A 118,019-nucleotide genomic window follows, 5' to 3' on the forward strand; every position below is an offset into this window, starting at 1 on the left:
CTCTAGGGATAGAGAATAGCTGCTATATAGCTAACTTGCATACAGTCTGTGTGGATGTAATTGAAAATTACACATCTTAAAGGGGATTTTCACATTTATAATTCATTTATAACCTACATCCTAAGTTAATGCCGAATGTGCATCTAATACTCACCACAGGATACTAGTAGGCTTGTGATACCCCTAACCCATCATAACAAAAGTCTTTAACAAGTTTTGTATAATGATGGACTTTGCACCAGTTTCCACTTATTGCCTCTTTAGGACTCCTGCACACAGCCCTAATGAGTCCAGATTTTCTGTAAATCCCATTCAGACTCTTGGGCCAAAGATATGCCAAAATACTCGGAGCAACCTCCCTGCCAAGTTCCTTCAAAAACTGTGTACAAGTGTATCTAGAAGACTTTGCTTTGAAGGCAAATGATGGTCACACCGAGTATTGAGATGATTTACACTAGGATCACATTAGTGTTTGGGTTTCCGTTTTTCAGGTCCGCTTGGGGACTTGAAAAACGGAGACCCTATTGTCTTTAAGAGTGGTTACCCACAGACCCCATAGATTATAATGGGGTCCATTGGGATTCTGCCCGTAATCGGGGGAGAGGGAAGTCCTACTTGCAACACAAGTGTGAACACAGCCTGAGATTTATCTTCTCTTCAATCCCTTTATATTGTTAATAGACAAAAATAAACTATTAACACTTCTATCTAGATAGCATTGTTATTTTGTCATTTTTCTACACCTGCCTAAAATTTTTGCTCAGTATTGTACATCCATGTACAATACGTATATCCGCTTTGATAAATTGTCTTGTTGGATAAATGAATTTTTTTGTAATATTGGCTTGTAGATTGCACTTTGCTCCCGGTGACAACAATGCCTATCTGGACATTTTAGCTGTCGTGTAAATAAATGCTCTTTCCCGGTCACATTTGCTGAATAGTGGAATATTTCCTACGTAGCAAGACCGGATTAAAATTTGGCAACAACCACAAACCAAAAATTGAGTTAGTTAAATGTACTCTGGATAATAAAACATGGCGTTTTGCATGTCAACTTAAGTAAATAACTGTCTGTGGGCAGGTGGAGGGAGACGCTGTAAATAGCATTGTGCTACTTTTAGAAATGGAGCAGCCTTGAATTCCTTTCCTCGTCTGATTTGTTGAGGGGACGATGGGACTTGAGAGATGTACACAAACAAACAGACAGAATAAATTAAAATGACTCCCATAAAAGCTTGAAGAATTACAATGGAAACCTTGACCATGATTTAAATGCATGTAGGAGTTTAACAAACAAATATTAACATTTATTATTTTAAATATTATTATTTAAAGTTTATAAAACCTAGACCTTTCAAATAAAATATATATATTTTTTTAAAATTTTAATAATGGATATAATTTGTTTGTTACTTGTGTGTTAGCTGCTTGGCTACTTTGCCCCATTGAGCCACAGATTTGATGATTGACTCCAGTTTAGCTGCATTGTCCGAGGTAGTCTGAAATTTTAATCCTTTCTCATTATTGGCCAATCACAAGTCAAGAGCAAGACTGTACATGTTATGATGATTTCAACAAAGATAGCAAAGTAACTAAAAATCCAGAAAAAAACCAAGTCATGCAAATGAACATATATATATATATATATATATATATATATATATATATATATATATATATATAGATGTAATTATGATATAATTATAGAGAATAGGGAATAGAATTTTATGTGGAGTGACTTACAAGCAGTTTATAGACCTTCATTTGCATGAAAAATATCTAAATCAAATAATTAAATAAAATCTTGCAATGAATTAATGCGTTAATGTTCAAAAATATATATTTATAATTGTTTTGTAAGAAATACTATATATAGAATCATAAAATACAGTGTATAGTAGAAAACATCATAACAATTTAGGATTCGTCTCGGACTGACTGAAATGGCTACCGCGACACTCGTATAATAAGTGGAGGCCCAGGGGAGAGGAAAAAAAAAATGTATACTCCACTTCCTCACCAATTTTGGCCTTCTTGTAGTGTCCGCTGCTCTAGTGGTGCCGTCATAAGGCCGCTACCCTGCCATTCTATATGTGTGGCTATTTTCTTTGTATATATGTATATAATGATGTTTTCACTGTGGAAAATTGTTGTATTGTTTTCTCACTTTATTATTTTCATTTTGTGTAGAGTCTGACGAAGGTCGGATGACCGAAAAACGTTTTATGTAATCTGCACTCTACTATTAAAACACTTGTGGTGATTTATCCCAACATCATTCCATGTGAAGCTCTTACTTTGATCTCGGATACGGGTTGGGACCCTTGCTTCACCAAGTACAACTGCATCCCTTGACGTATGTGTGCGTCATAAGGCCAGGGGCACCACTGAGGCTTGTGATTGGGCCATAGCTGTCATATAGGCATGCTGAACGTCATGACATTTGTGTTTCCATGTAACGGCTGAGGCTGAATCACAGATCTCTGCGGTGACCGTGGGTGCATGACTTCACTGAGGGGACCGAGATTGAGTGCCAGAGACCAGGAGAAGGCCCAAAAGAGGCAAGGGAGAGTGAGCATACATGTTTTTTTTCCTTCCCTGGGCTTCCACTTATTATACTCTGGGGTTTGAAGAGACCCCAGAGTATAATAATTTCCCCTCCGGTTCATATTGAACTTGTTCATATCAGAATAAATAAGGAACCGGAGCCACCCCAACCCAAAATTAAACTAATCTTGGGAGGATCGCTCCTCTCTAGATAGCAACATTAATTTTATATACAAAAAGTGTTTTCATACACAACTAGGGTTGAGTGATGGGGATCAGATCCCAATCAGCGATCGAGTAAATATCGCGATAGGGTTCCGATCCCGCCTAAAAAAGATCGGGAACGGAATTCCGATCCCGATCGCTCAACTTACCTGCACAGAAGTGCTGCCGCTGCTGCTCCCCGTTCTTCTCACTCCTCTTCTTTCTCCTTCACATGCCTTCAGAGCACCCTGTGTGCCCCCGCCTCCCTAGACTAGTGTTAGAAATGCTGGGAGAAGGCGGGGCTTGTGGCTTAGGAGAGTGTGGGCGGGTACTGGAAGGGGAGACGTGAGTGATGCACTTACATCTCCTCGCCCATACTCTCCTAAGCCACAACAAGCCCGCCTACTCCCATCATCTGTAACACTAGCCTAGGGAGGCAGGAGCTCACACGGCGCTCTGAAGGCATGTCAGTGAGAGAGGACCGGACCAAGAATAACGGGGAGCGGATCTGACCGAGAAGAACAGGGATCTGTGCAGGTAAATGGACACCAGGGGGGCTAAGTAGCCGGGGGATTTTTTTTTAATCACTACACAGCGTGGAGTCCAAAAATTGAAATAATTTTTGGACTCCATGCTGTGTAGTGAATAGGATCATTTTTAAAATCCGATCTTCGATAATTAAAAGAAATCCCATTGACTTGCATTGGGATCGGAATTGGGATCGGGTTTGAATGGAAAATGATCGGAAATCATATTTTAAAAACGATCCTGAAATTTCAAGATCGGCTCAACCCTATACACAACTCAAAATGCTACAAGTACAATCAACATGAGCTCATTTAGTGACGTCTAGTATAGAGGGACAGAGGAGCCTGACTGAAAGGGCTTACAATCTACAAGGTAAGGTGGATGACAGTAAGTGAGGGTAGAAATTGCTCATATGGTAGTTTATTGGCAGCGGGGTTATTGAAGTTGGTAGGTTTTCCGGAGGAGGCGGATTTTCTGGTTGCTCTTGAAGGTTGTGATCCTTTGTCAGGGCAGCCTCTAGAGACATAGGTCAATCTGTGCAGTGTATTTTAATCATTGACTAAATGTCACTAACCTATCATTGTAAGGCATTTGGGGGGCATCCAATTTACCAGAACGCTTTTTTTTATGTCCATAAGCCAGAAGTGTCATAACTGTGTAGACTTTGTCAAGCAGGTAGATTTATATCTGTGATTCAAAGGTAATAAGTAAAATCTCAAAGACTGTTTTATCATAATAATATATCTAATTATATATACACAGTATATAATAAATAAAAATATATAATAATAACATAAAAATATATAAAATATATAATATAATATAATAATAAAACATAATAATAAAATGTACCCATTTGCTCCAGTTTATTTGGTCTTTAAATGGTTATTAACTTTCGGGAATCTTTTCATAAATAAATATTAGAGGTGATCATAAGAAATATTGTAAAATATCTTAGCAGAGAAAAGAGTTTCTTTCTACTTCTATCTGGCTGTCTCCATGCTTCCTTCCCTCTAATAAACTGACTTCCACTCTGCATAAATTCCACTATATCCATCTTGAGATCGACTACAGGTCACATGACTCAGATGACATGTTTATAGAAGTCTGTTGAGAGAGGAGAGGGCAAGGAAGAGATGCTGGAGCTAAATAGGAGCTGCCTATCACAACCAAAATGCTTTGAACATATCAGTACAGGTCTGACTTCTGTATATATATATATATATATATATATATATATATATATATATATATATATATATATATATATATATATATATTGCATGGTGATGTTTCTGAGTGAAAGACAGTTGCGGATTAGGTTATCCTTTACTAACTGTGTGCAGTGTATTTACATCCACCAGGTCAGAGAAAAATGCAAAATACAGATGGAGCCCGCAGAGTGGAAAAGTGGTAAAAATTGTGGTACTTCTCGTGTACACACACTGCAAGGTTTGTTTAAAGATTAGGTAAAGCTTCCATTCATATTGGAGCAAAGTCAGTCAAGCTCCCCAATTTAGTGGGCTGCCCCTCTTTTTTATCTTTAGGGAGCCTCCTGACTAGAAAGAGGGATGGGCAATGCTGAATTTATACTGAGTTGTTCTTACACATTACATAAAAAGCAGATTACCCTTGGGTGGTCAGTTGTAAAAGGGTGACTATCCTTAAACTTTCTATCCTGCTGTAAATGAAAACGTATGTATGACCTAACAAACTTATTATATGAGCTTGACAGACCCTGCCATATACTTATGACTACAGATGATGGGCAGTAAGTCATAACCTCTACAGAAGAGTAGATATTTGGTGCATGAGAAGCACCAGAAGGGCTTATCCCACAAAACAAGAACGGGAGGACCTCTTTCCTACTGCACATGTAGCCTGACCGCAGCCAGGCTAAATGTGGGCATGACTGGTGGTGGGCGACGCTCCCATTCACTTCAATGGGATCACCGTTGACAGTAGTGAATGGCAGTGCTGTTCACCATCAGTCACACCCACGTTCAGCCTGGCAGCGGTCAGGCTGAATGTGCAGCATGGTTAAAGGTCCTCCCATTCTCACTTAATGGGATAACCCCTTTAAGCTGTACTATATCACTACTAGGAGCACGGGCAGTATGGTTGCATACATGACTTCCCCAGATGCATCACCGGCGCATGGCTTGGTGGCAGAACTATCACATTTATGGAGACAGTGCACCTTCTCATAAATGGAGTGGCTGTTCTACCAGGGCTGGGGTTAAAAAGAGTGGCATTAGAATGGCAAAAAGACAGTCTTCTAAAATATACCCCAATGGGAATGGACTCCGATAGAGCGAGGGTGCTTCATCTACAACTACTGCATTTATCCTATGAGATGAGAAAAATGGACATAACATTAGCCTAAATATCCTCTAAACTGAAGTAAATTCTAATCCTAATGAAAAAGATTTGTTAAAACAGTCTAAAAACAAAACTCACAGCGCAACTTTTATTTTGTATTCTGCTCCTGAAAAATGAAAGCTGCATTGTGATTGGCTGCTAAGGGCTTGTAGACAATTTTAATCACTCTGCCCCAATATATATTTAGCTCTTTTTAATGGAGTGGAGTAGCCATAGACTAGAGATACATTGTGACGGAGCTTTCATTTGCCCAACAATGATTTCTCCGAGCCTCCCATATACATGTACCACTTGGTTGAGTGTTCTAAATGGGAAGATAGGAATCAGAAACCTTGTGAAAATCTTCTATCGGGCTCCATTACTAGTTAAAGCGGTTTTTCAAGATTTTTTGTTATTTATGGCCTATCCTTAAGCTAAGCCATAAATATCTGATGAGTGATGACGTCCACGTGGATCAGCTGTTTGGGGTGACTCCATTGTGTTTACTACATAGTGCACTGTATAGGCTCCGGGTGCCTTTACTACAGCTTTGGCTTCAGTAACTTTAATAGGAACATAGCTGCAGTATTATTGCCGCCTGACCACTATATAGAATATATAGCACACAGACTGAACTCCCGAACAGCTGATCCATGTGAAGCCTGGCTGTCGTCCTCCTTCCACCACTGATCACATATTTATGGCCTATCCTAAAGATATCCATAATTTAAAAATCCTGAACAAGCCATTTGATATTTAACTTTTGGTATCAGAAGCTTCCAAGTCCTATAGTAAATACACTTGCTATGACATACAGCTGTAGACACTTCAAATGTACCGCACATGAAATCTAGTTTGTCAACCTTTGCTTGAGGTGACTGCACATGTTACACAACATTGAATGCCTGCCAAGTCACTCCGCATTCTTCCAATCTCTTATACACTGATATTGAGATGTGAGGGAGACAAAAATGATTGCTTGTGTACTCACACACCCCTCGCACACCCCTCACACACCTCCTTTACGCCTTTCGTCACAGGGCAGCCAGATGGGACTGGCATGTGTCATGAAAACTACCAGAGTGCCTTATATAGTACCTGCTGTCACACTGTTGTAAATACAAGGATGAAGTTATTTTAGCTGCACTGGATGTACCAAGTGAATAGCAACTATAAGAAAAGGATATCGGGGGAAATTGAATGAAAGGAGAGCACATGCTATGTCAAATGACAAAATGTGCAAGTGAAAGATTATTTACTTCATATGATGCTACGTAACTTTGATAAGTTGCTGCAGTCAGGGGATTCTGATGTGTGCTGCTTTTTGTTACTTTTATCATTGAAGCGACTCTTTAGATTGAAACTTTTTTTTCCACATGTTGTGGAAACACAGCTTTTTTTGTTGCAGATTTTGTTGCGGTTTTTGAGCCAAAGCCAGGCTAGATTAAGCAGGAGTTATAAGTATAAAGGCTAATTCACACAAGTTTTTTGCAGTCAGAATTTGAGGCAAAATCCGCCTTAAAATCCACCTGCAAAAAAGACTCCCATTGGCTTTTTTTTTCTCACTACCTAGCGTAAAAAAGAAGCGACATGTCCTATCTTGCCACGGATTTTGCAGCTGAGTCAGCCATGGCATCCACAGCTCGAGACTCACTCCCGATTAGGCCCATTCATTCAGGCCCATTCAGGAGCAGGATGCAACAAAAAAAAGCTGCGTTTCTGCAATTTGGGGCCTCAGAAATGCAGCTTTTTTTGTTGCAGATTTTGTTGCGTTTTTTTTTTGAGCCAAAGCCAGGAGTGGATTGAGCAGAAGCAAGTATAAGAGTTTCCTATATATTTCCTTTTCCATTTGTAGCCATTCTTGATTCTGGCTCAAAAAAACGGCAGCAAAATCTGCAACGAAAAAATCTGCGTTTCCAAAAGGAGTTTTTAATAGGGTATGCCATCAAATTAGGATTGGTGGGGGTCCAACCTTTGAGAACCCCACCAATCCAGAAAATAAAGGAGCCACAGTATTGATGTAGTACTGTGCTCCCTTCTAATATTTCCTTGCATAGACACACTCCTGGCCAATTACTATGGAAATGCTGGAGGGCCTGTGTGTTCAGAAAAACCATGACAGGGATGCAGTAGTACTCCAGCGCTCTTCCAATTCTCTGAGGGTTCTAAACATTAGATTATAAAGTGATGGTATATCTTAGATCCTCAAGCGCAGCTATAAATAGAGGATTTAACAAAGCCCTTAATAACTGAAGGTTCATAAGAGTGTTCGTTCGTGATCATAACCCAGCAGATGGGTGGCAACACATGGGGTACCAGTCGCAGCACCGCTGCAGTGAGGAAACCTGAGTGGAAACCACGTGCACCCCATTATAGTCTATGGGGTCCGCAGGTTTCCCAAGTAACCGCTTTTTAAGGCGTATAGGTTTCCATTTCGGGAGTCCCCAAGCGGAATCCCCGAACGGAAACCTGAACTCAGATGTGAACTGGGCCTAAGTAAGTGAAAGTACTAACTGATGAACTTTCCGTTATTACTGGAAGTTTGTAGATTTTGCGTTGCTGCATCCAGTATCCTGCAATTTTAGAAACCCCGGATCAGATGTGAACCCAGACTTACATTTAAACTTTTCAACAAACTTTGCACAAATCAATAAAACAGATCAGATAAATATTCTCTTAACCTGCTTTCCTCTCCAATTTAAAATGATATTCACTTTGAAATCTAGACTGAAGCTGACAGAGGTATCAGATATACATAGAAGTCTATCAGGGATGGAAGAGCAACCGAAAGGTAAATGAACGAGGAGAGGCACAAATAGAAATAGACTTATGCAGCAAAATAGACAGATTCTATTTTACCTCAAGTGCTTTAATCACATCAGTGCAGGTCAGTACTTCTGTATATACTTCCATAATGTCCTAAATAAATCCTGCTGATGTGAGAGACTTAGGAAGCACATTCTCCTCTAATTCCTGTGTGTAGTGTATGGGAAATATAGCAGCTAGTACAACAAACACTGACAAGCAATGCATGTTACTGTAGCTGCAATAAAATGCAAAACTGTGAACTCAAAAAATTGTAATAGTACTCTGATAACTCCAACAACATTACTGCAAATACCTACTCTGTATAAAAATACAGAGAGGTGAGTCATTTTAGTTTAGGGACCACCTAACAGAAGTCGCCTTTACATGACAGGTGGGCTTACAATTGTAAAAAGGGATCAAGAACCTCATTTGCATGTATTCTTATATATAGTAAGTATTTGCGGCAGTGCTGTGGGTGCTAGTATACTGTAGGGCTATTACAACTGTTTGTCAAACTAGTTTCTGCTAGAGATGAGCGAACACTAAAATGTTCGAGGTTCGAAATTCGATTCGAACAGCCGCTCACTGTTCGAGTGTTCGAACGGGTTTCGAACCCCATTATAGTCTATGGGGAACATATACTCGTTAAGGGGGAACCCAAATCCGTGTCTGAAGGGTCACCAAGTCCACTATGACACCCCAGGAAATTATACCAACACCCTGGAATGACACTGGAACAGCAGGGGAAGCATGTCTGGGGGCATAAAAGTCACTTTATTTCATGGAAATCCCTGTCAGCTTGCGATTTTCGCAAGCTAACTTTTCCCCATAGGAATGCATTGGCCAGCGCTGATTGGCCAGAGTACGGAATTCGACCAATCAGCGCTGGCTCTGCTGGAGGAGGCGGAGTCTAAGATCGCTCCACACCAGTCTCCATTCAGGTCCGACCTTAGACTCCGCCTCCACTGGCAGAGCCAGCGCTGATTGGCCGAAGGCTGGCCAAGGCAGAACCATCTGATGTAGCAGAGCCGTGTGTGCATAAGGGTTCTAGTGCACCCTCGGCTCTGCTACATCTGATGTAGCAGAGCCGAGTGTGCACACTCGGCTCTGCTATATCAGATGGGCTGACTGGCACATCAGATGTAGCAGAGCCGAGTGTGCATAAGGGTTCTAGTGCACACTCGGCTCTGCTATATCAGATGGGCTGACTGGCACATCAGATGTAGCAGAGCCGAGTGTACACACTCGGCTCTGCTACATCAGATGTGCACACTCGGCTCTGCTATATCAGATGGGCTGACCGGCACATCAGATGTAGCAGAGCCGAGTGTGCACACTCGGCTCTGCTACATCAGATGTGCACACTCGGCTCTGCTATATCAGATGGGCTGACCGGCACATCAGATGTAGCAGAGCTGAGAGTGCACACTCAGCTCTGCTACATCAGATGTAGCAGAGCCGAGTGTGGATATAGGAATCCATAGGAATGCATTGGCCAGTGCTGATTGGCCAGAGTACGGAATTCAACCAATCAGCGCTGGCTCTGCTGGAGGAGGCAGAGTTTAAGATCGCTCCACACCAGTCTCCATTCAGGTCCGACCTTAGACTCCGCCTCCACCGGCAGAGCCAGCGCTGATTGGCCGAAGGCTGGCCAAGGCAGAGCCATCTGATGTAGCAGAGCCGAGTGTGCATAAGGGTTCTAGTGCACCCTCGGCTCTGCTACATCTGATGTAGCAGAGCCGAGTGTGCACACTCGGCTCTGCTATATCAGATGGGCTGACCGGCACATCAGATGTAGCAGAGCCGAGTGTGCACACTCGGCTTTGCTACATCAGATGTGCACACTCGGCTCTGCTATATCAGATGGGCTGACTGGCACATCAGATGTAGCAGAGCCGAGTGTGCACACTTGGTTCTGCTACATCAGATGTAGCGGAGCCGAGCGTGCACACTCAGCTCTGCTACATCAGATGTAGCAGGGCCGAGTGTGGATATAGGAATCCATAGGAATGCATTGGCCAGCGCTGATTGGCCAGAGTACGGAATTCGACCAATCAGCGCTGGCTCTGCTGGAGGAGGCGGAGTCTAACATCGCTCCACACCAGTCTCCATTCAGGTCCGACCTTAGACTCCGCCTCCACCGGCAGAGCCAGCGCTGATTGGCCGAAGGCTGGCCAAGGCAGAGCCATCTGATGTAGCAGAGCTGAGTGTGCATAAGGGTTCTAGTGCACCCTCGGCTCTGCTACATCTGATGTAGCAGAGCTGAGTGTGCACACTCAGCTCTGCTATATCAGATGGGCTGACCGGCACATGGTGTAGTTGAGCAGAACTGGCTCAGCACTGCTAAGTCTCTGCATTCCCATAGGAATGCATTGGCCAGCCTTCGGCCAATCAGCACTGGCTCTGCCGGAGGAGGCGGAGTCTAAGGTCGGACCTGAATAGAGACTGGTGTGGAGCGATCTTAGACTCCGCCTCCTCCAGCAGAGCCAGCGCTGATTGGTCGAATTCCGTACTCTGGCCAATCAGCGCTGTCCAATGCATTCCTATGGGAAAAAGTTTATGTCACAAAAATCACAATTACACACCCGATAGAGCCCCAAAAAGTTATTTTTAATAACATTCCCCCCTAAATAAAGGTTATCCCTAGCTATCCCTGCCTGTACAGCTATCCCTGTCTCTTAGTCACAAAGTTCACATTCTCATATGACCCGGATTTGAAATCCACTATTCGTCTAAAATGGAGGTCACCTGATTTCGGCAGCCAATGACTTTTTCCGATTTTTTTCGATGCCTCTGGTGTCGTAGTTCCTGTCCCACCTCCCCTGCGCTGTTATTGGTGCAAAAAAAGCGCCAGGGAAGGTGGGAGGGGAATCAAATTTTTTTGGAGTTTGCCACGTGATGTTCAATTCGAATCGAATACATCGAACAGCCTGATATCCGATCAAACATGTGTTCGATAGAACACTGTTCGCTCATCTCTAGTTTCTGCCTACAAGTTCAGGTAGAGCTGAAAATCAGTGATGGAGTCTGCAGCGGGGAAACTACTACTCTCTATATACACACACTGTACTATTTACTTATACAAAGTTTCTTGAAAGGTTAGCTCCGCTTTAAATTAATGGGGGTTTCCATGATAATATTGATGATATTCTCAGGATCATTGATCAGTTGTTTGAAGAGGCGGTGTTCAGATGACTGCGGCCTCTTCACTGCTTACCAAGTATAATGTAATTATATTACATTACAGGACATTACATAGCGGCTGTGCTTGTTATTGCAGCTTATTGCTATGGACTTGAAAGCGACTGAGCCTCAAACTGGCCCTGCGATCCATAAACATGCCATAATAACTGACTAGTAAAATAGAAAAGGCATCCCGATCACTGCTGTCACTTTGAACAGCCTGACATATAAAACTAGCTGTAGAGAGCTCATACATGATATTTATGCCTATACATGAAGATATCTTCACATGATTAAATGAGTTTGCCCAGGATAAGCGTTTTGTTTTGTTTTTTTGCATGTAGGGAAGGTGAAAAAGAACAAAAAACAACAACCTATACCCAACTGTTCCCTGTGCTCTGGTGTCTCCCACCACAGTCCGATCCTGCTGGGGTCAACCACCCCTTTAAGCTGAAGGGACCGACAATATTCATAATTCAGATGCAAGCAGACATTTGGTGCAGGGGTGACTGTATGTGCACAGATTTTTACCATCATTTTTTGGCCGAAATAAAAAACATTGCTATGAGGAACCCCCCCCCCCCCGACAGTACTCATCCATAGCCCTGTACTGTCAGAGGTGTTGTTTCTTAGCTGAGCTGTGAGGAATGGCACCCCCCCAGTGCAAGTCTATGGATGAGTAGTGTCAGGGGGTGTTCCTCACAGACCTGCTAAGCTGAGATCAGACCTGCTAGGGCAGAGATCAGGGCTGAAATTAACAGCACCAATATCTCTAGCCCTGGGCACATAACGGGAAAGCCGACAGTGTGCTGAATTTAGAGCACTGTCGGCTTTCTATTTTTATATAAAACCACATGTGCCCGAGGACATGAAAGGTCCTCTTTAGCATACTGAGAGCAAGAGCACTGAAACTGTGATGGCTAGAAATAATATTATTATAAATGATCAAACATACAATATATTTTTGTAAAAATATCATTTTTGAAGATAAAACATTGAAGGATAAACATCAATGGGATAAAAACGAATAGGGTTTTACAGCCCCAAATAGAGGTTATCATACTGATGAGCAATCCACAGAATAGGTTACCGGTATGTGATTTTTGGGGATGGGGTGGGGGTGGAGACAAGTGTTACATACCTCTAAGTTAACTAGTTGCTCCTCTGCTGAATCCAACAATGTTTTTAGTTTTCCGGTAACTGCTCCCATTGTGGAGATATACACTCACCGGCCACTTTATTAGGTACACCTGTCCAACTGCTTGTTAACACTTAATTTCTAATCAGCCAATCACATGGCGGCAACTCAGTGCATTTAGGCATGTAGACATGGTCAAGACAATCTCCTGCAGTTCAAACCGAGCATCAGTATGGGGAAGAAAGGTGATTTGAGTGCCTTTGAACGTGGCATGGTTGTTGGTGCCAGAAGGGCTGGTCTGAGTATTTCAGAAACTGCTGATCTACTGGGATTTTCACGCACAACCCTCTCTAGGGTTTACAGAGAATGGTCCGAAAAAGAAAAAACATCCAGTGAGCGGCAGTTCTGTGGGAGGAAATGCGTTGTTGATGCCAGAGGTCAGAGGAGAATGGCCAGACTGGTTCGAGCTGATAGAAAGGCAACAGTGACTCAAATAGCCACCCGTTACAACCAAGGTAGCCAGAAAAGCATCTCTGAACGCACAGTACGTCGAACTTTGAGGCAGATGGGCTACAGCAGCAGAAGACCACACTGGGTGCCACTCCTTTCAGCTAAGAACAGGAAACTGAGGCTACAATTTGCACAAGCTCATCGAAATTGGACAATTGAAGATTGGAAAAACGTTGCCTGGTCTGATGAGTCTCGATTTCTGCTGCGACATTCGGATGGTAGGGTCAGAATTTGGCATCAACAACATGAAAGCATGGATCCATCCTGCCTCGTATCAACGGTTCAGGCTGGTGGTGGTGGTGTCATGGTGTGGGGAATATTTTCTTGGCACTCTTTGGGCCCCTTGGTACCAATTGAGCATCGTTGCAACGCCAAAGCCTACCTGAGTATTGTTGCTGACCATGTCCATCCCTTTATGACCACAATGTACCCAACATCTGATGGCTACTTTCAGCAGGATAATGCGCCATGTCATAAAGCTGGAATCATCTCAGACTGGTTTCTTGAACATGACAATGAGTTCACTGTACTCCAATGGCCTCCACAGTCACCAGATCTCAATCCAATAGAGCATCTTTGGTATGTGGTGGAACGGGAGATTTGCATCATGGATGTGCAGCCGACAAATCTGCGGCAACTGTGTGATGCCATGATGTCAATATGGACCAAAATCTCTGAGGAATGCTTCCAGTACCTTGTTGAATCTATGCCACGAAGAATTGAGGCAGTTCTGAAGGCAAAAGGGGGTCCAACCCGTTACTAGCATGGTGTACCTAATAAAGTGGCCGGTGAGTGTAGCTGCCATTAGTTCGGCAACTGATATCACTGTACTGTTAAATGGGTGGGTGTTTAAAGGTATGTAACACTTAAAGGGTTTGGGGACATGTGTAGCACTCTTTAAGGCGGGCATATACACTAGATAAATGTGGGTGTCTCGGTTTTCCCCCAGTGGCAGTTGGACATGCCTGCTACTTTTGTTTTTATGGAAAATAAGCCACCCCCACAGGTGTCTGACAACATCTTACTACTCTCTCTACACTCAGAACTAATGCACATGTGTGCATGCATTTGTGTTGGGTCAGGAGTGATAGCTGTCAGTCAAATTAGCATTCGGCTAACAGTTATATAAGGCTATGTTCACACTACTGTTATTAATGTCTGTTGCTGTCATCCTTCATAACTTGAAAGCAATGGACATTAACTGCAGCAGAGTAACAAACGCTTCAATCTACAGTATATCCGTTCCCAGTCCCCGTAATGAAATCAAAATGCACTGTGTCTTTCTTTTAATGTCCATTGCTGTCGTCCTGTGATGGATAACAGCAACAGACATTAAATAATGGTAGTGTGAACCTACACTAAACTGTGCGGGCTGTTTCTCTAAGCTTTTTATATAGATCATCTGCACAGGAATTCAGAAGCACTTGTTTGACTATTATAGTATGCAAATGGTTTGCATGCTGGTATCTGATCTATATACAAAAAAACTACATGTTTTTATATTTCTTTCACTTGGGTGTAACCAGTATTTTGAAGCCAAAACCAGAAGTGTGAGGAGTATTCACAGAGAACAAGTCTAACCTCTTCCCTGTTTTAGACCTACTCCTGGTTTTGTTCTACAAAGGTTAATCTAGAATATTACCAGTTTGAAAGGTATATACAAGGAGCATGGATGTCAGCCGGATTCACTATTTTTCTGCATTATGTAATGGTAGCAGGTCTGTATGGCATTGTATTCTCCTCTAGAGGCAACAGAACATGCTTAAGATCTTTTACGCTCAGATTTTGTACAAAAGATAGTATATAGTGGTAAACTCTGAGCTCATGGCAGTCTATGGATGAATACATAATCAATAAACATAAAAATAATATATTACAGACTTGTTCAAAGGGAGAAAGGTGCTATACTTATGTAAAGGTTATATTATGTATTATATGTGTTGTGCAGTTTGCTATTGTGTGTGCTATAACACTTTCTTTTGCAGGTACTGTGCCTCTTAAAGACTTTCACCACCTCCACCAATTCTAGTTCTTGGCATCTCTTAATAGTCGCTACTCCACTGATTCTGGCACAGTTGGAATTTTTTCTCTTACCCCACTATTCCAGAGTAACAACTGCAGTTAGTTTTGGTGCCTGATGTACTATTTTAAAGGGGTTGTCCTGTCCAGTCAAAACTTTTAAAGTTTAAATCTGCGAGGGCAGTGAAAAAAATAATACAAATGCTGCTCCTGTTGCTTCGGTGTTGTCCCAAGCCTCCTGGTTCGTCTGGTCACATGACCACTGTGGTCAATCAGCAGACTCAGCAGGCCTCAGGAAGTGGACCCGTGATGTCACAGGTAGTGACATTCAGGCCCTTCTCTGATTGGCCTCAGTTCTCACGTGACCGCTGAGGCCAATCAGCGGCTTCAGCACAACGATGGAAGATGCTACTGGAGCAGATGAACCAGGAGGCTCAGGAGGACACTAAAGCAATGGGGACAGGTGAGTTTGCATTTTGTTTCACTGTCCCAGCTTATTTAAACTTTAAAAGTGTTATCTATTTTTGCCTGGACAACCCCTTTAAGCTATGTAATGTCAGAAGGGCGGTGTCAGGCAGCGGGCGTGATTCAGAGCTCCAATCAGAGGCAGCCAGTGTCAGAGCTCAGAATCACACCCCTTGTCTGCTCCTGCCTGACACCGCTCTCCTGACACTACAGAGACTACATAGCATATCAGGGTCCAAAACTAACAGCATTCATTGCTTGATATGGTGGGGGCTAGGGAAAAATACCAACTGTGCTAGAATCAGTGGATAAGTGCCAATTTACAGATGCTAAGAGTTGGTGTTGGCGGAAGGGGTAAAAGGTCCTCTCTAATCAGTGTACTGCTACTATTGTAATCAGAGACTATATTGTAGAGTCAGAGACTATATGTGAAGCTGCTTTGTACACGTCTGGGAGTTGCGATGTAGTTGGAGTTCAGCAAGTGCCAGGTATGACTGTGAAAGACTGCACACGGCAGAATAGTGAGCTGCAGCAGTAACTGACCTGGTTACAGTGATCGGGAATAGACAAGCCTGAGAAATCATTTCCTACCCATCGGTGAAGTGGACATAAGCTGATGTGGTTGCAGTGATTGGAAACAGACAATCCTGAGAAGTCATTGCCTGCCAGTTTGCTGAATGTAATTACAGATCATTGGTACTGTGTGAGGATGAAGGAATCATTCATATAAATATAATCTGCATTTGTTGGCAGCACATTATCTTGTTTGCTTTGGGCAATGTACTGTCAATGATCTAACATTCCTCATGTTATATAAGGATTATTTGCCAATTCATTTATATGGGACAATTGGGCCATTCTTCAGAATAGGAATAGTTCTTGATAACTGACCTAATAATGTCTCCATCTAAAGTTAAGTGCTGATACTGATATCCAATAGGGATGTAATCCACCACCCCGATATCTTTATTTATACTCAGGCTTGGCTTTACATGGAACTGCCAGTCTGACGTGAACTCTTAAAGGGATCCTATCTTTCAGAAGTAATTTTTTTGTCCCTAACATGTCGGAATAGCCTTAAGAAAGGCTATTCGTCTCCTACCTTTTGTTGTCTTCTCCGCACCGCCGTTCGCCCAAAATCCCTGTTTTCGCCGGTATGCAAATGAGCTCTCTCGCAGCACTGGGGGCGGGACCCAGCACTCAAACAGCACTGGACGCGTCCCCAATACTGCCAGAGAATTCTCCAGCGCAGCCTCCATCTTCTTCAGGAACATCTTCTTCCTGTGTCTTTTTTTGGCGCAGGCTTTGAAACTTGTAGGCGCAGTCTTTGAAACTTGTGGCCTACTGCACATGCCCGCGGCCACAAGAAAAATGGCCACTTACACAGTAAGTAAGCGGCCATTTTCTTGTGGCATGCGCAGTAGGCTCTGCCCAAGGCCTACAAGTTTCAAAGCCTGCGCCGGAAGAAGACACAGGAAGAGGATGTTCCTGAAAAATATGGAGGCAGTGCTGAAGAGTTATCTTGCAGCATTGGGGATTCCCCCAGTGCTGTTTGAGTGCTTGGGCCCACCCCCAGTGCTGCAAGAGAACTCATTTGCATACCGGCGAAAATCAGGATTTCGGGCGAACGGCAGCACGGAGAAGACAACGAAAGGTAGAAGATGAATAGCCTTTCTTAAGGCTATTCCGACATGTTAGGGACAAAAAAATTACCTCTGAATGATAGGATCCCTTTAACTCCAGGTATCTCTTGGTCATTGAGGAGGTGATTATACAGTGGGCTCAGTAATCTCTTGATGATAAAGGATCAATGAAAACCTCACTGAGTGGAATAAAATGAAAAAACAAGTGATACTCATCTACCCATGGTCTTTGGATTGGTTAGAGCAGGGGTAGGGAACGTACGGCTCTCCAGCTGTTGCAAAACTACAACTCCCAGCATGCATACTGGCTCTGCTGTTCTGGGAACTCCCATGGAAGTGAATGGAGCATGCTGGGAGTTGTAGTTTCACAGCAGCTGGAGAGCCAAAGGTTCCCTACCCCTGGGTTAGAGGGTTCTCCATTCCCTGCCTTGTGCAGAGTGCTTGGGCCAGAAGTGAAGATACTGCAGCCAATCTCTGGCTTCAGACATCACCTGCTGGAGTCAATGAGTGGTTAACTGAGCCTCTGCACTCCCAGCCTGGCAACTCCATGCATGGCAGCAAATGGGGAATGTGCCATCCAAATCAAAAACCAAAACATAGGTGAAAATCTCGTTTTTTTGTTTTTGTTTTTGTTTTTTTTATTTGTGTTTAACCTGGACAACCCCTTTAATGCTGTTTGTGATCAGAAATTGTGTAATGTGACTTGCCACAGACTTACTTGAATTGTTGAGTTGTTGAAGGAGCCTGTGAGAGTTGTTGGACCTTACTGAAAGAGAATAACCATCAAACTTTGTTTGCTCTTATAGAGAGACTGTTAATTTGCCCACAGTAACTGCCAGGCTCTGTGCCTTTAACAGACTATAACTGCCAAGGCTTGCATCCAATGTGCCTGTAACGGCCAAGCTTTGTGCCTAATATTGTAACCACTAAGCTTTGCGCCTCCTCATGGAGTAAAGTGAGGTTCAAAGTTACATGTCTGTTTCTCTATGACACCATCCTTGAATTAGGCACTGTAAAGGGTCATGGGCCACAAACAGAACTGGTATTTTTTGTCAGTTTGCTTTAGAAGGTTGCAAAGGTGGGAGACAGTCTGAGATGGTGTGGTAGAAAATGTGGGTATGTTCTCACTGACCACCGCAAAAGCTTTCCAAGAACAGTCCCATGAAACTGAACCTCGGCTTTATTGGTGCTGGTTTGCACATGGGCTAATTCAGAGTGAGGCATTGTGCCACACTGACCCAACAGTGGAATCCATTGCAAGACTGAATAGGGTCCTTCTTTTATCAATGCACTGAAGAAATAATGGTCTGTCACTGCCTGCAATTGAAAAAGTGGGTTACAGATTTGCACAAAAGAAATCTTAATTGTGATTAAGATGATTATGTGATGAAAGGTAAGAGGGGAGCCAAGAAGAAGGTGTTGTGAGGGTCAAACATTATGTTTGAGAGGGTATTGTGAGAGTAGGTCTGAGGTGCACGGAGGGGACAGATTCTGGTTATGGATAGCCTTGTATGTCCTTGTTCATATTTTAAAGTGAATTTGTTGGCTAATGGCTAGCCAACGATGGGATTGGCTAAGGGACTAAACGAGAGGCAGGGGTAGAATGAGGGGAGACATAAATTTACTAGGTAGTTGAGTTGAAACTGGAATGAAAGGGTGCCCTATTGTGGAACCATAATATCACCATGTGCATGAGCCCTCAGGAAAAAAATGTAAGAAAAAAAAAAAAACACCAATAACCTGTAGTTATTTATTTCTGTAATTTTAAGAGAAAACAGGACATTACTATTCTAGCTTTATAAACTTACATGTGTTGTAATTGGAGCACAAGCCTTAAGGCTTTTACCGCGCCTTGGTAGGTTGACCCAAGCTGAACACAAGTAGTCACTTGTTTTCCTGAAAACATTGCTGCTGAATATGTGAATATGTCCACACGTCCAGGATTCCTGATGGCGTTGCAGTGTCCTGATGTACTAAACAACATAAAAACACAAATCTGAAAGGCTACATTGAGCTGTCCTTACGGAATTACATATGTTTTGCCAGCAGCAGGCAACAAGAATTTCATCTTTCACTGCCAAATGGATGAAAATCAGACTAGTCACTAACTAAATAAGGATTGTTGTATTTTGCCCCTAGCAACTAGATCAAGTACAAGAAAGGCTGAAATGTTAAAAAGTCTTCAGTTCACATATTTTAGGCTACAAACAGGATTACATAATTCAGCTGGATGTTGATATGTAATAAAGTGTGGTTACTTATACATAAGCTGGGACACTTTATCCACAGGACAAACAGAGCCTTTATACTGGGCCCCCCGGCAGCAGCACCACTCCATAAGATAGGTAAACAATTGAAGATTGACAGGGTTCCATGATAAGCTGTTTAAAGAGACTGTAACGTTTGTGCGAGCGCTGCAACCTCTCCACAGAAAACCAAGCAGAGTACCATACATCATATAGCAGATGTGCTTGGTACTGCATCTAAGTCCCATTGACTTGAATGGGACTGAGCTGTGAACAGGACATGTGACTATTGAACATGACCTCAATTGGCCTGTGAGTTGGAAGCGGCACTCAGAGAGCACAGCTACAGTTTTAAACAGCTGATCAGGGGGGTACCAGGTGTTGGACACCTTATGATCTTTATTTGATAACCTATACTTTAGAAATAAACCTGTCCTTCAGTCCCTTTTAATAGTTCACAGATGTCTGGGACAGAGGCAAGTTAAATGTTGGACTGGCCCATCGGAGACCTGGAGGCCCTACCCAAATAGACACCACTCTCTCTGCCTTAGGTCCCATGCACATGACCAAGTGTGCTTTCAATGTGGGGCTAAGTCTGCAGTCGAATGCAGTCGGAGTGACATTTACATCTATGGGGACTCCCATTCTGTTCCGTTGCAATGACGTCTATGATTATAAAGCAGATCCTATCTATATCATAGGACTGAATAAGAAGCCCCAATAGACGAATGCATAACAAAATACACTTTGATGTCACTCTGGGTGCATCTAATGTAAACTCGGCCCACATTGAATGCAGACTTGGTCATGTGCATGGGGATTTATCAGTGCAGAGCTGCAGTTGTAATGTGGAATGTGAACCCCCATAGCATTAGAGGGCGATAGTCTTAACACCACAGAGGGGAGAAGTCCAGCAGTTGGTGTGCTGTTCATTCTACAGAAGTTCCCACTAATAAGGGAAATTAGGGAGAGGCCAAGTACCAGGGCCCAGAGGAACTCAGGTGGCAGTGCCAGCCTGAAGACACACACAATGGCATCTTGGAGCCCAGTGATCAGACAGTGGAGTTGGTCATGTGAAGAGAATCTACACAAGAACACAACGTACTCCATGAAAAGGAGCAGCAGACTCCCCTTGCACTGGTCAGGTGGTTGTCTGTTGATCTCATGTTTTCAAATCAACCAAAAATTGTTCCATTTTTCCTAAATTGCATTAAAAAAAAAAATCTTGAAACTCAAGCCTGGTTGTCTCTTCTGTGTTCTTATTTCTGCATGTTCCATAGTAAAAATAGCAATATATTATCCATGTCTTCAGTGTCCTCTATTTGCTGCATTTCCCTCCCTGTCCTTCATTGCAATTAGTTGCGCTAGATACAGCCAGCAGACGTTTGGTCAGACAGGAGGAGGAGAGAGGCGATCGTAGAACTGAAGTAATAATACAGATCTCAGACCGATCTTGTACAATTCATCAAGTCTTTAAAGTTTATTCCCATCTCATCAATCATTACTGAGATAGGAATAACTGGCCACAAGACCCGACCATTGGGACAAGACATGAGACAACAGGTGAGTTGAGCCAGGAAAAAACCTTTAAGACAGAGGCCCAATGTTATGGAAAAGCAGCTTTAAGTGTTGTAGATTTTGCTGCAGTTTTTTGAGCCAAAGCCAGGAGTGGGTTGAGCAGAAGGTATAGCCCCCGATGTTCCCAAACTATCATTTCTGTTAATTATAGGACCCAATGTGCTAATTCGGCTCTCTACTGTGAAGTGTGTGGTCCCTGTCTGTCTGCTCCAGCGCAGGACCGCCCACGTGACAGCAGAGTCTCTAATTAGCATATTGGGTGCTAAAACTATCAATACCGATTGCTGATGAATGGTGTGACCTAGAGAGGAACACACTGGAATCAGTGGTGCTGCGCCTATGAAAGGATGCAAAGAGTTGAAGTTGGTGTAGATGGAGCCTTAACTCAACTTCTACATCTTCAAGCACATCCTAAAGACACATCTCTTCACACAGACCATAATCTAAATCCTTCTGCAGTTAGGCTTCCTAAAACTAACCCTCTTTTGTTCACGTTCCCCCATTACCCCACTTGACTTGATGGCTTTATTGGACTGTAACCCTGTATGCCTGGACACTTTGGATCTACACATATAAGGACACTGGCCAGTGATGGATCATACAGATCTATTTATTTGTATAATTATACTAACCTTTTTCACAAAAAATGAATGGCCCACTGTATAAGCAACACTACCTCTTATTTCGCTGCGGATACCTCTCATGCCACCCCCTCTACGTCACAGATTGTAAGCTCTTGTGAGCAGGACCCTCAATTCTATTGCGGGAATTTAATTATTACTCTGTAATGTCTCTGTAAGGGAATTCCCTAGTGCTGCTGTTGAAACCAGGAAGAAGTGAAGACAGAGACAGTGAGCCCTAAACTTGAACCAGCCCCTGTTCCTACCTGCTTGCCGCACTGTCCTAGTGACTGGAAGAAATGGGCGACCATCCCTTTTCTGAAATAAGTGTCACAAAGAACAGGGCAAGACAACACAGAAATGAAGTCAGCAAGCCAAGGGTCAAAATCAGAGACAAAGCAGTACAAAATTGTAATCCAAAGAGTAGTCACAAGGGAAATCAAAGGTCAGAGGTCATTAATACAATAGTAGCAGAAAGAGGAGCTTAGCAAGGACAAAATCTAAGGACAAAGTAACAATAGCCAGCAAACCTGTGTGGGCTGATGGCAATTACAGAGGATAGATAATAGAGCAGTGTTCACACAAAGTACCAAAAAACTGAAAGCGAAGAATCAAACTGAACACACCTCCTGTGCCGCAGCGTGTGAGCAGGGGGCGGTGCAGAGACCTGAACAGCCAGAGACATTACAGTCTCATTTTGTCTGAACTTGAACCTTACCATTTGTAAAGTGCTGTGGAATATGTTGGTGTTATATGAATAAAATGTGTCAATATTATTTGCAACATTTAGAAAAAAATCCCACTTGATAATTCTGGAGTACAAAAGACAGGCTAACCATGCCCACTTCTCCACCCACTTATGAATAGTGATGTGAGTGGTGCCCTTTTGGTGCTATTTTTGTTCAAGCAGCACACTACTGCCCCCCAACTACAACATGAAAACCCAACCTTTATTGAAAAATAGTATTGTGTTGTTTAAAGAAGAACTTTCATGTCCTCATCAATGTGCGTTATTATATACCGCTAGAACGCTAGAAGGCCAACAGTGCGCTGAATTCAGCATACTTTCTGCTTTCCCAGTAAGTGCCCTGATGCTGGAGATATTGGTGCTGTTAGCTTTGCCACCGATATCTCCCCACTGTCAGAAAGACAGGCTTACAGCCAGGGGCGTAACTACCATAGAGGCAGCGGAGGCGGCTGCCACAGGGCCCGGGCCATTAGGGGGCCCGGTGACAGCCGCTACCGCTGCATTTTTTTTTTTTTAATTGGCCGTTACGGGCCCTATTCCCTTGCCGATCCTGGCTGGGCCGGGATTGGTAAGTGACACTGTGGGCCCCACAAAGGCTATCATTATACTCGGGGGTCTTTGCAGACCCCCGAGTATAATGATCGTCGGACCGGGAGAGGTAAGGGAACATAACAAACAGTGTTACTTACCTCTCAACGATCCTGCCAGGCCTCCGTCTAGACGTCCTTTCTGACGTCTCTGACGTCACATGAACCCGGCCTGCGTCCCGGGTCATATGACGTCTGACGTCATTTCAGAAGACAGCGTAGGAGCCGGGGACAGGTAAGAAACAGTAATTTTTTATGTTTTTACCCCCCCGGTCTCCGATTATTATACTCTGGGGTCTGAAAAGACCCCAGAGTATAATAATTGTTTATGGGTGTCCACTATGGGCTATAATACTGTGTGCAGGGGCCAGTAAGGGACATAGTAGTGTGTGCAGGGGCCACTATGGGGGATAATACTGTGTGCAGGGGCTAGTAAGGGGCATAATACTGTGTGCAGGGGCCACTATGGGGGATAATACTGTGTGCAGGGGCCAGTAAGGGGCATAATACTTTGTGAAGGGGCCAGTAAGGGGCATAATACTGTGTGCAGGGGTCAGCAAGGGACATAATAGTGTGTGCAGGGGCCACTATGGGGGATAATACTGTGTGCAGGGGCCACTAAGGGACATAATACTGTGTGCAGGGGCCACTATGGGGCATAATAGGGTGCGGAGGAGGGGGCCGGTCAAGGTCTTCGACGTCGGTGTCGGTTGGGGGGGGGCATGTCAAAAGTTCGCCACGGGGCCCCGCCATTCCTAGTTACGCCACTGCTTACAGCCTAGTGAAATTGCTGGGTTGTGAGGAGCGCTCCCCATGACTATACTCTAACATAGCCTTGTACTGTGTTATCTATCTATTTATCAATCATAACTATATCTAATAAAAATCTTTTTCAAATAAATGTATTATCTATCTATTAAAAACCTACGTCAATTAAATATATTATCTATTTTTCTATCATAAATATATCTAATAAAAATAGTTTTAATTTTATTATCTTATTCAAATCTTATCTATTTAATTAATAAAAGCCTATGTAAATTAAATAAATTATCTAAATAAAAACATGGCTGGGATGGCTAGTGCCATCTCAGGACAAGTAAATCATGATCTGCTTGGTAAGGGGCATCTTAATATACACTCACCGGCCACTTTATTAGGTACACCTGTCCAACTGCTCGTTAACACTTAATTTCTAATCAGCCAATCACATGGCGGCAACTCAGTGCATTTAGGCATGTAGACATGGTCAAGACAATCTCCTGCAGTTCAAACCGAGCATCAGTATGGGGAAGAAAGGTGATTTGAGTGCCTTTGAACGTGGCATGGTTGTTGGTGCCAGAAGGGCTGGTCTGAGTATTTCAGAAACTGCTGATCTACTGGGATTTTCACGCACAACCATCTCTAGGGTTTACAGAGAATGGTCCGAGAAAGAAAAAACGTCCAGTGAGCGGCAGTTCTGTGGGCGGAAATGCGTTGTTGATGCCAGAGGTCAGAGGAGAATTGCCAGACTGGTTCAAGCTGATAGAAAGGCAACAGTGACTCAAATAGCCACCCATTACAACCAAGGTAGCCAGAAGAGCATCTCTAAACGCCGCACAGTACGTCGAACTTTGAGGCAGATGGGCTACAGCAGCAGAAGACCACACCGGGTGCCACTCCTTTCAGCTAAGAACAGGAAACTGAGGCTACAATTTGCACAAGCTCATCGAAATTGGACAACTGAAGATTGGAAAAATGTTGCCTGGTCTGATGAGTCTCGATTTCTGCTGCGACATTCGGATGGTAGGGTCAGAATTTGGCGTCAACAACATGAAAGCATGGATCCATCCTGCCTCGTATCAACGGTTCAGGCTGGTGGTGGTGGTGTCATGGTGTGGGGAATATTTTCTTGGCACTCTTTGGTCCCCTTGGTACCAATTGAGCATCGTTGCAACGCCAAAGCCTACCTGAGTATTGTTGCTGACCATGTCCATCCCTTTATGACCACAATGTACCCAACATCTGATGGCTACTTTCAGCAGGATAATGCGCCATGTCATAAAGCTGGAATCATCTTAGACTGGTTTCTTGAACATGACAATGAGTTCACTGTACTCCAATGGCCTCCACAGTCACCGATCTCAATCCAATAGAGCATCTTTGGGATGTGGTGGAACGGGAGATTCGCATCATGGATGTGCAGCCGACAAATCTGCGGCAACTGTGTGATGCCATCATGTCAATATGGACCAACATCTCTGAGGAATGCTTCCAGCACCTTGTTGAATCTATGCCATGAAGAATTGAGGCAGTTCTGAAGGCAAAAGGGGGTCCAACCCGTTACTAGCATGGTGTACCTAATAAAGTGGCCGGTGAGTATAGTCTTCCCACATTCTGGGCCATGAGGTAAGCCTCTGTGTGTATATTGCGAGACTGGTTATTTTATGACTATTGTACCTGATTATTGCTGGTCAGGGTGGGTTAACTATTAACATACTGAATTAATATTTATGTCCATTCTGGGTTTGGTGGTGCCAGGAACCATTGTGGTTTTTATGTGTTTAACGATATGTATTTATTGTATTTAATAAAGTTTGTTGATTTATATTTACATTTTTGGGATGAAATCCTTTTCTTTTGGAATTTTAAATAAAAATATGTAAAATAAATGTATTTACTAATAAATACATATGTCAAATAAATGTATGATCTATCTATCATAAATATATTGAAGAACTTTTTATGTAAAATAGATATATTATCTTTCATAACTATATCTAATAATTTATTGTATGTAAAATAAATGTATTACCTATCTATGTTTGTAATAAAACCTAATTAAAGTAAATGTATCTATTAAAAATCTATGAAAATTAAATGTATAATCTAACTATCTATCATAAAAATAACTATTACAAATACATCTCAGAAAAACCTAGGTGAAATAAATGTATTATGTATGTATTATATATCTGATATAAACCTAGGTCAAATCTATCTATCTATCTATCTATCTATCTATCTATCTATCTATCTATCTATCTATCTATCTATCTATCTATCTATCTAGTATTCAAATCTACTGACAGAGTTTTGTATTTATTTACTGACTTGTTTATTCATGTATTTGTAGCAGAAGTGAATACTTGAAATACTGTATATTGCTTGTTTAACCCTGTTTTTTTTATCTGAATTTTAGAAATTGCCTAGATATTATAGAGGAACAGTCATCTGTTTTAGTAAATACAGTATTTTGCTTGTATTCTCCATTAAAAAAAACTATTCTAGGTAATCTTAAATTCTGTGTTGCACTGTTACTCTGTTTTCCCACCTAGAAATGTATGACGATATTAACAACTGAGTATTACCTTTCCCCTGGTCAAAAGGGTAAGGCTCTGTTCCCACAGAGCAACGCGCCGCTCATTCTGACACGTAAACACGTGTCAGAGCGAGGCGCTTCAAAGCAGATCCCATTGACTTCAATGGGTGCCGGCTTACGCGTGTATAACATTGAAAGCAATAGGTAAAAAAACCTCCCATTCAGTTCAAAGAGTAAGTCGGCACCCATTGAAGTCAATGGGATCTGTTTTGAAGCGCCTCGCTCTGACACGTGTTTACGCACGTTACTCCGTGGGAACGGAGCCTAACCATGACCTCTGATTGGACAGTGTCAGACTGCATGAACTGGGGTACAAAGGGCCCACCAGTAAAATTCATTATGGGGGCCTTCTACATGCAGATATTATCACACTGTCATTTGTAAATGCCTAAAACTGTGCCACATATTTTTTGTCAGTAACTTGTTGACTAGACCTTGCTTATGACTGTTGATGTCCTGAAGTTCCTGTCAATAGTCTGCTGCCTGGCTCTTGCCTGGTAGGTGCAAAATGGGGCAAAATGGTTGGTGATTGGGGCCCCGCAGCAACATCAAGAAAATAGTTCCTGGGGTAGGAGGATAACGGCTGGCCTGTCTATATGCCTAAATATATCTATGTAATCATTAATTGGGTAGTGAAAATATTTATTCAGTTTATTTTATGGATGCTCAGACTGGATGAGATGTTGCTCACTATATGCTGTATGTAGTACAGTGAGCGTATTGTTTATGCAGGGTTTGGGGGTCAGGGGCCCATCATGGCCTAGGGGCCATTCGGAGAATTCGCCTGTACACCTGCGGGCCAGATCAAGCCTGCCTCAATCTGATAACACCTAGTTGTCAATTATTTGTACATTCTAACCAAAGATGCTTCAGATATGACTCACCTGCTCACTGGTCCTCTGTACTAGCCCTGTCCTCACCATGTGGATAGAAACATCCTCTTGGTAATTCATTGTGGAATAAAACATCTTGTTGCTGGTTATGTTATTCCTTGTGAGGTTAGTTTATGTCTTCACTGTTAGGACACCATGGAATTTATCAATTTATTGCATCTCACTTGCCACATTGTGCAAGTTAGGGCCAGCAGTAGTTTTCTGGCGTAGCATTCTGGAGCATGAGTGTGCAACCGATTTATGAAGAGACTGGAGCCTTACGCCTGTCGGGACCTTTATTAAAACTATTGTGTGAAATGCCAGGTTTATTAAACCTGCTACTATTTCTTATGTTCAGTTTATGGCACTGTCATGTAGACACGTGGCACAATATGGTATTGTATATGCCTTAAGCCTGGCAATGTAGCATAGTAATAACTGCTTTATAGCATTGATCTGATAAGGGTAGTATCATGAAAACATTTGTATCCATTTCTCTTTAAGATAAAGTAAAATTGTACCAGTGATGTTATAGCTATTGGACACTAAATGACCGGGAATCAAGAAAACTGCTGGCTGCCAAATTCACAAAAAGCATTCATGCTGAGCGCTGTATTTATTAGCTATCCGTATTTATTTATAGATCATAGAGCGGGATTAGAAATGGCATATTACGCTATCACACAAATACTCATAGTATTCCATGACAAATATGGGTTTGGGCAAATGTTTGCACTTTATAGTCTTGGGAGCATTTTACTGTGTCTCATTTTAGCCTCTTATAAGCACTAGATGAAAGGTCTAAAGAAACCAAAATATTTTATGCCAAATGGTAATCTCACAGGATATTGAAGAGGGTAGTACAGGCTGTAGCCATCCTATTAAAAGGGTTACCCAACTTTTAAAAATTGATGGTCTGTCCCTATATGTTAGATTGTGGATGTCTGACTGTTGGACACCCCCTGGAGCCTGAGCTTGTGGCATTGTTTATTCTGCACTGCTAAGTCTATGTCCACATCTGGGCTGGAGACTCAGTCGCAGTGTTCACCTGAAAACTTGAAAACTGGCAGAGGAAAAAGTCCTGCACGGAGAACATTTTCTTCCACCAATTTCAGTTTTAAAACAATTGACACCTGCCAGATCCCGATATGGTCAATGGAATCTATGTGTGTTACCACTATTTTTCTGGTCCACCATTCCATTGTTCTGGTCCTCAAACAGATGACAATGGTGACAATGTAGACATGTAGGGATACACTATAGATTTAGGGCAGGCTGTGGCTCACTGGTCAGCACTGTTGTTTTGCTTCCGGTTACTCTGGATTATTTCTGGTTACTCTGGATTATTTAGTTTTATTTCCCCCCCCCAAAAAAAATATATATATATATATATATATATATATATATATATATGTGTGTGTGTGTGTGTGTGTGTGTGTGTGTGTGTGTGTGTGTGTGTGTGTAAGAGGGTGAAACAGCCCCTGTGTAGTGAATGTGCAATGTGTAATTGAGTTGGTGTTTTCATAACCTGACATTTTGTTGTTTGACCACGAGAGGTCGCTGTTGCAAGATAACAAGTAAAAGGAAAAAGGCTGCATGCCCCTGGAAGATTGATGTGGAAACCCTGATCGTTGTAGGAAGGTTCTAGGAGCCATTTTGAGTCAGAGTGTGCTGGACTCTAGAGAAGAGAGAGCTGTGGAGACATCACTGTGCAGAGAGGGTCCTTGGAGGGAGAAGCCACAGCAAGAATAGCTGTGGATTTGAGACTTTCAGAGTCTGTCCAGACACCATCCTAAGGAGAAGATTACTGTCAGAGACTTCGCTGAGAAGTGAGACTGCCAGTGAGACCGCATGCTGTCCGAGGAGCTCCTCTTCACCCGGATGCTAACAGAGACTAAAAGGTACCCAACAGAAGTAAGCGTGCACGCACCACACTGCAAGTTTTGCACCATATAGCTGGGACTGAGTAAAAAGCCTGTAGTTAGTTAGTTAGGTATAATCATCACCCCAGGCTGCAATACTGGTGAACTATCTACCTGTCTGGTAAAAGGACTAAGTCACAGAGGATTTCTACAGAGTTATATCTCCCAGAGAGGGACTTGTAAGGAAGTCTGGGAGCAACATTTAGTTTAACTTTACACTGTTTGGCTTGCAAGCTAACCAACTATTATACTTGCTTAGTTGTACTTGGTTTGGGGGGAATTTAGTAGTATTGTGATAAGATTGTAAACCCTGGTGTTACACCGCCGGATGCCTGTGTCACACACACTGAATTGTTCCTGTGTAATAGGGTAATAACAGGTAACAGGCAGCTGCATAGGCGCAGCCTGCATGTAGGTAAAAGCTTGGAGTATATTGAAGGCCACACTAGTGGGCACCGTGCTGTATAACACCAGGGTCCCAGCCTCTAGGCTGTGTAAATGTAATACCTGGGAGTGTTCTTTTGGACAAAAGAGGTTATCTAAACTAAGTAAAGTCCTATCTTGGTTAAATTGAATTGGACTCACTTCCTTTGTTCGTGACTTCGCTGTATCCTGGGGAGCCCACCTCGGTACACGGCTTACAACTTGGCGTAGTCGGCAGGATACAGCGACCCTCATGGACGGGAATGTGGCGGGAGAGAATCCCCTGGCACCAGCTGTGGTGGTCCAGGGTGCCCCTGCACAGCAAGCCCCAGCGCTGGGGATGCCGGCCCAAGTGGGGTACTTATCGGCCGGGGCACTAATGCAGCATCTGCCAAAGTTTGACGGTAATAATATGACGTTGCAGGACTGGACTGAAAGGGTACGAAGTATAGTTAGACTGAGCAACCTGATACCGGAACTGCGTGCAGAGATAGCATTAGGGGCCCTAGAAGGTGACGCTAGACGGACAGTGATGGTACGGCCCGAATCGGAAAGAGACACTTTAGAAAAAATATTTTCTCTGCTAGAGGGAGCTCAGGGAGGGCGTGCCAAGGTAGCGCAGTTGCGGAGCAACTTCTTCAATCGGTCACAGAGGGAGGGTGAGACTTTAACGCAATACTCTAACGCCTTACAAGAGATGCTGAATGAAGTGCAGCGACGAGACTCAGAGGCTATGGGAGCCTTCAAAGAAGTGGACCGGCTGCTACGAGATCAATTCATCCTAGGGTTATCCAATAAGTTGTTACAGGATAAACTGCAAGAGATGATCCAGGCAGATGCCAACCTGACATTCTATAATGTTTACCTGGCTGCTGTAGAGAGGGAAGAAGCGCCCGTGGCTGTGAATGTGAAGGCTGTGAGTAGCACCCAAGTGACAGGGACCCGTGGAGGTCCTGAAGACCCAGGGTCCTTAAAGGATGTAGTCCAGGCTCTACGGGCAGAAATGAGAGAACTCCGACTGGAGGTGTCCCAGATGCGAGCAGGTCAATCCATGGTTCCAGAAATGACCGCATCGTCCTACTCTCCCCCGCTGAGAGTACACCGTGGCCGAGGACCCACCAACCGAGGCTCATCAGCTGGACAGGGATCAAGGGGACCCCTCTGCTGGAGTTGCAGACAGTATGGCCATATCGCCAGAGAGTGTAAGGGGGAGGTGGAACCCGAGCCGGCTTTAAACTCCCGACCGCCGCAGTAACGGGGCGTCCTGTGGCGGTTCACCAACAATCAAGCCCCGTATGTGATGAATGCGATCTATATGCTAGCAGCCCCGTTATGGAAGCTGAGCTGGAGGGCCAGAAGGTACGCTGCTTAGTTGATACTGGATCGGAGTGCACCCTGATGCCCCTGGAGTTCTTCGAGAGACACTTCGGACATATGATGGAGCCAGAGGATGGAAGTGTCATCCGGTTGATAGCTGCCAACAATGGTGCGATGGACGTACAAGGGATCGTCTGGATGCGGGTCCGGCTGTTTGGGCAAGACATTGGCAAAAAGGGGATCGTGCTGATAGACCATCCGTCCAGGAGAGGACTCGATGTGACGCTGGGCATGAACGTGCTGAGAGACCTAGATCATCACCTTTATGCAAAGGAAGGACCTAAATACTGGCAGCGGGCCACCACACACCGGCCGACTCAGAAGGTCCTACAGCAGATGGTGAGGAGCTGTAGTTTGCAGAAGAGCACCATGGCAGGGCGCTCCATTGGATACGTGAAGGTGCCGCTGAGTGCCCCAATGAAGATTCCACCGCGACAGGAAAATATTGTGATGCTTCCGGTGGGGGCTGGACGACCATTAAATGGACTAGAGGTCTTGATAGAGCCTGCCCTGCAGGGAGAAACGCAGACCCGCCCTCTGGTAGCCCGAGCACTTGCCACTGTGAAGGATGGGTGTGTGCCTATACGCTGTCTCAACGTTCTGGACAGTGAGTTGTTCGTGCCTGGGAATACCCTGCTGGCTGAAGTTCACGTGCCCGGGGGTGACATCCTTCGCCGGAAGAGCTTCACGTTGCAGCCTGATGGGAGGTCGTCTTGGACCTATGCTGTGAAGGTCCAGCAAAGGCAGGCTCCAACGGCAGAGTGGAATGGCCAAGTGATCATGTCTCTGATGGGAGTAGATCGCCGGTCTCTGACCCCGGGACAACAGAAGCTTCTGGAGGACACTCTGTGGGAATTCCAGGAGGCGTTTTCAAGACACGATGAAGACTTCGGGTGTGCTACCGCCATTGAACACGAAATCCCCACTGGCGACGCTGCGCCTATTCGGGAGCGGTATAGGCAGATTCCCCCCAAGATGTATCAGGAGGTGAAAGAAATGGTGGCTAGCATGCTGGAGAATCAAGTGATCCAGGAGAGTAAGAGCCCATGGGCTGCTCCGGTGGTCTTGGTGCGGAAGAAAGACGGAAGTCTCCGTTTCTGCATAGATTACCGGAAACTAAATGCTAAGACCGTCCGTGATGCATACCCCCTTCCACGGATTGAAGAGTCACTATCCTCCCTCGGTCATGCCAAGTATTTCTCAACGCTTGACTTGGCCAGTGGATATTGGCAAGTGCCAGTGGCCGAAAAGGACAAGGCCAAGACAGCGTTTATCTTACCCATGGGACTCTATGAGTTTAACAGAATGCCTTTCGGTCTGTCCAATGCCCCAGGGACATTTCAGCGGTTGATGGAACTCTGTTTGGGTGACCTAAACTTTGAGTCGGTATTGATATATTTGGATGACGTTGTAGTGTTTGGGTCCTCATTTGAAGATCATCTCGAAAAGCTGCGGCAGGTCCTAGGGCGAATGCGTGATCATGGGCTAAAAATCAAGCCCAAGAAGTGTCAACTATTCCAGCAGCGAATAGAGTACTTGGGACATGTAGTCACTCCGGAAGGGGTACAACCTGCGCCCAGCAAGGTGGAGGCTGTCCAGAAGTGGCCCCAACCAAGAACCCTGCGTGAAGTACAAGCCTTTCTAGGGTTGGCCGGTTATTACAGGAGATTCATACCCAAGTTCTCTCATCGGGCTGGCCCCCTAAATGAACTACTGAGAGGCACAGCTGGTGGACCCAAGAATCGCCCCATTGAGTGGGGGCCACGACAGCAAGAAGCCTTTGAGGGGTTAAAGAAAGCTCTGACCAGTACCCCGATCCTGGCCTATGCACAGTTTGATAAGCCATTCCTGTTGTACACCGATGGAAGTCTACATGGTTTGGGAGCTGTGCTATCTCAAGTTCAAGATGGACGTGAGAGGGTGATTGCCTATGGCAGCCGGTCCTTAAGGGAGTCAGAGCGTAACCCCGACAACTACAGCTCCTTTAAGTTGGAGCTTTTGGCACTTGTATGGGCCATGACTGAAAGATTCACAGAGTATCTGACGGGTGCAGAAGTGATTGTGATGACAGACAATAACCCTTTAGCACACTTAGAGAACGCTAAGTTAGGTGCCCTTGAGCAGAGGTGGATGTCCCGCCTTTCCAAGTATCAATACCGTATCCAGTTCCAATCAGGGAGAGAGAATGGCAACGCTGATGCCCTCTCCCGAGTCCCTGTGGGGTTGCCAACCAAGAGTGGAGAGGAAGGGCTAGAAGACAGTGAAATCCCACACCTCGGCAGAATACCGCCATTCCAGAACATAACCCATTCAAGTGGGGTGGCTTCAGGGATGCCGATGGTGCTGGGGAAGACATTGGAAGATTGGGAAAGGGTTCAAAATAGTTGTCCGGACCTATGTAAAGTGAAAGAGTGGATCCGGACTAAGATCTGGCCACGGCCGAATGAGCGGGCTAGCTTAACCCAAGAGGGTCAGAAGTTACTGAGACAGTGGGATAAGCTGGTTGTCATCCAAGGACTCCTATGTCGGACCATATACATACAGTCAGAGCTGCAACACCGGCAACAGATTGTCATCCCGATGTCATTGGGACCAGTAGCCGCTCAGGAAGCTCATGAGAGTGGGGCCCATTTTGGGAGTGCCAAAACGTACCAATGGCTCCAACGATTTGTGTATTGTCCAGATTTGGGAAAGATGGTGACCAAGGCATGTCTTCAATGTCGGTCCTGCGGGCTGAGTAAAAGTCCCGAACAACGTGCCCCTGTACAAACTATTCAAACATCTGCCCCCCTGCAAATTCTAATGATTGATTATGTACAGATTGGGTATTCTACCTCAGGACATTCTTACTGTTTGGTTATGACGGACCATTTTACAAAGTATGCAGTAGCTGTACCCACCAGAGATCAGACGGCTGAATCCGCTGCCGAAGCGGTCTGCAAACACTTTATACAAGTGTTTGGGTGTCCACAGAAAATCCATTCAGATCAGGGGGCGTGCTTTCAGGGGGCTTTGATGAGTGAATTGTATCAACTCTATGGGATCGAACGTTCTCGCACGACCCCATATCATCCACAGGGGAACGGGGCATGCGAGCGGTTCAACCGCACCTTGATACAGATGTTGCGGACGCTAGAGGATAGTCAAAAAGCTCGGTGGCCAGAGTATCTACCTGAACTGATGTGGGCCTATAACAATAGAGTACACAACACCACTGGTTACTCTCCACACATGTTGATGTTTGGGAGGGCAGGTCAAGAGATTGAGGATCTCCACATGCCAGATCCAATGCAGCCTCCTCCAAGGAGCACTACCGCATGGGCGCAAGAACACCGTCGCCGACTGAGAGCAGTACATAAGGTTGTGGGTGAACGCATGAGACAAATAGTACACCCCAACCCAGGGCCTGTGCAGAGGGATGAGTACGCCCCAGGTGATCGTGTGATTGTCAGGGCCAAGAGGCCAACGGGAAAATTGGATGGGCGGTGGGAGGCGGTACCATATGTTGTGAAGCGAAAGGTAGACCCTGATATTCCAGTGTATGAGGTACAGCCAGTAGGGACTGGAGGACCCTCAAGGAACCTTCACCGTAACATGTTAAGACGCTGCAATTTTGAACACTCGGTGGCCGACGAGGTGGTACAGGCTCCTAGCATTGTTACCAGGGAAACCCCCTTAGACGATGAGTGGTGGGTTGTCCCTGCCCCAGCCGATCCAGGGAACCAAGTCGAGTCTAGTTTGCCGCCCAGGGAGGGAGTTGTACAACCTGCAGAACAGCCATCATTGGGTGTGCCGGGTGCCCCTGATTCTGTGACTCTGCGTAGGACAGCCAGGTCCAATGCCGGGGTACCCCCACAGCGCTATGCGCAAGATGAGTTTATATGGGAAAGGTTGCCAGGGACGTCAACCTCTAGTGGGGTGGCATGTAAGAGGGTGAAACAGCCCCTGTGTAGTGAATGTGCAATGTGTAATTGAGTTGGTGTTTTCATAACCTGACATTTTGTTGTTTGACCACGAGAGGTCGCTGTTGCAAGATAACAAGTAAAAGGAAAAAGGCTGCATGCCCCTGGAAGATTGATGTGGAAACCCTGATCGTTGTAGGAAGGTTCTAGGAGCCATTTTGAGTCAGAGTGTGCTGGACTCTAGAGAAGAGAGAGCTGTGGAGACATCACTGTGCAGAGAGGGTCCTTGGAGGGAGAAGCCACAGCAAGAATAGCTGTGGATTTGAGACTTTCAGAGTCTGTCCAGACACCATCCTAAGGAGAAGATTACTGTCAGAGACTTGGCTGAGAAGTGAGACTGCCAGTGAGACCGCATGCTGTCCGAGGAGCTCCTCTTCACCCGGATGCTAACAGAGACTAAAAGGTACCCAACAGAAGTAAGCGTGCACGCACCACACTGCAAGTTTTGCACCATATAGCTGGGACTGAGTAAAAAGCCTGTAGTTAGTTAGTTAGGTATAATCATCACCCCAGGCTGCAATACTGGTGAACTATCTACCTGTCTGGTAAAAGGACTAAGTCACAGAGGATTTCTACAGAGTTATATCTCCCAGAGAGGGACTTGTAAGGAAGTCTGGGAGCAACATTTAGTTTAACTTTACACTGTTTGGCTTGCAAGCTAACCAACTATTATACTTGCTTAGTTGTACTTGGTTTGGGGGGAATTTAGTAGTATTGTGATAAGATTGTAAACCCTGGTGTTACACCGCCGGATGCCTGTGTCACACACACTGAATTGTTCCTGTGTAATAGGGTAATAACAGGTTACAGGGAGCTGCATAGGCGCAGCCTGCATGTAGGTAAAAGCTTGGAGTATATTGAAGGCCACACTAGTGGGCACCGTGCTGTATAACACCAGGGTCCCAGCCTCTAGGCTGTGTAAATGTAATACCTGGGAGTGTTCTTTTGGACAAAAGAGGTTATCTAAACTAAGTAAAGTCCTATCTTGGTTAAATTGAATTGGACTCACTTCCTTTGTTCGTGACTTCGCTGTATCCTGGGGAGCCCACCTCGGTACACGGCTTACATGTGCGCGCGCTAAGTGTTTTTCCTGTGTGTGTTTGACCCCACACTCACAAACAAAGGGGTCTGTAAGTACTAGCCAGTGCCCTGTGTCAATGTAGTGTTGGGGAGTGTGTGTGGACACTGCTTAATTCACTTCTGTGGGAATGCCAAAGCTAGCTGTTCTAGAAGTCTTGTAGAGGTGAATGGAGACATGGCTGTAGATACATACCACCTTTATTTATGCGTTACCCATCATGTTCCAGTCACTTGCTGCACCGCTGACCACTTCTCATTATTACAGCATCTTATGTGCGGACCAGAAGTCACTTTTTCTGTTCATCAATGGACCCTAAGTCCTTGTGAAAAAATGATTCTGATCTGTTGTCCCTGATCAGAAAAGGACATTCAATGTAAAGACCAAGATTTTCTCCAATTTCACACTTAAGCTTCTTGGCTATGAATCATTTTTTTTATCCTCCATGTTACCTGATGACATCATGGGTGGGTGGGGGAGGGGGGGTAACTGTCTAATTGGATTGCATTCTATGGCTTGAGAAAGCGCACATAGCTGCGCGAAACGGCTGTTGCCTTTTGCCTTTGCATGCTGTTCTTCCCTCCCTGCACTTATTGCTTTTAGATATGTATTGCCTCAAATAAAGAAGTTTTTTACAAAGACGAGCCTCGATGTGGGTGAGTGCCCTTCCAATTTTTCTACTATTTTGTTATTGCCACAGTGCTCTATTTCTGGTTGTTGAGCACCCCCACGGCTCTCAATACAAAAGGTTTTATTCCTCATATATACCTCCAGCTTACCAGGACTCACATCCGTATATTTAGCAGTGCCATCCTGTTTACTCTCCTTTTCCAGTGTAACTGTCTAATTGTGTTAATGTGACCCCCTATATATCTATTATACATGTAGTGTACCCAACTTACATATGATCAAAAAGCGCCTTCCGCTCAATGGCAGTATGGTAAACCAATGGTCATGAACCACATCTTAAGGGAAATCTTATTACATCTCCATTCACAGATTCTTAGGGTATAGACATATTAAACATTTCTAATCTCCGATATAAATCTACAATCTAGAGGTTCAAATGTAGTTACTAAAAGCTCACAAATCTTCTGAATTTCAGCTGTGTACAACCTCTATGTTATAATGTACCATAAAACACACAAATCTTTAGGGTAGATGTGGAATACTCCCAAGAAGAGTATACCTCAGCAATATATGGTCATACAAAACAAACATATAGCTCCACAGTATCCAGGGCTCTGCCTAATATTGACCACTTGGGTATAACCAAATGGGAACTCCAATGGATGGATGTCAGATTGTGGGGTATTCTCTACAAGAAGCATTGCTCTATGTAGAATATATCTACGTACTAGTATGTCATACTGAGGAACCATAAGGCTCCACTGTACTGAGGGCTCAGACTAATATAGGCTACTTAAGTATAACCAAATGGGAACCCCACTGGATGCCGGATTGTGGGGTAATGTCCCCAAGAAGCATTGCTCTATGTAGAATATATCTCTGTACTAGTTTGTTATACTGAGTATCCATACAGCTCCACTGTACTGAGGGCTCAGACTAATATAGGCTACTTAAGTATAACCAAATGGGAACCCCACTGGATGCCGGATTGCGGGGTAATGTCCCCAAGAAGCATTGCTCTATGTAGAATATATCTCTGTACTAGTTTGTTATACTGAGTAACCATACGGCTCCACAGTACTGCGGGCTCTGACTAATATCAGCCACTTGAGTACAACCAAATGGGAACATCTAAGATATTTACGCCCAGTAAGACGTAGTTTGTAGCTCTATAGGAATAAAGCTTTTCTTGTCCTTTTCTATAGGTAGCCTTTAATAACATAAGGCAAGAGTGTTCAGTACATGGCGGCTTGTGCAGTGTAATTGCAGGGCATGTATGTCTTCCCTTCCTCCCTATAGGAATGCAGTGTTCTTCAGCCATGCTATTGTATGTGTATGTGAGAACTGTTTGCTTCTAGATCTAACTTTAAGTCCACTGAAATTCACATCTGTCAAGAGCCAAACACACACAAGGCGGATCCCTGAGCAGCTCCTTGCCATTGGTGTGAGTGTGCTCAGTGAGTGTGTGCACCTCCCTCTCCCCCACCTCCAGATTTCCACGCTGCCTGTCAGACACCCGACACCCCTGTATATTCTGTGTGCAGCCCCTGTGTAACGTGGTGCCTGGCTCCTGCCAGATCAAGCTGGTCAGGACTGTCCCTGCAAGAATCCCATACTTCATACACAGACAGAAGACAAGAATTTAGTAAAAGGAGAAGACCCTCTAAACTGTAAGTTCTGTTCTATATTTCCCCAATATGACAGTCTAAAGGCTCTGGCATTGAAAGGGTGAAGGTCTTTTGGGAGGTGTGTCTGTGGTGAAGGAGTTCCCTTACATATTTGGGATGAGCCCATGGCTGCACACACATGCACTATATACAGATTCTGCTCCTTCCATGTGAGATCTGCAGTTTGCAAGTAAACTTATTATATTATATGTACAAATAATGTAGCTAGAAAGAGATACATGACAAATCCAGCTCTGCTACATGTGTCGTATGGACAATTGTGATTGTCTAGAAGTAGCAGAACTGTTGGGTCGTAAAGTGACCTATAAGACTTCTTCACACCTAGCAAGTTTTGTTTCTTTCAATTTAGAAACAAGATTGTATTTGGGATTGGATTAAAGTTTGTCCACAAAAGCAATAGATCCATTCATTTCTATGGGACTGCTGGAGATAGACAAGGGAGGTGTTTTAGTAAAGTTATAAATGTATAAAGTAAAGGTATAGTTTAGTAAATATATGTAGTAAAGATATATTATTGTATCCACTCATTAATGATGTATTATTCCATAAAATAAGAAGTATTAGATACTAAGGATTGCAAGGATTGAGTTGAGTTCTTGTGAGGAAGTGTAATGTATTATTAGGGATAATTTACTAAGGTAAACGCACCAGAATTCTAGATTAATTTGCACCAATAATTGACCTACATGCCAATTGCTATCCTGGAATGTTGGCCATACCGTTCCCAAATCTTAGCACAAAATGTGGCTTATGGTGGTCATGTGCCAAATTTATTACAAGGCGCTGATAAATTTACTACATCTAGTTTAGATTCTATTGACCAGAATACATATATGTCTTGCTCCAAATTTATGGGTTTTAGACCCTTTTGCACCTCTAGACAATGTCTAGAATGGGGGTGGACATTATATATGCAATCTCTGCAGCTGCACAGAGGCCCATTACGTAAGGGGGCCACTGCCATCTTAAAAGCAACTTCCTACTGTCTATTAGGTTACATGTCAGGGATTGAGCTCATGAATTTCTTAGGTTACAATTATGCCTGTGGATGAGCTCTACAGGACAGCAAGGGGCCCGTGTACTCTTATATTGTGTACAGGGGCCTCTGCTGTCTATGTCTGCCCCCGTCTAGAACAGTCTGTATGGCTTAGAGAATAAAGGCATGGCTTAACAAGTGCAGTTTGTCAAAATTGTGACAACCTTTTGGCACACAATACTGACATAAAGTAAGCCAACCAAGGAGTGGCAAAAAGAAAAGAAAAGTGCTTAGCAAGATAAACCAAATGTATTATATAACCTGAACCATTGTGATAAAGTCTGTGCAATTTCTGACTGTCTACCTAATAGACAGTGCTATTAAACCTACCCCAGGATTACTTAATTTCTCTATAGACTTATGGGGCTTGTAAAAACACACCATGACATATAAAAGTCTGAAAAAACACCTGTTTAATGGGGCTCTATCATCAGATTTTAGCAATATGTGCCACACATATCCCTGAATAACCTTTAAAAAGGTTATTCAGGCCCCGCTAATCGTTAAATAAAAGACCCCCCCGTTGTAAACTAAGACCCTAAAAACGAATATGCAAATCATACTTACCACGGTGTGTGCCCTGCTCGACGTCATCCTTCGCTCAAGCCCTCCTCTCATGTCTTCTCTCTAAGACGTCCTACTGGCCTGTCGATTCCCCGCCTCCATCTTTCTTTCTTCCGGCGAGTTTCTTTGAAATCTTGCGTGTGCGTAGTAGCGCTCCCTCCGGAGCGCATGCACATTCACAGTACGGTCGCGCACTTCAATTCACAAAAATGCGCGTGGGATTTCGATGAAACCCCCCCGGAAGAAAGATGGGGGCATCGACAGGCCAGGAGGACGTCTTAGAGAGAAGACACGAGAGGAGGGCATGAGCGAAGGATGACGTCGATCAGTGCACAAACCGCCCACCGTGCACAGTAAGTATGATTTGCATATTCGTTGTTAGGGTCTTAGTTTACAACGGGGGGGTCTTTTATTTAATGATTAGCAGAGCCTAAATAGCCTTTTTAAAGGCTATTCAGGGATATCTGTGGCTCATATTGCTAAAATCTGATGATAGAGCTTGGCTAAGGACCCATGTAGCAAGCTGCAGCCAAAAAATGCTGCTGGAAAGACAGCAGCAGAAACGGCTCGGTTTTTTCGCAGCGTTTTTAACAGAAAGCCCACAGAGTTTTCCTCTGCAAACTTTCTGCCTCTATTATACCTTCTCTGAAAAAGCCAGTCTTTCTATACATATTATTGGCATGCTGCGATTTTCAAAAATGCTTTTCCATTGCAGATTTTTGTTCTGCAATGTATGTATGGGTTAAGCCAGAATCCCATCCACTTTGCAGGTACTGTAAAACACACCGTTTTTTGCTGTGTTATTTCCACAAATCCAGCCTAAAAGAGTTATAGTACAAAAAACACTCTTAGCTCAGGGCCCCATGGGACGTAAACGCTGTGATTCTGCAGGAAAAATTGCGGTGTTTTGCAGTCAGGGCAAAGTAGACAGGATTCTAGCGAATCCTATGCCTACTTTGCGGTAAAAACCACAGTGCGGAAACGCCACGATTTCCAAAATTGGCACAGTTTTGGACATCGCAGCATGTCAATTATACCTACGAAATTGCCGTTGGTTTTCCCATAGGTATAATTGTAACAGAAAGTCTGCAGAGGAGAAATATCTGTGAACTTTCTGTCTAAAGCGCTGTGGGAAGAACCGCGATGCGTTGCTGCTGCGGTTTTTCCCGCAGCGTTTTTTGCTGCAGGACGTCCTGTGGGGCCTTAGCCTTAGACTAAGGCTTCACGTAATGGGCTGCAGCCAGAAAGCACTGTGGGAAACACATTACGGTTTATCCCATAGTGCTTTCCACAGAAAGTCTCCAGATTTTTGCTCTGTGGATGTTCTGCTTCAATTATACCTATGGGGAAAGAGATGGCATTTCCGTAGGTATAATTGACATGCTGCGATTTCCAAAAATGCAACAGTTTTGGAAATTGTAGTATTTTTGCTGCGGGTATTTCTCTGCAATGTGTGGATAGATTTCACTAGAATCCCATCCACTTTGCAGGGACTGTAAAACGACGCTTTTTTTGCCGTTTCATTTCTGCTGTGGCCAAACTGCAGCATTTATGTCACATGGGTCCCCGACTTTAGGGTAAACCTCACATTGTTGAAAAGCTGCAGTTTTTGTTCCAGGTTTTAGCCTTTAAAGCCTGTGCAAAAATGCAGCAAACAAATGCAAAACCACATTAAAAAAATTGGGAAATTGTGCAGCGTTCTATAAATCACTAGAATAAAACTGGCTGAAATCGAGTGAGTTTTGCTAGGGCTCACCTGCAGGTTTCTCTATAGTATGAAAAATGCTTAATGCAAATCTCATCCACATGCTGCGACTAAAACACGCAGCACAAATGACCTGCTCTGCTGGTTTTAAAGCCACAGTGTCAAATATTACTGCAGACTTCACCCATTGAACCTGCAATTCCTGTAGGTATGTCACAGCACAAATATACAGTCCTATGAAAAAGTTTGGGCACCCCTATTAATCTTAATCATTTTTAGTTCTAAATATTTTGGTATTTGCAACAGCCATTTCAGTTTGATATATCTAATAACTGATGGACACAGAAATATTTCAGGATTGAAATGAGGTTTATTGTACTAACAGAAAATGCGCAATATGCATTAAACCAAAATTTGACCGGTGCAAAAGTATGGGCACCTCAACAGAAAAGTGACATTAATATTTAGTAGATCCTCCTTTTGCAAAGATAACAGCCTCTAGTCGCTTCCTGTAGCTTTTAATCAGTTCCTGGATCCTGGATAAAGGTATTTTGGACAAACAATTCAAGTTCAGTTAAGTTAGATGGTCGCCGAGCATGGACAGCCCGCTTCAAATCATCCCACAGATGTTCAATGATATTCAGGTCTGGGGACTGGGATGGCCATTCCAGAACATTGTAATTGTTCCTCTGCATGAATGCCTGAGGATTTGGAGCGGTGTTTTGGATCATTGTCTTGCTGAAATATCCATCCCCGGCGTAACTTCAACTTCGTCACTGATTCTTGAACATTATTCTCAAGAATCTGCTGATACTGAGTGGAATCCATGCGACCCTCAACTTTAACAAGATTCCCGATGCCGGCATTGGCCACACAGCCCCAAAGCATGATGGAACCTCCACCAAATTTTACAGTGGGTAGCAAGTGTTTTTCTTGGAATGCTGTTTCTTTTTGGACGCCATGCATAACGCCTTTTTTTATAACCAAACAACCCAATTTTTGTTTCCAAAATGAAGCTGCCTTGTCCAAATGTGCTTTTTCATACCTCAGGCAACTCTATTTGTGGCGTACGTGCAGAAACGGCTTCTTTCTCATCACTCTCCCATACAGCTTCTATTTGTGCAAAGTGCGCTGTATAGTTGACCGATGCACAGTGACACCATCTGCAGCAAGATGATGCTGCAGCTCTTTGGAGGTGGTCTGTGGATTGTCCTTGACTGTTCTCACCATTCTTCTTCTCTGCCTTTCTGATATTTTTCTTGGCCTGCCACTTCTGGGCTTAACAAGAACTGTCCCTGTGGTCTTCCATTTCCTTACTATGTTCCTCACAGTGGAAACTGACAGGTTAAATCTCTGAGACAGCTTTTTGTATCCTTCCGCTGAACAACTATGTTGAACAATCTTTGTTTTCAGATCATTTGAGAGTTGTTTTGAGTAGCCCATGATGCCACTCTTCAGAGGAGATTCAAATAGGAGATCAACTTGCAATTGGCCACCTTAAATACCTTTTCTCATGATTGGATACACCTGGCTATGAAGTTCAAAGCTCACTGAGGTTACAAAACCAATTTTGTGCTTCAGTAAGTCAGTAAAAAGTAGTTAGGAGTATTCAAATCAATAAAATGATAAGGGTGCCCATACTTTTGCACCGGTCAAATTTTGGTTTAATGCATATTGCGCATTTTCTGTTAGTACAATAAACCTCATTTCAATCCTGAAATATTACTGTGTCCATCAGTTATTAGATATATCAAACTGAAATGGCTGTTGCAAACACCAAAATATTTAGAACTAAAAATGTTTAAGATTAATAGGGGTGCGCAAACTTTTTCATAGGACTGTACCTGGTTCAGGTGGATTTGCAACATCGGCTTTCAGAGAAATAGATTGCAGACTATCCCTAGAGGAAATTCAATGGCTTATGCATTGCATAAGAGCAAACAATTATTAAATGTATATTCTTCTGGAGAAAGCACATAGGACACTGATATTACTCCAATAATACACAATATAACACAAAAATACATATACAACACAAATAACATATAATAAATAAAAATAAAAAAATAATAATAATAAACCAAACAAATGAGACCAGAAATGTTTCCAAGAAATAAAATAAGGATAACTCCAATGTTTCACCATAGCCACTTTTAGTTCAATGCCCACTTTGATACTTACATGCTGCTTTTATGGCAGGAAAACAATGTCCACATTTGGGTGAGAATAAAGTTTTTGAAAGCAGATGAAATTTTAAAAAAAGCTAATATATAGATCTGAACTGCACGCATTAGGGGGCATTCACATGGAGTAATGTGGCACTGATTCTGACAAGATAACTCTCGGCAGAATCAGGGCTGATAAAAAGACTCCCAATTAGAAATGAGCGAACACTATTCGAAACAGCCGTAGACTGTAGCCCATAGAAATGAATGGACGTAGCTGGCACGCAGGAGGTTAAGCAAAGTCTGCGTGCCGGCTGCTTCCATTCATTTCTATGGGAGCGTGCTATTCAAAACGGCTGTTCTGAATAAAGTTCGCTCATCTCTACTCCCATTGCCTTCAATGGGTTTCTGCCCAGAACACATTGAAATCAATGGAAGGCTTTTTAACCCATTGATTTCAATGTGTTCCGCGTGGAAAACGGAACCCATTGAAGTCAATGGGAGTATTTTTATCAGCGCTGATTCTGCCGCGAGTTATCATGGCAGAATCAGCGCCACTTTACTTCGTGTGAATGCCCCCTTAAAATGTAACTAAACTTTCAAGCTTTTGATTTTCTGGCAGCATATGTGACATTAGTAAATTTTGTAGTGAAATACTGCACATCTATATTGTTTCCCCTGCTTCTATATTGAGAACTGAATAACAGTAACAGTAACTGTACAGCATTGCCCGACCTGCTGCTACATTTCCACTGTAAGCTTGCGTGACAAGAAGACCAGAAAACCCTTTAAACTAAAGCCCCACGTTGCGAAAAACTTTTTGAGCAAAAGTCAGGAATGGATTTAACAGAAGGGAAACGTCTGAATGCTATATTTACATTGTCCATTCCTTTTCAAGCCATTCCTTACTTTGACGCAGCAAAATCCGCAACCAAAAATGCAGAATTTCTGCTACGTGTGGCCTTAACCTGAAAGAGGACCTTTCTCCACTTCTGCCAAGTCCATCATTTAATAGGTGCTATTCCGCTGATTCTGGCACAGCTGGTATTTTTTCTGTAGCCCCACCAGGGGCGGATCCAGGGCCGGGCGAGCCGGGCAACCGCCCGGGGCCCCGCGCTTAGCGGGGCCCCGCGGCGCGGCCGGGACCTAACAAAATGGTCCCGGTCGGCATGTCCCGACTTCTACTGAGCTCAGCGTTAAAGCAGGAGCTGAGCTCACAGCTCCTGCTTTAAACGCCTATGTATTCGGCTCATCGGCGCTAGGACGCCGATGAGCCGAATGCATAGGCGTTTAAAGCCGGAGCTGTCACAGCTCAGCTCCTGCTTTAACGCTGAGCTCCGGCCTCCGGCATTTGTAGCCGCGATGTGATGACGTCATCACATCGCGGCTACAATATGTGTATGAGGGAGAGAGCTGCGGGGGAACGAGGAATGGTGAGTGTGTGTGTGAGAGAGAACAGCATGACACTGGGGCAGATGGAGGGGCAGAACGGCATGGCACTGGGGCAGATGGAGGGGCAGAACGGCATGGCACTGGGGCAGATGGAGGGGGAGAACAGCATGGCACTGGGGCAGATGGAGGGGGAGAACAGCATGATACTGGGGCAGATGGAGGGGCAGAACGGCATGACACTGGGGCAGATGGAGGGGGAGAACAGCATGACACTGGGGCAGATGAAGAGGGAGAACGGCATGACACTGGGGCAGATGAAGGGGGGGAGAGAACAGCATGACACTGGGGCAGATGAAGAGGGGGAGAGAACAGCATGACACTGGGGCAGATGAAGGGGGGAAGAACAGCATGACACTAGGGCAGATGGAGGGGGGAGAATGGCATGACACTGGGGCAGATGAAGGGGGGAAGAACAGCATGACACTGGGGCAGATGGAGGGGGAGAATGGCATGACACTGGGGCAGATGGAGGGGGGAGAATGGCATGACACTGGGGCAGATGGAGGGGGGAGAATGGCATGACACTGGGGCAGATGGAGGGGGGAGAATGGCATGACACTGGGGCAGATGGAGGGGGAGAACGGCATGACACTGGGGCAGATGGAGGGGGGAGAATGGCATGACACTGGGGCAGATGGAGGGGGGAGAACGGCATGACACTGGGGTAGATGGAGGGGGGGGAGAACAGCATGACACTGGGGCAGATGGAGGTGGGGAGAACAGCATGACACTGGGGCAGATGAAGGGGGGAGAACAGCATGACACTGGGGCAGATGGAGGGGGAGAACGGCATGACACTAGGGCAGATGGAGGGGGAGAACAGCATGACACTGGGGCAGATGAAGGGGGGGGAATGGCATGACACTGGGGCAGATGAAGGGGGGAGAACGGCATGACACTGGGGCAGATGAAGGGGGGAGAACGGCATGACACTGGGGACAGAGATAGAGGGGGGGACATGAAACTAGGGGTAGATGAAGGGTGTATATGAAAATGGGGGGAGATATAATTTACGGGTGACTGTTGGAGGATTATACTGTGTGGACTCACATGAAAATTGAATGAGAATGGGTGGAGTCAACATAAAAGTGGGCGGGGCCTAATTTGCTGCGGCCCGCTGCGCGCGCCGCACGTTTTATTCCCTCTTTCTACTCTTCAACAGTTGGGAAGTACAGGTTAGAAGTGCGAGACCCCCAGTAAGTAGGGCCCCGCAAACCCTGGATCCGCCACTGAGCCCCACCATTCCTGAACAATAAATACAGTAAAAGTTTTGGTGCCTGATATGCTATTTAGACTCTGTACTGTCAGGTTGTGCATTCTGGGGCAGATTAAATAATCCTGCCTAATTTTTAAACAGTGTAAATGTAAAGCAGGCAATCTCATATGTGCCAGATTTATCACAGCCATCATAAATCTGATGTAGGTTTAGATACTATATAACCAGGGGTGAACCTAGCCTTTGTGCCGCCTGAGGCGGACGTCAGAAAGCCGCCACCCCCCGGGAGGAGGGGGCGGAGCCGAGCAGAGGGGGTGGAGCCGAGCGGAGGGAGCGGAGCGGGGCAGCGTTAGCAGGCAGGGAGAGGACCTGCTCTCTGCTAAGCGTGAGGGGCGGCCGCTGGAGCAGCGCTTCGTCCACAGGGCCTCCCCAATGCCACCTAAACTCTAGCTTATTTTGTAATAGAAATTTGTGGCGCAATAATGATGCAATCTTACTTAACCCTGGTCCTTTTTTTTGGAAAACGTTGCCTCTGAATTGCTAAACCATGCCCCCACCCCCACCCTACTCCTTGCAAAGCATGGCAAAAACAGTGAAGTACCATGTTGCGAAAACACAGAATTTTACATTACCTGAAAAATGGATGAGGTTGTGGCTAATCCCATCCACACATTGCAGAAAAAAATTTGTAGCGGAAAGGATGCATGTTAAAAAACACCCGCTCTTACGTAAAATTGCCTCCGGAATTGTTGGGGTTTGTCATATAGGCAAATAGGGACGAAAGTCTGCAGAGGAAAAGTCTGAAAAATTCTTCTGATAAAAACATGATGTGTTTCCGCTGTGTTTTTTTCCGCTGTGTTTTTTTGCCATGTTTCACCACTATAAAGTGCACAATAAATGTGGTACATAGCAAGTGGCCGAGTTCTTTGCCACAACTAGAGATATAAGTAAATCTGTCCCACTGTGCCCTTTCCCTGGTGAATCAATGGTGTATTCACTTACTAATTGACCAACGGCTATATAGAGCACCCAGCACCTTGATGGCCAGGGTCATAAATTCCAGGGTAGTTGATCTGGGGCCCATAAACTGACATGGCCCCACCTCGACAGTGAAATTAATGTTTATATGGACTATGTCCAGAAAGAAGAGGCAAAATAAAAGGCAAAGAACTATATAGTGACATCACACTAGTGTTCCCAGTATTTTTTTGCTATACAGGGCAACACTTAGATGCTTAGTAGTCACTTACTTTTGTTGGCACTCTTGATGCATTATAAGGATGCTACTTGCCTATTGTCTCCCCTTACTGACACAGCCCAATGTGAATCTGATTACTATAGCCGGTTTATTCCAGAGTCTTTACCATTCTCTGTCTACTGCCATTACAGTATCTATTTTTGTTGACTGATACTAATGGATTTGTCTTGTTCTTGATTTTATGGAAAATGACCATAAAAGATCAAATTTAACGTGCAAAACCTAGCACTGAATGTGACATGTTATAAGCTTTGATGTCCGTAGTAATGTAGTCATGTTCCGGAAATGTGCGCTATACTGTGATAAGTCTTCATATGGGGATAGGCTTTTGATATAAATCTTCTTTTCTTGTTCAGATTCTGTGACAATATTTTGTGAAGCTTCATTCATTATTCTACATAGAATTGGATGACCTCACTTGACCTAAACAATTTCCAGCTAGAAGCAGCTCCAACAACGCCCTTCTCATTCCATCTACAACGCCTAATATTCATGTATTATTATACACCATGGCTTATTGTACTGAACTATAACTGAAGTCACTTCACTTGACACCAAAACATAGTGAAAAAGCCTCTACATTACAAGCATTATGACCATATTCATTTTATTATAGACTGTTCCAACATGTTCCCATAGAGTGGCAGATGTAGTACAATAGGGATTCAAGAAAATACATGTGAAGTCTGTGTTAGGCCCGGTTCAAATCTGCGTTCGGGTTTCTGTTCAGAGAGTCTGCTATGGGGAACCTCTGAACGGAAACCTATATACATAAAAAAGCGGGAAACCCGCAGACCCCATAGACTATTATGGGGTCCATGTGGTTTTCACTTGGTTTCAGGCTTTAGGGGGAGGGGGAATATTGATGACTTATCCTTAGGATAGGTCATCAATATGAGGCTGGCTTTGGTCCAATATCCAGCACCCCCACTGGTCAGCCTCTGGAAGTATACAGTATACAGAGCCAGAATCAAAAGGTTGTCTACACTATGCAGTGGCTGTGCCAGGGTACTGCAGCTCAGCTCCTAGTCACAGCCCAAAAAAAAGCTACCGGTAGGAATTTGGGGCAACACGGTGGCTCAGGGGTTATCACTGCAGCGCTGGAGTCCTGGGTTCGTCTCCTGCCAGGGACAACATCTGCAAGGAGTTTGTATGTTCTCCCTCCGTGTTTGTGTGGATTTTCTCCCATACTCCAAAGACATACTGATAGGAAAAAAATGTATATTGTGATCCCTATATGGGGCCCACAATCTACATAAAAAAGCTAGGAATCTGATAATAAAAGACAATAGAGAGATTTTATTTTATGGTCATGTCAGGCTGCAGGGAAGCCATACTTCTCAGCAAACTCTGCAGACTTGTTAGTAAGCTGTCAGGTATATATTGCAGCAAATGAGACCAGGGATATAACTAGAGAAGGGGAGGGGGCTGGTATGACATGTGCCTAGGTGCTGGGTGTCAGAAGCAGTGCCAACATGCTGCCTTGACTAGAGTATATAGATATAGAGTGTCAAGATCCATCTTTGTGGCAGGTGAAGATAAGTCTGGATCTGACTCTTCCATAAATAATCTTGCTACTAAAATGACAATGTCTCATATTAACACCATATTACAGAAGTACCTGTATTGGTGGAGTTTTTCTATAAAGTGCCGGCTCCTCTGTGAACACTAGGTATTATATCATGATATATACAATCTTTGTATTTTTTTAATCCTTACGTACATTATATTAAAGTTATAGCCTGTTACATTCATTGCTGCTCTACAGAAACGGTCATTCCATGTCAAGTGAACCAATGATTTTTACCTCTATATTTTTAATTCTTTTGAGATTTTGTTATTTGGTAGTAGTGTGTCAGAGAATGCAAAATGTGAAGAAAAAAAAAATTCCAGAAATTTTTAGAATTTTTAATTGATTTTCAAAATTCAGAAAAAGTGCGCATTTTTGTGTTGCCTGCCTTTACATTTCTCCTCATAACTCAGGATAGAAAAAAGACAGAGAAAGAAAATAAACACTGTTCTACTCAGAACTGTCCAGGCTTTCACCGGATATGTCACAAGAGTATCTCTGTTAATAATTTACCCATGCGAACGCAAACGCAAAATTTTTAAAACGCATTTCCGAAAAAACCATTTAATTTAAAAATTTCCAAAAATGCACATGTGCCTGCTATGCTCCGAGCCACATCTGTACCAAAATTCAAGTTGGGATCGCGATGGGATCATATTTTATAATATAACTATTACAGTGTCGATTCAAAAATCTTGAATTCAGATGTGTTTAGCCTGTGGTCTAAAAGTGTGAGGTCTATAGTTACCAAATAATCCAGGATTTTTAGATATTACTGTGTTATTTTATTATGGTACAGCTTAGGGGGCGTTCACACTACCATTGGTGTCCGCTCAGCAGTGTCCATGTTTATTGTCTGTACAAGATTTTAACAATAGACACTAACTGTTCCGTTTGCAATTTTCATTCATCTTAATGGGATTTTATCTTGTGTCCTTTAGTGTCCATTTACAACTATGTCCGTTTTTTCAAGCAGACAAAAAAATCCTACATGCAGGACTTTTCCGTCTGTTCGAAAAAACGGACAGTAAGTGTCAGTTTTTCTATTTATTTTTTATTTTTTTTTTATTTTTTTAACATCGAGGTCTATGGGCAACGGACATATAACGGACAGTAACTGATAACCATCAGTTACTGTCCGTTTGTGTCCATTATGATAGGTGTCCATTTTTGCAGGAGAGGACAGAGGAGAAAACTTTGTTAGGGCTCAACCTGAGAATAAAAACAAGGGTTTTTTCATTCAGCAATGACAGTGAAGTCCATGAAGTGTTTTGGCCCTTGGGGTGAGTAGAGTCTTGCACCAGCAGTGTTTTTGGCCCTTGGGGTGAGTAGAGCCTTGCACCACCAGTATTTATTAACAGTGAAGGTGGTGGAGTTGGAGGAGGAGGAGGACGAGGAACTTGTGAGCTGGCACAGACACATGTAACTGTGTCTCGTCAGTACTGTTGACGGGACATGCTGGTTGCGGGTCCACAGTATCTGCTATCCACCCTAACATAGGTTCCTGCTGCTCGGGCTTCGTCAGCGGGGTACCCTGCACCCTGCTTGACGTTGTGGCACTGCTGGCTGCCCCTCTCCAGTAGTTAATTGGATCTGCAGTCGAGCTACTGCAGCCTGGATCCCCAGCTGGATTTCCACGTCCCCGTCCTAGTCCCTTTATGCTAATGGCGAGGGACATTGCTGACTGCCCCCTCCAGCAGCTGGACTGTGGCCTGGATCCCCAGCTGGATGTCCACGTCCCCGTCCTCATCCCCTTGTGCTAATGACAAGGGGTACTGCTGGCTGCCCCTCTCCAGTAGCTGGACTGTGGCCTGGATCCCCAGCTGGATTTCCATGTCCCCGTCCCCTTCCCTTTATGCTACCCTGATGCATCTTTGGCAGGTTCAGTGTATATACACTGTTCTTGCAGTGTAGCTCTGAAAACAGATGTTGATTACAATGTTTTCCCGCCTAGTAGAAGCTACAATCTTTCTCACCCTCAACACAATGTCTCTCCCTATCTCACCAAAACGCATCTGATACGAATATGGCTGACACTATAATTATAGATCCGAGGTCACCTGATTTTGCCAGCCAATGACTTTTTCCTATTTTTTTTTATGCCTATGTTTTCCTGCTTCCGGTGCCACCTTCCCTGCACAGTTATTGGTGCAAAAAAAAAAGTGCCAGGGAAGGTGGGAGGGCATACAAATTTTTACTGCATGTACCGCGTGGTATTCGATCGGAATCGAATATGTCGAATACCCTAATATTTGATCGAATACCTACTCATCTCTACTGCTAATACCTATTGTATATGTAAATACATAAGAATGAGGTTCTTGGTGCACATTTTTATCAAATTTTGTAAGCCCAACTGCCAGGGACAAGGCAACTTTTTAGATGAGACCAATAACTCACCTTTCTCTGGGCCTTGGCTCCAATGAATTGAAGGGCAATGTATGTTTCAGCCATATTATGGTTACCATACAGTACAAATACTCTTCTCTTCTCTTTAGACGTGGTCTTCCAAATCAATGAATGGGGACGGTAGTAAAAACATCCTTGGGCTGATGGGCGTAAAATATTTATTCCTGCAAATACCGTAGGTGGCTAATAACAATTGGGAAAGGAAGAGATAAATGATTCCACAGACAGCGCTGCTTATCTTAGTGGAGACCATAGAACAAGGCATGTAAAAGACATCTGTCAGGGTCTTGTAGCCTTCATATAAGGTATGTCAGTGCAAACATGTTCTGCATAGGTAATGACATTGTGAAATTGTATTAGGAATGCTTAGAACCGCTCCCTTCCTTGGATGTGTCTTCATGCAGAATGCCTTTTTGGAAATAAGGCTGGAGACAGGTGCTCTCTGGTTACAGACAAATACCTTATAGTGTACATCAGTGTCACCTATGACTCCATTTGTACTGCATTGCAGATAATTTTAGAAGTTTGTGACAGGAGAGGGCGGGCACAGTGACAAGTGTATTTATGACAAGTCAGAGGAAACATGAGAACAAGAATACTTTGTGTGTAACAATAGGATTAGTGGAGAGTAGTAAAGCATAGTAAAGAGGACTGTGGCTAAATAATGTCTACATATTGTTACTGGAAATAGTCTACAGGGAAGGTCTTATGTGCACATCCAGTGTAATAGGTTCAATATGGATTGCAATGCAAAGGAAAATACATAACACTTCCAATCCTGCACCCTGAATTGCTTTCTTCAATGAAGAAGAATGTGTAAGAATGGGTGCAAGTATTGAACCATCGGAGGATCACGGCTCTTCAGAACTTGGGGAATGCTCCAGATGCTGCAGTGATGATACTAGTGGACCCCTAGGGCCTAGATGGCACGGTTCCTCTTCTTTCCCATCTATCCTTTCTGCTGCTTTTTTCAACTTTTTATTTTCTTTATTTTTTAAATTTGGCTTTTATTCTTTCCCTCTTGCTTTTTTTCATTTATAGCTTGTTGAGCTGGTTCTTAGTTGTCCTTGTCCATTGTATACAGTGACTGTAAGACAGATGCCCTTTGCGTTGTAAATTATACTCTTTCTGTGGGCACATGGTGGCTCAGTATTTACAGTCCTATGAAAAAGTTTGGGCACCCCTATTAATCTTAATCATTTTTAGTTCTAAATATTTTGGTGTTTGCAGCAGCCATTTCAGTTTGATATATCTAATAACTGATGGACACAGTAATATTTCAGGATTGAAATGAGGTTTATTGTACTAACAGAAAATCTGCAATATGCATTAAACCAAAATTTGACCGGTGCAAAAGTATGGGCACCTCAACAGAAAAGTGACATTAATATTTAGTAGATCCTCCTTTTGCAAAGATAACAGCCTCTAGTCGCTTCCTGTAGCTTTTAATCAGTTCCTGGATCCTGGATAAAGGTATTTTGGACAAACAATTCAAGTTCAGTTAAGTTAGATGGTCGCCGAGCATGGACAGCCCGCTTCAAATCATCCCACAGATGTTCAATGATATTCAGGTCTGGGGACTGGGATGGCCATTCCAGAACATTGTAATTGTTCCTCTGCATGAATGCCTGAGGATTTGGAGCGGTGTTTTGGATCATTGTCTTGCTGAAATATCCATCCCCGGCGTAACTTCAACTTCGTCACTGATTCTTGAACATTATTCTCAAGAATCTGCTGATACTGAGTGAAATCCATGCGACCCTCAACTTTAACAAGATTCCCTGTGCCGGCATTGGCCACACAGCCCCAAAGCATGATGGAACCTTTACCAAATTTTACAGTGGGTAGCAAGTGTTTTTCTTGGAATGCTGTTTCTTTTTGGACGCCATGCATAACGCCTTTTTTTTATAACCAAACAACTCAATCTTTGTTTCCAAAATGAAGTTGGCTTGTCCAAATGTGCTTTTGCATACCTCAGGCAACTCTATTTGTGGCGTACGTGCAGAAACGGCTTCTTTCTCATCACTCTCCCATACAGCTTCTCCTTGTGCAAAGTGCGCTGTATTGCTGACTGATGCACAGTGACACCATCTGCAGCAAGATGATGCTGCAGCTCTTTGGAGGTGGTCTGTGGATTGTCCTTGACTCTTCTCACCATTCTTCTTCTCTGCCTTTCTGATATTTTTCTTGGCCTGCCACTTCTGGGCTTAACAAGAACTGTCCATGTGGTCTTCCATTTCCTTACTATGTTCCTCACAGTGGAAACTGACAGGTTAAATCTCTGAGACAACGTTTTGTATCCTTCCCCTGAACAACTATGTTGAACAATCTTTGTTTTCAGATCATTTGAGAGCGGGCTGTCCATGTTCAGCGACCATCAAACTTAACTGAACTTGAATTGTTTTGTAGAAAGAAATGGTCCAAAATACCTTTATCCAGGATCCAGGAACTGATTAAAAGCTCCAGGAAGCGACTAGAGGCTGTTATCTGTGCAAAAGGAGGAGCTACTAAATATTAATGTCACTTTTCTGTTGAGGTGCCCATACTTTTGCACCGGTCAAATTTTGGTTTAATGCACATTGCACATTTTCTGTTAGTACAATAAACCTCATTTCAATCCTGAAATATTACTGTGTCCATCAGTTATTAGATATATCAAACTGAAATGGCTGCTGCAAACACCAAAATATTTAGAACTAAAAATTATTAAGATTAATAGGGGTGCCCAAACTTTTTCATAGGACTGTAGCACTGCAGCCTTGCAACGCAGGATTCCTTGGTTCTGAATCCTGCAAATAGCAAAAAAACCATCTGCAGAGAGTTTGTATGTTCTCCCTGTCTTTGCGTGGATTTCCATCCCATACTCCAAAGACATACCGATAGGGAAAAATGTATATTTTTCCTGTGTGGAGCTCACAATCTACATAAAAAAAAATTCTACTCTTTCTTTCCTTCTTTCAGGTTTGTACACTACACTGAAAATTCATTGTAAAAACTTTAGAAGCTTTTCGATGTCTAAGTTTCACTCCTGTGATTCTAACTATTTCACTAAACTTTATAGAAGAAGTGAATTTACTTATTGATGTCCACTTAACCAAATGTATTGTTTTGAACAAATTTTGACCCAATCAGATGAATGTCCAAATTCAATGAGTCTGATCTCTACAGTGATATTTTGAGAGTGGAAATGCAAAAAAAAATTGGTTAGATCTTAAATAATTTTATAAAATGGGGTGTTCCAAATAATCGCTCTTTAGAAACTGTTAATAGTATGCTGATATCTTATCCCCAAAAGCTAACATTCTCATTGTAAAGACAACTACAGTCCTCCATTAAAACAACTGCATTGCTTAGAAAATTCTATTAGGGAATTCTTAATGGATATAGGGTGCCCATCTTTCGGTGCAGGGAGTGGTTCTACAGTTCTACAAAGAACTCCTCTATCTCTGGAGTGTGCAGTATATGTGGGAATTACATAGATAGACCATTATTTTAATGGGGAACATGTAATGCTTTGTTTTTCCTGTGGGGGCACTGCAGTGAAACTGAACAGTTATTATCAGATTACCCAGCATATTACACCTTATAACTTGGAGTGTCTATAGTATGACACTTTTTTATTATGTCAATCTCTTTAGGTAACTATTCATAGAAATCTATCATCTCTTTACCCACCTAGCTGAGCTTAACCTAGATACGTCTGTAATTTTCAGTTCTTGCAAATTTCAATACCACTGTTATATAATCGTATATAAATTCCCTGTTCACACTTGTCCGCTTCGTCCCCAGTTGGTTGGCAGAATGTACTGTATGTTCATTTACTTTAAGGTGGTCTGAATTGACATGGAGGAAATAATGCCTCTAATCATTCAGAGAATTGTAAAGCCGCTTACTCGGAACTCAGACAATCCCTTATGGAATGTACTCATTTCATGAATACTCACACATTGGCCTGTTTCTGGGGTTACCAAGAAACGTTTAATACGTGCCTCAGAAATATGTTTTACTACCTGTATTATAACATTGCTCTCTAGATTAGAGCAAAGGTTACAGGGAATGGACAAATCTCACTAAATAGACATTCTCACTTTTAGACTGTAGATCTCCAATATTATTCAAGCTTCTTCATGGTATTATACTTTTGAGCTGTATCATAGGTAATATTTGGGTGCACGCTCACCCATTTCTAGCCTGCCATGCTTACAAGGAGCATTTAGATTGTATTCCCTTTATTACTGATATTGTATCTGCGCTCTTATACCTGTCAATACAAAACATCCCACAAGACACCACATTATTACTAGTTACATCTGCTTATGTGTTGGAAACATTTTAGCTGTTAAACTCTAAACCGGTTCTATAGACTTCTGTAAACTCGTAACATGTCAACAATTGTGACATGTCTGGTTAAAATTCTTGTTGTCAGGCCAAGCCATAGTGGTGACAAGTGCCCTTTAACTTCATACATAGATACAACAATACACAGGTATAAAAGCACATGTTTCTCAGATGATGGGTACAAAGATAGATCCCAGGCCTCAAACATCCAGATAAGTTGTGTGATAATAAACTACTGATTCTTCACTGAATCGTCATCTATCCGTCCGTCCGTCCGTCCGTCCCTCTATCTATCTATCTATAAACCAAAATTACATGATGATCTTCCAGGGGGTCGGTCTTCTCAAAGATGATGGGTAGTATGGGTCTATGTAAGGGAGTGGTCTTCACAGCAGGATGATTTTTTGGAGCGGTATCACTATATATATTTATGTGGCAGTGTTGAGACGCCTTACTGTAAGTTAGAGACGTTATTCCGCATGGACTTCTATCTTCAGAGCAATCCAATGTCTCTTCCTATTGATTTATGCTGTACAGCTGAGCACATACCATCCAAGATATTTATAATTATTCTGGCCAGTAAATAATAATAATCCTTCTATAAGTAAGAAGTATGGGTCCAATTCACATGAAATGTACTTGAGGGGATCTGTGTATTTACGCCTGTTGTAAGAAAGTGACATGGAAGAGGCATCCTTAAATGGCTGTTCTATAAATGCAGATTTAGGAAGCCTGACGAAGTGTGCTAAGCACGAAACGATCGTCGCTGTTTGTTTCTTTGCATCATTCCGTCTTCTGTACCCCAATGGTCAAGGTTTGACCTTTTTTAAAGAGGATGAAATAAAAACGAATGTTTTATGTATCCCGTGGCGGGTGAGTGCCCTGTTTTCTACATTTCACATCTCTTTATTTGTTACTCTTTTTCTTCGTTGAAAATCTCAATAAAAATTACAGTTTAAAAAAAAAAAGAACCTATGTAGATGTGGTTTTTTTTAATTATTTGTGGGGTATCTTAAGGCCGGGCCCCATAGGACATAAACGCTGCGGTTTTCTCATGGGAGAAACGCCGCGGGAAACATCACGGCGTTTTACAGTCAGGGCAAAGTGGATGGGATTCTAGCGAATCTCATGTCCTCTTTGCGGTAGATACTGCAGTGTGGTGGAAATCGCAGCATATCAATTATACCAACAAAAACGCTGGCGGTTTTCCCATAAGTATAATTGAAGGAAACCTCTGCAAACGTTCTATCTAAAGCGCTGTGGAAGAACCACTATGCATTGCCGCTGCGGTTTTTCCCACAGTGCTTTTTTGCTGCAGGATGCCAGTGGGGCCTCAGCCTAAAGCCGGATTCACAAGGGGTTTTTTGGACTGGATTTTTGGCCGCCTCAGAATCCGGTCCAAAAAAAAGCTAGCTAGGACTGGATGCCAGTGTAGTGCATACAGTGCATCGGCATCCAGTCGCGACATTCCGCTCTGGATTAGGACCTAAAGAATGGGCCTAGTTGGGAGGGAGTGTCGCGTCACAGACGTCCATGACTGAATCAGCTGCGGAATGCACCTCAAGAAAGGGTATGTGGCGGAAAAAGGAACCCATTGAATTCAATGGGACACGGTCTTTTGAGCCGGATTTTGACGCAGATTCTGCGTCAAAATCCTTACCAAAAATCCCCATGTGAACCCGGGTTAACAGTTACTTTACTTTTTTTTCCTGGCTGATTTCTTCTGTAACTAGGGCTGATACCTTAGCCCTGTAACAGGAGGAATACAGCCGCCTGATCATAACTGCAGCGCTGATCTGGTCTTTTAGGGCCTAGCAGCTCTTACAGTCTCTGGTCCCCGGAGGATAGCGTCACCACTGTGTCAGAAGGAAACCGCATCATGGCGGCTCCCATAGCTGTGTATACAGCATTCATTGAGCGATGTGTACACAGCAATTGAGAAGATGAAGAAGGCAGGGATGGTAATAAACTGTCCCTGCCTTCCCTATAGGACCTCTGGCTTTCGTTACAAATGACTCCCCAGTTCTGCAGTGGAACATTCGCACGCGTATAGTCTATGGGCGGTCCTGAACTGGTTTAGAATAGTCAGCTGGCTATTATTTGGAGGTGGGTCTGTCTACGTATTTACTCAGTACATCACACACATGCTACTGACCGGTTCATAACTTATTTATACATTTATAGGGGGAATAACAGAGGAATGGTGCAACCAAAAACATGATGTAGCATTATTGATGGGGAATACAAATATGCACTAAAATACACATGCCATGAGAGGCGACAGATTTTTTTTATAATTACTCAAAGGCAGAGCTCCTCTTTAACATTATGAAATGTGTCCCTTTTAGTATACTGTAGTATGGTATTTGTGCAGGGCAATGCAATCCACTATAATCCCTCCTCAGGGCCTTGTATTGGAAGCAGTTAAGCTTATTGGTGTAATTTTTATAGAGCGTAATAACCCACGGTATATATGCTTCTAGACAAGAGTGTAAACACCTAGATAATTTGTTGTTGCCTCTTCACTTTTATGTGAGCTTGTTCGTAGACTCTTTAGATTGGTCCATATGGGAAGATTTGGCCATGCATTCATTTTAAGGTTAGTTAAACAGGACAATTTCTCTTTGTTGATCTTTCTGTGTAATACCAGATGGCTGGCACTTAGTTAAGTGAACCAAATAAAAAAAGAGCAATATCTGCACTTAATAAGAGTCAATGTTGCACAATTTTCCCTAGCGGTATAGGTGACGTGCTATCTCTCCACCGCTGTGTCATGACTGATCTTTGCAGAAGCCCAATGAGAAAGTGTACTGTGTAAATACATTTAGTCTGCATGTAGTTATATATGTTCCTATATCACTAACTTCTCATACTAACATTATGTTTCAGTAGGTTTTCTAACAATACTGGAGGTTGTGTACAGTGCCACACTGTCAAAGCAAAAATCCATCCACCACATTCAGGTGACCATAACCTATCTATATGCTGGGCTGGGTCAGTATGCTGGTTCTGGTGACAAAATCCCTTCTGGGGTTTTTCCAATTTGGGCAATCTCTTATTAATGTGACATGGGGTATTCCAGGGTCTTTTAAGATAGAGTTGTGGTCACTAAAGAAATTTGGATAAAATCAGGAACAGTTCTTTTTATTGGAAAAATTCTGGCAAAAAAAAGTTATGGCCTCAATTAGTACCAGTTCGTTCACAAATAGGAACAGAGCAATCTTACTAACTTGACAGTGTTGTCTCTCTGTTTCACCATCAGTATTTCTTTGCTTTACAAAGGGGTATTAATGCCTGACAAATCCAGGATCAGGTCAGCTAAGCTTAGTCTGTCAGATCAGTCAGCTAAGGCTCAGTTGACATAATGGGTTTCCGTTTGGGGAGTCTGCTTGGGGACACCCCGAACGGAAACCTAATCCGCATAAAAAAGTGGTTACCTTAGGAAACGCACAGACCCCATAGACTATAATGGGGCCGTGTGGTTTCCGCTCGGTTTCCTTATGAAAAATGTGAAGAGAAAATTGCTGCTTGAAGGAGAGGGAAACAGAATGGCCCGAACTGCATAGCAATACCACCAAGATAGCCTGAGACTGAATGACCAGATTAAGGGTCTCTCACATAACCTGACAGACTGGATGATTTTCTCAAGACTCTGCTCCTTCACCATCCTAGCTGAGGCTCCTTGAGTCTGTCACTAGCCTTAAGAAAATGCTGTCTTAGGTGGGAAGGATGTCCTAAATATGGTGTCAAGTAGTTCCACCCATCTATGCTTATGTGCTCCAACATAAGCATGTCTAAATGCCATGTCATTTTTCACCAGTTATAGTGTCTGGAGTCATATATCCCCAATGCCATATTGGAAAGGACAGGGCCATTTCAATCAAAAGAACAATGGTCATAGCCTATATGACCCCATTAATGTGATATAAACACAAATGCACATCACTGTGTCTTGAGGACCTGCCCCGGGGAGATCTATGTGACCTACAGGTCCTACTGCATATATATAACAATGCAATAACAGTTAATAATGGAATCTGGCCACCAGTGGGCAACATAGCAATGGAAAAATGAAATACATAATTAACTACATATAGCATAGTCTCTTTGAGATGGAATATGAGTACAACACTGATACTTGTCCTCTGTGTTAAACATGTGATGAAGAGGAAAACAAATTCGACACAGTTTACATTTAGCCTAGGGATGTGTATGAAGTAGTCTCTAATAATATGGTTCCTAAACAGCGACAATGCTGCACACAATCCATAGGGAGTCTCTTCTACTCCTTACATTATTGTTATAATACATTTACAGCACTGTTAATTCCAAGGAAGTGGGGTTATTGAAATACTAAAGAGTTTAAATATAATAAAACAATAAAAAGAAGTGTAATAAACATGAGCTTAGTGAGTGCCAAATCTGCTTCATTTTAAGGGGTTCTTTGTAATATATTCCCCCTGATCATAGGGTACCCAAGTGCTGGGATACCCTGGAATATATTGGGATAAACAAAGTATTACAAAATGCCGATTATTTAAGTGACTGTCCGTGTAATACATGGGCATGGTGGGCAGTCTTTGGCTCACGTTTGACAATCCCAAATGGGGGTTGACTAATTTAGTATTTCTAGATCATGTAAATTAGACAACCCGTATATATATACCAATAGCATATGGCACAAAGTGCATGTGGGCAATAAGGTCAAAGTGTGATGAGTACATACAGTTTACTACTGTGAAGCAGAGGTGAACTTTCACTTCTTTATGGTAGATTGAAACTGTAGAAGTGTTTTGTTGCCTTGCCAGCTGATCCTATAAAAAGGATGCCACTTCAGTTACGCCACTTCTGTGTCTGCTCGGTGCAGAATATTTCAATTTGATAATGGCAGAGACAATGTGATGTATGTGACGTATGTGATGTATTCCATTGGATTACTTTTAGCCAAAATAGTTTATAGGCGATCTTTCACCACCTTCACCAGCTCTGATCCTTTGCATTCCTCAATTGGTGCCACTCCATTTATTTCAGCCCAGCTGGATTTTTTTTCCATTAGCTACCTCCATTCCTGAGCTATTGGTGCAGTTAGTTTTGGTGCCTGATATGATATTGCTCTGATGTTTTTTATGTAGCTATATATGAAAAGATAACATATAATTTGTGTCAACATTTTTGTGTTTCGCTGCTAAAGCCATTGACTGACTCCTGTTATTGTGCATCTCGTATTATAAAAGTGGTAAAGCCTAAGATGACCCCAGCAAATTGGTTTGTACAGGTTAACCTTTTATTGGGTAATGGAAATTAAGGCAAAGAACAAGAGCGGAATACTGCTATATGAACTGGTAACATGGGAGGGAAGCAGGGAGTGGAGCATATTTAGGAAGTGAAGCTAGTGACCTGGCAGACGTCCACAACAATAACCAGTGGACTTTAATTGGCAGTAAGCAAATCATCTGCAACTATTTTTTCCCTCCTCGCAAAGAGCAGATGTCATTATTCAGATGGTCGAGTGGAGCAATCCTCTAGAAACATTGAGTCATGTGCAATCTATGTACATAAAATAAAATAGGTGTATAAGCAAGAACAAAAATGACAACACATGACACTAGGGGTAGTGAATTGTTACAGAGGTAAGTCATGTATTGTGCATGCCGATGTACCAAAGTCCTATGAAAGACAATTTGTTCTGTAGCAAACGCATGTGTTCATGGAAGACTGTTAGCAAAATTGAAAACATCTAAAAAATTTTAGATCGACAGGTATAAAGCAAAGTAAAAATTGTTATGGGCTCCTCTTAGCATGTGATATCTATGTAGAGAGGCCTTTGAGCCCCCTTGGGCTCCAGGGCCCAGTACCGATTGCTACCTTTACATCCCCTACAGTTGCACTCCTGATGTCAGCTAAGCTTCCTATCTAAATGCAAAGCTGAAATGGTTGATAACCTAACTGTAGGATAGACTGGTAGTTTCAGATCTGTAGGGGTCCATCTCTTAGCACCACCACTGATCAGCTGTTTTAAAGGGGCCAAAACTGTGAGAAGTGTAGCCTCTTCCATTTTTATTTTGGATGTCTTTCTGATTGCTGCCACCTACTTAGTGGTGGTGCAGGGTATTGCAGTTTCATCCTGATTGATCATGGTGCAGAGAGTTAGACCCCCACCGAACTGAAATTAATAGCCAATCCTAAGTCATAAAAGTATATGAAAAGTATAATATAACATCTTTATGATTTATAATGCCTATAAAATAAAAATAAAAAGATACATCAGAAAATATGAGACCTGATTATTGGTAACACTTTATCACGTTGGTTAGTAGGAAGTAAAAGTGATGGACTGTGCACAGCTCGGGAGACAGAAGCTCGGGAGACAGATAGTTCTGTCACATGTTAATTGGTCGGATGTTATTCAGCTGTTGACTGGTGCTTGAGATTGTGCTGTGACTTCCCATGGAAAAAGTTGAGAGCGACTTCATTCACAAACTACATACAGTTCTGCTGCAGACTTCCTGAGGGCATGTCCACAGGAGAAGGAAACATTGCAGATTTTCCTTCTAGATTTATATGAGTATTACAATACCAGAAAAGCGGATCAGAATGAAACTAATCTTATCTACAGGTTGCAAAAAAAAAGAAACTGCAGGAAACATTTTTGCCAGGAATATTCACTACGGATTTCAACCTTTGCAATCCTGTGTTGGAGGGCAGGTTGTCATATTATGACAGGTATTTATTTACCTGTCATATTTTGCATTTGAAAAAGGGAATCCCTTGCCCAAAACATGTTGTGTTTATGCTATGAATAAAGACTACTTCCACTTCCCCTGAGCATTCTTCTCCTGTATTACTGTAAGCGTCGCCTATCAACTAGCTACTTCCGTCACCAAAAGGCTGCTAGAACAGCAGAGGGCGGGTTCAGACCTGCTCCCGGTCTCCACTTTCAGGTTTCCGTCTTCTGCCTGAGAAACTGGACAGGAGACGGAAACCGGCAGTCACTTTTCAAACCCATTCATTTGAAGTGTCCATCCGTGAGTGTTTTGTGATCTCCGCGGCAAAACCGTTTTTTTTAACTGGACACAAAGTCAGACATGCAGGAGTTTGTGTCTGGTTAAAAAAAAAAAACTGTTTTGCCACGGAGACCACAAAATGCTCAAGGGTGGTCATGGGCGGACACTGACCGCCACATTTCCGTCTCCTGTCAGCAGAAGACGGAAACCCACAAAGCGGAGACCGGGGCACAGATGTGAACCCCCCCTAATCTGTGTAGGGTTTGTGCGCTGGACCATGACAGATCAACTACTGATAACCCATTCTGTGAGTAGGTCATCAATATGAAAACTCAATTTGGGTCCAGAAAGCCCCTTTAACCCTCTTCCTGTGTTTACACTAGAGAGCTATAGAGATTCTTCTTCTTCTTTAAAGAAATTCCTCCAATTTTCGCTCAGTAGACATGGGAAAAGCCTGGAGAACATTCTGTTATGCTCTGCTCATGTTTGTCCTATGAGTGTTAATGTAGTGTATATTAATCTTCCTCTGGCAAGCCTTATGACACAAACCATGTAATGTCATCTGTTTTACTCCTGTATTTGGGATTTATACTTTCCAGTGCACCAGATGAAAATGTCTTTCTTCTATTAATAAATTTACATTTATCTCTTCTTTTCTGCTGTAGATTTCATGTTGAGAACACATAATACTATGTCCGAATATCACAGCTGGAGTTTCACTGCCGAAGTGATAAATTCATGAGACTCTGAGACTTTTTTAACCATGTATTGGGACATCTCTGCCTCTTCTTCATATTGTGGTGCTGTCATTCTTGAATACAAGATGCAAGATCCTTGCCAAGGCTTCAGAACGTTTTGATATTTTATAGGTATTCTGCCCTGTTAATGTTTGCCGTCTATGGTACACAACAAAGTGCGGACACATTAAGGCTAAGTTCACACGGGGAGCGTTCAGGCGTATTTTGGCACCGAGAGCAACGCAGGGAGCCGCATCACTCTCGGGTCAAAACCCGCCTGCCACGACTGTCACGGCTTGTGACAGTCGCAGCTTCCCCCTCCGGAGTCGGCTCAAATGAATGGGCCGACTCCGGAGGTTGCTGCCTCGAGGTGGACGCCGCAGCTCAACGAGCCGCAGAATCCGCCTGAAGAAAGGGCAGCCTGGCAGTCTCCATAGACCACCATTGTAAGGGTCGGATTATGACGTGGATTACACGCCATAATCCGCCCCCTCTGTGCCCATGTGAACGAGCCCTAATTCTTTGGAGCCATACATAATTTTTGCAGATGTATGTCCGGGACATAGTGAAGAGCAGACCCTATACCTGTCCATATTTACAGCTCGTTCCAGTTACTTCAATGTACGGGTTAGTGAAAGGCATGGATGACACACGGATTGGTATCATCCGTGTTATTTTCCTGACTCGTACACTGAACACAGTCATAGGAAGGAGGCCTAAAATATGCTCTAAGAAGTACAAATCAATGCAGGGGCCTATAGAGATGAAATGTCCCGTAACTAGATTTATCAGCGCCCTATAATTGTGCCTTTGGTAAAGTGTATCAGTGGAAAAGAGCTCAAGAGAGAAAGGCCTTATATGGAGGGAAAAAAGTAAAAAAGATATTAGACACTTTGGGCATGATCTGTACCCTACAGTAATCCGACAGATCTATATATATGCCAGGAGGCATCCATTATGTACCCCTCCCTCCCCCCTTACAGTGCTAGTTCAGAAACAGGAAGATTAGATTTAAAAAAAAAAAAAAAAAAAAAAAAACAGGATACCATGCAAGCTAAACTTAGATCTTTTAACTAAGGCCAGCACCTCTATTGATCCCCAGCTGAACATAGAGGGGACCAGAAGGGCACTGCCCCATGATTCCTAAGAAAAATGTTTGCATTAGCTTGCACAAAGGTGTTTCCTATGTTTTTCTTCATTCATGTATAGGTTTATGAGGGGCTGTATACTTTACACTGTAGCTGAGTGCTTTGATTTGTAATAGTTTCTCGTGTATTTCCAGTTCCAGGGATCATAGTTGGGTATTACATGTGTTTTCATACAGAACAATGAGTTCCTTTTTGGGTCCGTCCACATGGGATATATAAGCTGCAATTTTCCATCCAAATATTGCTGCTGATGGACATTTTCTGATGTAAATTATATCCTGCGTGAGCATATCCTAAAGCCTATAGATATAATATCATGTCCTCCTTCTCAATCCAGAATAGGGATTATCCACTTTAGTAATATTTATGGCCTGTCCTTAGGATAAATCCATCAATATTAGAACTTCAGCGGTCCGACAGCTACGAAATTGCAGATTAGCTACGAAAACCTACAAACTACAAAACATATTGATAAATATGTAAATGATAAATCAATAGGTTTCCTATAAAGTTTACCTTAGAGTGTGTCTGTGCTTTGTCTGTGATACAGAGCCCCAGTAAATAGGTTTTGTAGGCTAATAATATTGATGACCTATCTTAAGAATAGATAATCAATATCAGATTGGGGTCCAATTCCTGACAACCCCACCTATCAGCTGTTCTCAGCAGGCAATACACAGGAAAAGGAACAGGAAGCAGACAGCGCTGTTCTCTATGTTGTGGTCAGAACAGGTTACTGCAGATCAGCTCCCATTTACTGATTGGGAGCTAAGCTGCAGTGACTCAGTTTAGCCACTACACAGAGAAGGGCGCTGTCTGCTTCCTGCTGCATTCTCTGTGTATCAGCTCCTGAGATCACCTGATTGGTGGGGTTGTCAGGCATTGGGCCCCCACCAATCTGATATTGATGAACAAGTCATCAATATATTTAGCATGGAAAATCCCTTTAAGGACCGAGTATGATATGCGATTGCAAAAAGTTATTTGCTCATATATAACCAACCCATCATGCGAAATACAAATTCATGGCCACCTTAAAGGGCTTGGGCAGTGAAGGTAAATTCTTTTTAGAACTGAAAACAAAAATATAAAAGGAATATGTCATTGTTCTTATGCTGCCCGTTCCCATACCAGTCTCTATTCCCTGCTGCAGTAAATATGGCACATGTAAGCGCTGCAACCAATACCTGGCTTTAGTGGGTCCAGTGTGTCTGGAACTCAAATAGAGACCTTTGGGGGAACAGGCTGTACGGCTCGCCGTGTGAAGGCTCAGTCCAAGCCGTACACGCGAGCGCTTCCCATTCACTTCAATGGGAGTGCTCGTAGACTAAAAAGCAGCCCATTCATTTCAATGGGGAGCGCTTGTATGCTGGCTCCCATTGAAATGAATGGGATCTGCTTTATACGCCGCTGATTCTGACCATGTTTTAACGTTCAGAATCAGGCAGCGTATCCGTAGTGTGAAGGGGCCCTAAGCAGAAGTGCAGGGAAATTGGTGAATATGCCGTTTTTTCTTTTTGTAAACCATTCTGAGCTGTTCAACTGGACCTTTAACCAGCGTCGACTAAGACATCTTTTACTTTATCTTCATCCCTTCCCATCTCCATTCAGCTCTAGTAGTTGAGTTATTTTGGGATACGCTTATGTGTTTTATGTTGATAAGTATCACAAAGTTTCTGGCCCACATCATTTTACAGTTTTACTCCATCCAGACAATGTGGGCATTATGTTGTAGCTCTTCCTATTTATACCTCGGAGGGAATAAACATGAGCAAAGGTTCCGATTTTCTCAGCTCTCCTCCATTGTACCCGGACCCTTATTCAAACAAAAATGTCTGCATAAATAAATACAGGTAAGCCTAGAATGGTACATCTGTACACCCCCCTGCAGCGCTTTTTAAATGACTTGAGATTTTTTTAGATCTAAGTATCCTTTTGACCTAGATCTTATCGACTCATTTAGGTATCGGTTATACAAAGAATTTTCAAAATATTTGACGCTTTCTTCCTATGGAAAAGGATATGTGCTCGGTTTCCCCGTAGTAGACACAAGACTCATGCTGGCATTGTGTCGCTGTTCTCTTTTACCACAGTTTTCTTCACCCACCTCCCAGCAGAGGCTTTCAGTGCAGGAATTTGTTTCAAGAAGGATCCTGGGATTTTCAGGTTGTGAAGGAAATAGCAGATATAGACTATTGTTCTTCTTAATATTCTTGGCACTTGGTCTGACACCCTGTGATTACTTTATCCCTTCTGACCGGAGCTTCTTAAGCTCTCACTGCCCTCTCATGGCCTATATGTTTGTGTTTTGTTTCTGACTCTTTCAGTAATGATAGTCCTGATTTTAATGCATGCAATCTCTGGCATGTACGGGAGAAATATTGTTTTTAAGATTTTAAAATATGTGTATACATGCATTTTTAAAAAAAAAAAAAAATATGTAGCAAAAATAAAACAAAAATCAGATCAGGAATCTCAGAACATTTAAGTATGTATGTGTGTATACAGACGTAGCAAAGTTTAACTTGACAGCATAATATCTCGCAGAAGACAACTAGAGGAATTGAAACCCATTGCAAGAGTTAAGTTAACACTCTGTCCCATGTTAAATGTCAAAATAAACTTTGCCATATCTATAGACATACTGTCTATAGATATGGCAAAGTTAAGTGTGCAAAAGTTAAATGTGCAAAAGCTACACCTGGAGGACTACACCTGGAGGACTACATACACCTGGAGGACTACACCTGGAGGACTACATACACCTGGAGGACTACATACACCTGGAGGACTACATACACCTGGAGGACTACATACACCTGGAGGACTACATACACCTAGAAGACTACATACACCTGGAGGACTACACCTGGAGGACTACATACACCTGGAGGACTACATACACCTGGAGGACTACATACACCTAGAAGACTACATACACCTGGAGGACTACATACACCTTGAGGACTTTTGAACCCTTGGTGTCATAGATGGCATGTCAGCAACCACCAAGCCTATGCACCCCCGGAAATCCTTCCAGTGAAAGTTTCTCAGATTTAGGTTCCATTTATGTTCCGTAGCACAATAATCTGATATCAGACAAATAATTATTTTCTGGCTAGTCTGGCTAAATGAATGAAAGGGTTAAATTGGTTACATATCACTAGGATAGCAATCTTTTAGTGATCCATGGGTATCTGACCTCTGAGAATGCGAAGCTACAGTGGTAATTTAGCACCAAAGGCTTCTACACAGCAGATTGAATGCTGTAGCCCCTGCACTTTATGTGGTCAAGAACACCATTTAACCATTTAGCAGAAAAAAAAGCTAGCAGTCTCTAGCGAAATCCGCTGTCAAAATCTGCCTTATTGCCCTTAAGGGTGCTGAGACTGTCCGGGTGCTGTCACTATGGCATCTTGAAAGTTTTATGAAATTATAGCGAGAGTTAACGTATAACTTGACTATAACTTAGGGCTCGTTCACATCTGTGCCCGGTCTCTGTTCTGCAGGTTTCCGTTTCTTGCACAAAACAGGGCAGGAGACGGAAACCTGCCGGCATCTTTCATACCTGAAAAGTGTTTGACCATGAGCGCCGGTGAGCGTTTTATGCTCTCCGTGGCAAAACCGTTTTTTTAAAACCGGACACAGAGTTGGACATGCAGTACTCTGTGTCCGGTTAAAAAAAAAAACGGTTTTGCCGCAGAGAGCATAAAACGCTCATGGTTGGGCTCGGCATGACAGGTTTCCATCTTCTGCATGCAGAAGACGGAAACCTGATAACGGAGTCCAGACGCTGGTATGAATCCAACATAATATGGTCCATTTGCTCAAATCACTTCTGATCTTAAAGATTATAGAGTATTAATAGTACAGTCAAGTTCTGCCTCTTATCTGGTCTGTATTCAATGTAGATCTGATTATTTTGTGTTATCATGATGGTCGGCATTTTCCATAGATGTATTTCTAAGGACATTTTCCTAAGGATGTCTCTGTTATACAACCACACTCAGAGGAGTTTTGCAGGACTTACATATTGAGGACCTATAATTAGGATAGGACAAACCTCTGGGACCTCCACTGGTCAGCTGTTTGCGCTGATGGCATCACATTCATGGGTCACAGGGTACAGCAGCAGCTAAGTCCCATACAAGTTGCAATACCACGTAAAGCTGTAATGTATAAAGCTGTGTTTGGAATTCAGTAATGACGTTTTGGCACTCACCAGAATACTACGGCTTCTTTAACCACCTAATCTTTGGGGATCCTCTCTGTTGGACCCCTACCGATCATATATTAATGACCTACCCTAACGAGTAGTATGCACAGACTACACATACCGATATGATGTTTTATTGCATTTGTAAGGTGCACATTCTTCCTATAACCTTCAATGTTTCTATTACATTATAACAAATCTATCTTTTACATGGTTAGATATCGCTGCTCTCTCTAACCATTACTACATTCACTTCTATGAGCCGGATGGAGTTTTGTACTCACCTTTGTACTTTAGCCATCTTCATCAGTCCCATAGAAGTGAATGGAGCGGTGGTCACACATGTGCACTACTGCTCCATTCACACAGAGGACTCAGGGACGCCCCATCATTTGGGGCCCAGCAGACCTCAATACAGGGAATAATTGTTATTACTAGGAAACCCCTTTAAGGCCAGTTTGTATTTGTAATATTACTCATTCCCTATGAATTATACAGATTTTCTGACATCTCAACTACAAACAAAATAAACCTGATGGTCATTGGGTCTCGTGGTCTGTTTCCACTTGTGGGTTTATGTACAAGTGGCAGGCATACCTTTCCCACACTACACATGTCTAGACTAATATAGACTTACTAAAGCTGATAGAAAGCTGACATCCAGACAAATTAGTTCCATGATCATGAGCCAAACCATTCTAAAGATTTATCCAAATAATCGCAGTAGCCAGCTCACTTCCAGTTTAATACACCTCTTAATCTCCCAGTGAACTCCCTTTTGAACTAAGTTTCAGGCCATCAGCTGTGTTTCGGAAGACTATGCAGTTTGTTTAGGGGTTTAAGTAAGGGCACCATATTGTATGTATACACACATTATTTTCTGCTCACTGCTCCCATTCACCCTGTTACTTACAAAATTGTACGCCATTGTTTTATTCAACTTTGGTTGTGTTCACTAAAGGCTTTTTTTAGATGTGGCTTTTTGAGAATCTTCTTTTCTAAAATTTTATTTCAAAAGTGTAAGCGTATTCATATAGTAGATATCCGAAAGGACCTGTCATCTATAAAATATTTTTTTCATTTCCTTCCTCCCCTTAGACAAGTGGTGCTGGAGGCGTCCACTATCTACTCCTCTTCCTTTCTCCATGACCAGGCCAAAATCAGAGAAATTCCATCATTTCCATTCTTACAGCTGCTGGTCCCTTCCTCTTTCCCCTCACAAAAACCCCTTCCTCCACCTACACTAGCTGCAAAACTTCAACAGTTATAGTGTGAGCATGGAAAGGCTGACTATGGAGGATTTCCACACCTCCAACCTTGCAAATTACTGATAAATTAACTATCCTTACACAATATTGGGAATTAATAGGGTCAATATTATATTTAGAAATTATGGTAGACATGTACTTTATCTAAAAATAAGACACTAGTATTGCTTGCCAAATGCTCTTTTTACTATTTGGAGTGTTTGGCGTACTGGTGAAGCCTGAAGGTGTCAAAACAAGTAACATCAAAGTTGACTCAACCCAACAATTTCTGTAGGTCCCAAAGATTGTCTTGTATGTCTTGTATGGGCCTTCTCTTAATTCCAGGAGGGAAGGATTGGGCTTGGTCAACTGACAGCTATTCCTCCCAACTCACTGATGTGTTCTCAATGAGAATAATGGAAGGGAATAAGTTGTTCCAAACACTTTTGGCAAAAGCTTATTACTTTGATAACAAATGATCTTCATATATTTTTCAGCCCATGGCTCTTCAGCAACCATTTGGCTTGCTGGTTGAGGGACCACCTTTAATGCACATACAAATGGTCTTGGGAGGTTCTGTCTACAAAACAGCACACTGTCCCAACAATGCTACAGGACTCTCACCTACACTGCTTAGAGTATAAAGTCATGGAAAGAAATGACATAGCTTCAGGATTTGCAACATAGTAGAATATAGGCCAGTCTTGTTAAAAATCAAAGCAAAGCAAAGACGTAAGTGGCATGGTGGCTCAGTATTTGGTACTGTTTCCCTGGGGAAAATGTTTGATTAAATCTAGATTCACACGACCCCTTTGAAACTCAGTCCGTATGTTCACCAGATTTACTGGCCTGTTGAACTACAAATCCCGCAAACTACGAGTACTTCACGCCACAATACACATTGTGTTTCTCTGGATCTGGCAACACAATAAAGAGTAAAAAGTAAATATGATATTTTATATAAATTACATTTATGTCGAACGTTGCATTGAATGTCACATGTCAACCATTCGTTGCATAATGGTTTATCTCTTTTTCTCTGTAGTTTGGCAAGGCGCAGCTAACCATGCGCAATATTACGTAAGTTGTATCTTGTTTACAGTCGGTGATTTCTTGCCCAGATTCCGTTAGTGTTGCAATTATCATTGAATACACGTCAACAGGTGGCATTGCCCTCGACAACTGATCATCACATAAAAGGGCTTCATTGATCTGCGAGCCCTGGAATAATATCGATGTTGAGGATTGAAATTGTTTACCTGTGCACCTTGTTTTTCAAGTCACATATTGAAGTAACCTATGTAAAATATTGAGTAATAATGCAACAGTACTTTGCCATAGTATTGCAACTATTCTGCTGACTTCAGAACTGAAATCTCAGAACAGGATGTGCAGGATTATTCCAATCATATAAAGTGATATTGTATCACCTTATGATAATTGGGGCATTAAATCCCCTGATATTCAGACCGAAGGGGCTAGAGTAGTGCTTTGGCTCTGCAGTAGCAGTGCAGCTTAGGTATACGTATTGCATTCTGGGATGCTTTTTTTCAGATTCAGTACTGTAATCTTAAGAGCGAATTCACACGGAGTAATCTGGCGCCCGATCTGGCACGTGTACGGTGTGTCAGAGTTTGCACGCTCAAAAAGATCCCATTGATTTCAATGGGAGTTACGAGCGTAAACGCCGCGTAATTTTGCGCCTGCAATTTTACGGCCGCAAAATTACGCGGCGTATACGCTCATAACTCCCATTGAAATCAATGGGATCTTTTTGAGCGCGCAAACTCTGACACACCATATACGTGCCAGATCGCGTGCCAGATTACTCCGTGTGAATTTGTCCTAATATAGGAAAATACTGTAAACTAATGTAGGAAAACCTCTTCCGCTGAATACAGTACACCGAGTACAGTTAAGATGTTAGAGGCATGTCTGGCAACAAAATTGTCTACTGTTTCCGGTAACAGCCTGCAGAATTTTTTTAAACACAGGTCTATGCTATAATGCTGGATGTACAACTCAGAATGAGTACTAGATATACTTACAAACTAGTTTACAGTATGTAGATTAATGCTATATAACATCTAAAATGGTGGACACACTGTATACTTGGAAGTGGTTGTCGTCTTTAACATAATGCTTTTTGTTAGAAGAATCTTCTGACAATAAACCACAGACCATCCTGCTACTGTCACCTTCAGGGATCATGCACACGACCAACATTTATTACCCTCCAATTAAGGATCTGAGCGGTCGGAGGGGGATTACTTCCTTTCCTGGGAAAAACCCTATTTAGGATAAGCCGCCATGCAGTAAATCGCTGCAAAAAAATGCTGCAGAAAAGACGTTGTTGAAAACACAGTTTTCCTCTGCTAACTCTCTGCCCGTTATACCTGTACGCAAAAAGCCAGCGTTTCCGCAGGGGTAATTGACATGCCACGATTTCCTAAAATGCGGGTGTTTTAGAAAACTTAGCTTTTCCACTGTGTATTTTTTCTACATTGTTTTCAGGCTAATCCCGTCCACTTTGCAGGTAATGTAAAACACAGCGTTTTCACAACGTGAGCCTTCAGTCTCAAAGAACAGTTCTGTATAGTAATAAAATCCATCCCCCAACCTTACTGCATAATAATGACTAAATACAGCTGACTTGTTAGAAAGACGGTGAGATTCTTACATGTACAGGGGAATAATTAAGTCAGACAATAATTGAAAATCATCTGCGTCGTGTTGCGTCACTAGAATATTTTAAATAACTCTCACTGCAATGTAGTATTGGTCAGCCTGTCACTGCCTGGGAAGCTCCCATTGGAGTGTGCGAGGGCTCACAGTTTTTTTTTCTTCAGTCACTGTGTTTGAAAGAGAGCCATCCTACTCCACATGGCTTATTCTGCGCTGAGCAGAGGATCTCACTAGACTGGATACAACCCCAGGATAGAATATATACAGCTCTCCTCTATTCTCTGCAGACATATAGGCTTTTATTATTAGCACAAGGCTAAATTGGAGACAGCCTTTTTGGTGAGTATCATTTTATGGACTATACTACTTATATATTGGCATTATATTTATTACACACATCATATATATTTATATATGTGCATATGTATATACTTTTTGTAGCATATGAAATTATAGATGCGTGACAATCTCATCAAATTTTCACTTTTTTGCAATAAACAAAATTAATCTTGTTCCAAATGTTATTCCAAATAACATTAAGAAATTAAGATGTAGTAGCTGGAGACTGACATTGTGAGACAGGGATGGAACATTTCAATTCATTTTATTTTCTACCAGAATATTGGGTGTGTCAGCACAAAGTGGAAAGTTGAAATGATCAGAGTTTATGAAATGAATTATTTTCCAAGTACTTTGGATAATGTGTGATATATAATATTGCTATCTGAATTATTATTAAATGTAAAATGGTTCAATGAATAATCTTTGTGCAAGTACAAGTGTAGCATCCTTGTAGCTGGTATTTGTTATGTTAGTAATATATTTATAATAATAATTATAATAATAGTAATAATAATAATAAATATCATTATTCTATCTATCTATCTATCTATCTATCTATCTATCTATCTCCTATCTATCTATCTATCTATCTATCTATCTATCTATCTATCTATAGTCTATCTATCTATCTATCTATCTATCTATCATCTCATATCTATCTATCTATCTATCTATCTATCTATCTATCTATCTATCAATCTAATATCTACACATATGCACATAAAAGTAGTAATCAATACTATCTATCTGTCTATCTATCTATTATCTATCTATCTATCTAATATCTACACATATGCACATAAAAGTAGTAATCAATACTATCTATCTATCTATCATCTATCTATATCTATCTATCATCTATCTAATATCTACACATATGCACATAAAAGTAGTAATCAATACTATCTATCTATCTACTTATCTATCTATCTATCTATCTATCTATCATCTATCTAATATCTACACATATGCACATAAAAGTAGTAATCAATACTATCTATCTATCTACTTATTTATCTATCTATCTATCTATCTATCTATCTATAGTCTATCTATCATCTATCTCATATGTATCTCTATCTATCTATCTATCTATCTATCTATCTATCCATTTATCTAGCTATCATCTATTTCATATCTATCTAGCTAATACAGACACAAAAAAGTAGTTATCAATACTATGAACACTATATACTGTACAGTCATTTCCCAAACATATAACATACTCCATGAGTTATATATATTTATGTATTTATGTTGCCTTATTGTAACAAAATCTTTTACGCAAGGTTCACACCTGTGCTCGGCTTTCCATTCTTTAGGTCCGCTTGGGGACCCAAAAAACCGAAACTCAATCTGCTTAAAAAGCAGTTACCCACGAAAATCCACAGACCCCACAGATTAATGGGGTCCACTGGATTCCACTCAGTTTCCACCCAAAAATTGTGGAGATAAAAGTCCTGCTTGCTCTCCGCATTTTTCAAGGGGAATGGGGGAAGGAATCCCCCAATGGAAATCGAGCGCTGCTGTGAATCCAGCCTCAAATACATGCCCATCATAAGGCATTTTGCAAACTTTTCCAGATATTACTTCTCCTTATGGCACAGGACTGAGAGATTTACATCATTAATATAATACATGGTACTGTTTGTGTTATATAGAAATTGTACGTTTATTATTATTATTTGCCTAAGTTATGTTTTCCATATGGAGTCCTGTGACAGTCCATATGCCCCTGTATCAGGCACATACATGCTAAGATCAGTTCTCATGGAACCATTATGTAGCATCTGCCAGCGCAGACCTAGGGAAAATCTCTAGGCAAACACATGGCCATAGAGCAATATGGCCACCATGGATTTTTTTTTTTTCCTGTTTCTGCATTTTGGCTCAGTCTGTGCTCATTTGAGTGTAGATATACTTGCGTATAGTAAGTTTCTTGAAGTATAGTAAAGTTTCCTGAAGGAAATGTTGTTAATGACCATGCTAGAGGAGGTGATGGAGACTATGTGCTAAAACCTCATCATAAGGAAAGAGTTAATAAAATAAAGAGCCCAGTCATCTGTCAGATAAATTCTCTGCTCATCACTGGAAGAGGTGAGGGTCAAGTTTAGTTTGTTTAAGTCACTTTTTTTTTTTTTACGCCCACTTTGCTTTCATGATAACATCGGTGAATTTTTAACTGGAGTGACAGCTTTCCAGCTCGTGGTGCCATGTGACATCAGTGACACACACCATCATCTTGTTTTATCCTGTTCCTGTAAAACTAATATGTTAAGGACAGCTCTACAAGGTTATGTAGTATTTTCAACTTGTGCTTGTTATGAATGGGATCTTCACTAACTTCATATGTGCCATTTGACCTGTGCATGGCAGCCAATAGTAGGCCGACCATTACTGAACCACAAAAACTGCATGTAAGCAACAAAATAGCTACAAGGGAATATACAGTACCGTAGAAAAGTGTTAGGCGAGTGTGGGGAAAAAATGCGACAAAGTAAGAAAACTTTCAAAAATAGAATTGTTAGTGGTTTATAATATCAATTACCCAAATTATGTGAATGAACAAAAGAGAAGGAGCCCTGGAAGTTATGATGGGGTCCCAAAGAGCCCTGACTTCAACATCATCCAGTCTGTCCTGGACTACATGAAGAGGCAGAAGGATTTGAGAAAGCCTATATCCACAGAAGAGCCATGGTTAGTTCTCCAAAATGCTTGGAACATACCGAGTTCCTTCAAATACTGTGTGCAAGTGTACCCAGAAGAATTTATGGCAAAGGGCGGTTATACTAAATATTCATGTGATTCTGTTCTTTTCATTCACTGAATACATTCACTGCAAAGCACCACTAACCATTTTATCTTTAATGTTAGTATTACAGCCAAAACTCATTGTTGAAGGGTAATAAATAGGACAACATGTATCTCATTAGAACTGAATCACGCTGGCTGTGATGCCTTTTTTTTTAACAGACGTCACACGTCAGCATTGAATTCAATGTCAGTGAATGGGAGCTAGTCACGTGACTGTTATGCTTGGTCATGTTCTACTTTTCTCAGTTTTCACAGATCTCTCCAAGCGATCAAGTGAATGAGGGATCCGTGAAAACGGGTGCCCTCTGCTGCAAGACTGCCTTGAAAAATGTATGCTTTTCATGGCCATTTTGCACCTTGATCATGTAAGTCTAGCCTAAGTCTTTACATCTGGGTTTTGCAGTGGTATCTTTAAGGACTTGTTCAGACAGATAGGCATCATATTTTTGTATGTGTGGCAGATGAGTGATATTGTATATTGTTAAAGGGTCAGACATTAACTTACAAGGTATAGTAGCTACCTATAGCTGTCAGCACTAAAGCAAGGGCATACCTTCCATGAGGCAACGTGTGGCAATGGCCTCAGGCGGCACCTCATGGAATAAACTGGGGGACCGAAACATCTTTTTGTGTTATTGCATCCTGGCATTTTTCAGTGTTGGCTACAGCGCACCCTAGAGGTGGCAGCAGAGGGTGGCCTGGACAGGAGCGTGGTCTGTTGAGTAAAACTTATCAGCTGTTACCTATTGCAGTAACACAATAGATAGTGTATGTGAATAAAGGGGGTCCTAAACTTAGTGGTGGGTGAGAGTCATATACTACATGTGGGCTATAAAAAGCTGGTCCTAAATTGTGTGGGGGGGGGTAAAAAAGGGGGTCATATACTGTGTAGGAGCCATATAAAAGGAGTCATAAACTGTGTGGTGGGCCAGAAAAAGGGGTTTATATACCTTGTGGGGGCCAGGAAAGTGGGTTAAATGGGCCAAAAAAGGGGGTCATATACTGTGTGTGGGGCGTAAAAAGGAGGTGTTAGATTATATGTGAGCCAATAAGGGATTTTTTGATCTGCCAATGAGGGGCGTAACCAAAGATAGCTGAGTTGGGTATCTTTTTTTTTTTTTTTTGGGGGGGGGGCACCTTTCTATAGTTCTGCCTCAGACAACAGAGAATCTAGGTTTACCCCTGCCCTGGAGGAGAGCCAATGTGCATATACATATACAGCAGATACAACCACGGTGTCACATAACTAAAGTTATATAGAGAGAGTCAAATGCATTTGTAGTATATTTGCATATGAAACTGAAGATTGACTTTATATATAATAACATGTGATCTATATTAGCACTTTTATAAAAAATCAAATGCATTTGAGAAGAATAAAATATTGTGCTGACTATCTGAAATCTCTGTCTCTTGGGAGATGTCCAGGAGCTACTATAGGTTTCATGTTGGCAGATTTCCTATTTTGCACTTGTCCTGGAGTCACCCACGTCGTATCAGCAACGCTTTTAGGAACTGAAGAGAACAGAGCGCTCTCTTTATGCCTGGCCTCATGTCTGGTGTTGTGTACATATTATAAAGGTGACAGGGTCTAAAGGGAGGCAATGTGATGTGCTGAAGGGTACAGTGGTGTAAGGCAACGCTTCTATACTGGATAGGGAAGAAGACAACAAATAATATACAAGTTCTATTGAGTTCAGCCTGTTACTGGAAATGAGAAACATGAAACTGAGACATCATTGCCGTGTAGGAAAAATAGCACTAATCTTTATTTCCTAACATCTTTGATGGTATGTGAGGAGCCCGGCAGCATTCCAGAACCCGATGAATTGGGTAAACCTGTCAGACACCCCATAGGCACACATTGTAATGAGTATGTGTAGCCAGTCTCTGTTCACTGTTCTTTCTTGGCCAGTCAAATGTATGAAAAAGTATAACATAACACTGTCGGACTTGCCAGGAGCAGGGAGTCATAAAGGAGTACTAGGGCAAGGAAGAAGATACTCACTGACACTTACTATTCTTATCTCTCTCTAAAACCCTCTATCAATTTATTGTAAATCTAACTATCTGTTCTCTTTCTTTGATGGACTGTTTTATAGTAACTATGACAGGTACAACATTGCAGTACAGGTAAAGATAACATAACATAAGAGTTACTCAAAAATATGCCAAGGAAGTAACAGGGAGTAACGTGGAGAGCAACTTACCAATTATAAACCATCAACCTGTATTCTGGAGGAACATTAAAGACAGGACTGGTGCACAATATTGGGGGGGGGGGGGGACAAAACATAGGGAAGGAATGAAGCCAGATTAGGAGAGGATAGTCGTACATATACAGTAGCTGTTATCTACAGTTGGTGAGTAACTGGTAAGTGTTCCAAAGAGGACATAATGCTTGGAAACTTGTCTTGAATAGTGATTTTGAGGCATTCCATAGTTACAATACTACATATTGTAGTGTAGAGGTCAAGGTTAGAGAGTGGGTCCGTCTGTCGCCATAAAGAGGCTAGAAGTAATTTGGCCACTGTCAGGAGATGGAGTAGTAGCTTCTGGGTCTTCTTCTCTATAAGAGCGAGGAAAATTAAGCAGGTTCGTCTTGGCATCTATTGGATGGTCAAGGTCCAATACTGCCTCCGATGTTAGTAAGTAAATCACCAGATTCTGCACACTTTCTCCAAGTCCTCCAGTTTTGATAAATGTTATTAGTTCATGGCTTATACCTATCAATGTCTTATGAAAAAGTAATAGATCACGTTATATTTTTTTCAGCTATATGTGTATGTGCGGTCAATCATTTGCCACTTTTCACAAATCCTTGGCTGAGGGCTGTAGTTAACAAAAAGCCAATATGGACATGTGTTTACCATAGATTAGAAGAACCAAAAGTATTCCAGTGCTCTATTGAAATACTATCCGGCGCCATGTACTGTATATATGATAGTGGGTGAATGAGAGAAGTTGGAGGGCATTTACTGCTAGGCCCTTCTTGACTAGGTTGGCATGCTGTTATGGCAAGGAGTCCCAATTTAGATTTTTCCATAGAGTCATCTTTTACCTTGATAAACTATGTATGTACTTTTATGTATAATGGCTGTATCTATATATGCACAGCTTACATACTGTATATGGGAAATGTAGGGCTGCAATAAACCTGTTAGACTCAGAAACCATTCTAGACCAACATGTTACATAATACCAATACCTAACATAAATGTATAAGTGGTTTCTTTACAAGTATATCCCTAACATTTGCTTAACATCCTCCAAGAATAGAAATGTCACAGACTCTACCTAATATGTGCAATGAGAATGGGTGCAGATGTGTATGTACAGTTACCTATTAACTAAACTGTATATAGAATAATAGCACAGAGACTAGTGTGCGACCGATGATCCTGTTCCTATACTGAGAGCATACATATTAACCACAATTTACCTTTTACACTACATGAGATCTATAGATCATGTCCTTAGAAAATTGTATTCATAATATATTATACTAATACAGTTTCTGTTGTTTCATATATGCCTTTCATACAAGTTTTCTACTAACAGCATGTGTTGAAGATTGTATAAGTATAAAAATAAGAATCTATTTTGCAATTTTTTAGTTAGTTTCTAGCATAGAGTTTTTCCTTAAACATTTGACTTTGATAGTCCCCAAGGCTTTGACACTCCTTGTTCCATTGTATATGCCAAAAACTTTTTTATTTTGGGTTGGAACTTTTTATGAGGATACATCGTTGTTGGTTTTTGTTAGTAATAGTTGTAATTTTAGCTATAGTATAGGTGGTTACAGTATATGCACAGCAATAAACACGAGACACAAAAAGAGTTCCATGAATGCCAGGGCCCAGCTGTGGCTGACCAGACTAATTCTACCTATGGGCTATAGGCTCATCTCTCCTCTATAATGTTATAATCACTAGGGGTCAGGCAACCCTTCCTCGTACAAGGGTTGGGAAGGGGGGGTGCTGAGTAAAACCATGCCAGTCCCAAGATGGTGGACTGAAAAACTAACACCTGAACAATGGTGTATTATAACTTTACAAATTGTACATGACATGAGAGGATGAACTATAAACTGCAGACAAGTAATAGTTGTCTTAGCAGAGTTAAACTAGTGGAAGCAAAGTGTTTCCAGTAAGTTTCCTCCCAAAACAACAGATATACAGTTACACCCAGTTTCCCACATCTCTAGCATTTTGGCAGGGGAGGCAGGTGGTCCAGTCTAAGAGACTTCCCCTCCTTCCTTCACTACTCTCACAGAATCAGCAATGGTCCTAATGAAATAGATTCATTACAGACCAAGAGTAGATGAGTTGGTTTCTTCTTGCATTGTACTATAGACATATCTGACCTTGATCTGGAGGGCACATAGGCCTAATAAATACAATTTGAATTAAAGGGTACTTGAGTTATCAAAAGTGGAAAAATCTTCAGGGTCAAACTGTTCTAGAACTGTCAATGGTGTTGTATTTTACCCCATTATAGTTACCATACATTTTAGATTTCTCTCTGAGGCTGGGGTATGTACAATGTCTGCCACACTTCCTGTTCCTCACTTCCATGAGACTTTGCAGCTGCCCCTAAACAATGAATGGGCTCCAAGTATAAAGCATAAGTTATTATGCAGCTACTAATAATCCTAGACACAGAAAAAGAGATATCAGCACAATAAAGAAAACTCTTTGCTGTCTGTTCTTCCATCAACCACAACATACAGGCAGTTAGTTCCAGCATCAAGAACAGGTAGACTTTGCTTACATTCACTTCTGTAGAGCTGCAAGACACTGCAGACTCCTCTCTGAGCAGAGTACAGGCAAGGAGCACAGAGCAGATGTATGTAGCTACCCCTCTAATACTTGTGCTTGATGGTTTCCAAAGACAGATTTTCACTAGTAACACATAGTGAACAGCAAATTATCAAAGAGGAAGATACATGCTGGCAGGAAATTTAGAGTTTTTTCAGGCTGAAAACATTGACCTTTTTAAATAAAGTGCATTACATTTTGGTCCACAATTACATGTTCTGTTTAATAAGACTAAGTTGTCTGAAAATTCGTCACCATTTAAGACCACCCAGAGATAATTAAGTATAGCACACATCACCATAGGACTATTATATATGTATATAAGAGGTCTATATACCAATAACCACTACGTGCACTACAGTAGAGTCCTGTTTCTGTGCAGTCCAGAGCCAATCATAGTCATGAGCTCAATTGTGCCTAACAGGCAGTTATTTATGCCCGCACTGCCACCCAGTGCCACTCCCTTACATAGAGATTGATGGATGTTAATGAGCGGTGACTGCAGATGAAAGACGCTACTCTGGATGAGATGGCCATGAATGGGCTATGCTAAACAGCTTATTTACCTGTAGATTACAGAGGACCTTTCACATCCTCATCTATGTATGGTATTATATACCATTAGAAAGCCAACAGTGCACTGAATTCAGCGCACTGTCTGCCTTCCTAGTATGTGCCCCAGTGCTGGAGATATTGCTACTGTTAATTTCAGCATCGATATCTCCCCCATCAATACCAGATGGGCAGACCTTACGGTGCTGCATCATCACTGGGTTGTGAAGAATGTTCCCCCTGACAGTACTTTTCCATAGACTTGAACTGTCAAAGGGGTGCTCCTTACCATCCAGCGATAACACTGAGCTGTAAGACCAATCCTTCTGATAGTGGGGAGATATCGGTGCCAAAATTAACGGAATCGTGAATTCAATGCACCATGGGTTTTCTAGCGGTATATAATACCGCCCATCGATGAAGACATATAAGGTCCTCTTTAAAAGCAGACTTTCTCAGAGGCAAGCTTACACTTTGACACAAATAGGTATCTTCAGTATGACTGAAAATGTTCATGATGGCAGATTCCCTTTAATGGAAGATCATTCAGACCTTAACATGAGGAGAAGCATTTCTATATACAACCAGGAAGCTTTGGTCAACATAGCTATATACAGAGGAGACTTGAAGCTCCTGGCCCGCAAAATCCATAACAGTGTTCCCACCTATGTTCCATTGATGATACTAATATCTTATTATGTGACAGAGGGCATTAGCGCTCCTTCAGGCACCAGCACCAGGGTGCATATGTTACCTCTATGGCTTTGTTCCTAATTATGCAGCAGCAGTTTGGAATACATTGGCCTGAAGTATTATACATTGAGGTGTCAAAAAGACTCCCTAAAAGTAAATAACCCAGTCAAAACACTCCCTTTCATAGGAATACAGCAGAAGTTGATGCACCAAAATGTATTTACAGTAAAATATTCTTTCCCTGAAGAATGGCAGGATAGTAAGACTAGCACATACTGTATGGCCGGGATATTTTTGCTGCTCATATTTCCTTGTGCATTTGTTTTTTTCCTTTACACAGACATGATTTATAGATCTTGTAGTTGCTGCTATTTGCACCAAGCCAGTGAATATCCAATCACCTGTCGCTCTTTTCCTCCACCCCCTATAAGTGAAAAAGCAAACACATTACGTGAAAGAGCTCCTGGAACACTTAGAAGTTGCTCATGTTTGCAAACTGCACAGTTAGTAGCCGGCTAAAGTCACAAATAGTGATCGATTTCCAAAGAATGATTTATATAGGCAAACACTAGGGAACAAATGGGCAGGGTTTTCAGCTAATTCCCTTGATATTTTTACTATTCATATTTTACATAATGTAGTGCTGTGTTTAGATAAATCTTATTTTCTGTACTTTCTTGTTTTTCTGTGTTATTCCTTAAATTGGAATCAATTGGTTTGACCATTAAAATAGCCATTTTAGATAAGAGACATAAAATTATTAATGTTGGCTATACATTGGAAGTCTCTGGGCAAAAAATGTGGTGGGAAACCCCCATGGCAGCTTTTGGGACCATATCTGTCCCACTATAACAGACACATAAACAGCGGAGATAGCCGAGCCAGACATTATGGAGGAAAGCCATATAAATGCTATGACAACTTGCTGCCTCTTCTTGGCCCGGTAGGATTATTGAGCAGCCATCAAGGCAAGTTGGTATGTCAAAGTCATTACATTGGTATATCTGGTAGATGGGCAAAAAAAAGTATATCTGGTAAGTTGCTGCCTAAAATTAATACAAGATACATACAAGAGGAAGCTTCCAGTTTTCATCAGGACTGGTTGGCCATTTAATAAGGGGTCTCCTGACTCTCCCCTGATAGCACATGTCAGAAGAGATAAGGGTAGAGGGAGATAAATTGCTGCCAGAGGAGTCTCCATTAAGGGTATATACATGCTCAGCTGAACCAAGAATGTATGTATCTGGGGGTCGGGAGAGATAGCTTGTGTGGCCTACAACTATCTATTGTGTATGACCAGCCCTACAAGCAGTAAAGGAATAGAGAATACACAGTATCCATTTGTAAAGTCATATAAAAAATTAGATGAGTCATTTCTTTGATAACAGCTCCGTGCATAAAGTAAATGATGACTATAAGTCTATATCATACAGGTACCTATTTGTATGTAATGATGGGCAGCTCTGAGGTTCTTGCATTTATATAACACATCTTTACTGGAAAATACTATAAATGCAATATTTGTGACTGGTGCACAGTACACCTGGCGCTTTTCCAACTGTGTTATTACTATGATAGTGGTATCATATAGCAGATATTATGCACAAGGGAGAAGACACAAAATAGTGCTAAACCCACCACTGCTTTCTCGTTTTACCATGTTTTTGCAATAGCTAATGAAACTACAGCTACACCGATCCAACAGTTATCATGTAAATATGGTCATAACAGTTATAGGACTTTCCGTTTTAACAGTTTTCTTATTTTTTCACCATATTTAGAAAGAAGAAGCCATCATGGTTCCCTGCGGACCAGTTTTATCTGTTGTTCGATGTTTACTTAGAAGGAAGATTGTAACATTAGACAGTCTTGAAGACTCCAAGTTATGTCGCTGCCTGTCCACCGTGGACCTTATCGCTCTGGGAGTTGGAAGCACACTTGGAGCTGGAGTCTATGTTCTTGCTGGAGAAGTGGCAAAGTCAAACTCCGGACCCAGCATTGTCGTTTCCTTCCTTATCGCAGCATTGGCATCTGTAATGGCAGGACTTTGCTATGCTGAATTTGGAGCCCGAGTGCCAAAAACTGGATCAGCTTACTTATATACATATGTCACGGTTGGAGAACTCTGGGCATTTATTACAGGCTGGAATCTTATTCTCTCTTATGTCATAGGTAAGGCCTACATTATAATGTAACAGCTAGATGCTGCCATTGGTCTGCTTTGTAAGTATTTACTAATGAGATCTACCTGATGTGTGCAGATGGATTCACTACATGAGAAATAATAGTAAAATGCTCAGCAGAAAAATCAGTATGGAAGTAAATAGAGATGGCACACTTACACATATTTTGCCCAAATTTTCTACATGCTCTAAACCAGAACTGCAGTGGGTTAAATGGCCACAGAGTAAATGCAGCAAATATTACTTCTGGACATTGTGACGTCTATTTTAGAAAATTCCTATGTTCTTCATAAACCAATAATTCTAGAACATATTATATCTGAATTGTGCCAGTCCTCTGTTATTCCTCTTAGATGTTTAGGAATAAATTGACAACTGAGTGTTTCTATACCTTTTGTGTCTCTCCACAGTCTACATGGCAGTGATTGGAATGGACAGTATAGTAGTATACCCCCAAATGGTAATATCCAGTTGTCAATTTAGTTATAAATTTCTAGGAAGAATAACTCAGGAACGGCAGCACATACTCCAGAATTGTTATTTCATTGGAAATACAATTATTAAGTCAAAAAACATGTCAGGAGAACTGAAAAGTTACTGATGGATTTTCTATTGTCAACGGTGCCCATCAACTCCTTTTCCATAACATGACCCCAACTGTCCTCCAACATCTCCCTGGAGAAATAAAGATAATGAGCAAAGAATTGTTCTTGTTCTTAAAGAGGTTCTCTAGTTGAGTTTTCCACCGGATAGGACTTCAGTATGGGATCTGTCTACAGGTGCTGGAAGCCGCTAGTGGACAGGCAGCACAACATAGCGGTTTTTCAGCTGAACTATAGCGCTGCTCCTATTGCTTGAATAGAAGTGGTGCTGCACGTGCCACCTGTCCACTAGCAACTTCTGGCACTTGCAGAATCTGGATAGGATCGGTTATCAGTATGAAAACTCTGTATGGATCCAGAAAACTCCTTTAAGGCCCATTTCAATCCATGGACAAATGAATCGTGGTCAGAAAACTTGTAATGAAATACTTAATGGACATTACAATTGAGGAGGAAACCGCAAATCGCCAAGACAGTAAAGTATTGTGTTAATAAAATGAGGGTATGCTTAGCAATCACATATTGTGCTGGAAATAAAATGTTTAAGGCATCTTGATCAAAGGAGAAGAATAATATTATTATTCTTTATATTTGATCTTCTTCAAACACTCGGGACATTTTACTTGGAATTGAGTGAATCGTCTTGAAGAAAGACTGTTTATTACCAGTTGAAAAGAATTAACTTTTTCGTCCTCACCCCGTGCACACTTGCAGCATAGTGATCTGTAATGCTAGGAGTCCCTGCCTGCGTGCAGCCTGACTATCCCATACTCTAGGTACAGAATGGATTTTTCTGAGAAGATTCCCTCTTGTGCATGGAGCCTTAAACTTGCACCAGATGTCTGCCTACTCCTTGGATGAAATCCTTCTTTTTTAAACCTATAGGAACCTGATATTTGATGTATCGGTATGCTGGGTCATTTTCTGTGAACATTTCCCAGCACAAATCTCTAACTTTGCCATATGTTCCTAGCAGGTATCTCTTAGCTGAGGTTCACATCCCAGTATACTTACTATATAATGGATGTCAATGGTAGTAGTATCCAAATGTTTGGATACAAAATTTTCGTATTGTCATATAATACAACAATAATTCTTCAATATAGAAGTTGACCAAATTGATCTACTAAGGGGTATTTTTAAGGATAGTTCTACTAATGGATAGTTTTTTTTTTAGGATCGTGATCATACTGATTAACCCAAATCATTTTTGACATATCTTTGCAGGTACCTCCAGTGTGGCACGGGCATGGAGTGGTACATTTGATGAACTTTTAGGAAAGCAGATTGGTCAGTTTTTTCGGACTTATTTCAGGATGAATTCACCTGGTCTGGCTGAATATCCAGACTTTTTTGCAGTTTGTCTTATATTACTTTTATCAGGTAAGAGTCTGATTTGTAACATATGGTATAATTCTGTCTGGTTCACTGTCTACGCCTAAAAGCTGCTTATGTTATATGGGAAACCCATATGTTTTTCATTCTATTTCTATAGTTATTAGTACACTATGTGTACACTATTTCTGAAATATTGATCTATTGCATAAAGTACATCATAACTTTTACAACATCATAGCATTTCTTATTCTTCACATTTTCTTTATATTTGTATAGTCCAATGAGGACATAAAATTACATTCAAGTGGATGACATTGAAGTTCCTATAAATTGTCATTTGACCATGGTGGAATATTCATAGTCTTGAGTACTGAGAGGCATTGGGGCAGATTTATGAGGATTGGCATTTTCAATGCCAGTCCTTAGATTTTCTGCATTGGCAGAGGATATGTGTCATTTATTAAACTGGTGTAAATGATCATAAATCTGGCAGGGCCAATGGTTCTGCCCATTCCACACCCCTCGCTACACCCCCTTTCAGGAAAGTGGTGAGGGCAGTGTAGAAAAGAATTGGAAACTTTCACAAAAATAATCAACGTTTTCATGCCGATTATACCAAAAAACTGATGTATAAGGCATTGTAAATATACCCCATTGTCTCATGAAGCCAGAGATTACCTCAGAAACCATGTGAAACTTGAGGGGGAGCACAATACATTCCTGCCATATGAAGGCATTTAACAGATTGGACCTGGAGGATCAATTTCAACTTATTTTACTTGGCCAATGTTATACACTCTCACTTACCTGCCTGGAGAGGGCATAGGTACCATGCTTAATGCCATCATTTGTACCAGCTAATCCAGAGACACCCTTTTTATGTTTAAACCCTATACAGGGATCTGGTGTACCCTGCAAGGAATCCTCAAGGTGCAGATCTAGAGGCATTCCCTCATTGACAATGGTGGAATAGGAGCATAGACAGAAACTATCCAAGAGTCAGTAACAGGTAGCCTAGAACATAGTCTAGAACAAAGTGGAAGCCAAAATCATGCAGAACAACAAGTGCCAAGCAAGAATGAAAGGGATTACACAAGAAGATGGTCAAGTAAAACCATAGTCAGCAACAAGAACAATACAAATGGAAAGCCACTAGATCACCAAACCTGCAACCTCCACCTTTAGGTACTAGAAGGTCTGACTGAGATCCATAGTTCGGCTAACAAACTCCTCTGAACAGCTGATAAGCAGCAGAGTGCAGAGCCCAGGGGATTAACTATTGCTATGCTGCAGCAAAACATGCATAAAAGAAAAACAGAACTATACTGGAACCCGGAGAGGGGTGCAATGGCAGTAATACATCTGTATTTTAGTGTCCATTTGGACCTTATTCTACTATAGTCCTATTTCTGTTTAGTAGAATGAATACCAGAATAGCTGAAGCTTCTCTATTAAGTGCACATTTTATTAGACAATATATGCTGTAGCTTTTAAGATCTACATCCAGCGTATTTGTCATACACTGCACATTGGTTTTACGTTGTAATGTACTTTGCCCTTATTTTCCATGTAGCGATCCTGATTTCACAACTTATTGAATCATAGGCCCAAACAAATTAACATTTGACATTTCTTCAGGTTATTCGCGTGTCTGAGGGTGTAAATCTCTAAATGCAGTCTATCCAGTATACATTCAATATATGCTTTGTGTATACAGTCAGGTATAATTTTAGGGAATTCGGAATTAGTATTCATAACCATCAGTAAGGAGAGTGTTGCCCATTCTCAAGGCATTACCTTGCATGGATAACATATTAATTTCAGATGTCATCATGTAATTCCTTGAATTTGTGGTCGCTCTAAGCTTTAACTCCTTCATTGCTATAAATATTGGTGCACACTCAGGATTCAAACTGGAAATATAGAGTCATAAAATTATTTTGCTTTTACTTTGCTGACGGCGTTACAATCCATTTACCATCATAATTTGTTTTACATGATATTCTAGTTCCAGAAGTATTTGGAGCACATGGAGCACATGAGTTAGTTCACATGGTCATAGAGAGCTGATGCCTTAATCTCCTCATAATGAGGAGTGGGATTATGTGTGAAGGGCTGATTTATGGGGAGATACACACACTAGCTGCTAGCCGGATGGGCACTTGCCCACCATGACTAGGCATGAACCACACATAGTACATTTTTTGCTTGCCACAAAATGCCATAGTCTATATGTTGTACACTCTCTATAAATACTAAGTGCTGTCCATTCGTCTGCTATTAGGATTATTATCATTTGGAGTGAAGGAATCGGCCTGGGTGAACAAGGTCTTCACAGCCGTCAATGTCCTGGTCCTCTTGTTTGTCATGATCGCTGGATTTGTGAAAGGAGACGTACAAAACTGGAAGATATCTGAGTCCTTTCTTCAGAATATCTCAGCTCCACCTGGGTAAGAGATATAATAATAGTTGGGCCACTGATTCATGGATCACTGATTCTTACTAATACTCTTACTTAATCTTCTACCAAATGGCCATGCCAACCTTATTACCTCTCATCACAACTAGACTAAAGTTTACCTATTATAAAAAAAATAAATATTCACAGTCACTCCATAGGCAGATGTAAATATACACATTAGTTGTATTTCAGTAAGAAATATTCAGTAAGAAATATTGCCTCCCTCTGCTGGTTTCTGCAGTGCACATTTTCTCTTCCCATGCTTCCTGACTTGGTTGGCTGTTTCTGATATAATGTAATAGAGGGAAGGACCAGCCTTTGCGGAGCCTACTCTTTTCAGACCCCAGAGTATAATAATTAGAGACCCAGAGGGATACAAACATAACAAACTACTGTTACTTACCTATCTCCTGACTCCGCTGCATTCTCTGTCGCTGTCGGCCATCTTCCGGGACGTCATGTGACCGGGACCCTGCGTCGCGGGTCATATGATGTCACGCAAGTAGGCCGAAGCCTGCCCAGAGCCTGGAGAGGTAAGTAATAGAGTTTTATATGTTATCTTACCTCTCCCGGGCCTTCGACTGATATACTTGGGGGTCCGAAAAGACTCCGGAGTATAATAGTGGTTGTGGGGCCCGCGCCGTCACTTACCGATCCCAGCCCCTGCCAGGATCAGTAAGTATATAGGGCCCATTACCGCCTGGAGTTACTCCAGCTGGTAATGGCCTATTTAAAAAAAAAAAAAAAAATGCAGCGGTAGCGGCTGTCGCCGGGCCCCTAATGTCCCGGGCCCTGTGGCAGCTGCCTCCGCTGCTTCCCCGGTAGTTACGCCCCTGCTATCACTGACTCCCTGAAACACAGAGTGAGAACCTGCAGCTGCATCTCCCTCCTCCCTGTCTTTTATTTACTGTTTTATAGTAGAACTTGGTGGATACTGCAGAGCATGCGGGAAGGGAAACTGCATCCTACATGAGGATGAGGAATATATCTCTTTCCCCTAATAGGATACAGTAAAACCTCTTTGAGATGTTAACACGTAAACCCAACATGGTATTTAGATGCTGAGAACTCAAATTTTTTTCAATAATTATTGAAAATCTAAAGTTTTGATAAAATTTTTCTATTCTTTTCTACCACAAACCTCTAAATACACATCCAGTGGAGAATTCTGTTATCATGGAGGACAACAAAAAGCCAATGAAAAGGGACTGAAAAACAATTTTTCAATGACTTTTCATTGACTTTCGTTGTTGTCTGTAATTTATCCCACTGCCGCAAAATAGGGTTAACTATTTAACTTATTTATTTTTTGGTCTCATTCTGTAGCTTTATTAGATTTTTTTTGGTGGGTTATATAAAATCTATACTATATTATTTAATTTTTTTATCAATACTATCATTCTTTCTATTATTGTTATTTATTGCTGTATGTAATTTCCTTGTACATTATAAATATTACAACCATAGACCACTTATCAAGATGTCATACATGGCATATTCTATATACACTGAACTGGCTTGTAAACACTTTAATATTCTGCCTTGTCTCAGCAACTATGTGTCATATGAAAATGTGACGAGTAAACACGGAGCTGGAGGCTTCATGCCATATGGCATGACTGGGATGTTGGCTGGCGCTGCTACTTGCTTCTATGCCTTCGTTGGATTTGACTGCATTGCAACAACCGGTAAGAACTAGTGTGCATACGACCTTTAAATAGATGGCAGAGGACCTGATAGCCCTATTGAATGAGGCCGGCTGGAATACCAGCACAGGCAGGAAAGTCTTTCTAGACCAGTTACTAGGACAAGTGGCAACTATGCAAAGACAACAGCGTATGGAAATGTACTTAGCAACACCAGTGTGGCCCACTTATTGTGTCATCGTGACGCATAGTGTGCAATTGCCTCATAGTGCTACTTGCTTATGTTATGATGATTTTCATATCTGGGGAATAGCATTTGCTTTTTACTTTTTACATTTTCTATGCCAATTTCTGCTTTAGCATGAACATTAGCACTATGAGTCTGATCACACACACTATATTTATGTTGTTGAGTATTATACAGTGTAGAAATAACAGGGGAACAGAAATGTATTATTTTGTGTGTTAGCGTACATCTTCTGCCAATCTCATTATATAATCCTTACCCATCTCAATATTTATGTATGTCACTATAAGACCCTACATAGAGAAGATTCAATCCTTTCCTGGCTTATTTCTAAATGGTATGGCGACATAATGGCTATGCCTATTTTGCTGAACTATAACAGTAACACCCAACCTATTTACAGCTATTCAAAGGGGATCTATTCACAAGGGTAGATCTACTGGATCACCTATAAATGTCTCTTTTTTCCAGAAGAGAGGAGGTGTGGGCACTCTCCATTATAGTGAATTAGAGATACAAAAACTACTCAGTGGAGTCAGCTATTCCCTGCTGTTTTCTGTCCTCTTCAATGACGTCACAGACGTGGGTAATGCCGACATCATTATGCGGGCAGAAGGGGAAGCGGAGGTGGCAGTGAGCAGGAATGGGGATTGGTAAGTAAATAGGGCCCGTCACCAGCAGGGATTACTCCAACAGGTAACGACCTATTAAAAAAAAATCAACAGCCCACTGGACTCCCCTAAAGTTGCAGGGCCAATGGCAGCCACTAAGGCTTCTACGGCTGTACTTATGCCACTGGTGTTTTGTGCTGCCTTATCTGAAAATTGGATATGACAGAGGGACAAAAGCTGAGCTCTGTGATATATAGGTTTATATGAGTAAAAAGCAGAGTAAATCCTAACAGGACTCGTAGGAGATAGAGATGAGCGAGTAGTACTCGATCGAGTAGGTATTCAATCGAATACTACGGTATTCTAAATACTCGTACTCGATCGAGTACCACTCGCTATTCGAGTGTAAAAGTTTGATGCAGAACCATCATTGATTGGCCGAATGCTATACAGTCGGCCAATCAACGCTGGTTCTTCTCCTACCTTTAGAAGTCTTCTCCGTGCAGCTTCCCCGCGGCGTCTTCCGGCTCTTCATTCACTCTGCCAGGCATCGGGCCTGGGCAGAGCCGACTGCGCATGTCCGCTTGTAGTGCAGGCATGCGCAGTCAGCTCTGCCCAGGCCCGATGCCTGGCAGAGTGAATTCCGAGCCGGAAGACGCCGCGGTGATGCTGCAAGGAGAAGACTTCTCAGAGGATCCAGCCCGACCCTCACTCGTGGACTTGGTAAGTGTAATTTGATCGAACGTTGCCTACCCCTGAAACGAGCATTTCCCCCATAGACTATAATAAGGTTCAATATTCGATTCGAGTTGTCGAATATTGAGGGGCTACTTGAAACGAATATCGAACCTCAAACATTTTACTGTTCGCTCATCTCTAGTAGGAGATACAGTAAGCGTCCTATTTACCCTGCGCATACACATTGATTGAAGTCTGTGTACACATTGATACATGGAAAACTGTCAATCATTGTGTGTGGGCGGAGTTTCATGATTCACTGTCACTTGTAGGAGTCAGGATTTTCTCAACTTCTACTCTAAAATCCTGCTCCATAACACATAAAGCTATATATCACCGAGCTCTGCTTCTCTCTCTATGTCATACCATATGCAATATAAGTAACTTGACAGGTTCACTTTAAGTATATAGTCTAGAATATAGTGGTTACATGTAGCTTTTACTCTGTAATCTTTCTTCATCAGTTTGCTTTATGTAATACATTAACATTAAATGTATAAATGCATCTGCTGGCCAGAGGTTAGCTTTATCTCTGAAACCCTAATCTACAATATTCTAATATTATGTATACTGAGCCATGAAGATAATGTATATATGGATCACATGCAGCCAGTGACCAGGATATCATTCTCACCTGTACTTTGACCTGTTTATTTGCAGGAGAGGAAGTGCGAAATCCACAAAGAGCAATACCCATAGGAATCGTGACCTCCCTGTTGGTGTGCTTTATGGCTTATTTTGGTGTGTCAGCAGCCCTGACCTTAATGATGCCTTACTACCTATTGGATGAGAAAAGTCCTCTTCCTGTTGCCTTCCAATATGTTGGCTGGGGCCCTGCTAAATATGTGGTGGCTGTTGGGTCTCTCTGTGCGCTGTCAACCAGGTAAACACTTAGAACCAGTAGCTCCAAAGTGACTTCACTAAGAGATTTACTAAGATTAGTTTCTTTTAATGTACAATATATATTGTCAAGTTTTGGCTGTTCCTTTGACTTTATGAGCACACGCATTTTCATATCATGCATTGTATTAGGATCAGTTAGGCTGGCCATACACTTTAGATATACGTTGGCTTAATGCACTGATTCCGACCCATTCAATGTTCATGGAGGCCTCCCAGCCACCCCCCTAGGGCAGATGTCAGGGGAGATGAGGATCAGGAAGTTGCATTTCAGTATGCCTGATCCTTTATTTTCAAGATTCTCAATAAGACGTGTCTCCATCTGAAGTGTTTGGCAGCAGCTTTCTCCTCTCTTCGCACAGAGAGCAGGGAAATGAGGAATTAGTAGAGACAGTCAGGAGAGCGTTCTACCGACACATATCTTATTTATATGGCCAGCCTTATATATGTTTTGATTGAATCTTTACAATTGACATCCATAAGTAAACGATAATAAGTCTAACGTTTGGTCCCTTAAAGGGGTTGTCCAAGAAATAACAAAACTTATCAGTGTATTGCTTTTATTACTAATATACACTTCAGTCTCCTTGATCCCCGTTTATTACCTTTGCATAGGGCGGCTGGGAGGCCAGAAATCTTGCTCCCGTACCTCTCCAGCCGATTCTCCAACTCACAATCACATGACCAATTTTGTTCTTTTCACTGGACCTGTGGCCTGAGTAGAGGGGAGTTGGTGACGTAAGTGAGAGTCAGATTGGCTGCAGGGGAGTAAGAGGAATGGAAGCTCCAGCCTCCCCAGCTGCACTCCCAAAGATAATAAATGTTGTACTGGGGGAACAGGGTGAATATAAGTAATATAGTATGAGTGTGTATGTAGCAGATAATTCAGTGGCTCCAACATTTACTGATTCTTGGCTGTGTGAGTTTTCAATGGAGACAAAGCTGCACAACTTAGAGAAGGAACAAAGTATGCAGCACTATGCTTTCAATATCAATCCCAAGGAGACTACTCCAGCCTTGGATTGGCAAACAAGGATCACTGTACCCTATTATCCTGATATATGGGCATCTCGGCGGTGGATATTCAATATACCGTAAGATGGAAAAAAATAATGGAAAATAAGTCTGATATTTTTTCAGCCAAAATAGCCCCTATAATTGTTTATCGCTCAGCTTTTACAGACCCATGAATAGGAAACATGTCTATCTGCATAGTAATATGGGAGCATTTATTAAGTGAATGTATATATCTGGGTAGGTGTATCTGTCCAGACACTATAGAAACTAGTTTACAACCCCGCCATGCTGATTTGGAATTCATAATAGTTTTCACCCAACTTTCCTTGAAACAAATAAAATTGGCAGAAGGGAATCCTTCAAACTAGGCAAATGGGGACGATAGTTATTGGTGTATTTCTTATTATATTTATCGTATAGAGCCTGAATGATTTAGTTCTTTATATAGGGATTGTGTTGAGCAATGTGCTCTATAGATGGCTCCTTGTAGAGCATGTGGAACTGGCTCTGGAGATTAATATATGTTTTGTGGTAAAATATTCAGTAGAACTTTTATTTTATTGAGTCCCATCCCTGCTTCCTCTCGGCTTACACAGGTTATTTCATCAAAAACATTTATCACTAATCCCTTGGATCGGTAAAAATGTATAATCACTGGTTGGACCCCACTGATGACTAGTACATGGGTCCCAAACTCACATCCTGTGGGCGTTTGAGTGATGTGAGGGTCTTGCATGCACACTGCCACTCTATTCAAAGTCTATAGGACAGGGCTTGGGTATCTATGTCAGTCATATACACGTTAAATGGAGTGGCAAGATGCATGTGTAACTACTGCAGAATAGGGACTTGAGACCCCAATTCTAGTGATTGTGGATTCCCAGCACTGGATCCCCCAGCAGTCATACATTGATTACCTATCCTAACACAGAGAAGTCTGCCAATTTATGAATAAATTAATAATTAATAAATCATTATATTTAAAGAGGACTATTCATCACTTTCGTTAACTCCAGCTCTTTGCATCTTCAATGGGTGATGCTCCACTGACTCCAGTGCAGATTTTTAGAATTTTTCTCTAGCCCCCTACATACCTGAGCAATCAATGCAGTTAGTTACAGCATCTAATATGCTAATCTTTCTTGGATGTTGGATGTCTGTTGCAACTGCACAAGAATCTGTGAAGCGGTACCTATTAAATTATGTGAAAAGTTGGAGTTGTTCCAAGTGGTGAAACGTGGTGGAGGTACAAGTTGAGACAAATAATTTCCATCAAAACTATACTGTATGAATCTACAGCCTTATACAGCAACATGTTCAATATGACAAGGCATGGGAATCTGATCCTCTGACATTGTAGTATGTGTATTTAGCATACAAGTGGATGTGGGCCTTATATGCTTGTATGGAAGAAGTGCTCTCTATAAAGCTCCACATCTAGTAATACTCACTGAAGGGGCTTCTGCCATAACAAGAGCAAAAAAATTTTTAAAAACGCTCTGCATTCAGTACAGCGTATTACATGATATTTTCATTAAATATGCTTTGGCCACACGGGCATTTTGTAAATGCTCTACTTCACATTTTTGCCTAAAGTTCCCAGCAGTTCATATTTGGAGGACTCCTTTAATCATATACAGATTATTAGATATAGCAAAGTCTTGATCACTATTAGAACACTGTTACTGGTAGATTTCTATGTCTCAGTTAATCAGTTTACCATTTGGATTTCATAGATAGACCCTAGAATCTACTTGACTGTATAATCTTTTCCCAAAGATGGATCCTTTAAATTTTGACCTGTTGGGAATCCTGAAAGATTTTCTCCACTTAAATTTAGTTTTAAAAAATCAGAAAAATCAGAGTCAGAGAAAAGAGTGGGTTATTCCCTTCCAATTCTTATTGTCACTACTATGCCTTCAAGTTCAGTGACAAATATGTCTTGACTTTCTAGCAACCCGGTTGTCAGACATGATTGGCCAAGCAGTCCTGAATTTGCTTGGATTGTTCCAAATTTCAGAAAGAAATTGAAGCAAATTCAGCTTGTCCCGATCTAAAAATGGTCATGGCTTATTGAAACTCAGATTGTCCTGATTTTACCAGGAAAAATCTGCTATATGAACTAGGACTGGTGTAGAGATGGGTAAAACATCTTGGTGGTGGTCATCTCACGTCAATCCTCAGCTCAGCCCGCAGTATTAATTTTCTCCAGAAATTTAGGTGGGGAATATCTTAAAAGACTAGAGGGAAAACTTTGGAACTCAATGGTCAAAAAGATAAAGAGTGCCCCCTGCATGCTGTTAAATGTATTAAACTTTATATTTATGCGGGCTACTCACAGCTTCACTATTTGGCTACAGAAGGTTAACCGAGAATAATATATATTTACCTGGGGGCAATTGTGTGGGTGGAGGTCTCTAGGTTACTAGCCCCATTAATTCTTTGTAATCTCAAGGCTTTGTATACTATGGTGGTGGCTTATTGACTGTAATTGCCAATTAATTTCTCTCTCACAATCTTGCATGACCGGTGTTTTGCTGTATTGCATGTGTTTGATTTTTATTCAGTCTGCTCGGATCCATTTTCCCAATGCCTCGTGTAATCTATGCTATGGCGGAGGATGGGTTGCTTTTCAGATCTCTAGCTCAGATCAGTCCCAGGACGAAGACCCCTGTAATTGCCACCCTCTCGTCTGGTGCAGTGGCAGGTGAGATCATTCAGGAGTAAATGGTACAAACCAATGGGAATTGTAAATGTATTGACGGTGACATCAGAGTTTTATTATTATGTGTTCTTCTTTCTGACTCCCCAAATCTGTTGACATCCTTTAATCCATTTCATATCCTTAATCCTTAAGTCTACTTTATTCTCTCGTCATCAAGATATTTAACCGTGTACCCTTGAAAACCACATGTACTAAGATGATGGATTATTTTGGTACCATTACAACCATAGACCGGTGGTAGTCAAGGGTAACTGTTTCTTCAAACCATCTCACTTTGGGCTTGCTGACTTTACACCCGTGTAGTTCTTTAGCGCTAAAAGCAGCTTTTCAACATCCATCATTTTTCTATTCTAGCCTGCTGGGCTCTATGTTTCCTCTCCCCCGAATTCTGTTTGCCATGGCAAGAGACGGTTTACTATTTAGATTTCTTTCCAACGTGAGTGAACGGCAGTCTCCAGTTGCTGCCACACTGACAGCTGGTGTGATCTCTGGTAAGATGTGAAAACGAAGATCTGTGGAAAATGGCTCATGGTGGTTTGCATGCAAGTTTATCAATGGGATCTGCTTTGTGTCTTTCTCTGCATGTAAGTCAGGGGTGAGCTATGGCCTTAATTAAAGAGGTAAAACTAAAATCGGAAGGGAAAATTTCAGACATGCAATAAAGAATAATCCATTTATGTCTGGTCCTTTGTTGTTTTTATTTCTTATGTATGCATGAAATACATGGGATACATGGTGTTAACACTAAAAGAGGCAAGCATATTGAGGTCTGAACCAATAATCAAGACTGATGTCATCGAATCATTATATGACATCACAAGTTGGTCATTAGTTCTGCTCACAAATTGTTTGCCCCAATGGTCCTTAGTAATAAAAGGCAAACAGTCTACATCCACCACATCTATATTTGTTATAATGTTGAGAATCTGTGAAGGTTTTAATACTTCACGTCTCAAATCTGGATCCCATAAAATGTACCCTAAGTAACCTCGTGTAACTTTTAACAAGTTCTGAATGTCCACCACCTTGTTCTATAAATTCTAAGAAATCATATGACATTCATGATGAATTCCTTCAATGCACTCGAATTTGCCTTTTCTCACTGAGGACCAGTGTGTAGAGGTCAGGCACATTTACTTTATTCACAAACCTGTAGAATGTAACACATTTGCTGTCATCATTTCCATCTCTCCTTGAGTCACAAAGTAGACCTTCATCGTTTTTGCCAGAAACAAAATCTTGTAAAAGTGAATTTTCCTTGCAATTACTCAAGCTGTCGACGCAACGAATCTCCTTAGGAAAGTGTTCATTGTTAAAAATTCTCATTTCATTTCAGGCATTGAAATGAGGAATTTTGCGTTTGTTATAACACATGGAATTGGATTTCACAAATTCTACACCCTTCCCCATGACTTGCCGTAGATCAACAGTAACAATAATGATACAAACAGTATGAAAACAGAAAGTAGAAAACAGATGTGCTATATATGGGTTATATGTGTAGGTATAGTAAAAGAGAGGGGGGGGGATATAATTAAATATAATATTTTAAAAAATTATATTAAAATATTAAATATATATTCAGCATGGGTAATCTGTTTATAGAATAACAGCAGAGGGAAAAAAAAACTGGAGCGATGCGTACCTGATTTGGGGGCATTTTAAATAAAATGATACCTGATTTATAATCAGTATCAGCAAATTGATAAATAATTTTGTGGGAAAAGATTCAGTACAAAATGTAATTTCTCTATTGAAATCACTCTGTGCTAAGCTCTATGATGAGAATTTAGGGAGGCAGACCTATAAGTGACTGACAGCTATCTCTGTATACACAGTCGTAGAGGGGAGGCTGTCAATCTCTGATAGGTCTGCTGCCTTGATGTCTCAACATAGAGCAGAGACTTCAGTAGATAAGTAGGTGGCTTATCTCCTATGTGAACAAAACGGTCATGTGTTGAAATTCAACATGCCCATCATGTCCTTCTTTTCCCTTACAGTACATCCCTTGTACTTAGCTTATACATCCCAGTAACACTATCCCAAGATAATTGGCTGGCCTGTTGAAATTGCTAGTTTGGCCAACTTTACTCTATGGGCTCCTTAAGACTAGGTTCACATCTGCATTGGAGTCTACGCTGCAGGTTCTGCTGAAAATCCGTGGAGAGAAAAGTCCTGCAAGGAGGACATTTTTCTTTGTCCGTTTCAGTATAAAACCAGTGGAAACCCAATGGACATCTGGCAGACCCTATTATAGTACATTGGGTCTGCAGGTGTCCTTGGGTAAGCACTTTCCTAGTGGACAGGCTCACTGTCTTTCGGGTCCCCATGTGGACCGAACAATGGAGAGACGAACGTTAGTGTGAACCTAGCGTAAGCCAGGGTCTGCAGTAAGCCTGCGTGCTACCATATACTGCCCTATGACAGCAGCTTTGAGTCTATATTTATTATATTCCAATATGTATAACTGGCAGAAATTTTAGGTTCATACATTTGTTGACATCTAGGAGAGTTGGTATATGAAATGTTGGATTCTACAAGTTTGTACTCATGTAAGATTGTCATCATGCTATGTTTGCCATTGTTATGTAAAATGTGTGAACATGGATAGTAAACCAAGAAGCTGCAGGTATTGGAATGGGCCATGCAGCAGAAAAGGACCCATTTTATATATGTATATACATTATAGTGTAAAAACATAGCATGCTGGTAATAAATGGTGCCTGATAAGACTAATTCTTGGGCTGGAGTCGGAGAATATAATTTGCATGTATTGTGTTATTTATGCTTTGCTCTTGGTCATTATTTGTAATCCTGAAAGCTATGCTGTTTCCATTAGTTTAGAGCTTTTTCAAGAATAGAATTCTATTTCCATTCACAGTGAAGATCTTACATACAGTAGCTTAGTAAAGTGACACAATACAGGATTGCCTGTGTCTTACTAATAGCAAATGATATCAAATAAACATGTAGTGTTCCTCTCACCATATCCATAGACATCTGGTTATGTAATCCTGTAGCGAGTAGACTCACTTTACATAGGGATCTTTACTAGAGTATGTTTCAAGTGGTGTCTTCTTATCCGTCAGATCTTATATGTCACAATTTTACTTTATATTCCATGTTTTACTTTCTCGTAGGACATTACTTAGTGTAAAATATTTATCCAGATAAAATTACAATACCTTCAAATATTCTGAATAAATCTATGCGTTCACCTATACTTGTTCAGCTATTATGTAACTATATGGCACTAAAATATGTTGTTTTTTTTTCCCCATAGCTATAATGGCCTTCCTGTTTGACTTAAAAGCTCTGGTTGACATGATGTCCATTGGAACACTCCTGGCTTATTCCCTTGTGGCCGCCTGTGTCCTCATCCTCCGGTACATGTCATATGTTATATTCCTTACCATCTCATCAATTATTTTATGTACAGAGATCACAATAATGTAGCATGTTGTTATTCTATCCATCTATCCTACTAGAAATGTACAGCATGAACAAAATAACCACATAGTGCGACCAATTGGGCTGTGACCTCGACCAATTAGGGTTGTCCATATCAGGACATTTGTCAAGTTCAACTTTGTTGCATAGATAGGAGTGGTTTGAAGGCATTTAGTCAATGATCTCTGTCCAGATGGTCCTTGTCCAGATTGTATTCTAGAGTAAATGAAGATGAGACAAATTTGTCATAAGTATTTCTCTGCAAATTACAGTAGGATTAAAGGATAGATCATCAGTATCTGATCTGTGGGGATTCAACACCTGGACCCTGCAAAGATTAACTGATGCGACTGCTTCTGTTCACCAATGCAATAATAGTGGACACCTAGTGGAAGTAGTCTTCTCCTATTCAAGTAATAAGAAAGGAGCTGAATCCCCATCCATGGTATAGAATTGCAACTTTGCTACTATAATTGTAATAGGAGCTAAGCTGTTTCTGCTCCCCATCCACTGCTGTAGCTTCTGGCACCTGTAGCCAGCCGAATCAGCTGATCTGTGCAGGGTCTGGGTGTAAGACCTCCACAAACTACCAAAATGCATTTGGGACTGGAAAACCCCTTTGAAGTAGGTCTGACAGCAGGAAAAATCAAACTAATGATTGCACCTTGTAGAGTGGCTTCTTCACTCTCCCAAGATGCCTTTCTTATTATTCATTGCAGTTCCATTTTCATTATATTCAGGATTTTATTCTTATGCAAATTAGCTAAAAAGTGATTTTGGGGCATCTCTTCTCTTACTAGGGCTTCACTCTTTGCTCTAGATAATTCCCCCCCCCCCCCGATAACCATCTAGCTCTGCTCCCCTGCGCTCACCACTTCAGTGGCATCTTCTACTCTGCTTGCCATCAGGGGCAACTATCTATAGTGGAGGAAGAAGCCTTTGCAGAAGAACAAAAATGCCCCTAAAGCCCTTTAAGCTAATTTGTAAAAGAATTAACATTGATTTTCATGAAAATGTAGCTGCAACACAGAATAAGAAAGACATCTTTGGAAAGTGTAGAAGCAGGCCTACAAGGTACTCCCATTAGCTTGTTAGACTCCTTTTAACTCATTTCAGCTGCATTGGAGATTAGTGGAAGAAGCCCAATACCTCCATGTAGCTTGGTTGTCCTTCCAAACTGGCTCCAGATTCCCAGGAGATGAAGCTCTCTGACATGTGAGGGAAATGTTACTCATTTTTTACATTAGATTTAGTTTTGCAAGCCTCTGATTTGCTTTTACCATCTTGTTAGATAATGTATTTAGTTACATTTACAGAGCTGTGGGGAGGCATCAAAAAGATCCCTCATTCATTAGCTGACAGGCCAGGAAAATACATAAAACAAGGTCAAGAGGTCCCTTCTTCAGTACAGTCTGATCCCATTATAATTCGGTGGAGATGACTGGGATTTATTGACCCATGCATTGTGTTGTGTTTAACACTTTTGCATTGGGTGGTCTAAATCTGCAAACTATCAGTGGGAACTTTAGCAGAGAAGCTGAAATTGGCTTTTGCAGTACAGTCATGTGTCAGCTCTTAGCAATTTTTTTCATTATCTCAAGTCCCTTACTTTTTTCCCCTTGGGGCTTTGCCTTAGCTGGCCTTACAGCTGTCCAAAGCTGTAGAAGATACCTACAGTACCATTAATCTCTCAAATAATAAATGATGGTAGATTTAGTCAGATGAGAAAAGCAAATGAACATTGTTAACATTACATTTTAATTGTTTGTTTTTGCAAAAGGAATAGTTTTATACATTTTAAGTACAGATATAGCAGAGCTAAGTCATGTATACGATGATCTTATAGGGAATACATCATGAGAAAATGACCGGTTGCTTAAATCTAGTTTTTAGGCTGCAAATATTTTTTAAGAATTTTTGGTGATTTTTAATAGTATTCCATCTTATCTATATTAGAAAAAAACTAAACATAATGCAGGTCCAATTATGTCTAGTAAGGCTAAAATAATCCCTCACTGCCTGTTTTCTGGAGATCGACCATGGTCCTTGGGCACATTGTAATGGAGAAGACCCTATTGATAGCTATGGTAGAGTTATTTAAAGGGGTATTCCCACGTCGCATACTCACCAGTCTTCACTGCTGTAAAATCTTCTTTCTTCATAGTTTCTTGCATCATTTGGTGGGCGGGGTGTCATGCAACCTGCAGTTTAGCCCCCAAATTAGCGTGTAGCTCCGCCCACCGCATAGCGTGATCCTATGGGGCGGCTGAAGGGCCTGTGATGTCATCAAAGGTCCTCAAACAACACTATATGCACAATACTGTCTGTCTCTGTTATAATGAACACAATTGAATTAGCTAACCTGATAAATGGGAGAACAGAAGACGAGTTCAGAAATGAAAGCAGCTCCTCTCCTCTATCTGATAGCAGGAAGCTAGTGGTGTAGACACAGGAATAGCTAGAAACACAGGCTCGCTCCCGTGCACTTAGCCCCTCTTCCCTCCCCCGAGAGCAGACAGCTACATCACTTGACTTTTGAGCAGATAAGTCAAGGGCTGTGTCAACATTGAATAGCAGGAAGCTAGTGGTGTAGACACAGGAATAGCTAGAAACACAGGCTCACTCCCGTGCACTTAGCCCCTCTTCCCTCCCCCGAAAGCAGACAGCTACATCACTTGACTTTTGAGCAGATAAGTCAAGGGCTGTGTCAACATTGAATTGAATAAAGTAAGATAGTGGACAAACAAAGCAGTTTTGCTGAAGCAGTGTATTTAGGAAAAGTCTTAAATCCACATTAACAAGCAGTATAGATAGGATCTTTGTGATGGGATAACCTCTTTAAGTATTTCTTGTTAGCTATCTCACTCTAACTAAGGTCCCTTGCACATCATAGTGAAAAATGGGCATAAGGGATGGTTTGTTAACATCTGTCACACGTCCATGGGGACATACATATGCCTTTTTTTTCAAAGGACCATTTTATTTGGGCTGTAAAAAATAGGACACATCCTATTCTTGTTCAATGTCACAGACAGACAGATAAACCAATACAATTCAAAGAGTCTTTCTGTAATGTCCAACAAAACATATTTCAATCTGTTGAAATATGGATGAGTTGGTTGGGTCAAAAAAAAAAAATCCTTTCATCCAATGTAGTTCATCCATTTTTTAACTGACAGATAAAAAAGGAGCCAAACCAAACATTAAAAATGGACAAACGCCTGGGAAACTGATGAAATATGATTGGCATACTAATGGAAAATGGACATGAAAAATGACATTCATCTGTTATTAATGATCAAGCATAATAGATTGGCCAAATGATGGCAAGTTTTCATGGTCCCTTCATGGATTTGAGTGTATTTAGGGATCCAAAAAATTGATCATGGGAATGAATGGCCAGCATTCACATGAATGGACTTTAAAGTGGCAGAATATGACGTTCGAGGGAATGTGGGGTCAGATATGTAAGGGTGTACTATCGCACTTACCTAGCTTTTATTTTTTTTTTAAGAAAAAAAGACTATTTTACACTTTTAGCTTTATTGTTAATCTTTGTTTGTAATTACTCTGTAGATATTATCTTTATAGTTGTTGGAAAATGATAAAATGGTAACAATATTTGCCCTGTAGTAAAGGGTCTCTATAGGGTCTCCATACATAACTATAATTTATTGGATAGTGGGATAGTATACAGAGCAAATGTCAGTACCAAACTGCATAGACCCTTCGAGGGTTATTGTGAGTGTTAGAAATTAGAAAGACCCGAGAGCATTATTATACCTGTATTATCACAGACTACTTGTGAGTTATTAAAGAAGGATAGTCTAGGACAACAGGAACTGGGTCAAAGTGAGGAAAGCATGATGAATGAGGGTAATATAGGTAATTACTTGATATTTCTGTAGTATTTTACCAAGTGCTTAACTTCTAAATCCTGAAGTTTAAATTTGTGCTATAAAATGCTCAGCTGCAATTCTTACCATGTACAATTTTAATATATTACTTTCTATATTTCTATATAGATACCAGCCCGGCCTCGGTTATGAGAAGCCTAAATGTGTTCCAGATAAGGAAATGCTATCTGCCTCAGAGAGAGAATCAATGATGAACGAATCCCAAATTATCATCCTACAAGAACAGGGATTTAGCTTTCACTCCCTTATGTATCCTCCAAGCCTACCGACAGAACAGTCCGCCTCTGTGGTTAGCTTACTTGTGGGAGTTCTGGGTAAGATTATGTATATAGTATCCATATTAGGTCCCTGCAGTTGGGATATGTCAAGTTGGTGCTACCTAAAGGATAGACCCAGTCTTAAGATCATGGAAAGGCTAGTCTTCACCTCTGCATTGACTCTGGGAATACAGGCACTAGGGTTGAGCAATTGGGATCGGAAAAGATCGGATTCCGATCAGCAATCGAGTAAATTTCACAATCACGATCAGAATTCCGACCCAATATTTTCCAGCAGGATCAAGGTCGGAGATTATTTCAAGATCGGCTCAACCTTCAAGTGACTTTTCCCATAGAGAAGCATTGACTAGGGTTTTTTTTCTCTATCTCCTACCATCCCCAAGCTATAAATTCTGTTAGTTTTAGTACAGTTAGGTTCTCTACTGTCAGGTGAGTGGTCCTGAGATGGAGAAGACAGCCTAGGACCATTCACCTAAGAGCAGAAAACATAATTGTGCTGAAACTAATAGAACTCATTACTCGGGAATGGTGTGGGCTAGAGAAAAAAAATCCAACTGTGGTAATATCAGTGGAGAAGCATCCACCGAAAGATGTAAAACATTAGAGTTGGTGGAGGTGGTGAAACATCCTTTTTAAAAAGCCTGTGACTTCTAATAAATTTAGTAAACTCTCCCCATTGACTTCAATGGCCTCTGTGTAATTCTTTGTTGGGGGAAGAGTGATTGTTTAATTTCAGTAATCACCGATCAGGACCTTTGCTTTATGAGGAACCCCAATCTGTAAAAGATCTAGTACAGTAAAAATTTTCAATAAACATAACCCTTCTTTTCTCCTCCATTTCTGCAGCATAGCTCCCATCATCTCCTCCTGTTTGTATTTCCAATGCACCAGCAATGCGTCATATATCCCCAGTGTGGCAGCTGCAGGCAATAACTGGCTTCAGAAGTCATGTACAGTAGTCAAAGCTGCAGCACTGGAACACAGTAATGATATAACAGATTGCTGTATGTGACCCCCTGAGACCCGTAATTGGCTGCAGTGGTCACAGGGGAGTCCTTTATGTAATTTCTGGAGCATCAGAAATGGAGACCAGAGAGGGTGACAGGAGCCCCACTGATGGTATGGAGGGGAAAAGAATGGGTAAGCAGCAATTTATTTTCAAGCATTCCCTAACCTAACCATTTACTAGTATTTTTTTCTTTTTTGCAGCACTTGTAATTTGTGCACTGAGCGTCCTCACAACGTATTCAATTGAAGCCATAGGAAATGTAGAGTCTTGGAGTATCGCACTTCTTGTTGTATTCATCATACTCATCTTATTGATCGTTTTAGTCATCTGGAGACAACCTCAGAACCCGCACAAAATCACTTTTATGGTAAACATTGCACAGTATACTTGAGAATGCATATATTATAACCTAGGGTTGACAGTCTATACAGAGAAATAAAAAAAAAATGGGTAATGTACATATTATTTTAGTAGATAATAAAGTTTCTATCACTGTGAGATTGCAATTTTTAGAAATCCAAACCTGCAATCTTTGGCCATACAATGTGTTTCATGCCAAAACTGCTGTGAGCTCTAGTCTAATATTGAACCCAAACCATAGAGATAGAACTTTTGCCGCTGGATGCCATAAAAATGGAGATCATGTGCAAGGACCAGGTTTCATTGGTTAGTGGGGGAAAACAGAAAATTGCACACAAAAAAACAACCTACCACATAAGTCATGTTGGATGACACTTGTGCAGAATATTGTGACTTGCATCATAAGCTTTACTGGCTGGATGGAGCTTACCATTATGATTGTGATTTACCTTATCGGGAAACTATTGGGGGCAATAACATGTAATCTCCACTAGTGGTATATATGCTTTGGAGAAATAAAAATGTATGTATGCAGTGCATGTAACCATTTACAATGGTGGGTTATGGCGTAGACATTGGAGCAGATTTCCTATTAAATTTACATCAAAATTCTATTACCATTTATGACAAAAACAAACAGTTGTATGTGCTTTATACTACATCTATTGATGGCATTTTCGGAAAGTTTTTGCGCCTTACATGGCAGTTCAGTGGGGTTTACCAAAAAATGGTATGACTTGTCTGTCCGTGGTTTATGATTTGACAGAATGTGCAAAATTTTGGCAACATTTTGGCACATTTATTGTAAAAATCTAAACCAACTCATGGCTGGTATAAACCTTTTTGTTGACACTCTGTTATGGCCCCTTATGCTATAGCACATTTTATTGTTCTTTTTGAGCTTTCTCATGTCCAATGACTTTATTATAAGAGTGAGTATTGGTTATATAATACATCTAGTGAAATTAGCAAAACAGTTTAATTTTATATTTTACTTTTTCCCTGTAGGTTCCACTACTACCATTTCTGCCCATTTTTAGTGTCCTGGTAAATGTATACTTAATGGTACAACTAAGTGGTGACACGTGGATAAGATTTAGTGTTTGGATGGCTCTTGGTAAGTTATACTTATTCTTATAGTGATTGAATATTGTTTTTCTTGAAAATGAGCTCTTATTTCCATCAAAAATTCTTCCCTTGCCAAAACCAAGTTAACACCAACCAAAAGCTAAAAATTTCAGTTTTCAGAAACTTACTATATAAGGGTCCATTCACACGGAGTAACGTGGCACGTATACGGTGTGTGAGACTGAGTGCAAAATCACGGCCGCAAAATAACGCGGCGTATACCATCCAGGCTCCCACTGAAATCAATGGGAGCTTTTACGGTGCTCAAAGTCTGACATGCTGTATACGTGCAACATCACGCGCCACGTTACTCTGTGTAAATGTAGTTTTTTTGCAGCTGAAAATTCTCTTTCCCTTGCTGTAATTTCTGTTGCGTTTCCTCTTGGTCATATAGTAGAGGATGGACTAGGGTCAGTATCAGATCTCAGATATTGTATCTGTCACTGCTTATCTATACAATATCATAAAAGCCATATATAGGTCATCCTTTAGTAACTACAACAAGCAACACTGCTGTCCAGCCAAGGTCATTGGCTTTCCAGGTTATTTAGTTAAATTGGGGGATAATCCAAGGGGTGCAAATTGTCTCCATCTGCTGGAGATTCTGATCCTGGTGTCCAGCTATCCAATAGGAGAGATCTAGGGTCATTTTCTTTTCTTTTTTTTTTTTTTTTTTAAAGTGTTTGTTGAGGAATTTCCTTAAATGGGTTGTCTGGTTTAAATAGAAAGCCCTACACTAATCGAAACACCCTCACCTCTCCTGCTTTCTAAATTATTTAAAAATGTATATTTACCAGGTAGCACAGTGGTTCAGTGGTTAGCACTGAAACACTGGAGTCCTGGGTTCGAATCCTGCCAAAGACAACATCTGCAAGAAGCTTGTATGTTGTCCCCGTGGTTTCCTTCCACATTACAAAGACATACTGATAGGGGGAAAAAATGTATATTTACCCATATCCTTGGGGCAGTCCAGGATTCTTGATGGCAACGCTGGTTGCATGACCCAAGATTATGAAATAAGTTTCTAAAAAAAGAACTTAAATCACACACATACAACACATTAAAACATACATTTAGTTGACAGACTGCTGAAATCAGTAAAGATCTGCATAACAGTGGTCACTTATGTATCGTTTATATATTTATTAGTAGATTTACATACACATATATGTGTATGCACTTAGAAATTATTATTATTATTGTGCAAATTATTTTATACAAATTTTTGTTTTGAAGGTTTTCTGATCTACTTTGCCTATGGCGTAAGAAACAGTGTAGAAGGCAAACCTAAAAAACATAAAGAAGACGAAGATGATGAAGACGGTGACTCAGACAACAGCGGAAGTGAGGACAAAATGCCTGGAAAAGAGAACGAAGTGGAAAACGCAAAAGAAAGTGATCATTTTATTTTGCATGAAAGGACAAGTGAATGCTAGTTGTAAGATGAGAAGATGTAAGATGCATCATCGTTCAGGCCGCACACTGTACCTGCATTAGGTTTTCTTATCTAATATTTGAAATGAAACGTACTGTGCACAATATTACGGAACGCCAGAAGATCAGAGTCCCATAAAGCTCTGCCGTATGGATCTACATGTTCTCCTAAAAACAACTTTCTAGATTTTCCACGTCTAACATAAAAGTGAAAGGTGTTTGAGACCTTGCTGCTAAATTGCTTTATTTTGCATCGACATGTCTTAAGATGTTCCTGTGTCTCAGTGTTTGCACCTAGTGTGAAATGTCCAACCAGAACCTCAACTCAAATCTTCATCTTTCAATTGGGCGATAGGCCACATTCCTGAATTATGTTTTAATATTACTGAAATATATACTGTAGTTGATCTTTTAGACTTTGGATAATAACTAACAGCAGTAATGTGACCGGGAGCCATTTCTTGAGAGAACTTCTCAATGAAAATGGTGTCTTGTGGGCAAATGGTCACTGGTCAAGCAATGTCCCCGGAATATAGCAAAGACCTACTACATACAAAACTATTAGCATTGAAAACATTAGAAACGGTATAGCAATAGAATTATTATGTCTTAGGGGATAGCCATAAAGAAGTCACAAAACACATTGCTTATGAATGTATATTGATGTTGTTTGTCTTTTATATACAGTTGGTAATGAAGCTTCTGTAAAAGAAATGGAGGTGAAAAAACTGCTTTATGTGCTGTTTTAGTAAAAAGCTGCAAATTCTCGAAGGAGACAACAAAATCTTACTTTATGTAGTCTAAACTAGACTAACCACGTAAAATGGACTTACAAATGGTCTTCAGGAGGGGATGTCCTCTCCAAGAGAATAACCATTAAGCATATAAGACTGGACCAAATCTGGTCTGGGTAAAAGGTTGGCCGTCTGAAAGAGATGGCCGTCTGAAAGAGGTGGTCTTCTGAAAGAGGTGGTCTTCTGAAAGAGGTGGTCGTTCCACTGTATATATAATTTTAATCCTGTTTACAGGAAAATATGGCCTTGCTGCATAGCCTAGCCTCATATCCTATGCCATCTGGCCACCCATTGAATGATGGAAAGTAGATTAATATACCAATCCTATAGAAGCTCAGGGTTATTGAATGCTGTGATAAGAATTGTCACCAGAGATGAGTCCACAAGCTTTAATTGTATACAGGAGACTGAGAGACACACTTGTGTGTTTTAGTACTCTCTAACTAAGGGTTATTAATATATATGGGATATCACTGATATTTTATTTAGGATTAATCTCTATATTTCTTGCTTTGTAACGTAAACTGCATTCAGTGTTGTTATTGTATACAATGTAAACATTTTTTGTGAACATGTTCTAGCAAAAAAATACACAAAACTGAAAATATTACTAGTGCAAGCATGGGGAGCCATTTTGGACTAGGCAGTTAAACCTTACTACCATTGGCTACACAGTGTTTCATTCCTCTCAACGGACAGAAATTGCATAACTTATAATATGCACATTGCTTTATATTCAAGAGCTGCATTACTTCTTCTGCAGTCCTATGCAGCATGGAAGGGCAGCTTATCACACAGTATATAGAATTTCCTGTGGCATTGTCTGTACTTCTAGCTGCATGTTCTCAGAGAGTGGTCACTCAGACAGAAAGTCAGGGGTTGTTAGGCAACCTGAAGTACAAAACCCAGCAGAATGCACTAAAAGTGAATGTTGGAAGCGGATTTTGCAGATGTATAGTAGAGTATTCAATTTGTGTATTAAATTGCTGCAACGGGGCTAGACATTTACCTCGTGGCCCATTCAATATAAGTGGTGGATAATGAAACTTAAAGAGGAACTTTCATGTCCTCCTACACATGCGGTTTTATATATCGCTAGAAAGCAAATAGTGCAATGAATTGCTGGGGACTGGAGATATTGGTGCCATTAGTTTCGACACCAATTTCTGCCCACTGTCAGAAGGGCGTTCCTGACAGTCTATCTGGGCTGTGAGGAATGTTCCCCTTGACAGTATTCCTCCATAGCCTTATGGGAATCTGTTCCTTTTGGAATAGAAATACTAATTTGGCAATTAAATCCACATCATGATAGTAGGCTTATTAACTGAGTCATGCATGATGTTAAGGAGGCTGCCCTCCAGAGGGCAGCATACAGAGGCATTGTTTTCCTAATTACATCCTGGAGAGTAGATTTGCATATTTTTTACCCAGAATCCCTAGCAGTGCAGGAATGACTTGTAAGTCTCCGTACTGCCTATGTAGGCACACACTCTCCCTAATGTGTACAATTATCCCCTGTCCATAGCCTTAGATTGTTAGCGGGGGCATTCCTTACCAGCCAGCGATGACTCTGAGCTGTGAGGACGAGTACAGTCAGGAGAGGCATTCCCCACAGCCCAGTTAGACTGTCAGGAACGCCCTATTGACAGTGGGCAGAGTTCAGTGCCGAAACTAACAGCACCAATATCTCCAGCCCCCGGGCACATAATGGAAAAGCCGACAGAGCGTTGAATTCATGTGCAGGAGAACATGAAAGGTCCTCTTTAAGAACCCATGCCCTTAAGTATTCAGTAGTCAAGGACTACCTGATAGCCATGGAAAACACAAGTTTTCTCTCAGTGTTTCCTAGTATTTGTTCATACTGTCCTAGTATATTGTGTTAATTTAGAATTTTGTTATTATTTTGTACAGTAGATAGTATTATTTACATTGTATTTGCAAGCTGCCAGTAAAATAGTAAACTTTCAGCACAATAACATAAACACTGTTGGTGAATACTATTTTGCAGGTCTGAAGAGTTTGCTGATAACTATCTAGCAGTCTATATCTCTATAATATGTCTATACCTTTTATTCATAGTCTAACACTGTTACACATCTGGCCCTAAGCACTAACTATCACATTTCAAAAAGTTCTGTAACTCAATATATTTTGTATTTTATACAGTTTGCTACATCTGTAAGAACTTTGCTTTTCTACTAAAAATAAAAACAGGGTTTATCTTTTTGTACAAATTTGTATATTTGTTCTATTTCTTATACTGAAAGTATTAATTTTATCTTTTGTTGGCATAGCGGTATTGACAATTTAACATACAGAGCACAATCTTGATATTAATTTGGAAAACTATATATTATATATATACAACTACTTTCATCACTGACATTAGGTTCACACCTGCATTCGGGTTTCTGTTCGGGGCTCCACTTGGGGACCCCCGAATGGAAACCTAAGCCACTTGAAAAATCGGATACCCACAGACCCTGTAGACTATAATGGGGTCTGCCAGGTTTCTGCCCAAAAAGGGTGAAAATGCGGAGACAAAATGGCAGTTTGTAGGGCTTTCCTCTTCGCATTTTTAAAGTGGAATGGGGAACGGAATCCACCAGTAGAGCGCGAGCACAGGTGTGAACCTAGCCTGACTCTGACCCTTTTCTCATTTTTCAAGGGATAATACTTGATGTAAAAGCAAAAAAAGTATATCTAATATCTTATCTATTTAGGATAAGGTCCCATGTAGCGAAACTCATCTAAAAAATAGCAAATTAAAAATGCAACAAAAGCACTTTGGGGTTTTTTCCCCAGTATTTTTTCATTGTGTTTTTGCTGTATTTTCTCTACATTTTTTCTTTGCCTATTAAATATACAATAGAAAAAACTCCAAAGAAAAATGCTCAACCCTGAAAATCGACTCAGAATTATTAAATATACAGGCCAAATGCTCTTCAGCAGCTAAACATAACATGGTGTATTTTTCAAAAAGGCCTTTCTGCAGCTTTCTTTTCTACGGTATGTGGATGAGATTAAGTGAAATCTCATTCACTTTGCCAGCACTGTAAAACACAGCATATTTCCACTGTTTTACTGCAGTAACCGAAAATGCTGAATTTCTGCAACATGGAGCCTTAGCCTTAAAGGGAGGGGGGTTACAGTTTTGACGTAAAGGTTACATGGAAGGTTATATAGTCGCTATTATTCTCCATGTCGGCATTGATAACCTTTCATGTTCTCTGAGAAAATAGTCATCTTTTCTTCTCTTCTTTGAGTATAAGTGAATGGAATAAGTAAGATACAGATTATATGTTGGATTCTATGGCCGGTATGTCTTCTTATATGATTCTAGTTTTATATTCGGAGACATACAAAAATTTTATTCTCTAGAGTGCTTTACAGTGGCATAACATTATAAAGGACAGGGCCTGACTGTGTGACTGCATGGAAACCAATGAGGTCGATGCCCTAATTTTGATGCTGTTTGGTCTATATGCATTGGTGTGTGTTAGGTGGAAATCTATTACAAATATGAGCATCCTATAAAATTCTCTTCATCACTGATTCAACCAAATCCAGTCATTCTGGTGAAACATCTCTGACATGTTTTTACCATACCAGTTAGGATTTTATCACATGTGAAACTTGCAATCTTCCAAGTGTGCTGTACAGCAGACATATTTGTGCTGTGTATCACGCACCTAAATAATAATGTGAAGTTTTATTAGTGTAAAAATACAGTAGAAACCTTCCATGTCAACAGACTCACGTACAATATGGGTCCTGTAGTAAAGCATATATAGTATATGTACTATGTAACATTTTGTAAGCAGGAATGTTTAAGGCTAGATATGTTCAATGCATGTACATATGTAAGCGGATTTATTGGTACATCATTGACTTGTTCCCCAAGAGCTGGTCTCAAAGAGGGGGTGGGCAACCAAGGCATGAACCCCAGGTGCTGGTTGCCAAGGGCATCAACAAGCCACTTTTATGTATTTAGATAAGTACTTAGATAGTAATGGCATTGAAGTGAATAAGAATCTACCTACAGCTCTGCCCAAGTGCCCTTACCAATAACATGTCTAGAGTTAGAGTTAGTAATGTATACATAGAAGTCCATAAACATATTACTGAGACATCAACTAATCGCATGCTATTGCAAAAGTGACCTTTTCAAGGCACATGGCCTTTATAAAAGGGCATAGCGAAATATACTCAGAACCTACATAACCTACATTGGACCCCAGATTGTATATATATATAATTATTTATTTTAAAAAGATGACTAAAAATCCATGTATTTAAGGTTTTATTTTTGTTAGTTTTCCATTAGGCGTGATGATCAAGATCACACCTAATGGTAATGTATGCAAGGCACCCACTTGGTTGAGCCACTGCCACCATTGTTGTCAATGATAGGTTTTTCTCTTACCATACTTCAGTAGTAAGCGTATAGTATTGAATTTTAGTAAGAGAAAAACCTCCCATAGTGAACTATGGAGTCAGTGGCTCTACAGTACAATGGCTGACTTACATACATCATCATGCGGTGTGATGACAAATAAAATAAAGCTTTAACTAGACCAGGGGATACCCCGGCAGCCTCCGCACTGTCACTGTGCACCAAATACTAATGAGCCGGCAGTGGGGTGACTGTGTGCGGGGGCCTGAAAATCGGGAGATGCCTTGTAAAGGCCGGTGAGTTGACATGTCTGATATTGGTTAGCCTCAGAATCTAAAATTTACTATTGGGAGCCATATATAATAAAGTAGGAGGTCATACAGGATCTGTTTCAATAAACTTTATTTGTATAGTTACAATGAAGCATTACTGTCAAATCCAAAGCAACCTATGAATAAACTGTATAAGAATGTAATAGCACCATTGTGTGGCTCTAGCTGGGCCATAGCTATAGTTGTATAGGGTGCAAAAGTAGCAGTCACATGAGGTGACTCACAAAAGCCAAAAAGACACCAGGGGGCCCTGTTATAGATTTAGTATTGGGGCCCAGGAGCTTTATGATACAACTGTGTTTATTAAAGCTCTGTAAGTGAAAAGCGATCTCTGCTGCCCGTGACAACCAATCACAGTACAGCTTTCATTTCTCGGGAGCAGAATACATAATGAAGGCTGCACGGTGATGAGTTGCTATGGGCAACAACATTGTTTATCCTGGTTAATAAAACTCCCACAACATGTCATCTTCGGCCCTCATGCTTTAAAACCGGTCTAATAAACAGTGTCACTGTTACCTATAGCTACCAGTCAGATCACTTCATTTATTGTCAATCCTGATCTGTCCAAATAAATGGGCTGGTTGATATTGGTTACCCTAATACTTTTATTGCAGAACTGATTTTGTTGCCCATAACAATCAGTTTGGGATAATCTCTCCTTTATTGCCAGTACGGTTCACAGAATTCCATCAGAACTCTGGTTGTTAAGAGCGGAAACCAGTGACTATGCCCTTGGACTCTCCCAGGCCTAGTTTACATCGAGTATAACGGGACCTCAAAAAGCATCACTGCCATTACTTATAGAATATCAATTTTTTATCACCGATTTACTACGTGGTGATGTCATAGGTGATCACCTTTTACATATACAATGTACGCATCATCTGCTACGGGGTGAGCACTTACATTAAAATGTTACTAGTTGTCAGAATGTTTGGTTGATGGTTTCCTTACAATTTAGCGCTACTCCTGCATAGATTTTTGTTCATCCACAATAAACCTTTGATATTACTGATTCATTGAATAGGTGGCCTTGTTATAGTAGCCGATCAGTCCAGATACTATATTTTCTAGACTACTCTGGAAAATGAAACGTATACTTGGATTAGTTGTAATAGACAACAGTCTTACATATTTAATGCAATAGGTCAGGTAACCATGTTTCTTCTCTCTCTTTTTTTTTTTCTTCCTATGTGTTATGTACAGTGTTAGTATCCTATTGTAACTGTATCTGTGAAATATAAGCTACTTTGATGTTTTTTTCCTCGTTGTAATATATGCTTTATAAAAGTTGATTCTTTTCTTTTTCTGTATTTTTACTATATATAAAATAAAATTTAAAAAAAAAATCTATTTTGCTTTCTAAACATCTTTCATGTAACAGGTTGGGTCTGCCCATTTGGAGAATCATATTTCACTATATAAAAATAAATATACAAAATAAGCACCGAAAAATGCAGTAGCAATAACCTACTAAATAGGTAGAAAAAAACACGATTTTTGAACCTATGCCAAGTATGTATTGAGCAGAAGGGAGAACTATGAGTGTTCTCTTTGTATTGCCTGTTGCTTTTGTAGCCATTCTTGGGTTTGGCTTAAAAAAAAAAAAAAAAGAAGAGAAGCAAAATCACTTTATGATTATAACACCAAGTTGATGGTCAGAACCCAATTTGTCATAAAGTGGAAAAAAATTCTTAACCCGTACTAGCAATCGCACAGCATGTCAATTCTAACTATGGAAACTATGCCAGTGGACAGATATTACTATGAGGTCCTTGTTGCTTTCTCTTAGGTTCTCAAGAAGTGAATCCTCAGACCCTCATGGTGTTGGCATTTAGCAGATATCATTAACATCTTTGGTTACATTGGTTTCAATGGAATGATTAGGCCAAAAACCAGATTGTAGCCAGAGTGAGTTTTCTGATTATTGCGATGACTGTTCAAGGTGGACCTGTTTTTTGAAGAGTTTTAAGGCAAATAGGAGTATAAGATGGGAGTATAAATGGAGGGAGAAGATGGGTGAAAGGAAGGACAGGTGTGATAGATGTGTGTTTAAAGGTGCATGGGAAGATACAACTGATAGAAATCAATATATAAGATATAAATGTGTGTATAAATAGTGCACCTAAAATGTCCTATGTGAAATTGTATACTGTACCTTTAGTGCCTAGGGTGAAATTAGGCCCTTGCTATAACCTACAAAAGTGTAGGGACCTATAATAACTCATAGTGGCCTTTTACGCTATATAATGTCCCATAAAGATCCTCCACACTGTATAATGTCCATACTGTATAATGTCCCAAAGTGCCCCCCCTCCCCCCTCACAGTATTATACTCTGATGAGTCCCTAAGGCCTGAATGGAAAAAAACACAATGCCTACTCACCTTACCCCAGTTCCAGACGTCATCTGTGGTGTGATGCAGGCCTCAGGCATCATACGACTTTTGATCTGCGCTGTCATGGTCCAGTTCGGATACAGCGATGATATCATCACATCGCCAGCTCCACTGCTGGGCTCACTCATAGGCTACAAGTCTAAATTGGCCTGTAGTTTATGACAGAAAACAGTAGGGCTGGATGGAGCATTACATTTGTCTCCCACCATAATAATCAACTGTATGGGCGCATGTCATTACTGTTGATTATAAATTTGGATTGTAATGGGAGCAATTACTTTTTGCTGTTTGGTCTCCTTACAATCTCAGGTCATGGCAATAACCCAAATTGCCAATATATAATCTGCCCCTGTAAGGTTATATGTACGTTTATTTGCATCATTTGCACTTCTTTACATCCATCTCTATTCCATTGATCTATGTTGTGGCTTCTATCATTTTTGTTCAAAATATATATAATGTATAAGAAAAACACAGCTTCTTCCTGCAGCTGCACTAAATATAAGTATACCACAAACACAAGAGAGGGTATATTAGGGGATAAAAGCACATCTGGCATCGGAGCATTTATATAATCCTAGTAAACCCCTTTCAAAATTGATTCCATGTTCGGTTAACATTCTTGAAAGACCATGAAAAGAGTTTCTATTTTTTCAAATGTGGTGTCAGACTGGGCCCAGATGGGGTAAAATAACTCAGAAGGCCCACCATCAGTCTGGCACATTAACTAGCAAACTTTGTTGTTATCATTGCGGACACAGATCATATCTTCAATAAGCTATGATGAGGCTAGAAAGTAATAACCTACAGCAGTAAAGGCCTCCATACTTAGATTAGGGTCAGCTGGATCCACCAATCTAACAGTATCTGCCAACCATCTAATATACATAGGGCCTCCCAACCCTCCCTTGACAGATAATGAGCTTCAATGTCTGATCCTTTTGTTCTAATGTCTGAATAAGACCAAGTTTGGACATTTATGGGGGAATCGAAAGAGATTGTATGTGACAAATGTTCAGCTGTGAATCTTTAAAGGTATTTTGGAAACTTTGCATAAATCAATATTACAAGTAATTATAAGAAACTTCTCTTATCAGGCTATTTCTATACTAAACAGACTTTCACTCTGAAAATACTGCCAGTTACATCCCAAGGCGGACTGCACGTTTTGTAAGACTTTTATGCTTTGGATTATACAGATCCATAAACGTCAATGGAGATGGGAGGGAGAGGATTGACCAGAGGGCCAGAGAAAAAGCAGTAGAAACACAGGCTTAATGCGATGCTGGAGCTAAATTAGAGCTTTCTATTACAATACCCAAGAGATTTTATTCACATAAGTACAGATCAGTATTTCTCTCTACGTATCTGCATGATCCGGAGAGAGACTGTTATACAGCAGGTACTCCTATACTTGTATACAACAGGTACTCCTATACTTGTATGGCACATAATCTCCACCCACCAGGTCATCCACCAGAAAAAGTGTTGCAAAGTATGTTTAAAGGTTAGGTTAAGTGATCTACTCTGGTCAGGTACTAGATCTCTTGGCCATGTGGGAACCAGGTTCCATCGTCATG

General features: G+C 41.4%; 1 protein-coding gene across 3 annotated transcripts; it reads left to right on the forward strand.

Annotated features, from left to right (window-relative positions):
- The first annotated feature begins 38,344 nt into the window (after positions 1–38,344).
- Positions 38,345–111,544, forward strand: SLC7A2 (solute carrier family 7 member 2). 3 transcript variants are annotated; one of them, XM_075258778.1, is made up of 12 exons: positions 38,345–38,483; positions 84,254–84,644; positions 86,485–86,640; positions 88,880–89,045; positions 90,608–90,744; positions 92,959–93,181; positions 96,783–96,922; positions 100,224–100,326; positions 104,416–104,621; positions 105,795–105,961; positions 106,963–107,071; positions 108,319–111,544. In XM_075258778.1, exons 2-12 carry the CDS (start codon positions 84,269–84,271, stop codon positions 108,516–108,518), a joined length of 1,983 nt encoding a protein of 660 aa, XP_075114879.1. In that variant the 5' UTR covers positions 38,345–38,483; positions 84,254–84,268; the 3' UTR covers positions 108,519–111,544. The 3 variants fall into 3 exon arrangements, with proteins under 3 accessions (XP_075114879.1, XP_075114878.1, XP_075114880.1); XM_075258777.1 differs by lacking the exon at positions 38,345–38,483 and adding an exon at positions 73,397–73,590; XM_075258779.1 differs by lacking the exons at positions 38,345–38,483; positions 96,783–96,922 and adding exons at positions 73,401–73,590; positions 97,295–97,431.
- The last annotated feature ends 6,475 nt before the right edge of the window (positions 111,545–118,019 follow it).

This window comes from Leptodactylus fuscus, chromosome 1 (assembly GCF_031893055.1).
Source record: "Leptodactylus fuscus isolate aLepFus1 chromosome 1, aLepFus1.hap2, whole genome shotgun sequence".
NCBI classification, from domain to species: Eukaryota; Metazoa; Chordata; class Amphibia; order Anura; family Leptodactylidae; genus Leptodactylus; species Leptodactylus fuscus.

Coding starts and splice junctions, on each gene's coding strand:
- SLC7A2 (XM_075258778.1), top strand. CDS start 84,269: ATGGTTCCCTGCGGACCAGTTTTATCTGTTGTTCGATGTTTACTTAGA. Junction 89,046..90,607: donor AATATCTCAGCTCCACCTGG/GTAAGAGATATA, acceptor GCCTTGTCTCAG/CAACTATGTGTCATATGAAA. Junction 93,182..96,782: donor CTCTGTGCGCTGTCAACCAG/GTAAACACTTAG, acceptor ATTTTTATTCAG/TCTGCTCGGATCCATTTTCC.